Source organism: Melitaea cinxia, chromosome 6, assembly GCF_905220565.1.
Source record: "Melitaea cinxia chromosome 6, ilMelCinx1.1, whole genome shotgun sequence".
Lineage (NCBI taxonomy): Eukaryota > Metazoa > Arthropoda > Insecta > Lepidoptera > Nymphalidae > Melitaea > Melitaea cinxia.
The window spans coordinates 5176190-5298085 of NC_059399.1; the positions used below are offsets into that span (position 1 = coordinate 5176190).

At 33.9% G+C, this 121896-nt stretch overlaps 1 protein-coding gene across 1 annotated transcript; it reads right to left on the minus strand.

Annotated features, from left to right (window-relative positions):
• Positions 1–68045: 68045 nt before the first annotated feature.
• LOC123654595 (rho GTPase-activating protein 100F) lies at positions 68046–120884 on the minus strand. The gene is made up of 21 exons (XM_045590491.1): positions 120798–120884; positions 82220–82339; positions 81370–81453; positions 77774–77872; positions 76153–76429; positions 75873–76002; positions 75387–75551; positions 75164–75301; positions 74915–75045; positions 74362–74827; positions 74195–74280; positions 73875–74026; positions 73404–73647; positions 73069–73328; positions 72308–72493; positions 72007–72229; positions 71718–71918; positions 71073–71354; positions 69192–69269; positions 68704–68816; positions 68046–68624 (listed from the first exon to the last, which is right to left on the minus strand). Exons 1-21 carry the CDS (start codon positions 120882–120884, stop codon positions 68046–68048), a joined length of 4101 nt encoding a protein of 1366 aa, XP_045446447.1.
• Between the last annotated feature and the right edge of the window lie 1012 nt (positions 120885–121896).

Sequence of the window (121896 nt, forward strand, 5' to 3'; positions counted from 1 at the left end):
CGCTGGGCAGGCGGGTTGGTGACCGCAGAGCTGGTTTTGTCGCACCGAAGACGCTGCTGCCGGTCTTCGGCCCGTGTATTTTAAAGCCAGCAGTTGGATGGTTATCCCACCATCGGTCGGCTTTATAAGTTCCAAGGTGGTAGTAAAACTGTGTTACCCCTTAGTCGCCTCTTACGACACCCACGGGAAGAGAGGGTATGGCTATATTCTTTAATACCGTAGCCACACAGCATCATCATTCTATTGCTTTACTATTTTATAAATGACTTGATGGTCTGCACAGTTTTACTGCATTAGCGTTTTTGGCTATTTTTTTCGCTGTTTAGTCGATATATGTTTAATACTTCCTAAATAGGATAGTTTTTTAACTTTAAACCATCTATAATAACTGCTCTGGTTTAGTGGTGTTCGTAGGCGCCTAAACCAGCTACGGTTTACGGGTTCGATTCCTATCATAATTTATATTTTGTTGATACCCTATCGCATACTTATCCATGGTTCACACCTTTAGGTCAGTTCCCAAAGAAATAATAGAACCAGATCATGAGATAAGAGGTTGTGCCACTGACGGATGCTAGTGTATGTATAACATAGTAAAACACAACTAGCGCCCTAAGATATGACATACTGATGTCATCGGGAAGATCCCTACTCGAACCTAAGGAGGTGTTCTTATTAGGACGATTCATTTGTAACAAATACACATTGCGCATATGCAACCTATGCGAAAATACTATAGAAATACTCCATCGTGGGACCCCCACCCTGCTGTAGCGCACTTCCGCAACGACAAGCGATATTCGGTCGTGAAAATTATATTTTTCATCAGTTGCGTATATCGTCATTTGACATGCTGTTGAAATAAAAAATAGCACACCTAACCAGGTTGCTGCGATCAATATAAACTTATTTAAAAATAATTAAACGATTCACACTTTATTAAAATTGTTATCTTTTCACGATCCGCAACTTTTTTCTCCACGCCGCCATCTTCTCGAGTCCTCAAGTCTTTTCATTTTCGAGTCCCTGGCGTCAGTTCTTTATTTCCAATAAGACAGCCGTTGATTATATATTTTTATACAGTCTATCAGTCAGTCAGTCAGTTCAGCCTATTGCAGTCAACTGCTGGACATAGGTCTCCCAAAGTTCGCGCTAGACATCAAGGTTTTCCGCAATAGGCCTTGTCCTATACCCAAAGATTGTCTGGAATAAATCACACTTTTGGCGATAAGACCGCCTTTGTACATCTTCCTCTAAATGTACTATTTTTGTTTATATATTATAATGGTGTTAAAGAAAATTATTATTAAAAGAAATTTTGTTATACTACATAAAGTTGACCAACCTTTAATAAATATTTTATATATTTATATAATATTTATATATTATATAAATATTATATAAATATAATATAAATATATAAAATAAACATAAATATTATCATATATACCATAGTATAATAAAAAGAGATACTCATAGTATATAAAAGATATAGCTGTAGAAAAGACATTTTCAGCAATATTAAGTATCAATACCATTCATTTGAATGGAATCAAATAATTCATATTAATTTATGTTGTACCATAGATATGTATATATCTTGCCACATTCTATCATTATATCTCAATAGGGCTTATCAAAATGAATAATGATACACATTGAATGAGATCTCTCTCGATATTTTCTCTTAGAATTCTGTACTTCTATTTATTGAATCTCTGAGACGTCATTATGCCAATAAATACACGAACTAAGTACTAAAATTAGTTTGTAAATACGTTTAATATATGTAGAATTATTTAATGAAACAAATATAATGTTCAAGTTATAACAATGTGACGTACACTCTGTACTACTCTGTTGACAGATTAAGTCAAACTTTGACATAAATCTGACCTAAACTTGTAGTAGCTCTCCATACAACCAAGTTGGATTATAAATGGACGATTAAAAAAGTGTATTCATATGGAGCATAATTTAATTAGAAATAAGTTTGTGTTTACTGTATTGATTTGGTTAACAATAAGATTTAGATTTTATTTACAGTTTAAAACTGTCAAAATATCAAGTTGTAGTTTAAAAATTATCATAATTTATCTATTAATTGTTTTTTTTTTTGTTCTAGTTATTTGTCATGAGTTTTTAAACCTTGACGGTCACTATACACACTAATTATACGGGACTTATCTCAAACGTTTCACTCACTAGTGACTATGGATCTGCAAAGTTACCGAAATATCAATATAATAGTTTCAAAATATATAATAACAGTTTCAAAACTACAAGTCCCTAAAAAAATAAAAGTGTGTAGTTATTGCTTATCCTTTTACTGGCTACGTTTAATGAAGAAAAAAGCTGTAAGACTCCTTTATCGTAATTGCATGAGTATCTTTATTTCCAAAAAAAAACTCTTAATATGGCAAACTAAACGAGTTTACAGCTCGTTAAGTAAATAAATTAAATATTTTCAAAAATAACACTTTAAACTTTAAAACATGTATTCAATAAATTCCCGAAGGCGTCGTAATTTTGGCGAGCTTTGTGCTGCCAAATTGTTTTATACTTTAGCTGAGTAATTGCTTGAACTTCTCCACGCCGAACTTCATTGTAAAGCTGGTTCGAATTGACGTTAAACTTTGCTTCGAATCATCCCTATCGCTCTAATTTATTTTCGTGAACTAATTATTTATCCCGAGAATGTTAATAAGTACGGCAGTAGCATTACATACATATGCTTTGAATTAAAATTTATGTAAAGACATTGTAGGTGATGCAGGGTAGATATTTGCTTCAGCCTGTAATATCCCACTACTGGGTATAGGCCTCTTTCCCCATGTAGGGGAAGGATCAGAGCTTAATCCATCACGCTGCTCCAATGTGGGTTGGCGGGAGGGTAGATATTAATTGACAAATAAAATAGTTCAAAGAAATATAACATAAATAAGATGATATACATTTTTATCTTAGAGTATGTATAGTCAATATATTTCCTTATTGTTACATTTTAAATATATTTATAAAAAAAGATACACGATAAAAATATTTAAAAATATAAAAACAATAGTCCTTCGGTGGCAGGATAAGGCTCCAGGTTGAGGAACCTCACAATGTGGGCCGTGGGCCTTAGGTATATTTATTATTGTAAATTTACATCTGATTGGAAGCGGAAGGGAATTTCAAAGGTCTACAAATTTAACAGTGAAGGAATTAGAATAAAAGTAGGATGTATGAGAAGGACTTTGTAGAAGTAAACTGGAGTTAGATCTAAGGGAACGTTCATGGTAATTGCAAATAAAGGTGAACTTTGAAAATGTGCTTTGAGGTATTGAGAGGCATCAGGATTAAAAAAATTACAGTGAGAAATGAGTTAAAGTACTTGAATATTCCTGCGAAAGTGAGCCACTTGAGTTTAACGCGAAAATCAGAGATATGGTGATTTTTGCGAAGACTGTGTAAGATTGCGTATACAGAGATGCCGAAGGTGCACAATCTTATTTAGTTGCTCCTCATTAGGATCAAGAAAACATGTGTCTACATTGTAAATAATCTTTAAAAGGAGTGATTGTGCCAACGCAATTTTAGTAGGCAGGGTAAGATAGTATTGAAGTCGACGAAATGAGCTGATGGCTGTAAACAACTTCTTGCTAAGTTCATAGTTAGCAATTAAGTAATAGTGGATAGTCTCATTTCTAATAATATCTTTGAGAGAGACCTCAAGCATAGTCCGTTCCATTGCACACTGAGCGGCTTAAAGCTTGTGGACGAGTTCCCTCGTCTCCCCTCGTCAGTGTCCACGTCTCGGCACCATATGTTAGAACAAGAAAGACGCATTGCTCGAATACTTTTGTTTTCAAGTATAACAGAATATTCGAAGTGAAGACTCAACAAAGCCTACCAAATGCCGCTCAGCCCAAAAGTATCCTCCTATGAATCAGCTTCCTTCATGAAGTTATTTGGGCCTAGTTGAATGATGTGGCCTAGCTAATCATAATCCTGAACAACTTCGAGAATGGTACCGTTGACCGATAAAGGTCTCAGGTATGACTTGGTTGTTAAACATATCTTTCGTTTTGTCCAAATGCATACCCTGACCGAATCGTCGTGAAGACTCGTTTATGCCGAGCAGCATTTAGCTTACCGCAACTTCTTCGCAAAGATGACGATATCGTCGACGAAACAATGGTAAGAGACCATTGACTTTGAAGCCTCCCCCCCAATTTAATCAAGGTCTTAAAGACATTTTCCAGCGCAGTGGTAAATAGTTTCGGTGATATTACATCAACCTGTCTTACTCTGCACCGAAGATGGGTCTGGTTCTCGGGTCTAGAATATCAAGATTCATTATCGCATCGTCCGTTGCATGTCTGATGTCATCAGAAATTTTCACAAGTGCTATTACCGTTCTGTAACCCCACCGAACCCGCATTGAAAGGGATTTAGGAGATTGTTCGAGGAGTGGAATGATGTATTTATTATCTGTTGATGTACAAGACGCTCTAAAACCTTGGATAAGAAAGGTAATCCTACATTTAGAGAGAAAATGTGGCGAAATTCAGAGAAGTTGAAAGGATTAGTTTTCTTAGGTAAAGAAATGATTTTGAAAAGTACTGGATGCGTAGGATTTATTAAATATGTCATCATTATCATCATCATCATTTCAGCCTATAACAGTCCACTGCTGAACCTAGGCTTCCACATGTTCGCGCCGAAAATGGCGCGAATTCATGTGTTTTGCATATAGTATTAAATATGTGATGGTGTAATTTCCTTTTAACAAAGAAGAAGACATAAACAAACATTTATTTACACTCAACGATCATAATATAATAAAAGCAACGACTGTTTGACAATTTATCTAATTTTAAATTTATGAAATTTAAATAAAATAAAAAAAATATATATTGACATACTCATGTAACCCTAAAAACTACAAAACTACATGACATTTGATTGATGATAGACCAAGTAGGTAAGCAAAAAATTTTCCGTTTAAATACTATTTTTTCCTTTGTACAGGCTAGCAATATTGACTAAATTACTCTTTTTTGTCGACGAACAAGTTCCCATGAACTTTATAGTTCACACAGTGGAACAGGAGCGGCTTAAAGAAGAATAAGTAAACAATAGAAGCTTATGGTATCAGTTTCTTATTACAGAATTTATGATAAATAGTGAAATAATTGGAAAAAAATTCATACGGAAAGTAAGGTGACGAAATACTATCTTAGACTGAGCTGAACAGATCCAGACTTGAAACCTCTCACTTCTGGACAAAACCTCTTCTTCAATTAAGAGTAAGGTTGAAGCTTGATTCAGCAGGTTGCGTCATTTAAGGTTGGCAAATAGCTTCGCTGACATGTTCCCCATAAAATTCCATCGAATCAGTCCTACCGACGGCTTTATGTGCTATGCAAATCCACAAAATACCGCCAGGATATACATCTAGAACAAGATTTTAAAAACATGTTTGTTTAATTTGTATAATTTTATTTTTGTGTTAACCACATATTAGGAAATTCTAAACATTTTTTAATATCATATCAAAACATTTTTTTATATCTTTTTTTAGGGACTTTAGTCTACACAGACATGCCAGCGCCATCATACCCTAATTCCTACTATGTCTAAAAAATGGAGAAAGAATCATTGATGATGTAAGACCATATTAACTAACAAATTTGCTGCATCAGACAAAGGTTCTGTTAACACAGATAAAAATGTGCCCATATCAAATTTATTTATACCAAAACGTTTCATCAATGATTCTCTCTCCGTTTCCTATTTATCACATTCCTTTAGTATGTGGTGTACATCATCTAGCAATCCGCATGTGTAAGGGGATTCAGCTTTTTTCATTAAAAAGGTAAACTTTTTGGATGGAAAATGGCCTGAACATAATTTGAATGCTGTAATGACTAATTCTTGCTTTTATAAACCCTTTTCTTTACTTCTTTGGTCGAAATATTCTTTTAACTTTTGATGACAATAAATTTTAAATTTGGTCAAACTTTCTGAAAAAGTAGGTAAAACATGAAGTTCCAATCCTTCATTTATAGCTATGTCTTTGCTAGACAGTCAACGTCCTCGTTACCACTAAGACCTATAAAAAATGTTTATAAAAATACAAAAAATTGTCTGAGTAGAAATCAAACACGTACCGGAGCAAAGGAAATTTCGACTACACCAGAACGGTTGTTAGGAAACTATCAAATGTACATATATATTTACGAGAAGTTAACCTTGATTGATGAAGGTACAGAAGTCCGACCTCGAGTTTTTCATATTCCTAATTGCGTCTGCGGTCAGTATAATGTTACATTTATATTCAGTAACGCTTTATACATTTTTTTTACACAATAAGAGTGGAAATACATGTATTAGACCGTGCTACGTGTTGTGATATATAGTCATTATTCAGAACGAAACTGGCGGGAAAAGGTTTTCTGAGGGTCGATAAAACCCAGAATAGTACCGTGATATTTCATGTAGCCACAATAGTAATCCTAACCTGGCTTTTTATTTTAGCCCTAGTTGGAAATGTAGCTTTATTCCAGTTTTTTTTTTCTTTTGATGTGGTCAGTGAATAATTTACATTCTTATTATTAATAACTACATATATTTTATATATATCATAATAAGTATTATACAAATATAATATACTAGCTTGTGCCCGCGGCTTCGCCCGCGTTGAATTCAGTGTGTCACAAAGTTTTCCCGGCAAACTTCCAGTGAAACTATCATCAAAATCGTCTTAGCCGTTCCGTAAACCTTCCTCTTGAACCGCATGAAAATCCGTTCAGTAGATTTTGAGGGAATCGATCACATACACTTTTGGGAACTTTGTTTTATAATACACTAACTGTTGCCCGCGACTACATTCGCGTGGTTATAAAGATATGCATTACTATTAAGATGTTTAACGCATTTTTTTTTATTTCAGTCACTTGAAATGCTTATTACACTGAGTAACTTTTTAAAAGGCACAATTTAGTATAATTTAATATTTGTTTTTATAAAACATCTCTATACACCACATTCTTAGTTTTATTTTCAGGCTGCAGTATAAATAACCTATCGACGAACTTATAGCTGCTGTATATGTTTCATACAAACTATCAACCCCAATTAAACCCCTTAGCGGTGGAATATCGCAAAATCCATTCTTAGCGGACGTCTACTAACTATAATCTACCTCTCTGCATCATCATTTCATCTTTATCCATCCTGGATGGATGGACCCTCCAGCAGTTTTTGGGTTCTCGTGATGAGTGAGTCAGTGACCTCTCCTTTATATAGATTACGATGCATTATTTAGACACATTCTCACTATCTAAAAAGCATACATTTTAAATTTCAAGTATCTTACTTCAAAAACATAAGACTTTTATACAAACTTCTGACCCCCGCTTTATCCCCTTACGGGTCGATTTTCGTAAAATCTGTTCTTAGCAGATGTCTAAGCCCTATAAGGAACCTACCTTCCAAATTTCAAGTTTGTAGCTATTATAGTTTCGGAGGTTTCGTGATGAGTGAGTCAACTTACCATCCCCCGTTTTAACCCAAAAAAGGAGTTGATTTCTAAATATACATTATTTGAACACCTTCTCATCATTTATAGAGCACACATTTAAAATTTCAAGTCTCTTACTTCAAAAACATAGAACTTGCATACAAACTTCCAACCCCCGTTTTACCCCCTTTGGGGTCGAGTTTCGTAAAATCTGTTCTTAGCGGATGTCTACGCCCTATAAGGAACTTACCTGCCAAATTTCGAATTTGTAGCTGTTATAGTTTCGGAGATTTCGCAATGAATGAGTCAACCTACCATCCCCTATTTTAACCCCAAAAGGGATTTGATTTCTTAAGATACATTATTTAGACACCTCTTCACCATTTATAGAGCATACAATTTAAATTTCAAGTCGCTTACTTCAAAAGCATAGGACTTTCATACAAACTTCCAACCCCCGTTTTATCTCCTGAGGGGTCGAGTTTTATAAAATCCGTTCTTAGCGGGTATCTACGCCCTATAAGGAACCTATCTGCCAAATATCAAAATTGTAGCTGTTATAGTTTTGGAGATTTTGTGATGAGTGAGTCAACTTACCATCCCCCGTTTTAACCCCAAAAGGGAGTTGCTTTCTAAAGATACATTATTTGGATACCTCCTCACCACCTATAGAGTATACATTTTAAATTTAAAGTCTCTTACTTCAAAAACCTGGGACTTTCATACAAACTTCCGACCCCCGGTTTACCCCTTTAGGGGTCGAATTTCGTAAAATTCGTTCTTAGCGGATGTCTACGCCCTATAAGGAGCCTATTTGACAAATTTCAAGTTTGTAGGTGTTATAATTTCGGAGATTTCGTGATGACGGAGTAAACCTATCGTCCCCCGTTTTAACCCAAAAAAGGAGTTGATTTCTAAAGATACATTATTTGGACACCTCCTCACCATCTATAGAACATACATTTTGAATTTCAAGTCTCTTACTTCAAAAACATAGGACTTTCATACAAACTTCCAACCCCCGTTTTACCCCCTTAAAGATCTAGTTTCGTAAAATCCGTTCTTAGTGGATGTCTACGCCCTATAAGGAGCCTACCTGTTAAATATTAAGTTTGTAGGTGTTATAGTGTCGGAGATTTTTTGATGAGTGAGTCAACCTACCATCCCCCGTTTTAACCCCAAAAAGGGAGTTGATTTCTAAATATACATTATTTGACCACCTTCTCATCATTTATAAAGCATACATTTTAAATATCAAGCATCTTACTTAAAAAACATAGAACTTTCATACAAACTTCCGACCCCCATTTTAGCCCCTTAGGAGTCGAGTTTCGTAAAATCCGTTCTTAGCGGATGTCTACGTCCTATAAGGAGCCTACCTGCTAAATTTCAAGTTTATAGGTGTTATAGTTTCGGAGATTTCGTGATCAGTGAGTCAACCTACCATCCCCGTTTTAACCCCAAAAAGGGGTTGATTTCTAAAGATACATTTTTTGGACACTTTCTCACCATGTATAGAGCATAAATTTTAAATTTCAAATCTCTTACTTCAAAAACATAGGACTTTCATACAAACTTCCAACCCCCGTTTTACCCCCTTAGAGGTTGAGTTTCGTAAAATCCGTTCTTAGCGGATGTCTACGTCCTATAAGGAGCTTACCTGCCAAATTTCAAGTTTGTAGGTGTTATAGTTTCGGAGATTTCGTGATGAGTGAGTGACCTTTCGCTTTTATATATATTATAGATTATAGATATAAATTATATATAATTTTAATTTTATATCTAATTTTGAGACTGTATCATTGAATTAAACCAGATGATTGTTTGTAATCGTAAGTAAATGAAATAATATTTTTCGAACTTATTATAATAAAATTAAATACAGTATATAATATGTATTTGTAATATTGAGAGAGAGGATTTGAATAAGGACAAGTCTACTCAAGCCAAAGACATAGATCAAGTAAAAAAAGGTAGATAACGCACCTAGAACAGAAAACTGAAGCCACTTTTTTAAAGATGTGTGAGTGAGTGAAGTGTTGACACCTTTTAAAAAAAGTCCCTAAAATTTTTATTAAACAATTAATTTAATATAGGTAAAATGGGTATGTGAAAATAAAAACCTGTTTATAGTTTTCAATAAATTTACTAAAAATAAAACAAAAAATCGGTAGAATAATAAAAAAATATATTCGTAAGATAATCGTATGAATGGACACTTCCTATCCTCTCTGTTTATCTCTTTTCAGTTTGCAGTCGGTTTTTTTTTTAACTATTTTTCTTAAACCTAGAATCCTTTATGTTGTATAAGTTTTTTAAATTTTTGTCGCTTAGAACTCAGAGTCATCGTCATTGTTTGCATTTTACTAATATGATGTAGTCTTATGTTCAAATATTTTTCAATCACTAATCGTATTAAATTGACTTTATGCGCATGGCCAGCATAATCGTGGTAATTTTCCAAGTATTGAAAAGTTCTGTTATTACCTGTAAAAGAACCTAAAATCTGCGTGACTATATAGGTATGCTGGCTTTCTCTCACCAAATTTATATTCTCCATGGACAGTTGTCTTATTATGACTTCGCAAGTTGCGCATATGTCAAAAACATTTTGGGAAGGAAAACACAGTCCACCTTTATTTCGAGCCAGGATTAATTTGTGGAAATCGTGTTATTCTTTAGACATTAAAATATTGAGACACTTTTATTTGTCATGTGCGGGGATCGAATCCGCAACCGCCAGCGCAACAGCCACAAACCAGTGATGTGACCGTTACGCGTCCTATATAATTTTAATATAACATAATTATACAGGAAGAAAAGGGTGAACTTTTTATTTGAAGTCGGTTAAATATATCTTTTTTGGATATCCTGTTCTATGGACTCTGCGAAGTCCATGTTTTGTATCATACATGTCAGCCTTATCAAAATGGTCTGAACAAACCACACTTGATGAGGATGACTGCCATTGTGGTTCATTTCGGCTCAGTCTTACAGCCGCTACCCATTCACCTATTATTAAAATATTCGTTGGAAACCTAAAACCATGAAATTTGATACTAAAATATGGGTACCTAGTTTACTCAAAAATTGTAAAAAGTTAAAACATAAAACAAACGAGTTAATAATTCATAAATATATTTTGAATTTTTTATTTTCAATTTATGTAACATAAAATAACACGAGAAAAAAAACAATAACTATGTCTACTTTTTACTTAATTATTTTTCTGATTGCGTACAATTTACTTACCCACATTTTGGGGTATTTAAAAAAAGAACTGCTGGCAACACTCCCGTGGTACGTCATTTCGTGACATTGAAATTATAAGTTCCGAATAACCTCAATATTATTTTGGAATAACAAGGAATATAAAGTTTTATACGTACTTACGTGTGAAACGATATTCCTTCAGATTTTTTGTTTAGTTTGGTATTGTTTTTGCACCATTTAATCACACAAGACGGCATTTTATAAGCAAAGTTACTGTATGAAGCCTCGTGACATACTAACGAAAATGAGCGTAGTTTGATGCATATGTGTGCGTGAGCGCGTGTATTTACTTGAAGGAGCCGAGTTTTGTGGCTTCACTAACAACAAAGGCCGCGCATTATCTATTTTTTTTTTACTATATCTATGGCCAAAGATGAATAAATATTTAATACTCATTAATCACTTTGCGGTCTCATACATGTATAACTAAGCTTATTGATGCATATGTATGCTTTAGCGATTTGATAGTGTAAGAATATTTATCAAAATAAAATAGTTATATATATAAATAAAATTTGTATGATGAAGGTATTTACAAAAATCTTTGGAGGGGTTCTCACAGTTGGTACTGAAACCCAAAAATATTTTATTTTACTTTTTTTAAGTGTTTCTGTGTTTGAATCTGGACATGATTTTAGCTTATATCACAAATTAGAACAGTGAATACTTTTATGACACTGTAGACTTTGGCCATTGATGCAGTTTGCATTAAACCTGTTTCTGCTCTAGGGGTTATAATATATACACATAACCGTGATTGTATATATAAAATTACGTGGTAAAATTACCTCAATAAATATTAAAGATGTTTATAGCAGGATAAAATTTGATATTATACCTAAGGTAAAGTTTAATATAAAATTTTGCAGTCTTACAGTTACCAATAATCTTATTTTTATCACAAACATTAATTAACATAAACATTATTCAATATAAGGTTGTAAAAATTATGATGAGATTTGTAGCTTTAGTAGTACTGTGATTAAGCGTTTAATTGTTTATTTATAAAAACAAATAATGCAAAATTGTATACAACGACACACTATTTACAATACAATTTATACAAGTTTAAAGTCACTCAACGTGCAATGGAACAAGCTATGTTTGGGGTTTCTCTCAAAGATAGGATTAGAAATGAGACTATCCGCGAAAGATCCGAAGTAACCGACATAGCCCACAGAATTAGCAAGTCGAAGTGGCAGTGGGCTGATCATCTGTGTCGCAGGACCGGTGGCCGTTGGAGTAGATGGGTCCTGGAGTGGAGACCGCGTCTTGGCAAACGCAGTGTGGGACGTCCTCCGGCCCGTTGGACCGACGATCTACGTAAGATTGCTGGTGTAGGCTAGATGAGGATTGCGGAAAACCGGGATGTCTGGCGGGAACTTGTCCAGCAGTGGACTGTAATAGGCTGTAATAGGAACTGACTGACTGACTGACTGTCATATTATTTATAATTTAACGCACGATTTCGGATTCAGTCTATTCATTGAAAACCTTCACATTTACAGCAATTTTATGATATTAATTAAATGCCATTAATGAATAGGAGATAATATCATTACAAATAGAACCTTTCATTTGAAAATGTAATTACACAATCGAACATATAATATATTAAAAGGATATAATAAACGTATATTATTTACCTGTCTCATAGGTAAAAAGTACAATTCACAAAGTTAGTCCAATAAAATGAAACAATCGACATACAAAACAATTCCCATTATTTTTTAAGTAATCATTTAATACGTAAAACCTATAATTCTAGTACTATATGAACGCGATAATTTATTTAGCTCGGAAAGTAACTGCAAAGTCCCACGCCCTTGTTTAAGCTGAAAAGTTGGTATAATATATTGTAACATCAGTGTATTAAAAGCAATAGGCTTGCTTCTCTTAATACTACTGGAGCCGTGTAACAATACCCACACTGTGTGAAATCGGCTCAAGCTACGGGCTTTGGAGCGCGTCGTAAAATTTTATGCTTCTGAACATAAACATTATGTATGCCTTGTGTTGTATTTCCGAGTAGTTCCCATAATGATATCTTTTATCAAATTATTATTATCATAAGTTGGTATTAAACCTTTAAGACCAACTTATGATCTAATGTGAATGTGAAATGTATGATGACTAAAAGTGAAAATATGGCATCGGATTTATGCTGCTTTTAATTAAATCTACTTTTATTAAAGGTTGCCTGGAAGAGATCGCTTTAAGCGATGAAGTCTCCTTTGCATACATTATTTGTTTTTGTATCTAATTATTCTAAAGAAGAAGTTTCTAAGAAGATACATCTTCTTTTTTTGTGTGCAATAAAGTTTAATAAATAAAAAATAAATAAATCGACCGAAGTACAAATATGAAAGCGTAATTTCAATGTTGTTCATTTTTTTTTTTTTTGAATCAATCATAGAAATTTAATTCAATTAAAATCTTTTTTTTTTCATATAGACAAAAATATTAAATATTAACTATTTAACGAGTCCTTGAAGAATGTAAAAATATATATTTTTTGTTATATTTAGTTTCATTGTTCTATAATTACTCGTAATTCTTAATATTAGATATAGGTACTAGAAATATCGATCCGAAAGGGTACCGTTTAACCTAACAATCAATATGAATCGAAATTGAATTTGTTTTCAAGTAAAGTCCATACTTAAACTAAAAGCAATTAAAACACTATACCCTTATAAAATATCCCAAGAGGATCTAAGAGCGCTTTTTCATTCAACGATAAACTCTGACTTCAGCGATATCATCAAATACCATAACGTACAGCTCGAAGCCAAGTAATATTACACTCAAGTAGAGTTATGTTGACAATGAAGGTAGAATGAAAGTTTAAATTTCTTGTATCATTTTCACAGATCATGATTAATTTATGCGCTATTTAACATATGCTTCGTTTGTATTTCAGCTGTTTAGGATATATGTATGTTTGAGTGGAAAGCTTTAGACTTCTATGTATCGAATCAGTAACGTGTGATTAAAATGTTCAAGCACAATGACAATATTGATGTCGCTCCAGTGAATCGGAGACTAAATATGGCTGCTTACAATGTAATAAATAAAAGAAACATATTGTGTTTTTCTTCACTGTATAATAATTATACATTTTTGAAAATCTTTTCTGGAATTTCTAAACCAAGACCTATAAATAAATGCTGTATTGTATTTTTCATAACCTGTATTGTAAATGAATAACCAGTCAAATGGTTGTAATGAAATCAATGACACGGCAAGAGATTTTTCCGCTCGCACCCAAACTTTACCGTCAATTACTTTATTTTACATATTCCTTTTTTGTTCTTTTCAGTACTTTATTTCTGTACCTAAAAATGTCTTAAAAAAGCTTAAGACTCATATTCATTAGACGAAAAATCACTGTAACACATTTAGTTAGGAGTCAGAAATGTGAGGCGAAATTTGACTATGATGACATGACATCTTCATCCATCTTCTTCTCTCACCCATTAAGCCAATTAATCGATCAATCTTCTCTCACGGATTTTTAAGTTTACAATATTTAGTCGACTTATCCGTATCAGTCTAAAACTTATTAATATGTATGTACCTACATTAACCTTCTCTCTTCGGAGAGTGTTTTTAAGTTAACTTTAATAATGCCTATGTAATGACTTCTACCTAAATTGAACAATTTTTCTCACAAACAAACACAATGATTACTTTTCATCAAATTGCGTACTTGCGTACGCAATCTGATGAAAAGTAATAATCTGATCCGGTATCAGACTTATCGTTAGCTGTCGAGCGGAGTCGGAGTGGAGCAGATCTAGCGATAAAAATAGCGAAACATTTCTCCCCTCATAAATGCAAATATTTAAGTAGAATTTGTTAAGATAAATTAATTATTATTAATAAAGGTTTGTTTTAGTTTTTATTTTTTATTAAAGATTTTAGATTACAAATGAACGCTATTTTTCCGTATGTTACAGCCTTATTTAATTTAAGGGTTAAGGGTGTCTAACATCTTTTTTTTTGCTATTTTTTTGGATTTTACTTCGCTATGGCAATATCTCTGTTTTTATAGTACAAATATTAGACACTTAGGTACTGTAATGTGTATTATTATAATAACACTGTAACAGGTGAATTTTTTTAAACTGGAGATAGCTTAGATGTTTATTAGAAGATGAACTCAAATCGATCTTAATATCAAAATGTATCTCTGTTTATTTCTAGCTTGGCCGTATATAGTGCCAAAGCTATACGATAAATTTATACGAAACTAGGCTATATTTTAGTTTGTTTAACTTTAAGCCGTTTTAATATTTTATTTTGCAGGCTAGCGAATAGGAAATAAGAAATAGCGAATATAGGTGCGGGTACTCGGTTATTGAATTCAATTAAAATAGAATATGCAATGGAAATATAAGGACCTCTACTATATCACGTTTTATCCGTGACATACTTGAAATGTTTGAAAGATCAAAGCATTTAAATAATAATAAAAAAAATGTTAGTAAAATATTTGTCCTTAAAAGTCTAAAATTCTGACATACAAGCAAAAAAGCACTTATGAATTTAAATTTATTTCTTAAATATTATTAATTCGTAAAGATCGTGACGATCTTGCTCATAATATGAGTAATTACTATTTTATTCATAAATAAAGGATAAAGTAATATTTACATTTTAACTGCGACTGTATAATTAAAACTTTAAAATAGCGGTAAATATTACATAGTCTTTTCAGAACCTAGTATATGAGATACTACATTTATATGAAATATTATTTCCGTTATTCTATCTACATTAATTATATTCTATTACAGTTCGCTTCATGTTTCTGCAATTAATGTTAACTCATAGAACCAGTTTTAGTATATTTTAGTAATATCATTCAACTCTTGAAAATACTAATTATAAATAAATGCTGTTTTAGAACCAATTAAACTTGTTACTTTTTGCTAAATCCCTCAAAGACAAACTTTGAAAATACGTTTAAAAATTGATAATAAAATAATTAAGAAAAGAGAGACAGCAGTTTTAAAAGCAATACTAAAACTAATAAAGTAATTTTCCGCTTTTTATTATTTAAGAACTTTTTTTAGACTAAATAAATAAAAATGAATGTTGCTAAGCGCATAGCTCGATAATGGCTCGACCAACTCGGCTAATTTATTTCTTTGTATGTACCTAAACCCCACGGGGCCACGGAATGTTTTTATATAAAAAAAATGACAGAACGAAGTCTGTCAGGGCAACTAGTAATAAATAAAAAAGTGATTAAAAGTAACCTTTTAGGTACCTTTATGGAGTACATACTTTGGAGGTAAAATGTAAAAAAATGCAAACTCAATTTCGACTATATTACAACTTAAAGTACTCATTAAGGAGTTTCATTACTAATATTTGGGCTTAATCAGATTCTCGTTTCCGCTTCCTCCATTTGATCTAATGAAAAATATTTAAGAAAATAAAATTTTAAAACGCTGTTATTTGTATTTGTTTGTATCCATGATACCATCATTACTTCACCCTTTTTATCGCTGGGAAATGCATTTACGCCTCACCGCCCGGAGGCGACGGGAGTGTGGGGCTCCCGGTGCGGTCTAGAACCCACAGGTCCACGAGATCGCTAACGCATGCAACCGTGACGCCCCGACGGTAGACCCGTATCATTACTTCACCCTACATCAATGAACACATCATTACTTTAACTAGAACGTGCCACTGTACTTCATTGTTACCAATCTAACGTAAGGTTGCCAAAATTTAGCTCAATCGAATACCCAAATAGCTTGTAAATTTTAAATCGGGTAACTGGAATGCAACAAACAAATTTAATGTAACCTTGCGAAAACGATATGTTAACCATATAATAACTAATCATAATTACGTAAATGCTAATTGTAGATACAAAATCAGGTCTTTATAGTCTACTATATAAATAATAAAATCTAAAATAAAATTAAAATTTAAACTTACTTTTTCTCCTACTTTCAAATTAATATTTATTTTTAACTAGGTGCCCGGACAGACTTCGTTCTGTCAAAAGTTAATAGTACAAATATATATTTTTTTAATTTTTTCTTTTCATATTAAAAACCTTCCATGGGCCCTAAGAATAAATTAAATAAAAAAAATAAATTAGCCGAATTGGTGGAGCCATCAAGTAGAGTATCTCAAAATAAATTTCAATTTAATTTGTTCTCATATAAATTTCCATTCCTACGTCTCGAAGTACATGTTTCATACACAACAAACATCGGATAAGTATTTAAAAATTAATTTCAAACCCCCTTTCATTTAATTATCGTTGTGCTTTTATTTGATGTGTAAGAAACTGCTGTAGAAGTGATTTTTATTTACTCAGAATGCTAATTCAATATTGTCTATAATATTTCTAATACACATGATGGCATAGGAAATCTTCAATTTTATATTTTAGTCCAGAATTTCAGAAAATAGTCTTCATCGACTCCTACTTTTAATTTTAATATGCAAGTAATATATGACAACGAAATATTTTATATTAGCCTATATAAATAAAAATGAATGTTGCTAAGCGCATAACTCGAGAATGGCTCGACCGATTCGGCTAATTTTTTTTTGTATGTAAGGCCCACGGAAGGTTTTATAAAAAAAAAATACTTTTAACTTTTGACAGAATGAAATCCGTCCGAGTAGGGCAGCTAGTTATAGATAAAAGTTTAAGTGTGGATAATTTACAATAAATAAAATATATTGATATCAGTAAAATATACTTTAAATTCAAAAGCAATGGGTCTTGGGAAACAAGAAAGTTTGAGTTTCTCTGCTTTTCGACCTTTCTTGTATTTTACAACAAGATTAATTCATAATACTTTGTTAGATAAATGTATGGAACAAGTGTTTTGAGAGTGGAAAATTATATACAGGAAATTAAACTTATACCGAAATTCTGGAACCATTTTATGGGGAGGTAAAATGAGAAAATTTTCATAACAATGTTGTTCATTAATCATTCTCGTGACAAACCAGGCTATGCTTTTATGGGAAATATAATTTTCGCGCAAGCAATCAATTATGATTTTCTTATCATTTTAATTAAGATCATTTATAAAAGAACATAATATTGTTAGTTTATATAATTGCATTTAACCTGTAACATCCCACTGCTGGGCATAGGCCCCTTTCTACGTGTAGGAGACGGATTGGAGTTTAATCCACCACGCTGATCAACTTGAGGTTGGCAGATATGTTCCCTATTATGAGTAACGATCGCTATCAGATTTTTATGATAACAACCAAGACTGACGGCTTAATGAAACGCTCCGATACACGGTAGGGAGTCCTAAAAGGGTAAACATCCAAACCGGATATAAATTTTTTCTACAAATACAAACAATTCATCCTGAGCGGGAATCGAACAAAACAAACACAAAACCATTGGTATTTTTTGCGACTACACGAACCACTACACCACTGTTCTTTGTTACAGTTATCGAAAATCTGCCAAAAATACCAGGAGGAACTCAAAACATATACTGCCATATTTGTCAGGTAATATCTAAATCTAACGAATAAACGCAATAGTTCCAAATTAGCAATGTCGGCAAATGTACTTTTTTAGTTGATACTATAAAGAGCTCATATTTTATTTGTTATTTACTTAACCTACAATTTACCAAAATACTCTTCAACATATTAGTACATTGTAAATATTGAAAATACATCACATGCAATATTATGATAGCATACTATAAATGCACTCTGTGGCTACGGCAGTAAAGAATATAGCCACCCTCTCTCTTCCTGTGGCTGTCGTAAGAGGCGACTAAGGGGTAAAACAGTTCTACTACCACTTTAAACTTAAAAAGCCGACCGATGGCGGGATAACAATCAAACTTCTGGCTTTGAAATACACAGGTCGAAGGCAGGCAGCAGCGACTTCGGTGCGATCAAGCCAGCCCTGCTGTCACCAAACCACCTACCCAGGGTAGAAACTATGGGCAACAACCATGAGTTCATGCCATTTTTGGTGCGAAATTGAGGAGGTCCATGTCCAGCAGTGGGCTACCATAGGCTGAAGTGATGATGATGGCGACTATTAATGTTATCATGGTAGCATTAATTGTAACATCCTATTCAACATCCACAGGAGGGTTAATCAACCAACCAGCCACTGCGGATTGGTGAATTCCCTACTATGAGTAACGATGAAGACAAACAGGACCGAAAGCTTAACGTGCACTTCGAGGTACGGTGGGGAGACCCACAAGGATATGTATGCAATTATTGCATGAATGAATAGTAAAGTAAGGAAAGTGTACATTTACAAATGCTACTTAAAACTTTTATATAAATCATTTTTAGAAGATTAAACTTCGCACCTCGTTGTCTTAACTGTTGACGTTATGGTTCATTTATCATTCAAATAAATGAATATGCGGTTCAACGGGGAAATCGCTTTTAGGTCAACTATGAGGTACTATATATAAGTCTGGCCAACATTTTACTGCCTTTGTTTCTATGATACCATTATTTTAAAGGAAATAAAATTGAAAAAAAAATGTGTGAGTGAGCTCCAACACGCAACTGGAGTTTACCCCATAAGAATTACCGTGATATTTAAAAATTAAAACGTTCTATAATTTAAATCATATTATACGATTAATTAAAACAATAAATTTCTAAAATCGAAGCTTAAATTGACCATTATTGATTGCTATTCAAATCGATACAGTAAATGCTAAAGCGCTCTAAAGCGTTATTTTCCAGCGCCACTCTCTACGTCAGTGCTATGGCATTGTTTTAAAAGATTTCCCTCTCTACGCTTTTTTTTCACACTGCACGCCTTATATCGCTTCTTAAGGAGTAAACAAATAATATTTATAGAAGCATCAAATAAAACGCGTAGGTATGTATTTTTACGCATCCATCAAAAGAGTCTCTTTGGGCATTGAGTACAAACATTTCAGTTATCCAATTTCATTTATACGTCACAAAACAGCTGGATGGCTGTAGCGTAGCGAATTGAATGTAAATAAAGAATGAGTCGAGCTATCAGCGAAGTGGACGAATAGCAGTCGTAAACTCAGAGCAAGGGTTGATATCCGAAGTATTTCAATTTGACCTTATTGTCCTTCCTTGAGATGTTTCTTTATATTTTTTTTTCGTTATGCTACCGTAGGAATTATTAGTACCGTAGGGATTAGTAAGGATTATTCGTTTACAAATGTAAAAATGTACCTTTTCAACGTAATTATTAACAAAAAATACACATAAATTTACTTTATGAATTATACTTTAATACCTAAATGGCTTCCCTTTAAAACAGCTACTAAACTAAACTAAACTTCAGTTTTTAATAAGATCTTATTGAGTGATATAAATAAAACACATAAATAAATAAATAAAAATACTATTTTTAACAACTACGTTTCCATCCATCTTCACATCATTAAAAGAAATGTAGTAAAATAAGATGAAATTACAGGCGAAGTTATCGCTCATGTCAAAATGTTATTTCGCTTTTTACGGTAGACAATTTAATTTTCGTAAGGTATAAAATCGAGACGAACGCCCGTCTAATTTAACGAAATAAGTGTGAAAGATCCATTTTATATAAAATTTGTATTGACGTGAAATTGATATTAATATAATGAAGCAAAAGACTTTGCTTGTATCTTAAAATAAATTTATTCAGAAAATCTTTTATTTACTAATATATATATATATATATATATATATATATATATATATATAGGCAATGCTATAGCATTCCAAGTCACTTCACATAAGCGGATGAGCCATAAACGTCAACGTCAACGCAGATGGAACTTGCAGATAGTTACCTAGGTCAACAAGAGCGTATATTACACTAAGAAGATTATATTAGTTAACAAATAATGGAGAACTTCGAATCTTTGAAACATCCAATATGAAACTAAAAAAAGAATAATTGAATTATGTGTTTAATGAATTACATACTAACTTTGAATAATGTTCTCTCTCCCAAAGAAATCACACTGAATTTCAAAATAAATATTAATTACGCATAGTACCTATTCAAATCATTTCAGGTTTCATTTAATTCAAGAATTTTTCAGTAGTTTCATCGAAAAAATATTTTAATGATGCATGGCCAAGATACAGAGACGTAACGATGAAATATATTTATTGGAACGAAGTTCCTTACGGCAGGCTTGACGAGTTTTTTTGTTATTTTCTAAAATACTAAATTTCCTAAATACTTTTATGTTCTTAATTAACAAAATAAAAAAAAAATCAAGAACTAGAAAATATATATAAAATTCAACATTTTTTTTTCAAATTGTGTTGCTTCTATACTATCCGAAGGAACTTCGTTCCTACCTGGTGTCCCATGATACCACATTTTTTTTTTTTGTATTCAGTATCAATTACATTGGGATCAACAATTTTTTTTCAAAATTTCTCAAGCGTATAATAACTAGAATTGATCACAGTTTTTTAGTTTTATTACAAGTGCATACAGGCTATAAAGTATAGATATTTATTTTAAGCAAACCAACATTTAAGTGTATGATTAATTATTAAAATTTTATTGATTTTAAATAATTAAGTTAAAAAAATAACATATTTATCAACAAGTTGTGTAAAAATATATTTTATGTTTTCACGCCGACATATAACATGGGAATAAGCCAGAACTAGAGATATGAATACACAGTCACGTAAGAATAGTCCCTTTCGTATGTCCCTACAGTACGAGGGAGTATAGTCCCTTTTCCAGTTACGAAAAATCGATTCGCCCTAGGGCAATTCAAAAGATTCCGATTACGAATGACATGGGTTATGAAAGGTGCAGTAATAGGGTTTTTCAGTTCATCTCTGAGACCCTTTTATAAATTAGCAACCTTTTCCACATAATCTATTGATCGTTTGGATGGCGGTCAAATAGATGTTTTCAATATACTTATTCGACATTCAAGTTTTCTTTCGACTGATTAAACCAGAGATAGATTAAAAATACGAATAAATATACGACTATGCCAATAAAGGTTTGCTGTTTCATATTTATAGCCGAAGAATCTAAACACAAAAAAAGATTTGAAAGATTGGTGGTAGATATACATATAAGACCTTCGCAAAAGTATAGTAGACGCTAGTAGATTTAAATAGCCTCGTTGTGGTATAGTTCCCGATTATTATTATAGATAACTAACAGTGATCGTAACTCATAGTAGCGAAATTACTCGGTAGCCCGGTTATGCCACGTAGTGAATCAAGATCCAGCCCTACTCCTATATGAAGAATTGACCAGTAGTTGAATATTATCAGGTTAATTTAAGTTCAAATACAATATTATGTTCTAACTTAAAGGAGTAGAGTTCCACATATATAGGCAAACATTTGTCGTGGTGTGGGCGTTTCTGATTGTGGATTGTGTTTTTCCGGACTCCCGAGTCAGAAGTAAATTCTACTAGTAGTCATTGATATGTAACGTTTATTTATTTATTTATAATATTTGATGTTACAGAATCGGGCAGGTATATAAAATGGGTAAATCCATATAGTACTTCCATTATTATATTTCAGATCAAACAGTATCACGGTTATTAATTCTGTGTAGAAATTCCGAGACAGGAATCTGCGAAGGAGTCGTAGTTCGTACTAGACAAACAAAATTCAAACGATCCATCAAGTGCGAAACTTTCCTAAGATTTACATTTCAATAATTTGAAGGAGCTAACTGAAATTAATATCTGCATTTTAATCAAGCTTGGGCAAATTATAATTTTATCAAAACTCGGTTTAAATTTAAATACAACATTTTATTATTCGGGAGGATTAATTAAATGTTATAGCAAATATATAATTGGTGAAATCAAATTTCATTGAATACATATTTTATCGCTGTGTTCTTTTTGTGATTGTACGATATTGTATGAATTTAATGACAATTATCGGATTATATTTTGAAAAAATAGTGTTTTCAAGCAGTGTTGTGTTCCTGTTGGTGAGTAAGATGACCACCAGAGCTCCTGGGGGAATTGGGAATAGGATCGACAACGCGCTCGCGATGCTTCCGGTGTTGCAGTCGTCTATAAGCTAAGGTAATCGCTTACCATCAGGTAAACCGTACGCTTGTTTACCGATCTAGTTATATAAAAAAAAAGTTTTAGAGAATGGTTGGAGCATAAATCTTTAACAAGAGCAACTATCACTATCATATGTAATGACAACAACAGTACGAGCATTCGAGCGCTCCGAAGCAAGGTGGAAATGCCAACAATGGCATGCACCCAGATCACAAACTCGCATCAAATAGGTGACTTTCAACAAACTGCTACTGCTGAAAATATTTAGCAAACAAAGATAATACAATCTCCAAATTAGAAATTATGTCACGTAAAATATGACTGTTTTTTCCACTTATCAGTATGTTTTAGGCAATGTAATAAACGCAAACTAGCAGAATTTTTATTTTGCATTTTATAATAAACATAAAATTACTTCCTTTATTTACTTTAATGAATAATTGAATAGAAAGTAAATTGCAACAACATTTTATATTTACACATTTAATAATATATTATGTACCTATTTTCGTGATAAAACGCGAAGGTTATTTGCGCCATAAAATACCAACTACAGAGCGCAAACTGCGTGATTTATTAGTCTTTGCAAACACAGCCGTAAAACTCTGCGCTGTCATGGACCGCTATATATTGGAAGTCTTGAACATTTTAAATGGAGAACCCGTGTTACCCGGCAAGTTTATCTCGTACTCTCGAACATATGGGACACTGTAACTCGGTGTGAGCCTGTGTGAGCAGTTGTTTATACTCGATGTAATGTCGATGATTACAGCATATAGTGAGTCTTTTGCCTAATGCTTAATGTTTCATGAGAGATATAATAACTTTTTGAGTTTTTGTACTCGAATTATGTTTTATAAATAATGCATTTTGATTACAATGCAAACATATTTTTTCCCTCAAGATTCACTGTATTATATAGTCACACTAAAACCATACTATATAATTACTAATTTCTAAAAAAAATGATCGATTGAAAGTTATACAGCATCTATTCCATACATTTTGACGAAAAGATAATAACATTTCATAATTATGTAGACAGAAATATTAAGACGGTTTACCATTTACCTACAACAGAACACGAACTGTACTTGTACGAAAATCCTGTAATTGTCTCAGTGAACATCAAAACATACCTATAACGATCCGTTACATCGAAAACGATGTGTCAACAGAATACATTTGTTTATTTTTTGTACCCTATTTTTAGTCAGATCTTTGCTTTTTATCTTTAAAATTTACTTCACGTTATTTATTGATCAATAGGAGAAACAACTTATATTAAAATCAATTTCAAAGTTTTTATTCGGTTAATAAACATATAAAAAGTTTTATGGCTATAAAAAATACTGTTACAGCTTCACCATCAATAATAAACTGATGACTGTATTTTTTTGTATATCTCATAAATGTTTACTGGTGTACCGATTTTGATGTATTTTTATTAATAGATGTTGTCCTATTTCTGATAAGTACTTTTTGATTATCCCTAATATTGCGCATTTAAATGACTCTTTATTCGACTATTTAAGTCGTACTAGTTGTCGATGTATTATAATTAAAGTCGATTTTTTTTTCGTTTGCGAGCAAAAATAATTATTGTATGATGTAAGTTTCATCTTGATACACTATCCATCCAGAAGTGGATTTGATTGATTTATTCCGCCAGTAACATACCATGGTTGGGCATAGGTTTTTGTCTCTGTATAAGAGAAGGATTGGAGCTTAATCCACACTGCTCCACTGCGAGTTAGCGGGTTTATTCAACTATGAGCAATGGTTGCTATCACGTATCTACTATAACAACCGGAACCAAAAGCTTAACATGCTCTCCGAGACACGGTGGAGAGACCCACAAGAGACAACTTAAGAATGTAAAGAAATATTTTTACAATTACAGATGTCTGTCTCGAGCGGGATTGATCCCGCAATCACCGGTGTGTATGCGACAACACGGTACACATACCACTACATCCGATCGATGTTAGAAGTGAATTCATTAATGTAATAATCGGGATAAAACCTAGTAGTACTACGTAGGTTTGTACCCACATAAGTATTTCTTTGAATATCGACTGCCGTTGTCGTTGCTATAAACAATATAGAAATTAATATGCATTAGGACTGCATCAGGACCCGGTCCGATCCAGATAAGGATAGCATGATGTAAAATATAATCAAGTATGAGTGCACAAATCACACAGTAGGATCTATCTATAAAGTGCCAAGCAAATTGCTCTGTGTCAGTCTACGGACAAAAGTCTCTTAGAAAAGGTTCCATACGCATTCTTGAGAGCATGAAATTTTTAACATTGATGTAAAGATTGTTAGGAACAAATATTACTCAACACTATTTCTAAGAAAGGAAAAATAAAGATATTCAAACCACATCACGAGGAATATGGGCCGAGGAGGATTTGCATTTAACCGTCGATGTTTGATCGACCTTTTAGAAACGATATGGAACTTTCTAGAATGCGTTAATCGGAAATCCGAAGAGATTAAACACAGATGTAGAGAGGTTGGAAGTGAATTTCTTAAATACAAATTACCTTGATACTGTTTTATTTTATTATTATTAAGGTAGGGTACAGCAGAAAATATCTTGTTCGAAATTTAATAAAATAGACTTGTAATATTGTATTAATTTGAATTACATTTTTTATTACCAACAATTTATATTTATTTTATTTCTTATCAAAAAACAAAGCTGAGTTTTTTCTGTCTTTTCTCACAGCCAGTCGAGGCTGTGTCACATCAGATTCACCGGGTAATGTATAACTACAAGAACTAGTAGTAGGCCGGTGTCATGATTTTTAGCATCATCGTAAACTCGTACGATTTTCGCCATCAACACATTCCTCTTTCTTCCCCGAAGGAAGAGAAGGTGAAAGTTATGATAATTTAAGATCTATGACACTTAAAAGATGACTTCATTTATACATTTACACCCATATATTCTACTAGATTCATCTTGAACAAAATATAACCGCGGTTGAGGGGCAGAAGCTTTGACAAGCACCCGTCGTTTCGTGTTACTATCAGCCACGAAAACGTCATCACCTGTCTTTAGTAGCTACGAGCCTTATTCTGCACTATGTTTTTGATCAGAAACATAATTCCACTCTGACCTTAATAACGGGAGTGTAGTATTCAATCTACGTCTTATAAGTAACTGAGCAGGGGAACTAACATTATAATCTCATTGTTGACGTAAGTAATAAAAAACTTGTGGATAGCTTGACCAATGCGTTGTAACATCTATATATATAATTGTGTTTGCTGGCAAACGAAAAAAAAATCGACTTCAATTACATTGACAAGAAATACAACGTAGGTAGACAAAAAAAAACAGTTAAGTAGATACGCATTATCCTTACTTCAAAAGTTGCAATCAGATCTCAATGAAATTTAAATGAGACCACATGATAAACACCGGCTTTCGATTAAATTAAAAATCATCAAAATCGGTACACCCATTAAAAATTTATGTGGAGTTTCGAGGGTTTCTATCGATTTCTCTTGATTCCCATCATCAGATCCTGGTTTCCTCATCATTGTACCACACTATACACCATATCTTCTTTCCAACAAAAAATAATAATAATGAAAATCGGTTCATAAACGACGAACATATATAAAAGTTATATATATATATATATATATATATATATACGGTCAAATTGAGTAGCCTCCTCCCTTTTTTACAGACGGTTAACAAATAGCCAAACAAACTTGTCCGCCCTTATTTCTATTGTTATTTTTTTTACCAAAAGTTGATGCGAATGTACTGTAATGGTAAAGTCTGCTGATGACGTAACCATTTATTGATTCTTGAAAAAAATAATCTACTTCAAATGTCAGAGGCTAATTTAATGAAATAGGATTCCGTTTTCTTACTCCGCTTTAACAATTTGGTTAGGTTTTTACACCAAGGTTCGATAACATATAATGATTGTGTTTGCTAGCAAACGAAAAAAAAACCGACTTTAACTATATCGACAAGCAATATAACGTAGGTAGACGAAAAACTAGTCAAGTAAATACGCATTATCAAAGATTACTCCAAAAGTTGTAATCAGATCTCGATGAAATTTAAATGAGACCACATGATAAACATCGGCATTCGATTAAATTAAAAATCATCGAAATCGGTATACCCAGTAAAAAGTTATGCGGATTTTCGACGGTTTTCCTCGATTTCTCTGGGATCCCATTATCAGATCCTGGTTTCCTCATCATGGTACCACACTTAGGATATCTCCTTTCCGAAAAAAAAATATCAAAATCGGTTCATAAGTGATGAAGTTATCCCCGAACATACGTTAAATATATATATACTAGCTGTGCCCACGGCTTCGCCCGCGTTGAAATCTGTGTGTCACAAAGTTTTCCCGGCAGTTCAGACATTTACCTAGTGAAGGTATATAATCAAATACTAGGACGATGTTTCGAAAACCGCGATCACAACCCTCTATGATTTTCCCTATATGACCTTCGGGTTAAGAAATGTAGGTAAAACATTCCAACCTCGATTTCTTCTATCCATATTTTCGTGGACGATTTTTTTGTTTCCAGAAACTATGACGTACTAGTGCGAGCGTGTTCGACGTTCTTGTAGTCATCTTCAGAAAAAGACATGTACAGGCCACAGGATAGGTAATGTCTTACAGCAGCGAAAGAAGAAGCTTGGCAACCGCTTGCTTTCTTCCCACGCAAGTTGAGTCCATCGTACAATATATCCGCCAACCTCCATTAGAGCCTTCTCCTACATGGGGAAAAAGGCCTATGCCCAACATGATATTCCAAACTGAAGCGTAAGGGTGAGTCGTTATATACATTTATTAATCAATACTATTCGAACAATACCGTCGCACGTACAACAATCATTTTCACTATTGCTATTAATAATTGCATCACGAATTTTATCAAATAGAAAGCCTTATACAGTTATATAGTTGTGCTCTGTTATGTCAAGTCTTGCATTAAAATATATTTACTCATCTATGTAAACAAAAATGAATCCCAAATTTTGTTTCTATGCGCAAAGGACTCTAGAAGATTAGTACTATTCAGATAGTTTAATTTTAATTTTTTTAATTCCTTGTAGCAGATTCTAACGGTATAAAAAAATAAGAAAAGGTCACAGAAAATTGTAATATTTCTGAAAATATAACGATTAATTAAAGTTCACTTGTTTCGCAATTCGTAAGGAAAGATGTCTGAGCTGATTTTAAATAATAACAAAATATATTTTATTGTAAAACAAATAAAAATTAAATGTTTCTATGATCTATGTTTAGCTATTGGGTACGTCATTACATCAAGGGTAGACTATGTAAGAAGCATACTAAAGAGTGTTGGGTCGTTTGACCAAGAAACGAGTAGATAAAAAGGGTAATGTGACCTTGTCTTATGATAATGTAATATATAATAGACAATATATTGTTAAGATTGTTTTATACATTACATATTATTCGTTGTTCGCTACTTAGTGACAAAACTGGCTTTGAACATTGCTATGTTTACCTATGTAGGTTTTGTAAGTGTCAAACATTTAATGATCATTCCGACGCTACGTTAAACTCTCTTCTCAAATTAAAGAACGTATTTAAATAAAGGTTTTGAATCGAGTAGATATATCACAATATTCGGATAGTGGCGTAATTTAGATTTTACAAATTTAAGCAATTTATTTATTTTTTAAATTATAATTTTATACTGAAATATTATACACATTTACAGTTCACAACTTAAGAATTAAATATTTATAGTTATGGTACGAATCATATCCGCGTGGAATGAAAAAGGATCATCATATCAAATTGAAAAATTCTTTTTGTGGTAGATAGTCCATTTTCCGAGGAAGGCTATATAATATTTTTTATTATATTATATATTATTATAGTACATTTTTTCTCAAATTAACGGAGGTGAAAACGCGGAACACAGCTAGTATGTAGTCTGAGTTAGTCTAGTCTATTTGAATTTGGAATCGGTCTTCTAATTTTCGCGCTAATTCATTGCAAGATATTTTCTGATTTTAAAATGGAGTGGGGCGATAAAGTGAACCGAATCGCTGTTATTGCATTATACAAAGTAGGTATGGAGCCAAATACAATTTTTAAAACTCTCCACACGCTTGGTATTAGTCAAATGTTTGTTTACCGGGCTATTGATAGGTACAATGAAACTTCCTCTGTTTCTAACAGAAAAAGATCTGGTCATTCACGCAGTTTTCGTACGAAAAAGGCGATCAAAGCAGTAAGGGAAAGAATTCTAAGAAACCCTGTTCGAAAGCAAAAGAGTTTATCTCGGTAGATGAAGATAACACCTAGAACCATGTCGCGTATTTTAAAAGATGACTTAGGACTTGCAGCCAATAAGAGATGCACTGGTAATTTCTTAACTGATAATTAAAAAAAGAATAGGGTGGTAAAATCAAAACAAGACTGACCGTCATCTAGTCCCGATTTTAATCCGCTGAATTATGATTTATGGTCAGTTTTAGAGAGTTTGGCTTGATCTAAATGCCATGATAATTTGGAGTCCCTAAAACAATCGATACAATTGGCTGTGAAGAATTTTCCCGTGGAAAAAGTGCGTGCTTCTAATGATAACTGGCCTCAATGTTTAAAGGACTGTATACTTGTACTATACACAGTCATACTTTAGGAAAGAATGACAACGTAATATTACGTTTAACAAAAAAAAAGTATATCGAATGACGCGCAAAGTGGGTACAGTGGTTTCAGGGGCAAAAAAATCCACATAGCTCGGTTGCGTTCCCAAAAGCCCAGGTTTATTTTTTAAGCGTTAGTAAAACACAGCCAGTATTTTCACAGTAGAATTATTTCAGTTACACCGTATTACTAACAATATTTAAAGTATATTCCATTATGCTAATAATTGAATTGTATTGAACAAATTTCAAGACGAAAAAAAAAACTCAAAGACCCTTTTTGCCAAATAATATTCATAAATTTAATTTGAAACAAAAACTTTTATATTTTCTTCTTCGTGTAATACAATAAAATTATGACAAAGAATAAAAAGTTTTCTTCGAATTTTGTATTTAAATGAGTTGAAGACTGAAATCTTCAAGAAAGCAGAGTCTATAAATATTAGTGGCTCATTAGTCTATCAAATAGCAATGTTTGTGTTGTAAACCGGTATGTATATTTTTTTTTCTTTTATTTAGGAACAAACAGTTGCACACAATGTAAAAAAATCGTATATGATAATAATTTTAAGCCTATAGTTCACTGAAAAAAATAAAACAAAAAAAAATTAAAAAAAAACATAAAGCTAGTTAAAGTTAGGTAGTTAGATAATGCGTCGCGGTTACATGCTAACGCTACCCGTGGTTTCCTTCTACGACGTTGAGGGCACCACTGGTTTTTAGTGGGTAGTCCGACGCATTCTATCTGCGCCGGGAGCCCCAACCTCCGGTCGCCTAACGGTGGCGGGGTCAGTGCGTAAAGGCATTTTCCAGCGTCTTTGTTGGCTTGATTATCTTTGTTGGCTTGATTATTTTTTTTATGTTTCATGAACGAATTATATTCTTTGTGCTGTTTGTTTCCCAATAAAGGAAAAAAAAAAGGGTTGTTAGATATTGAAAAGAAGAAAATTCTTATTTATTTAGTTTTCTTTTTAGATCTCTTTTGAAGATGTTTTTATTCGCACCAAATATATCCATATCACTTAATCTTTTATTATACAATTTGCATGAACGTATGAAACAATTGCCAGTTTAGCACGTCCTGCTTTTAATTATTGTAAATAAAGCCTTTTTGCGCTTTGCCAACCCTACCCCCAATTCCTCTAGGATCTCTGATAACCTTACTCACCACTCACTCACACAACACTGTTTGAAAGAAGTATTATTTATTTTTGATATTCTGTAAGGTCGAGGTACTTCCCCGGTCGGGCTACTCCAGATTTTGTGTAGGATATTTCCTGCTGTGCCCCACCTCAGTGACAAAAGTTTGTAATTGTCACACAATCCGTTCGTCTTTAAATTAAATATGAATAAAAAGGCATTCCGGCATTAATGGACTATCTAAAGGGGTGAAATAGGGATTCAAAGTTTAAATGACAAATTCGTCATTCGCTCTTGACTAATAATTAAAAATCAATAAACACGTGTTTCAGCTTTTGTGAAAGTTCTAAACATAAATGAGCGACGTAGACGATGAAATTTGTATGTAAATCCGTTATTTTAGGAGTTACAAGCTTTAAACCTTTTCCATAGACGTTTGATCAGCATTTTTGAAATTGAGGGAAAATCTTTCGCATTGACGTTTTGTATAAAAGTGGGTCTTATTTTTGTATAAATATTATTTAAACCATTATTTTTAGACCCGATGTAATTTTTTTTTGTTTTGATCTAATTTTTACGCCTCTATATATCTGAAATATTTTATTAACATTTCGGAAGTAGAAATTTTAGAGACATAAAATTTTATTTTTTGAGTTTTGATTACATACAACATACTAAGTAAATATCCCAGCGTTTACGAAAATTTCGTATATTAAAATAGGAAAGTAACCTAAGAACAGGCTATTTTACGCACGACTGCTCCATGAAGCGTGATTGAGAGCGAGCTTTGCGAGCAGTCTGGAAGATCTACGCACGAAAATTGAACCATATATGTGGTACAAAGCGGCCATGAATTATTGTAATGTAATGATTATAAACTACTTCATCCCTACTTCTTTGTAAATATTAACAATTTCTATGCAAGCAAAGCCGCGGGCAACTGCTAGTCTTCTATAGGTGTATAACGAAGCCTCACCGTTTGCGTCTGATTTTCCCTTGAAGGCGTAGGTTAATGAGGGTTTCTCGCCGTCCTACTTTCCATACAATCATGATTTCTTTACAAAGATGGCGGGTCAACTTCGAGATATTACAAATTAGATAATACCTTTTCTAGTGATGCAATCATAAAAAAGTTCGCCTTGAACTATGAATATTAAATACGCTTAACAATTAACGCTAAACAAGAATTGTCCGTTTTTAACTCTCCCAAAATTTGCATTTTATCTTTTGTTTAATTTATAAACTTTCCCATTTTACGTAACAAATTCATTCTTTATTTCAAAGAGATTCACAATAGGGCCTTTAAATACTAGCAAAGCGTCCAAGTACTTAATTAGTGTTGAATGAACAGAGGAAAGCTTTTAGCATAGCTATTAACTTCTCAGGTAGACAATAATCTCATTTTTTCTTAATTTTTTAATGAATAAAAAATATCTGCGTCTTAGTAATATGAACAGGGTTAAAAAGATTTCGTTAAAAAGAAAAAGTATTTACTACGTTTTATAAAATGTTCTAAATAATTTTAAATGTGACTATGTATTAATTTGGTTATGTTTAATGTGAGATTGCCTTTATTTCATCATTAATGTACAAATATTCCATACATATGTGACTTATAAAATAATTATAATATAACAATATATGCAGACAGAGAAATAACTAAAAAGAGAAAAGACAATCGTTTATATTTTTGCCTCTAACAATTTTCATTTTATGCAACAGAATAATTAAATATTGTAATTAAATAATAAACTATATCTTTTGAGTGTGTTTACTAATATTAATAACCTCATTACAAGTCCGTTTTATACTTTGTGAAACGAAGTCCTAAATTATGAACGCAGATTTTTTGAAGAGCCTGATTTTGCCCTTATCTGTTTAATAACATAATTTACGACAACGTAGCGGGCAAAATTTCATTTAAAACTTAAGTAATAAACTACGAGTACAACTGGTAAAGTTGTAGCTAATTTTTTAAAGCCAGCAACTTACAGGGATTTAATAAAAGTTGTATTTTATTTTGTTGAAATGACAAATTCTGAGCACAGTAGCCTTTTAATTCTGTTGCTTAAAAATCGTTTATTAAAATAAAGCAATCTTTAATGCATTATTTATTTATTCATTTATTTATTATCTCTCATGGTAAGTTACATAAAAGTAAATAGACATAAAATATTTAAGAAAATAGAACTTGATGAAATACATTAAGTTTACTTTTAAAAAATGACTGACTGGGAAGAAAATAAAATAATTAAATTTAATGCTACCAAGCGGAAGCATGTGTATGGCTCGTTAAAAGGTGAAGATACTACCTTGGCCCAATTTTTCACAGCCCAATTTTCACTTCCTCTTTAATAATCACATTGAACTCTTAGACTGACATCTCATCAAATCTTAATTACGGGAAATACATTGACCTTAATGAGTACAGCCGAACTAGTTAGCCACTATCTTTTTTTGTACTGAGTAAAGCGAATATACTTATTACATAAGTTTGTAATGGACCTAATGTTAAGGTGTTGCAATTTCTTCATTGATTAATGTTTTTGATATCTTGACGTTTTTTTTATTACTTGTTTTTGTTTTCATTTCATTTCTTTGAATTTTAACAGGCTTATGTTTTAACTACTTAGCAATACTGTAATCCTCATTGAAATAGACCTGAAAAACACCAACTTGATACATTAAATAGAATATATTAAAAGATTGGTTGACACAGGTGAAGATTTCATTTTAAACCAATATTGCTTCCCTATCGATTTTAAGGATGTACCTTGAAAAGTGTATTCAGGTGAGTATAGAGTTTTATCTCTTCCGCTTTTCTACCACAGAGCATCGAGACACCTCGAGCAATGAGAAGCTTACATCCGCCAAGATTGCCGCTAAGCGGAAGCCCGTTTTGTAGAAAGAAAATATATGGCACAATGACATGCGATTTCTAAGTACCTTGAAAGTGACAATAATTGAAAACAATAAGTAAATTTTCGCTACGTATGTAATAGCATAGAACATTTTAATTAGTTTAAATAGTTAAAACAAAATTATAATATACAATAAATATTTTTTTATTTATTTTTCTTACTTTCTTGTACACATAAACTTTCAAAAATGTCAATTGGTCAAAAAAAAATGTATTTAATAACAAAATTATAGAAAATCACGTGAAAGGTTAATATTATTATTTCACATAGTAATCAAAATCACGTGAAAGGTTAATATCATTATTAACATTCACATAGTAATCGCTACAAGTTATACATGAAAAGAAAAACAAAAGCGTGTGAAAATAAATGCCATATTTTGTTCATTATTTTAAAATAGTTTTATTATATTCGTTTATAATGGTAAATAATAAATAATGTTTAAAGTTTAATTGGAAATTATTGACACTACACAGTCGTGAAAAAGGTTTATTCTGACTTAAAGGCTGCTCATACAGTTTATTAAAATTTCATAGACAGGCAGCTCGTCTTCAGGATTATAAATACGGGTCCTTTCTTCATTAAACATTAAAAAAAAAACAATCTTCTTACTCAAACATTGCTCAGTACTTTTTTCTATTATTACATACTATTTGCATTACTGTAAGGACTGTCCTTTACCCCCCCCCCCTCCTCTCATTGACAAAAGCCTCTTCTCCTATTAAGGAAAAAGCAAGAGCTTAATCCGCTAAGCTGCTTTGACACGAATTGACGGATGTATGTCTAGGAAGCTTCCTTTCGAGTTTGTCCTATATTGTTGATCACAAGATAAACAAAGAAATTTGTTATCGCGTAATTCAACATTGGGAAAGATATTTACAATTATTTAAGGAAAGGACTGTTGTAGGTACAATATAACATTACATTATTACAATATATGTACGTAAAACTTTATTGTTGTGAATATGCCTACGTAAATAAGTGCTCCCAAATCGAAATCAATATCTTAATTCAAAAGCAATTTATGTAAATATTTAAACTTTCAAGGTCATTATCGGTTGGTGATAATAACCGCTCTGGTGTAGTGGTGCGAGCTTTCGCCTAAAACACCGATGGTTTGCAGGTTCGATTCCCACTCGGAATGGATATTTGTATTTGTACAAATATTTTTTTGCAGTTTGGATGTCTATCCTTTTGGGTCTCCCCACCGTGCCTCGAGAGCATGTTACCGTAATACATGATTACGATCGTTACTCATACTAGTCAAGTAATCGAGTTATCGAGTTGACTTATAGTAATCGAGTTTCAAATCACAATAATTCTAAAGAAGTTTTACTAGAAAAAAAGTAAAACATCACGAAAATCAGCGCAGCAATCAGAGCATCTTAAGGTTAAATTTTAAGAGTTGCATTGCCTCCTACCAATGGAAAGCTGTAATGAATAGGTATCTCTTTTATAAAAATAGCCTTGTGCAAGGAGTGAGATACATACAGGCAATTTTAATATATAGATAGTAGTTTCTAGTGTAGGTAAAGAATATCATATTTAATTTAAACATAGTTTTTTTGGAGTTTACTCCTTAAGAATCGATTTTCATATAAGCGCCCCCCACCCCCTCGGTATGTAAAAATATGATGTAAAATCTATTGAACGTGTGATCTCGTTACCTTACTCGTAACGCCATCTATCGAAACCCAATAGGATTCCGATTGATTACGTAACGATGTTTTCTAATAACGCCATCTTAGATTGATAGGTGGCATTATTTGATTAGTTTATTTACCATTTGATATGGTATTCTATTTCTTAGACTAGTAAGCCTATTTTGTGCCTATTTAGACAGTCGATCTGAAGGAGTAAACTCCAGTCGTGGGTCGGAGCTGACACACACTTTTTTTTTCAATAAGGCGAAATTTTGTGAAACCCCTTTTTAATTTTAGTAGTTTCTTGATCATTACATAAAAAAAAGTCATCGGTCTGGCGCGATGGAGAGTGTCCCACACTGCGTTTACCAATACGCGGTCACCACTCTTGATTGAAGGTATTTATTTATAATTATTATTCAAAAATATCACAATTATAGTGGAACTGTCTCCCAATTAAATATTAAAAAAAGTTGGATCACAATAATAAGTACATTTTGCTAAGTAGGTACATTAAACGATAAATGGAAGTACCGAAAAGAAAATTGAATGAGATGAATCTCATAACAGCAATAATTTAGGTTAGTAAGTGTACAAATTGGAAGGACCAGCGCAATCATGAAAAATGACCTGTCTGCGAATAGATGCGGAAAAAGTAGACGATTTGTCACCGAGCTTTTGTGTTTTCTTTTATTTTTATATCACTTGACGAAATCACATTTTCCTTTGTTATTTATCACAATTACGACAGGTCCTTGATGTTTTGTTCCGTGATTAATTTACTAAAAAATGTTCGTGTTAAAGCAGAACGGAATATTGTATATTACATTTTCATTTCATAATTTTTAGGTCACTTTATATTGGAGGGGTACACCACGCGTCCGTATGTTTTTCAGCTTGTTGAGTCTACAATATTAAATATTATATACAAAATAAATCTATAATATCAATTAAGTATGCTTCTGTATACATTCATAAATGTACTCCTATTCTAAAGTAGGCTGAAAGAAAAAACTTTCGGTGCTGAGCCATACTTTTTTGTCCTGAGTCTGTTGTGTTGTTGATTTGTGTTAGTTGACAAGTGATTTGTATGCGACATCTGTTTTGTTGTCAATATAATTGATTGTTTGAGTCATATATTACCTAAGTCGAGCAAGTTATGTACTCGGCTTAGAATGTAAATAGGCTTTACTACAATGACCTAAAAGTTTATTAGCGTTACTTCTATAAAAAAAATAACGATAACTTCAAATTTGATGTATTGGGTAGCAAAAAGAAAAAAGGTACAATAATTGTGTTTGCTGGCAAACGAAAAAAAATCGACTTCAATTACATCGACAAGTAATACAACGTAGATAGACGAAAAAATAGTCAAGTAAATACGCATTATCAAGGATTTCTCCAAAAGTTGTAATCAGATCTCGATGAAATTTAAATGTGACCATATGATAAACATAGGCTTTCGATTAAATTAAAAATTATCCAAATGAGTAAAACCAGTAAAAAGTTATGTGGATTTTCGAGGGTTTCCTTCGATTTCACTGGGATCCCATCATCAAATCCTAGTTTCCTTATCATGGTAAAACACTTAGGATATGTCCTTTCTCCCTTATCCCCGAACATACATAATATATATATATATATATATTCGAACGAACGAACGGTCGAATTAAGCAACCTCCTCCTTTTTGAAGTCGGTTAAAAAAAGAAAAATAATCTGGTTTTTATTCCAACGCCTACTACAAATTAACACTAAATTTGTTTATTAAAATAATTGTACAGTTTTCATGTATTAAGTGGCCCGCAATTGAATGAAGAGAAAAACAATAATAAATAAGTGTTAATACTTATGAACGTTCAACTGAGGTAGGGCACAGCAGGAAATTTCCTGCTCAAAAAAAAAGGGGCAGCCCTACTTGGATAGTATTACGAACTTGCAGAAGATCACAGCTAAATAATACTATTTTCAAGCAGTGTTTTGTTGTTGGTCAGTTAGGTGACTAGAGCTCCTGGGGGGAATTCGAGTTAGGGTCTGCAACGCGCTGGCGATGCTTCTGGTGTTGCAGACATCTATAAGCTACAGTAATCACCTAGTTATCAGGTTAGCTTGTTTGCTGACCTAGTTATATATTTAAAAAATAATTAAAGAGTATTACTATCCTGCGATTCGATAATAGATTTAAAAAAATAAGTGTAAATGACTGAAACATTTTTGAAGTAAAACTTCTTTACGCATGCTTAACTTGGGGAGTAAGCTGGTGAATTCGTGACGAGAGTGTTACGAAAAGTGTGATGGGACGAGGTGAACTGAAGTTGACTGGGAGATATAAGTTAGTGAAGATAGAAAAAGAGAGAGAGTTACGTTTCGTAAGTTTTACTTCAGTCACGAGGTCTAAAGCACACTCGTTTTTTTTTATTTTATTACTTGTTAATAAACGTTCACAAGGCCTCAAAATAAATTTACATTAGCGACTGTTTATTGCTGCGTGCTTACAATTCAATGAATACAATTCATGTACTGAAGTATACTTATCAATTTTCTAAATATTTTTACATTATACACTACATAAAACAAATCTGGGTCAGATCTTTTCATCAGATACAAAAAAGTTAAAATTTACGTTGAGTTTTAACTTCACATTTTTATTCAACGAGACTATAATTTCTTCGTACAAATTTATTTTGTAACATTAGATATAATAAGAATAGTTTCCAATGTTATCAATAATACAGTGTCGAAACAACTAATAAACTAGGAAAATTCTCTCTTCAGTACTATAGGTACAGCCTGTAAATATTACATGTAGCTATTGAAGTGAATGTTACGATGATTTTCGTTCTTGGTATTTTGAATGAAGGAACAAACACACGCTTCAATGAAGGAACAAAGAATGATTTTTTATCACACAAATAAAATGAAAGCCGCTTTTTGTACCCTTATTTTTATTGTACACCTTTTATGGTAAATACGAGACTAAACGAGCAGGCGTGAAGCCAAATCGTACTCGATCAGCTATGTGTATTTATAAGAATGATATATTCAAAAGTTGTTGGATGTTTTTTCGACAGAAAAGAAAAAGATTGTCAACTGGCGATGTCACCTGTTTTTATTTCTGTTTGTTTAGAAATATCTTCGTTAATTGTACTTTTAATCGATTAAACTAACTAGTAACTTTTATATATATTTTTTGAACTCGTGTGTTTTGCCCATAGTCACCACGCTGGACAGGCTGGTTGGTGACCGCAGGGCTGGCTTTGTCGCACTGAGGATGCTGCTGCTGCCTTGGGCCTGTGAATTTGAAAGCCAGCAGTTGGATGGTTATCCCGCCATCGGTCGGTTTTTTAAGTTCCAAGGTGGTAGTGGAACTGTGTTATCCCTTAGTCGCCTCTTACGACACCCACGGGAAGAGAGGGGGTGGCTATATTCTTTGCTGCCCTAACCACACAGCTAAGTGATGCTAGTTTTACTTTTTTAGTAAGTAGCTGTAATAAATACTCTATAATTTTTTAAAATTATTTTATGAATTTAAAAAAGTTTATGCATATTGATGAGAAAATCATATATTTATTAGGAATACCAACACAAATTACAACAACAATATAAAAAGAAATATTGTACATAATAGATCAAAAAGGTATTTATAAAATTAAGATATAAAATAAAGGTATTTAAAAGTGTATTTATTTTTAAAGATAATCACAACATGCATTAATTAAACAATAAATACAAAAATAAATAAAATAATAATTAAAAAAAAAACAAAAAACCCGCCTGCGTGAAGAACAACTAATAGAAAATCAACTGAAAAAGCTGGAACAAGATAAAAAATTCAATATGCACACAAAGTCAAGTTATTTTAATATATTTTAAATGTACAGCACAAAATGTTTGATATTGTTTCTATTTATTTCGCTGACTTTGTGTGCATATATTTTTTTGCATATATTTTTTTTAAATTATTATTTTATTTATGTCTTTTTAGTCAGACAAATTACGTAAACGGTTCAATTCATTAAAACAGTTAACACCATGTGGTTGATTAAGTAATTTTTTAGGGTCAAGAGAACTGATAGCAAGCCCGGAGAAAGATCTCACTCTGCTCAAAGCAACGTAAGCCTGACCTTTAGCAAATAGGTGACTGCTTAAGTCAACAACTATTAGTTTTAATATAATGAAATTATTATTAAAATTATTTGTTTGTATTTGGTATTATGTATTTGTTATTGATTTTATTAATGTAATTGTAAATTGGTGTGACATTTATTAATTTTTATTTGTAATTTTAATTGTTTTTTTAACCATTGTATTTTATTAGAAAGGCTACATACACCCCGAAGTTGATCGTCGCCTAGGAGGCGAGTTTGGCATGGCATAGGCGTGGAAAAGAGCAAAGTCCATATTTTTTAAACTTTAATATTGTATTTCATTATTAGTATTACGGTAATAATAATCATGGTATACCTTTTTAAAATCCTTGTATTGTGCCCTTCAATTTGATACCCATATTTCGAGAAAAAATTTTTTTTTTCATTAACTACAATGGCTTCGCGCAGCCGCCATGTTTGATTTTTTTGATGTCACCTATCTAAGAACACTTGGGCAGCTAAGACGAACCTAACGATACCTCAATTATGTAAATCCGTTCAGTGGTTTGGAAATATGAGGTAGTAAAGAATATTACATACAAACATACAAGATACGCGCGAAAAACATAACCCTTCCTTGGCAGTCGGGTAAAAAAATGAATATAGTAAGAAAATTTACTGTTATAATTAAATAATTAGATAAATTAATAAAGATTCTTAAAAAGAAATATAATTATTTGACAAATTTATAAATAAGGTTCACAAGTACATAACACTAACATCATGAAAATTAAAAATCTGGAGAGTAAACAAAAGGGAACGGTATGAAAACATTATTCACTGACGTTAGAATTATTTCACACTATTCCCACTTAAAATTTTCTAACAAAAACTTCTGGTATCGTGCAATTAAAATATCGTACATTTATTTCTATGTATGTTAAAAACCATTACCAATTATATGAATTATTAAGCAATAAATCTGTATTGATTCTAGTTTTACTTACATTTAATAATTGCCAACTCGTTTCTGAATTTCCTAGATTGGAAACGTTTTTCCCAGGTAAAGTGCATGCCGCTCTAAATACATTATTCATAACAATTTACATCCAATATATTGAAGTAGGTGCGTTATTATTTCAAAACGAGCACTTAGCGAGTCTTCCTTGTTTGTATTATTAATAAAGCTTTTAGTATTTGCATATAAATATTAGCAAATTGTTTTATATTTTGTATAGAATCCTAATTTAAATTTATAAAGATTTTGAATGGATGTTTGGATTTTTGATGTGGGGAACCATTATTGAATATTTCTTAAGAAAAAATACAAAGCACGCGCTCTGTCCTGAGCAATTCGCTTCGTCTCAAACCATGTCAGCCCGATCGTATTCAGTTCCACTGGCACTTACAATAAGATTTTCCAGGTTGTTATTAAACCTTTACGCTAAGAAATACTTTTACGCACTTACCCCACCAAAAGCAACGGGATTATGGGACTCGCATGACACGGACAGTACGTGCCGGAATACCCACTAAAACCCGGCGTTGCCCTCATCGTCATAGCAGGGTACCACGGGATCGCTTGCACATGGTATCATGATAGATTGTAACCATTTATTACCCCATTTTATTTTTACCTAAATATTTCGTCTTAAATTTTTTTTCCCATATTATCGTACTTTAAATAATACCTAACTTAGTAAACTCTATATGTATCGGCATACATAACATTTTCGTAACTTAAACTATAACAATAACAGCTTGTGATCTACATATAAGTAGAGTAATGTGACTATTGTGCTAGTTAGCCAAAGTTACCTTATTGTTCTGAGTTTAATGTATAGTTAAACTTATCCTTAGCTCTAGCTCGGCGTCGACGAACAATTATGTTCAATAATTTTTATGCTTTATACAGAAAATTTTATATTAGGATGTTAATAAAAATGGTATACTGATTATAATCTTAAATCTATATTAAAGCTTTGCGAATAATATCTCGCGGTAGTTAAGAGAACATACTAGACACTGACCCTTCTGAACCTCATGATTTTAATTTATCTAACAGTGTGATACACAACTCCATAATGTACTTAGTTGTAACAGATTTTAGCAGTAATAAATTTAGTAGTTATGTAGATGCAATATTTTGATTACGAAAATTATTTTGATTACTAACAATTTTGGATATGATTGTTGAAGTTTAAATGTAATTAAAATTTAAAAGTTTGTCTGTAGTTTTAGGTTAAGTCTTAACTATAAAATACTATTTCTATGGTCTTTAAAACTCTATTGAAGTTGTAATCTTAAGCGCATCTATTAATCTCCTCCGTACCTCCTTCATTCTAAATCTAATACTATTAAACGAGCAATTCTTGTATGTATGTATATATATATATATATATATATATATATATATATATATATATATATATATATATATATATATAATCTGAATCTCGGAAACGGCTCTAACGATTTTCATGAAATTTAGTATGCAGGGGATTTCGGGGGCGATAAATCGATATAGCTAAGATTAATTTTTAGAAAATGTCGTTTTATCCCTGTTTTTAGGCAATGAAAAAATGGCTACAATATTGTTAGAATGCGAAGGTAAATTTCGCAATTGTCAGTATAGTTGTCATAGCTCAGGTGGGAAATCGGCCGATCGGGATCGACCGAGTTCGGACCGCTTCAAATCCCATGTCTCCAGATCGATTATTTTTTTCCTTTTTTTTTCTAATTGCACCCATGATTTTTTATTTAAATAAACAGTTCATATTTTTTATTATTATGTCAGTGAAATCGAAAAATATTATTCATATTTTATCAATATGATTACGTATATTTTATTATTATGATTTCGATCGTATTTAAATATGATTTTCAAAAAACACGATTTACTAAAAATAGAAAGCTAAGCTCGGTCACCCAGGTACTGACATTGGAAAAACTACCCGTGATACTATGGCACTGTTGAAAACTATTGATCTAAATGAATGTAGTGATACGGACAGTATTTGTGTAGTTAGTATAATTTAATTATCTTTACTAATAATTTGAATGGATACAAACAGACTTGCTGCCTTGATTACATTTATACACATAAATTCAAACCTGTATATTATTTTCAATTGAACTAGCACCAATAAAGCAAAAGCTTCTCGAATTATCGAAAACTACTCGTGTCAATACCGATCTCAATGTTGTTTGACACTCGATATGTCACTGCTAACGTTTAGAGTTCTATATACGATTTCATTTTGTTGGTATCTCGTATCTTCTTCGAAGGGAAATATATTTACTGTGGTCCAATGTACATTTCAATATTTTTTATTCAGTTACAATTGTATTATATCTTTTTTATTTGTGAAATATACTTTAAAGATTTTAAATATTTTATTAATTCTATACCTATTATATTATTGTATGCCTGAAATGTGGAATATCTATTTGTATTTACCACATATGGCTCAATACTTCTGATACTATTCTATACTTAAAAATATAGTTTATTTTTATTAGCAAAATATCGCAAACAACAGAAATTAAATTTATCTGAATATTGAAAAAACGTGAAAAATATCGGAAGGTGTGCTTAGTGTAAAATATTTAACTGATCTCGAGTAACTCATCTCGTTAATTAAATTGGACAGGAAACGGACAGGCGGCTGTGTGAACTAAAGCTCCCTTGACGACTTGATCTCTTTTAAAGAGAGCGACTGATTTTATTTATAGATATAACACACTACTATACTATTTCTGGGTAATGGTTATTAAATTACAACGATTTTTACCCGACCGCCAAGGAAGGGTTATGTTTTTCGCGCGTATCTTGTATGTATGTATGTATGTATGTATGTAATATTCTTTACTACTTCATATTTCCAGAACCACTGAACGGATTTATTCCAGCTTCTTTTTATTATATTTATAAGGTAGGGAAGGGTAGAAGAGCACACATTATATTTATACACATTATATTACTTACCTGTACAGAAATAACTTGCGTTGCACGTTCCACAAATGGACGAAGTCTTGACTCTTTTAAAGTCTCGGGATTGAAATTCAATTCGGCATGCAGAAATAACTACTTTGGAGCAGTGGTGCGTGTACCGTGTCAGCGCGTGCACACAAGCGGTTCGCAGGTTCGATTTCCGATCGGGGTTGATATTTGTATTTACAAATATTTCTTTTAGGTTTGGATGTCTGCTCTTGTGAGTCTCTCCACCGTGCCTCGGACTGCGGTCCCGGTTTTTATCATAAAAACCTGATAGCGATCGTTACTCATAGGAACCCGCCCGCAGGGGGGCAGTGTGGTGAATTAAGCTCCAATCCTTCTCCTACATGGGGAATAGGACCTATGCTTAGTAAGGGCTATTACAGGCTGAATCGTAATACAGAAACACTGCGAACCAGGGTACCGTGTCGGCCGATTTCGCAATGATTGAAAACAAAAGTTTTTGAGCAATGCGTCTGTGTGCTGCTGTGTTAACATACACAGCCGAGTCGTGGACACTGGCAAGGGGTCTGGTCCACAATTTTAAAGTCGCTCAATGTGCAATGGAACGGGCTACGCTTGGGGTTTCTCTCAAAGATAAAATCAGAAATGAGACTATCAGCTACAGAACGAAAGTAACCGACATAGCCCACGGAACTATTAAGTTAAAGTTGTAGTGGGCTGATTACTTGTGTCGCATGACCTAGAGTGGAGACCGCAACTAATCACTCTATTATATCTTAGAACATTTGATATAGTAAAGGTAATAGCATTCTATAAAATATGACTGAATTGGTCTACATATATCATCAGAGCAGTGGAAATGTTTTTTTGACATATTTTAACTTTAGCAAAAAAAAACAGGTCGCATTTGAGCTCACAAAGAAAAACCCACTAAATACATATGGATGTATACACAGTACATATACCTACCAACAAATCATTTTTTTACAATTTTTGTTTGTCTATCTGTCTGTCTTTCTGTCTGTTGGTTCCGGCTAATCTCTGAAACTGACTTTCGCTCCTTTTTGCTTTTCTCTCTGGACTTTCGCTGGCAGATAGTTAATAAGGAATTATAACTTAGGCTACTTTTATTTTAGAAATTTATTTGTTTTATAACTCTACGAACTAAATATAACTTTTTTGTTAAATTCCATGCGGACGAAGTCGCGGGCACAGCTAGTTTTTTCATAAAAGTGAATACCACTTTCACATGACTTTAACAATATTTATGTTAATATTTTTCCTCCCGAATCCTGTATTCATTATTTAATTTGGTGTGAATTTGTTAATTTAAACATTGTTTTTTCTTTAAGTAAGTTAATATCTGACACCTGACGCTGGATTTTTTGGCATGTAATTTGTTTTTAAATTAATTCATTAATTTTTCTCATTTTTTAAACTGACTTCAAAAAAGAAGGAGGTTACTCAATTCGACCGTATATTTTTTTATGTATGTTCGGGAATAACTTCGTCGTTTATGAACCGATTTTGATAATTCTTTTTTTGTTGAAAAGGAGATATCCCTGGTGTAGTACCATGACAAGGAAACCAGGATCTGATGATGGGATCCTAAAGAAATCGAGTGACACTCTCAAAAACCCTATAACTTTTTACTGGGTGTACCAATTTTGATGATTTTTAATTTAATCGAAAGCCGATGTTTATCATGTGGTCACATTTAAATTTCATTGAGATCTGATTACAACTTTTGGAGAAATCTTTAATAATGCTTATTTACTTGACTAATTTTTCGTCTACCTAAAAAAAAAATGATCCACTTTGCTTCAGTCGTTAAAAAGTTATACGTACATACATATCTGCGATTAATTTTTATTTGTGGTTCAATAAGTCCCGAGACTAAGTACTAAAAAAGGGTCTTTTTTATAAAATTAATTTTTATTCATCAACATAGTCTCCTCCAAGAGCGATACAGTCCCTCCAACGCTTTTCTAACTTTTCTATCCCATGTGTGTACGATTTGTCTTTGGCTTCAAAATAAGCCTCCGTTGCTGCGATAACTTCACTATTTGAGTCAAATTTCTTACCCTGAAGCATTTTTTTGAGGTCTGCAAACAGCCAGTAATCGCTGGGGGCCAAGTCTCGCGAATAAGGGGGATGAGGAAGCAATTCGAAGCCCAATTCGTTCATTTTGGCCATCGTTCTCACGGACTTGTGACAAGGCGCGTTGTCCTGGTGAAACACCACTTTCTTTTTGTTCATGTGAGGCCGTTTATCCGCAATTTCGTACTTCAATCGCTCCAATAAGCACATGTAATAGTCACTATTTATATTTTGCCCCTTTTCAAGGTAGTCGATGAAAAGTATTCCATGCGCATCCCAAAATATAGACGTCATAACCTTACCGGCCGATTTCTGAGTCTTTGGACGCTTCGGGCGGCTTTCACCAGCCGCTCTCCACTCCACTGCCTGCCGATTGGATTCCGGAGTGAAATAGTATATCCAGGTTTCATCCATTGTTACATACCGACGTAAAAAATCATTTTTATTATGATTCATCAGCGCCAAACATCGCTCTGAATCATTGATACGTTGTTCCTTTTGATTAGTTGTAAGCAAACGCGGCACCCACTTAGAAAAAAGCTTTTTCATGGCCAAATTTTTATGTAAAATAGTGAAAACACTACCAGCTGAAATCTTCACTATCTCAGCTATCTCTCGCACTTTTACCTTCCGATCTTCCAATACGATTTTGAGGACTTGGTTAATATTTTGTTGAGTCACTGCTTCATTTGGACGACCTGAGCGTTCCCCATCATTGGTGTCCATGCGACCGCGTTTGAAGTCGGCATACCACCGACAAATGGTTGCTTTAGAGGGAGCTGATCCTGCATAACATTTTATAAGCCATTGCTGTGCTTCAACGGTATTTTTTTCCATTAAAAAACAATGTTTTATCAACACGCGAAACTCGTTTTTTTCCATTGTATCGAAATTACAACCGTAGCGTCACTTAAATGTTTCAAAATCAATAATTTTATTGTTCCATTTTTAAAAATTGGACACATATTCTTGTATTGATAGCCAGTACTTTTTAAAAATCGAAAGAGTTTTTAATATATGCGCCATTTCCAGGTTAGTCTCGGGACTTATTGAACGATCTAGTACGTTGTATTACTTGTCGATGTAATTGAAGTCGGTTTATTTTCATACTTGGCGGTAAAGAATGATATTGCGATGTCAACTTTCTTAGGAAAAAATCAGAAAAAAATTTATACCCAATATATGAAGGATCGGTCAAGCGTTTGGGATGCTCTTAATGTTATAGGAACTTAGCTGAAAATACGTTACTTACACAATTAAAAGAAAATTGATCTTTCTATGATTCATTAAATCGTTTGTTACTAACCATAGGATTAGACACATATAAACAGAAACATCAATAAAATATAAACTTTCCATTTCCCACAGTTGAGTAGTAATATAAACGCAGTAAGCACTCCGCTGTTCTCTCTTAACAGCATAAACTTTGTAATGTCAGCGTGAGCTTTAATTTATTATAATAGCCTTTTCCTAGCTATACCTTACAAGCTAAAGCATTTCATTTTAAAAGTTATTTTTAACCATTTTGCTACACCCTAAGGTTCTTGTTTAAAATATTAGATACCATATAGATAGAAAAAAAATGTAAACTTATCGTACATAACTTAGAAAAAGATATGCAAACTATCAAGGAATAGGTCTTTTTTTTATGTAGACAAATTAAATTCTTAATCATTATTTAATATTTTTGTTATATTCAAAGTAGCCAAAAATTGGAGGAAGTTATTAATTATTTTCCAGCTGTATTACATTAACATAATTTGAAACCGTTTTTATATCTAATTATACTACTGCTATTATATCTTTGTAATGCACACGAACGCACCCTTAGATCTGAGTCTACTTTGATGCTCGAATCTCCAGCTTCTTTTCAGATTCTTTTTCAGTTAAAGCTGTTCAACTTTGGAACGCTCTACCTCTTGCTATGAAACAAGCCCAATCCCTGTCTTGTTTTAAAAAATACCTCAAGGCGCACTATTTGTCACTTAGTACGTCATAATTGTTTTTATATCTCTGCATATTTTTATGCGTATGTTTATATATATACAAGAATTGCTCGTTTAATAGTATTAGATTTAGAATGAAGGAGGTACGAAGGAGCTTAATGGATGCGCTTAAGGTTACAGTTTCAAGAGAGTTATGTTTGTATGTATGTATCTATGTATGTATGTATTATGCTGTATATGTATGTGTATTGTTGTACTCGATAGTTGATATTGTTCTAGGCGACACTAATTGTCACTTCTCTGTGTACATTTCCCTACCGCTTTCACTACACTGTGTCCTATATGCTCAAAGGTTGACTGGAAGAGATCGCTCCTCTAGGGATAAGACCACCTTTGTACACAGTTTTTTATTTGTAATATGTTATTATTTTGATTGTTGTTGTGTACAATAAAGAGTTTTATTATTATTATTATAACCCTGCGCGCGTTGCTACGCTTTTTTTATTTATTTTTTTGGTCGTACCAACTCAGAAACTTTTGTGGGCCCATGCACAACACTTTGCTGAAAATCATGACATGATCAAATAAATAGTTTACGATTCTATAAAGTACATACAGACAAATATTCATTTTTATATATATAGATTTAACAACTGTGTTTCAATACTGAAATCTCATTCAGGTTTTATCAATTATCAGTCAGATACGTATTACTCATTAACTACACATTCTATCTGTAACGTAATTAATTTAGCTTTTACCTAACATACAACACAAATAAAAACTTTTTTGAAACGAGATACACTAATGACAAAGTAAACAGCTGGCATTTAAGGCTCGTTAAGTAATAGACAGCCATGCGGGCGAAATCAATTCACAGAACTAAGTTAAAGTTTAATAGTCGTTATGAAATAATTATAATTAATATGAATTATTAATGACTAAACAAATTTAACACTTGTAACGATAAATAAAATAAATTGTATATTAGCAAAACCAAACAAACCGATAAGAGATATTAATAATAATGAATTTCAAACATATCTTATCTATACAAATAAATAAAATTAGGGTGTCTGTTTGTAATATTAAAGTAACAGCTTTTAACTAAATGCATATGAATGTATACACAAATAAATATTTAAAAATAAATATTTGTAGAAACACAAAAAATACCCACTCCGAGCGGTAATCGAACCCACGACTGCCAATGTTTAGGCGCCGCCGACACGGTACACGCACCATTACACCAGAGCGGTCGTAGTATATTATTATTATTTTAATATAAATAATTTTAAAAAAATATTCTGCTTAGCATTCAGTTATCGCAAGACGACAGTCAGATAAATCTAACATTATAAAACTAAATTTAAAGCAGATATATATATTTTTTATGAATGAAATTCTTCTTTTCGCGACGTTAATAACTTTGATTAGCAGATCATAAATCACCAGGCTACTGTTATAAAGCATTACGGGTATTTATTGCCCCATTCAAATCACGGAAAGATTAAGTATCAATTTACGACGCAGGAATTATTACGTTCTCCATCTCTCTTTCACGAGTCTTTGTAAATATAATTCGAAGGGATTGTGTCGAAATATATTCAGTCATGTTAAATGATCGATATGAATTGTTTACAATAATATATTTTGTTTCGACACATATATAAACGTTGAGTACCGTTTTTACTTAGTTTAAGCTTTTTATAATTTATTCTTTATATTGTATTGAATTAAATTAATCCTAGATTTGTGATACTGTGTACTTAAAAATACCATTAGCTGTATTACAAAAAAAGGGTAAAAATGCTCAGAATTATGTGAATAGAAACCCGTCTCTCGATAAATGTCAAATTGAGATTATTGTTTCTATTTTAGTATACGTTTGTTTTTTTTTTTCCTTTTATGGGTCAAAATAATTTCTACGTAATTTATTTTCAAAAATGTACACTATTTATCGAAATCACTAACCATTACCGCCTATAAATAGAATACAACATTTATAATACAGTTATTGATTTTGTAGAAAAAAAATAGATCTATAAATAACGCCGTCAATGGTAAATGATATTCAATGAACCAACCTTTAACGAGGCTTGAAGCTCTTTTTAATACAGTAAGGTTTCCGTCCTTACACCCTTGCCCCGAAATAATAAATTATGTACCGTCTCGTACCAGCCGTGACAGAGAATTTTCTATGTGAACTGATTTGGATTCCGTTCGTTGATTCAAATTAAGTGTGACTACATATTGTAAGAATTTTATTTGAGAATTAAACCAACACGCATCGAAAGCGCTTTGCACACGTTACATATCATGTGTTCTTTTACATGCTATAAAGTACAATCACTTTACTTTTTAAAAAAGGAAAGAAAAAAAAAGATTATAGAATAATTCCAACGCTACCCATAATATATTGCGTACTTTCCTCGTGCCGTTTTCCAACGTGCTGTTACAGGAAAGTCGAGTCGTCGTCAATTTCTAAAGTACACTGAATCATTAGATATTTTACTTATATTAGTAAATGTGACGCGTTCCATCGCTTCTTATAAAAAAGGAGTGGTTTGCTAGGTAAAAACTTTTGACATCAATATCTCACAATGTGTGGTAAAATTAGATATATAGTATGTGCGAAAAACTCTGAATTTTCAGTCACAGGAAACACTGCTAAAAAGAATATTTTCGGCAGTAAATAATGAGAGATAAATTTGAAATTCAATTTATTTACTGCTGTTTAAGAAGCGTAAAATGTATAAAAAAAATTATTGTAATGATGTGAAATGAAATGTCTAAAATATTTGTTGTGATACATAAGAATTTTAACTTTCGTATTTTAGCATGGTAAATATTGGTAACGGTATATATATAGTTTATTAATTAACAACTACTTGTTATATGTAATTGAAAAATCATTTTTTTTAGATAATATAGCCAACTGATACCAAGAACACTGATCTCATATAGTCAGTCATATTTGCTTTTCATACTAAAGTAAATTATTAACAGTTCTTAATTAAGTATTTATAAAAAGTTACTGTCAAACATTATATATATATATATATATATATATATATATATATATATATATATATATATATATATATAATTAAAATGGCCAGATAATTAAAAATAAAATTTATATCTATGTCATAAAAAAGAAGGCACTAGTTTTAATTTACGATTCGGTTTTCAATATTCTCACACACAGACATACATTACTGCGTCTGGGATGCTTCTATTGAAAAATATCTCGGACAACAATAGATTTCATTCCAGAGATAGCGTTGCAATGGAATCGTAAATAAAATAAATATTCGTTTCATAAAAGCTTTAACCGAATTTACAATATTGGTATAAAAACATTTCAAGTTATTTTTGAAATATTTTGTACCTAGATTTTATCAAAGAAAGGTGATAATATTTTATTTATCATTAACTAGCTGTAATCGAGACTTTGTTCGCATGGTAGATTGTCATTATTTTTAACCTCCTGATTTTTTTTGTTGCTTTTTATAAAAAAATAGTCTATATGTTGCTCCAACCTTCTGTATCTTTTAGTGAAAGAACCATAAGAATTGGTTCAGCCGCTCCAAAGATTAGTGAGGATAAACAGAAAGGCAGGTAAAACATTTAAAATCGTTTGTGTATTATCGTGCAAATAAATATATGCACTTGAACAAACACAGTCGTTTTGAAATCACAGACAGACATGTTAATTTAATTTATATGTATAAATAAATAAAAATAGGAATCATAATTTTAAATACATTCTTTTTTTAAATATACAATTCAATAATTTTACTGTTACTCCTTATTACACCAGCTATCTGCCAGCAAAAGTGCCGTAAAAATCGGTCTAGCCGTTTCAGAGATTAGCCGGAACAAACAGACAGACAGACAAAAATTGTAAGAAAATGTTATTTAGGTACATGTGCCATGTATATATCCATAAGCATTTAGTAAAAAGCGGTTATATTATTTTTACCAACAGACACTCCAATATTATTTATTTGTCTAGATATCGGCGATACTAAAAATTTCCGGTACTTATTCCATACAATACACATACAACTATACAACCTACATCTAAACACTTAGTCTGATTTTAAAATTAATTTACATATTTTCAGGGCTGCGGGTTGAACACGTGACCTACATAAAGGACCTCTGTTAGCAAGGTGCGACAGGGCCCTTGCAAACAACCTCTCAGTCCCTTGTTTAAAATTAATTTCATGTACTATGTAATAACATGATAAGTAAATTAAAATCCAACAATTATGTATGAAAGAAAATTATACAGAAATTATATCACTACTAGCTGTGCCCGCGGCTTCGCCCGCGTTGAAATCAGTTTGTCACAAAGTTTTCCCGGCAAACTTCCAGTGAAACTCTCATCAAAATCGGCTTAGCCATTCCGTAAACCTTCCTCTTGAAGCCCTCTCTCCATTGGTGAAACCGCATGAAAATCCGTTCAGTAGATTTTGAGGGAATCGATCACATACGCTTTTGGGGACTTTGTTTTATAATACACTAACTGTTGCCCGCGACTACGTCCGCGTGGTTATGAAGATATGCATTACCATTAAGATGCTTAACGCAAATTATTTTTTTATTTCAGTCACTTGAAATGTTTATCACTCTGAGTAACTTTTTGAAAGGCACAATTTAGTATAATTTAATAGTTATTTTTATAAAACCTCTCTATAAACCACATCAGGCGAACTTATAGCTGCTGTTTATGTTTCATACAAACTATCAACCCCAATTAAACCCCCTTAGCGGTGGAATATAGGACTTTCATACAAACTTCCAACCCCCGTTTTATCCCCTTAAGAGCCGAGTTTCGTAAAATCCGTTCTCGGCGAATGTTTAAGCCCTGTAAAGAAACTATCTGCAAAATTTCAAGTTTGTAGCTGTTATAGTTTCGGAGATTTCGTGATGAGTGAGTCAACCTACCATACCCCGTTTTAACCCAAAAAGGGAGTTGATTTCTAAAGATACATTATTTGAACACCTTCTCACTATCTATAGAGTATACATTTTAAATTTCAAGTCTCTTACTTCAAAAACATAGGACTTTCATACAAACTTCCAACCCCCGTTTTACCTCCTCAGGGGTGGAGTTTCATAAAATACATTCTTAACAGTAGTTTACGCCCTATAAGGAGTCTACCTGCTAAATTTCAAGTTTATAGATGTTATAGTTTCGGAGATTTCGTGATCAGTGAGTCAACCTACCATCCCCCGTTTCAACCCCAAAAGGGAGTTGATTTCTAAAGACACACTACTTGGACGCTTTTTTACCATCTATAGAGCTTACATTTTAAATTTCAAGTCTCTTACTTCTAAAACATAGGACTTTCATACAAACTTCCAAACCCCGTTTTACCCCCTTAGGGGTAGAGTTTCGTAAAATACACTCTTAAAAGTAGTTTACGCCTTATAAGGAGTCTACCTGCTAAATTTCAAGTTTGTAGAAGTTATAATTTCGGAGATTTCGTGATCAGTGAGTCAACCTACCATCCCCCGTTTCAACCCCAAAAGGGAGTTGATTTCTAAAGATACATTATTTGGACACCTTTGCACCACCATACATACGTTTAGCATACATTTTAAATTTCAAGTCTCTTCCTTCAAAAACATAGGACTTTCATACAAACTTCCAACCCCCGTTTTATCCCCTTAGAGGTCGAGTTTTATAAAATCCGTTCTTAGCAAATGTTTATAGGGCTATAAGGAACCTGCTTGCCAAATTTGAAGTTTTTAATTTTTATAGTTTCGGAGATTTCGTGATGAGTAAGTCAACCTTCCATCCCCCGTTTTAATGGTTTAACCTCAAAAGAGAGTTGATTTCTAAAGATACATTATTTGGACACCTTTTCATCATCTATAGAGCATACATTTTAAATTTCAAGTCTCTTACTTCAAAAACATAGGACTTTCATACAATTGCAACCCCTGTTTTACCCCCTTAGGGGTCGAGTTTCGTAAAATCCGTTCTTAGCGGATGCCTACGTCTAATAAGGAGCCTACCTGCCAAATTTCAAGTTTGTAGGTCTTATAGTTTCAGAGATTTCGTGATGAGTGACCTTTCGCGTTTATATATATTATAGATTATAGATTTACTTCAATCTAGCGATATTATGATTTATGAATCTTAACATGATTATGTTCCTTGTTATTTTTTTCAAACTGAAGAAAGAGTCGTGGCGTTATTTCATTCCGTGCAAATTTAAAATGGTAATTAGGTATTTTATCATACCAAATGAACTAATATCATACTATTATATACTAGGTTGCTACTTATATATGAAGATTACCTAAATAAACTTGAGATTACTCGAGTTTTCAAAAGTGTTGATGCTATAAGCCTTAATTTTTAGTAAAAATATGACTCAATATCACCAAAGAGAAGATTTAGTACAAAAACAATTTGACCTAATTTTACACGCTACTTAGAATTTATTCTTAATTACCAACACAAAATCACTTAATTTGAAGATCTGTTCCTATTTATACTTGTATATTGTCTTCCATTACATTATCTCGCGACGAAGACTGATAGCAAGTTGTCGAAACTCGACGTGGCGTCGTCCCCTTGTCTTTCTCAAGTGGTACACATTTTGAACTTAATCCTAAACCCTTATATCAATTAGCATAAGAAATATAGTACAATGGCTATTATTTTGTTTTAAGCACAGAATTTGTATTTAAATAAGATTTACTCGAGACCGCCTGAAGTTCTGAGAGACTGAAATTTGAAAGATGTTTTAGATTATTATAAGCATGGTACTTACTATCTTCATCAGTCATCAGTCGTCATGCACTATTCTGTGAAATCCTATAAATATAACACTTTTGGGCCGATGACTGAGTGTTATATTATAGGATATCAGTCCTTTGAAAGCAAATCATTGGAGATTGAGATGATAGATCACCAGATAAATTCTTGACCAGTTGCCACTTAATACGTATTGTCATAGATAAAAGTGGCGAAACAGGATATAATTTAACTTTAAACGTGAAACGTGAAGCGATGTATTCGCATAACAGTAAAATTGCTTTATCCCGCTGCCAAAGAAATTAAATATTCAACGTTTCCCACGAAAAAGTTACAAATACGAGAAGCATTACGTCGGCACTTTTAAATATATTACTAATACAAAATTTCATAATGATTATATTTAAATAGAAAGTTCGAGCCACAAAAAAGTACATTTATTTTACCCTTTTGATGTTTAGTGTACCTAATGGTATATATTTGATGTTTAGTGTAAATAACTTATCTGACCTAAAACTAACACTACACTGTCTACAGCTGAAATATGGTCTCATCTTATTTTAGAAGTATGTTTGGTAGAAGATTTCTCTACCAAAAGTAACGATTTTCCATGACCTGGTGGTTTTACGTGCTATATATATGAAACTCATTAGGAAAAACACAGACATATTTTCACAAACACAGAAATATACCACATGCTGTTTAGGTTTAAAGAGTTTATTCTCAAAAAGAAAATTCACTTACATGAGAACAACATAATAAATGTAATGATACAAATATTCGCCCTATAAGTAGGTACTGACGGAATAGAATATAATTAAGTCGTTTTATATATATTTAAATTACTATAAAAGTGGGTATTCTCCAAAATATATTTTGATAGTTGAGACTTAAATCCATTAACTGAGCTTACATTTTTTTATATAGAATGGTAATCTATAATAATCTATCTATAATCTATAATATATATAAACGCGAAAGGTCACTCATCACGAAATCTCTGAAACTATAAGACCTACAAACTTGAAATTTGGCAGGTAGGCTCCTTATTAGACGTAGGCATCCGCTAAGAACGGATTTTACGAAACTCGACCCCTAAGGGGGTAAAACAGGGGTTGCAAGTTTGTATGAAAGTCCTATGTTTTTGAAGTAAGAGACTTGAAATTTAAAATGTATGCTCTATAGATGATGAAAAGGTGTCCAAATAATGTATCTTTAGAAATCAACTCTCTTTTGAGGTTAAACCATTAAAACGGGGGATGGAAGGTTGACTTACTCATCACGAAATCTCCGAAACTATAAAAATTAAAAACTTCAAATTTGGCAAGCAGGTTCCTTATAGCCCTATAAACATTTGCTAAGAACGGATTTTATAAAACTCGACCTCTAAGGGGATAAAACGGGGGTTGGAAGTTTGTATGAAAGTCCTATGTTTTTGAAGGAAGAGACTTGAAATTTAAAATGTATGCTTTATAGGTGGTGCAAAGGTGTCCAAATAATGTATCTTTAGAAATCAACTCCCTTTTGGGGTTGAAACGGGGGATGGTAGGTTGACTCACTGATCACGAAATCTCCGAAATTATAACTTCTACAAACTTGAAATTTAGCAGGTAGACTCCTTATAAGGCGTAAACTACTTTTAAGAGTGTATTTTACGAAACTCTACCCCTAAGGGGGTAAAACGGGGTTTGGAAGTTTGTATGAAAGTCCTATGTTTTAGAAGTAAGAGACTTGAAATTTAAAATGTAAGCTCTATAGATGGTAAAAAAGCGTCCAAGTAGTGTGTCTTTAGAAATCAACTCCCTTTTGGGGTTGAAACGGGGGATGGTAGGTTGACTCACTGATCACGAAATCTCCGAAACTATAACATCTATAAACTTGAAATTTAGCAGGTAGACTCCTTATAGGGCGTAAACTACTGTTAAGAATGTATTTTATGAAACTCCACCCCTGAGGAGGTAAAACGGGGGTTGGAAGTTTGTATGAAAGTCCTATGTTTTTGAAGTAAGAGACTTGAAATTTAAAATGTATACTCTATAGATAGTGAGAAGGTGTTCAAATAATGTATCTTTAGAAATCAACTCCCTTTTTGGGTTAAAACGGGGTATGGTAGGTTGACTCACTCATCACGAAATCTCCGAAACTATAACAGCTACAAACTTGAAATTTTGCAGATAGTTTCTTTACAGGGCTTAAACATTCGCCGAGAACGGATTTTACGAAACTCGGCTCTTAAGGGGATAAAACGGGGGTTGGAAGTTTGTATGAAAGTCCTATATTCCACCGCTAAGGGGGTTTAATTGGGGTTGATAGTTTGTATGAAACATAAACAGCAGCTATAAGTTCGCCTGATGTGGTTTATAGAGAGGTTTTATAAAAATAACTATTAAATTATACTAAATTGTGCCTTTCAAAAAGTTACTCAGAGTGATAAACATTTCAAGTGACTGAAATAAAAAAATAATTTGCGTTAAGCATCTTAATGGTAATGCATATCTTCATAACCACGCGGACGTAGTCGCGGGCAACAGTTAGTGTATTATAAAACAAAGTCCCCAAAAGCGTATGTGATCGATTCCCTCAAAATCTACTGAACGGATTTTCATGCGGTTTCACCATGATGAGAGTTTCACTGGAAGTTTGCCGGGAAAACTTTGTGACAAACTGATTTCAACGCGGGCGAAGCCGCGGGCACAGCTAGTTTGTTATAAAGTTCTGTTTAAAACTTTTTTCCGGGAATGATGATTGTAATAGCAATAATTTTGGGAGATTGTATTACCATGGCATTTTAATTTTAAACAACCATACTCAGTTTTCTAATCTATGGTAATATTATAAAGCTGAAAAGTTTGTTTGTTTGTTTAAGCATACTAATCTCAGTAGCAAGTGGTTCGAATTAAAAATTTGCTTTGTGTTTGATAGTTCATTTATCGAGACAGGCTATTTTTTCCCTAATTAATGGGGGTGAAATCGCATGGCGCAGGTAGTCTGGTATAGTCTGCTTTACGCACAATTTTAACCACGTACATTTCTCCTCTGTTGAATAAGAAAGCCTTACATTTCCGCCTCTTATAAGAAATATAAGTGTTCTCCATAATTTTCAAGTCGCGTTTCAAAAGTAAATATCAGGTCGGGGAAAAAGTTACTTCGTATTTTATATAGAAATTCAAGGTAAAATTTTACAAAAATTATTAACATTAATTATAACATATAATAGGTATAACGTAGGTAGTGACAGGATTCTGTTGCTGTAGAAATTTTGGAACTTCTCATTGAAAAACCGCCACAAGTATTATACTTATGACATGCCTCTCTTGATGTTAACTTTACACCACCTAAAGAACTCTGAAGAGAGCGAAACAGGTGAAAATCTGAGCTTGCAAGATCGGGACTATATGGTGAATGTATTAATACTTCCCAGTCAAACTCTCTCAATTTTTGTTGAGTGCCTATAGACGTATGTGGTCGGGCATTATCGTGATGAAAGACCACGTCTTTTCTGGTGATCAATTCTGGCCGCTTATTCTCAATTTCTTGCTCGAGTCTCAACAGCTGTTTACAGCATAAGTCCGAATCGATGGTTTTGCCCGGCGGTAAAGATGAATGATGCCCTTCAAGTACCAGCACACACTCAACTTCGCCATATTGTTTTTTTTTTTCAGTGAGTTCAAGTGAGAAAAGTGGCGAGACACTACTTTTTACTATTTAATTTTATTTTCTAAATGTCACCTTTTCAGACTATCAAAACCGGCAAGTTATAAACCAAACAACCAATAAGATTTTATTGCAACTTTTTAGTACAAAATACGAAATAACTTTTTCCCTCACCTATTTATTATAAGTATATAATATAGTATATAAGTATACAATATAGCTTTTGTATAATTATGTCCGGAATATTAGACAATTACAAAACTTCATCTTTGTTAGAATCTCTTTGTTATTTTCTAGAACATTCGCTATAGCGTTTACTGTATCTGATTGCTGTAAAGACTAGCAATATATAAACTTATACATTTAGTGCATACATGCACACTTATTACAGTAATAGTTATTACGTGTATATTAATGTCAGTCACATACTTAAAAATTATGCAATTATTAAAATAAAAAATAGGTCTTCGTTTCTAATAATGTGTTTCTTATTTTTAAGTGGTATCACAAATAAAAAAATCCAATGTACAACGTTTATTATTATAGATATTTTTTTATTCTTGGTATACTTATTGCTACCTATTTTTATTTTATTTATTAAGATTAAGTTGGAATTTATTTCATCGGATTCGGATCTTATTTTTGTTTGGACATTTATTTGTGCTAGCTCCGATTTGATAATAAATCATCACATAAAATTACAAATGAATTACATGAAAACGGATCGTAACGTATATTGAGAGTAACTGAGGTAGGGCACAGCAGGAATTTCCTACTCAAAATCTGGAGCAGCCCGACTTGGGTAGTATCTCGACCTTACAGAAGATCACAGCTAAATAATTCTGTTTTCAAGCAGTATTGTATTCCTGTTGGTGAGTAAGGTGACCAGAGCTCCTGGGGGGGATTGGGGATTGGGTCGAGAACGCGCTTGCGATGCTTCTGGTTTTGCAGGCGTCTATGAGCTACGGTAATCTCTTGCCATCAGGTGAGCCGAACGCTTGTTTGCCGACCTAGTGATATAAAAATATATTATGACCAATTTATATGCAAATAAAGTATCTACATGTATTACAAATTTATAGGTGGTATAAAAATGCAGTACAGAAGCAGTTTTCTCTAAATCAATGTTTTAGGTTTATGTCAGATTGAAAACCGTATTCGAAGCTGGAAATCGTCGCATTATTGCGAACTTGTTCAATCTCATTCGAGATGCACATTCTACTGGTATTCAATTTTCCCCAAAAGATGTTTGATTCAACTTTCCGACACAACAACAATGGTCTTCATTTCAGACTTCAGGATTGTCTATAATTATACAAAAATATTTAATACGTATGTTTTGTTTATATGAAATTATGTAACTTTATAATTTGTAATCAAAAAATATATATTTGTATTAAAAAATTGCAGATTCGACAGAGATTAATTACTCCGTCTAAGCTAATGAAAACGTCGCTCGAAATTTCAAACGCCTGAAGCTTAAGTAGTTGTTATAGCCTAAGATACGAAGTAGATGATCTTCATCCATATGCTTAATGGATAAAAAATAAATAAATATCTTCTTTAGTATGTTTAATATAAATAGCGAAATAATTAGCTGGAAAGTTTCTGGCCAGGCTGTATTACATTCAGCTACCATCATTTAAACCAGGTTTTTCCATTATTTTTCCATTTATCTATTAAACCTGTGGGTGAAAGTAACTAAATAAATATATATTAATATACATGTTTACACCTGCCACCCAGTAGTTATGCCAGGAAATAATTGTGTTTGCTCGCAAACGAAAAAAAAAACCGACTTCAATTACATCGACGAGTAATACAACATAGATCGACGAAAAAATAGTCAAGTAACTAAGCGTTATCAAAGATTACTCAAAAAGTAGTTATCAGATCTCGATAAAATTTATATGTGACCACATGATAAACATCAACTTTCGATTAAATCAAAAATTATCAAAATCGGTATACCCAGTAAAAAGTTATTGCGGATTTTCGAGAGTTTCCCTCGATATCTCTGGGATCCTATCATCAGATCCTGGTTTCCTTATCATGGTACTAAACTAGGGATATCCTCTTTCCAACAAAAAAAGAATTATCAAAATCGGTACATCTAGTAGAAAGTTATGCGATATAATACAACGTAGGTCGACGAAAAAAGCGTCAAGTAAAAACGCATTATTAGATATAGCTCGAAAAGTAGTTTTTAGATCTCAAATAAATTTAAATGAGACCAATTGACACACACCACCTTTCGATTAAAACAAAATTTGTCGAAATCGGTCCACCCGGTCAAAAGTTCTGATGTAACATACATAAAAAAAAAAAAAAATAATACAGTCGAATTGAGAACCTCCTCCTATTTTTTGGAAGTCGGTTAAAAAATAGACAAACCCACGTTTGCATTTTCATACAGTCGTATTAAATTTATTCTTTAAATTCCTAGGTGAGTTTTATAAAAAAAACAATTTTGAATTAAATATAGCCTGGCCCGGATTTTTCAGGCAAACCTTTCACGATTATCACGATTACTTTTTTTAATATACTAAAATAAATATAAAATCATTTTCATCCATTTGGCAGACATATATATATATATATATATATATATATATATATATATATATATATATAAATCAATCCCTATATCCCTTGGTCACACAATGCCGCGTGAACGGCTGGACTGATTTTGCTAATACTTTTTTTGTTGTGTTTGTTATTGTCAGTAAAAAGTTCTTATGAAAGAAAAAAATAAGGAAATTGCGCGGTAAAAAAATATAAAATTTAAGAATACTTAACCACCATATTAAATTATTTCTAATCTAACGCGCTTTGGACAATATAATTTTTTTTTTTATGTGTTTGACATTTGACATAGAATTATTAACAGAAGATTGGTTGTAACACTTTCTAAATAATAATAGTAAGCCTAAAAAATAAGTGAAATCGGTAAAGTCCTTCTAAAGTTGTGGCGTGAACAAGAGAAAAATAGTTAATTTATATATATGTACATAAATAAAAACAACTAATTATATTAATTTTACAAACAATTTAAACTTCAATGTTTGAAATTCTCTAGCAGACTCACAATAAAAGGAACATTCCACTTCATTTCCGTTATTTAGAACCAGATCGATAAGGATTATCGGAATGCTCTCGAGATAGCTGAGGTAAGAACGTATATAACGTTTAACGTATATACCTTTTTTATAATTAATGTTTTAATTTTCTATAATATCAACTTGATACTCGCTTTATTTTGAGTTAAAGGTCTTATTCTTGAGCATATAAAACTACTATTGCCCTTTCCTTCATTGATATTGCTTAGGTACTGCTTTTCTGTACTGAAACCATCACTGATTCATTCCGAATCTTTGATAGCTTCACATAAAATTTTCCTTCTTCTTTGATTTTGGAACTATTTGATGTTACATTGCTGATCAAACACTTGTGTTAAAGGTAACACGAAATTTATTGTTTGTAGTTAATTTTTCTTGACACGTAACCCTTATTGTCCTACCTCAAATATTTCTATCGTATCTGATAGGTGATAGTGATATTAATAACTGTCAACACTCGCCGCGAACAATACGTCATAATGGCTAATACATTATTGTTATGGTAGACCGTACTCAATCTGTCTGTCGTGCTGACATTGCTTTATTCGAATTAGTAATAAGTATTAAGCACCTAAAAGCTACTAACGAATAACTAAATTTAAAATACCTATAATACAAAATTATTTTATATTTTATTTATTCAGTACAAATATTTTACCTTTTACTGCTTCAATGAAATTTTAAGCTCAACAAACATTTTAAAGTATGTCTTGTTATTCAAACTTGCTTTGCTTGCTATACCCAAGTACCTACTTCATAATGTTTCATCATTACAGCCTATACAGTCCACTGCTGGACACAGGCCTCCACAAGTTCGTGCCAAAAATGGCGTAAACTCATGTGTTTTGCCCATAGTCACCACGCTGGGCAGGCGTGTTGGTGACCGCAGTACTGGCTTTGTCGCACCGAAGACGCTGCTGCCCGTCTTCGGCCTGGCATAATAATGTTTGTATAAAAGTAAAGATCGTTTGTATAAAAGTAAAGTAAAGATCATAATGTTTGTATAAAAGTAAAGATCGTTTTAAAACTAATTAAATAAGCGTTACCTTTTCTAAACGTTTTGTTCTTAATTTCCCTCATACGTAACAATTTACAGTAATAGGACGGGAATGTATATATTTTAACTGTTTTTAATCAATTTAAAAAAAAAAGGAGGTTTCTCAATTCCAAAGAATATATTTTTTTATATATGTTCTCGGGTAACTTCGTCGTTTATAGGCCGATTTTTATAATTCTTTTGGAAAGGAGATATTCCAAGGATGGTTATCATGATAAGGAAACTAAGATTTGATGATGGCATCCCAGAGAAATCGAGGGGAACCTTCGAAAATCGTAGTGACGACTGTTAATTTGTGACGTACGTTTGTTAATTTTTTTCGTCTACCTACGTCGTAGTACTTCTCGATGTAATTGAAGTCGGTTTTTTTATCGTTTGATAGCAAACACAATTATAAAGTTTTCTAATTAACACCGATATAGTTGAGTTTATAATATAAACAAATCTTAACCGAAAAGTATAGATACTAATTATTAAGATACCAAACTTCGCTGTAGAAAATTCAACTTCAATAATAAATTTGTTGAAAATTAATATTTATATACTATGCTTGACGGTGATTTTAAACATCGTGAGTTGCTGTGAGATGTATTATTAAAAATATATAGACAAATGAACAGGCGCCACAATCGCCCACCAGCGTAGTATTAAAAGTTAAATCACACAAACTCAAATTGGACATTTATTCGAACAAAGACATAATTACAATTCAAGATTTAATTTTAGAAAGTATTAAACTCTCATCACTCCTGCGCGTCATAAAACTGAAATACTTCAAAGTTTAGTCGCTTGCTAACTCTGTAAAACAATTTTGTGAAAAGCAATCAGCAAAACTTTTTCGTAATACTTTTTTTGTATTTGAAAGAATTTTGGACGAAAATTCAAAACTTTCTATCGAACTTTTGGGTGAACCGAAATATTCTGAATATTTAAACTTTAAGTGTAAGCTTCCTTTTACTTAACTTTAAAAAGTTTTTGGTAACAGAAAAGAGGTAGTAATATTTCAAGGTAAAAGAAAAAAATTAATTTGTACTCAATATGTACAAATTTACCGCGTGATCAGCTGTATGGAACAAAATCGTCAAGAAAGTTTCGTGTCTCAAAAAATAAAATAGTTTAAAAAATCCAGGTTATAAGTTTAGTATTCATATGGCTGTGAAGCTGCAAAGTATAACAGATCCTACCAAATCGTTTATTCTTCTCGCTTATAACTACTGTAATAAAAAACTGTATTGTTATTTATATAATTTAAAAAAATATATTATATGCTGATTTAAAATAGTACACAAAAAAAAACATTACCATAGCCGTGATGGCATATGAATCTATAAGGGTTGCTAATCATTCAGATTCCAAATTAGTCCGGTTTCTATATTTAAAAGTCATAAATATATTTGTACAGATATATGTTGCTGATCGATTTGAGAGACACACAAGGAGAGACAATTAGAACATAGTGCCTCAGAAATAACGTAAAGCTGTCGGATCTCGTTAATAGACATTGATAGGGGGGGGGGGGGATCTCGTTACTCATAGAAGGATAAATATTCGCTAATCCGTAGATATATAACTGCATATAGACAAATTAAGCTCCGCCTTTATTTGAGGAAGTCCTATGCCTAGCAGTGGTACTATATTTTCGTAATAGTATCACTATTGTATTTGCTTTTACAGTCTTATCATTCTGGTGTTATATTCTATTAAATTTGTTACAGGAATAGCCTATTATATAAATCTCGACTGACAGCTTGTAAAAGTAACGAACTCCCCGAGGCACAATATTTGCATAAGGATAAATATCCATTTCGAGCAGGACTCGAACCCGCGACCGTAGATGTTAAGGTACCTACACGGCACACCCACCATTACACCAGAAAGATCGTCAAAATATAATGTAAAAATATATCTGGGATATTTTACGCAAGAAATAAAAAGTAATAATAAAACACAATTAACGTTGTATTATTTATTTCGTCTGTGTTCCAGCCGCCCGGTACATCGAGCGGCGTATACTCGTTACGTTTAGTACACGTAGTAACGCTACATTACCAAATTTTCGAAATACTGATATTATCTGAGGGACGTAGCCCCGCAACGCAAACAAACAGCGACTACAAGACTGAGAGGGGGACGCCCGTGTCCGCAGTAAATACTCTATAACGAACATTTATTTACCATATAAACATTCATAATACAAATCATAAAAGAAACTATTTACACTATGTGATATTTTTTTTACATATATATCGGTTATTGCTCTATTTGAAAACACATTTTAATCATTTTTACTTCTTTCGAAGTGACAGTGATTTTTTTTTAATGTATCTAAATGAACACTGAAGGTAAAGGAAGGAATGCTTTGGCACCATCTGTCAATACTATTGTGTGATAAGAGATTTCATAGGAATTTAATTAATTCATTCGTTTTAGCTACCCTAAACAATGTAACCTATATATTTTTCTAGACCCAAGCCACTTTAATGAGATCATGAATCAAAATTTATCTAAGTTTTTCTATAGTTAAAATGATAAGAAACAATAATAGTTATTGATTAAAAGATAAGAGTATTTTTTATGTGAAAATTATGCATTCGCAATTAGTTGACTCCTAGAATAATATGTACGCAATATGGTATACACAAGTATATTTGACCAAAAGTCGATCATCGTAGATTAAGGACGGAACTCCTTGTAGTTTATGTAAAAGTAATACTTGTTCTTTACAATACTTGTTGTTTACCACTGAGGTCAACGTTTTTCTTTAGTCATTAAAATCGTTAATAATATAAATTTCATTATATCGAAAAAAATTATAAAATTTCATTATATAATGAACATATAGCTTAGCACAGCAGAAGGAACATGCTTGTATGACAATAATATATAACTATTACAGATTCTAAATACTTCTGTAAAAATTTAATAAACGGCAATACCAAAGTTTTACATATTAAATACTTCGATTGGGATAAAAAAAATAATATCATAATATCTTCGCATCTCATTAAAACGTTCGGGTATATTTACATAAATTCACAACATATAATTTATCTACATAAATATGAGAAACGAACGTTGCCTCTCGGTGTTGTTGTCGCGTCGAAGCCAACTGAAGCCGTGCGCCGTAGTCACTACACACTACTACCGCTACTGCGGCTGGCTACACACTGTCGAGCGACACTTCAAGTCGTATTTACACCTATGCTGTATATGCGGATCGTACTATTGAATATAACATTAGTTATCTTTAATATATTGTTAATTAGTTCTCATATCGTCTTATAATTAAACTAGACACTCATTCTTTCGAATATATCGATACGATAGAGATCGGGCATAGAAAGTCTTATAAAAAGCCATTTACTATTAACTTTATTTTAACTTACAGACAAATTTCTTTCGAAGTTTTTATTATCAGTACTGAACGCACCTATTTAATAGGCTGTATGTATATATGTATATTACTGTAAAAGTCCTCATAGTGATAGCCTTAGGTTTTAATAAACTAGTTGATTTAAATCAACCGATTTAACAAATCTTTATAAGTACGAAACAAAGGTAAGGTTGAAATTTTATGAGCAAGCGCTTGATATATTTTATGTTTTATCATAGGAATCCTATGAATTATAGTTTCTAAAATTATCACGTAAGGTAACAATCAGAAACTGCCAAGGCGAGCTTGAATCCCCATTTAATGTGACCTAGAAGCTGCTAATACCGCAGCGTCGTAGGTCTTAAACGTTCTAATTAATTAAATTAATCGATAGTTTCATCATAAAATAGATTTCCTAACCACTATTAGAAAAACTTAAGATGTACTAAGATCCAATACACAGTAAAAGACCAAAAATCATGTCTTGTAATAGAAATTCTTACATTTACCAATTTTTCTACTTAACAAAATTGTAAACCTAAGATTTAGACTTTACAGTAATATACACAGAAAACAAACGCTAATATGAATTTATGAAAAAGCGATGTAGATATGTTATGAATTTTTTTAAATATTCTCAATAAACGATTAATTAATAATTAGGTACATATCATATAGAAAATTTTTATATTAGTTTTCTTAAACTTTATGGCATATAAAGATCAAAAATCGTCGTTGCAGCTATATATCGTTACTTTTATGATGTCTCCAATAATACGACCCGGTATGTCATTAATAACAGCACGAACGAAATTAGTGTATTGTTCTAATTATAATCTAACGTTAATGTACGCGTATTACAATATTTATACTGCTTCGTTTATGTTATATTTATACGAGATTGGAAGATGAATGACTTAGTTGCGAGTAACAACAACACACTAATTCCATTAGCTAAATTCCTGTACAAACTCGTTAGGCGATTCATCCATTATGTATTAGATTTTTTTAATAAATTCACTTCTAAAATCATATTGTCATAGATTTTCAACCTTCAGAAAATATTATCATTAAGAAATATCCGTGCATGAATTCTCTACCACGATCTACACGAGTCGCATACACGTTGCAACACCCTAATCAACTACGAATAAATTCTCTTTTTCCATATACTTAAGTTACTCAATTTCATACATAAGCACATTAACATGTCAATACAATAAAGTCCAACTTCTTTAATAATTTTATTTAGAAATATTTACGTTAATATTATTTTAACATAGAACATGACGAGAGGTCCTCGTTTGTTAAGTGAGAGTAGAATAAGAATTCATGAGCGAACATTCGGTTTATATAAAAGGCGAGGTTCCAACACAAGTCCTAGTATTATCACAAACAAGAAACAGGTAAAACGGTAAAGTATCAAAAACGTTGTGTCCCATATCAGTCGTGTTCTTTGTGCAATGCTATTTTATAATAAACATTTATAACAAAACTTCTCTTGAAGTGTTGCTCAAAAGCCATTTGTAACCAAATAGCCTCCGACAGACATATAAATAAGTGCTATTAATACAATACGTTCTCTATATAAAATGGACCAATCATGGCAGTGAAGTTTTAATCAGTGCTGTCATTGGTCGATTTCTACCAACCTTATATATATGTCCAGCAGACGCTAGTTTTAAGAACTGAGGTATTATCTGCGAATTTCAACACTGAACGTGTAGTGTGTGTGAACACTTTTAGTGCCAATTTAACTTTATATTTCTTATTAAATCATTTTTACTATAATATTATATTAATTTATATAAATTAAACGATCATTCAATGATTTCAATAACATGTTTTTGACATAATATATTAATTTATATAATATTGAAATTGCTTAACCTTTATAAATACTAGACAATAATAAAATCTATTGAATCTCTTTGAAATTCGTAAATAATAACTCCGATCTTGAGATTGCGACCGATCTCACTGGATAAATATGTATATCCATTCCTTCATAGAATTAGCGACTCGTAAAAATGCTTTACTAAATTCTATGTTAGTTTAATATACCGTTATACATATATTTAAGTTATTAATGAACAAAGATTATTTGGAATATTCGAAACTTTCATAACAGCAACACTAGACCTTCTAACTTGTCACGTAATCGCTCGTTCTACGACGGATGTCCATCGAATGGTACCTACTACGAGCTACTGATATGGTCTCAGTCTCAAGACGGTCCACGTCTGATCTATGATACTCTCCCTACTCTCCCTACAGACTTGTGTCCACTGTCGACACGAACAACTTGATAACTGGATGCCACGAATCCATATCGTGTATTGTGTGGCGGTGAAGTTAAAGTTTACGTGAGCCAATAGCGTGTCGATCGTGTACGCAAGCCTCTGATATGTGGGACGATGTGTGTAGCGCTTCGGGCCGTCCGCCGAGGTCCGCCCGAACGGTACAAAATCGGAGCGTACCTACATGTACGTATTCAATTATATACAATGTACAATACAATACGATAAACACTATGGCGTCTACGGGGCGGAGCGACGGCGGTCGGCGAGGCGTCGCCTCGCGCGTCAGATGGTAAACATTCTCACAATAATATACATCGTAACTCGCTCTATATATAACAAACATTTCACGAGCGCGCTCCACGCTCGTCATACAACATAATATACAGCAGAATCGTAGCACTCTTTCGATTCGATAAAAAAATTGACTAGAAAATCTCAATTCGCTATGAGCACTATGTGTGCGTAGATGTCGAGGAGAAAATGTCGGCGGCACGCCACGCCTCCGCTTCCTCCTCCGCGTCGTACTGCTGCAGGAACGGGTTGGTGGAGCTGTAGCGCGGGCTCGGCGCGCCCGAGTTCAGCGTCACCGCCAGCCCCGCCGACGTGCCCGGGATCGCGGAGCGTGGCGACTCGCGCGAACCGCCCTCTCGCGGCGTACCCTCGCGGGACGGACCCTCGCGAGGCGTTCCCTCTCGCGATGTCCCCTCACGCATCTCCCTCGAATTGAACTCCCTCGGCGTCGTCGCTCTCGGAGTCGGCTCCCGGGGAGTGCTGCGTGGAGATTCACGCGGGGAGGCTCGAGGAGAGTGTCGTGGCGACGCGCGAGGTGAGCTCGCTCGCTCCGGCTGCCGCAGTATCGATGATACCGATCCGCCGTGCTTAATAGTATCAGCCGGGCTGTGGCTCCCGGAACTGCTACTGGGCGAACCGGGAGATGATACCGTCACCTGACGGGAGCGAGGCGGAGCGGGTAGAGGGCCTCGCAGTGGCGACTGCGGACGATATTGGCCGACCCTGGCTGATGAGAGAACCTGAAACCGAAAGACAATGTTCTATGTAAAAGATATCAGGTCGAGTAAGAGACAACATTTCTTACGATACATGACGTACATGTGCGGGCGGCGAGCGGTCTGCTCCGTGCCGAGCCGAGAGAGCTGGCGGCGGAGATGCTGCTGATGCTCCCGCTTGATGCCGATATGGACTGACTGAGGGCGGAACTCGGCCTAGTAAATAGTAAAAAAATGTTTTCATAATATGAAAAATAATTAAAGTAACATAGTAAAAACATTGAAATAATTAAAAGATTGAGTTTGGATTTTCATGAGCGGTAGATAAAAAATTGATGTAATTTTTCGTTTAAAAAAGTGTCAGAAAAAATAGATTAGCTAATGAATATAATACAAGCTTTTATATTAAATTATGAAATTCGTGTGCTAGTTAATCTGATTTATAAATAAATATGACGGATTAATTAATAAAATATCAATACGATGAAAATATTTAAAGCGAGTTAAATTAAACAGTTCGACACGGCTCATCAATGTAACTTAGAGTCATAAAACGAATCCTATTACAAATACCAGTAAACATTTCTAAACCTGGGAGGGTGGCTGAGGCCACTGGCGACGCACTGACTCTGTTTCCACGCGGCCCGGTTGCTGGCTCGCCGCGCCGAACTGTCTACAAACATACATGCGTTAAGGTACCGCTTAGTTTAATCACAACAACGACAACAACGACATGCAAAAATTAACAAAGGACATAAGCACATTGAGAAAAGCTATAGTTGATTGGATGATTTAATACACGTTCTAATTTTTAGGCCGCTACCATATACCATTATATAAATTACTGATCGGACTGACGCTATTCATATTGAGACATTTTTAAGTGTACCTACACCAAAATTTGATACATTCTATATTGTTGTCTGTTTACACGAATTTCACTCATTATAATGAAAGCACTTTTCGGATTTTATCGCGGTTTATGAAGTTTTTTAGATTCCCGACGTTTCGAATACTTTACAGCAACCATGGTCACGGTAAACCAACCAGATTTTTTCTAATCCTCTTTACTAACGTTGGCTATAGCTAGGCATTATTTCAGCTAGGCTAGGCAGTATTTGTGCTTGTTCACGGAGCACTCTTTTTTAACCGACTTCCGAAAAAGGAGGAGATTCTCAATTATATTGTATTTTTTTATGTATGTTCAGAACCTTTGACTGGGTGGTTTTGACTTCAGAACGTTTGACTGGGTAGACCAATTTCGACATAATTTTTTTTAATCGAACAGTGGTGCGTGTCATTTTGTCTCATTTAAATTTATTTGAGATCTAACAACTACTTTTCGAGTTATGTCTGGTAATACATTTTACTTGACTATTTTTTCGTGGATCTACGTTGTATTATACCGCATAACTTTTTACTGGGTGTACCGATTTTTATGATTTTAAATTTAATCGAAAGCTAATGTTTATGATGTGGTTATATTCAAATTTCATCGAGATCTGATTAATTTTTGAGTAATCTTTGATAACGCGTATTTACTTGACTATTTTTTCGTCTTCCTACGTTGTACGTATTACTTGTGGATGTAATAGAAGTCGGTTTTTTTTTTCCTTTGCGAGCAAATACAATTATTAATACGCGTATAAAGCACACTGCTTACCAAACCAAAGCTGTGTGGTTACGGCAGTAAAGAGCCACCCCCTCTCTTCCCGTGGGTGTCGTAAGAGGCGACTAAAGGATAACACAGTTCCACTAATACCTTGGAACTTAAAAAGGCGACCGACGGCGGGATAACCATCCAACTGCTGGCTTTGAAATACACAGGCCGAAGACGGGCAGCACCGTCTTCGGTGCGACAAAGTCAGCCCTACGGTCACCAACCCGCCTGCCCAGCCTGGTGCCTATGGGCAACACACATGAGTTCACGCCATTTTTGGCGTGGACTTGTGGAGGCCTATGTCCAACAGTGGACGGTGACAGGCTGAAGTGAGTGATTGAGTGAGTGAGTGAGTATAAAGCAACACTGAACACACTACGCGAACGCCGATTACTCTATTTAATACTAGATTACTATTGACGGAATATGAATGTTCGAACAAATTTAATATAAAATACGATGGCAGCTAAATTAAGTAAATTGATATTTTGTCGTAGTTAGCGTCAAAGCTGTTAAGTTAAATTTAAAAGTGAAGTTTTGATATGTGAAACGTAAAACAATTGTGTATTTTTGTAAAACAATCTGAAATACCTTTTCGTTTCATTACATTTAAAGCAAAATATATTTACTTAAAAATACACGTAATTTTACACCATAATTAAAAGAAAACAGCAGCCAAGTGAGTTTTTGAGAAGATTAAAAGAGATATAAAAATGTGATTATAAAGTTTTTTTAAGAAAATTTTTAAAGATTTATAATAAGCATTTTAATGAAAAAATATATACATAAAGCAACACAGACGATGACATTACCTGAACGTTTCGGAGCTGGCCAGATCTGCAGGAGACATTGGAGAACGTGTATAGGACGTTGGTAGTCCAACTCTGCTGGAGGCTGTGATTGTAGCATCAAAGGTGGAGCCATCGCCACGGCTAAGTGCTGTGGCGACATTTTATTTCGATCTTGGGCAGCAACAACTAATGCCAAATGGTCAAGAAGGAAGACCAAAGTAGCACGAGCAGCACGAGGAAGGCATTCAACTATTGACGCCATCAACCGAGCATTACCTTCTTTGTCATCTGGAAGGCATACCCCTGCGAAAACATCATAAATTATAGGCTTCATTGTATAAATGTATATTTAATTATTTATAAACTAGTTAGTATATTACCCGTAACATTTCAGTCACGAAATTGTTACACTACAATTTTGTGACTGAAACGTTACGATATTTTTGTGACTTTTTAACAGACTTCCAAAAAAGGAGGAACTTTTTGAGTAATCTTTGATAACGCGTATTTACTTGACTATTTTTTCGTCGACCTACGTTGTATTACTTGTCGATGTAATTAAAGTCAGTTTTTTTTATTGTGAACTATTCTTTAGTTATTGCAAACATTTTTATTGAAAAAAGCTTAAAAATATGTCTTTTTTCATATATAAACTTTGTAAAATACCTAGAGCATCCAAGGTCATTTGGTATAAGCAACGGCTAAACAATGGCTGCGGCAACTCCGTCAAATAATCTTTTAATACGCCAGTGATAACGTTGATATCGGGAACCGAGTCCGGTGTAAGTTCCACACCTCTAGCATTTCGCTCAAATGCTTCTCTTAGTATACGTTTTTTATTTGCAGAACCACACAATCGATAAAGACCTAAAATCAGAATGTGAAATAAGATATACTGTAACTTATATATATTAAACAAATCTCAACACATTTAGAATACAAAAAAAATCTTTACCTATAATGTCCAAGCCACGTCTTTCTATTTCCTCTACACATCTTCGCACGACTAACGGCACAGGCGGCGCATGCGGTGGTCGAAGCTCTCGCGCTACTACCGTCTCTAACTCAGCACCGAATAGCGGTGGCGGCGCTAGACGTGGTGCAGCCGGCCGTCGTCGAAACAGTTCGTGTGGCTCCGTATGACGGACTCGCATATATAGTGTACCTCGTGGTTCCATCTGAATAATAGTCACGTTTGAAAATTAGCTCACTTTGCTGGCTTACTAAATTGTCTTAGTAAATTCACAATAACCTACTTTTATCGCAAGCTGGTGAGATGGAGAACGAGCCAGTAGATCTGGCAGTGTAACGGCGCCACGAAAACAAAGTTTGTGTCTATGTTGTGGATCCCAGGAGTATACTAATACATCGAGCTGGCGATTATCAACGAGTTCTAATTCGAACGATTCATCCCAATCAAATTGGAGTTCACCAGTACGTACCTGTATTAAAGAAAAAAAAAAGAAAATTGAAACAGTGACTATAGAATAAAGTACCTTGAATAATGATAGTAATCAGAATATTTTTGTTAAAATTAATCACTTTTAGAAATAATATTCGATTGCAGTCGAACGTGTCGTGTGTGGCTACGGCACTAAAGAATTTAGCCACCCCCTCTCTTCCTGTGGGTGACGTAAGAGGCGACTAAGGGATAACAAGGTTCCACAACCACCTTGGAACTTAAGAAGCCGACCGATGGCGGGATAGCCATCCAACTGCTGGCTTTGAAATACACAGGCCGAAGACGGGCAGCAGCGTCTTCGGTGCGACAAAGCCAGTACTGCGGTCACCAACCCGCCTGCCCAGCGTGGTGACTATGGGCAAAACACATGAGTTCACGTTATTTTTGGCGTAAACTTGTGGAGGCCTATGTCCAGCAGTGGACTGTATAGGCTGTAATAAGAGATTCGATTGCAATTTCTTGTAACCACTCATAATGCTAAACATATTGTGTATTTTATAATAGCTCTACTATATTTAACTAAATTAATCGAACTGGAATATTTGGTTTACTGACCACTGTACGAGCTTTATGAACACGGTCGCACTCTAATACGCAATACAAATCACGAGGTGCTACTGGAGGTTGTGGAGGAGCAAGAGGACCAGATGGTGGTGACCCTGGAGAAGATCCAGATGGTGCTGGACGTAATCCCCGACCAGCAAGGAGATGAACCCACAGCATTCCAGAGACTCCTCCAGCTATACGTGACAATCCCGTCATCGAGGTTGAAAGACCACCTGTACCTGGTTTGTCTACTTTGTATTTTAGGAACTCTGAAAAAAAGCAATTATAAATTAATATTCATTATTAGCTGATGGCCTATGACTGAAATGGTGTCATTATTTTACCATTGGGATTGATATCTAGATGACGTTGATGTCTTGAGCCAGGCGTTGGTACAGGACTGGGATTGGGGCAGTTGAATTTTGAACCCAGTTCAAGTAGTTGTCTCACGCGTCGAGCTGAGGGGGATCCTCCAACGGTTGGCCCTAGTTGCTGAGACGAAAGCGAACGAGCTGGTAAATGGCGTGGTCTTTCAATACGACGGGTAGCTAAACCGAGTGACGAACCGAAACGACTACCACTTTCCATCTGAAATCAAATTTAGACAAAAAGTGTAAAACAAATTGAGTTTTTAATTATTTGAGGTAAAATTAATGGAATAACTGTATAGTATATTTTTTCACAAATTTACTTTAAAATAAAACATTTTACGTAAACTTCGATAAAAGATTCTCTACTACTAGTATTTTTATGATTAAAGAAAAAAAATTATGAACCTATAAAATATACTAAGAGTATAATTAAAATTGACTTACATTTTTAAGAGCATCGTGTATGTTTTCAGCAGAATAGTGCGTAGGCAGCCTTGGACGAAGGGTTTCATATAGAGCGCTAGTAGACGGGGCTCGAGATAACCACGCACGATATTCATCAGAAGTGAACACTGAGGGAGAAGAAGGCAATCGACCTGCACATAATATTTGAACATAGGAATGTAAAAAAAATGTACAAAATAGAAAAAATTTGTAAAAAAAAGTGGTAATTTAGTAAATATTTTATTGAAAAGAAATTTTTCTTTAAAACTAAATCACTCTATAAATAAACAAAAATCTCGAAAAAAATTGTTATAAAGTACCTCTGGAAGAACGCAAGTCTAGTCTCGAAGATAATGGTTCAGGTTCGTCTTGAAGAACACTTCCAGCTCGTCTTGATAGACCCAATCTGATGAGGAAAAGAATATTTTAATTCTTACTTTAATAAGCATATACTCGCGTAGTACACCCGCTTCATATTAAACCTCACCGTTGTCCGGTTCCTCTTACATCTCTCGGTAACGAATTAAACTTCGATCCAATGTCTCTTCCTAAAGTGCTACTTCTGTAACCACTTAACCCTGAGTAGTATGGAGTTCTTGTAGGAGCTGTAGCTTCTGTATCTGACGAGTAATCTAAGCTGCGGTTTCTTCTACTAGTGCCAAACTTGCTGCCATAAGATGGTAATCCCAAACCCGTAGTTCCATATCCGGTTCCAAGTGTCGAACTCAATCCAGTTCCTGTTAATCCAGTTCCCAATCCTGAACTTGTTAAGCCCGAGCCTACTAGACTTGAACCTGTCAAACCACTTAGGCCAGTGGACGATAATCCCGAAGGTAGACCAGGTCCTCCTAAGCCAGCACTCGCAAGGCCAGTGCCTGTTAGGCTAGAGGGAAGACCAGAACCAGGCATTCCAACGCCACCATAGCGTTGTCCGTATCTACTTAAACTAGATGCTGCAACAATAGAAGTGAAATAATTTTTTTTATATAATGTGTTCATGTGATCTTAAATTTATTTTTATTGATACATTTGACCACTACCTCCTGGTCCCGCAGTAGAAGCTTTCAAACTAGATCGAAGTAGTGAATGTCGGCCGAAATCAGAATGTGTTTCTGCTCTTGGTAGCTGTTGTTCAGAACCCGATCGTGGAACCCTGCCTCCAAAACGCGTGCTTAAAATAAAATATTTGTTTAATATAATATAAATTAACATACGCCTCTATTATTTATAATTTAGCTATAAACAATTCGTAGTAATTAATATGTACAATATTTAAAATATTTTAATACCTTCCAGTTTCAGGATAGAAAGAATGCACTTTTTCCGCCAGACTTTCTAAGGTGTTGGGATAAGATCTTTCGTATGGAACGAAATGTGTTGCAGATGATTTCGGTTGTTCCGTTATCACTGGTGGAGGTGGTCGATAGCTGTTGATAATTTTGTTAAAGTATTACATATATATCCTGTTGGTGTTTTGTTACTTTAATAATAATTTATTAATCATCTTTGTACCTCCATGTTGAATGGTCTGACGGTGGTCGTGAATTGTAGTATAGATCTAACGGTGTTGAATCTGGCGAGAGCGCTCCTAGTTGCATACGACTTCGTTCCTCCCGCCCATCGCCTACGGGTCTTACTGCACTCCCAGGACCTCCCGTTGAACGAAGAGTACCATGTCTGTAAAATTGACCATTTTATACAAATTCTACCAACTCAAAATGATCGTTATACACATGAATCAAACACATTCTTGAAAAAAGTACCAATATTGTTTTCCTTATATTTACTTCATGTTATCGTTTTCTTAGTTTTACAATGTTGTAATTTTTTTTCAAAACAGAGTGAAATATTATAATAAAAAAGTCCCAAATATTACAGAGACATAAAAGATCTAAGACATTCAAGTTTGAACCTTGAAATATATAATACATGTATGTATTTATACTGTGTGAAAAAGTTATATCGTAGCAATTATAGCTTTAGGAGTTAAAGTTTTACTGTGAATAAAGTCCGTCGACTCTGTCTCGATCTCGATCATCGTCGTCCCGACAATCACGCTTCAGCACAACAACTGGGGGCGGTTTGTGCTCAGGGCGCGGTAACGATGGTGATCCAGGCCCCGATTTACCTAAGGAACGAAAGAAATATGTTACATTGTAGACTTTTTATTTTTATTATAATTAGTACACGTTAATAATAGAATACAAGAACTATATACAGTAGTTAACGTAATAAACATTTTCTGTTTGCTAAGGAAATCTTTATCTATATCAATTACCTTTTCGTTGTCTGGTACATAGCAACAGTCGTCGCGGTATCGACATAATAATTACTACGTCGTCCAGGGACATACGCCTGACATCGACCAGGTTGACGGCCAGGATTTCATCCCCAACCTTCAGGCATCCACTGTTATATACTGCCGATTCTAGAGCAATTCTAGATATAAACACTCCATCTGTCCTTGCACCACCATCTCCTTCTCTTATATAAAGGCCCAAGGTTTGACCAGGGCGTTTTACGATCTCCACTAGTTGAACTATGTGGCGTGCGTCCTGCAAGGAATAAAATATTTTTGGAAAAGGCCTAACTTACAATAGTCTAATTCTAGGGCTTTTGGTAGTTTGGGTATATTTAAAAACATACAGTTGTGAATTCTGCCTACTAAAAGCCCAAATACAACAACAAATATTGTACATAAATCGCTTTTTTTGAATGATTTTAATTAAAAAAGATATGAAGAAAAAAGTATTTATAAAATATAATATATATTTTTGACAGTTATATTTATAATTTAATAAACAAAGTTCGTCTTCGTCAATTTAATGTTGTAAAAGTAAAATATCAATGACTTTAGAATTACCTAGGAAGCATTTTCTTATTTCTTTTGTAGTAATGTTGATTATTTTTTTAACCGACTTCCGAAAAAGGAAGAAGTTATCAATTCGACTGTATGTTTTTTTATGTATGTTACCTCAGAACTTTTGACTGCGTAGACCCGTTTCGATTATTTTTATTTTTATTATGTCATTGGTCCCGGTGGATGTGTCATTTGGTCCCAATTAAATTTAATTGTGATCTAACTAGTACTTTTTGAGTTATATCTATTAATGCGTATTTATTTGACTACTTTTTCGTTGACGTTGTATTATACCGCATAAAATTTTACAAGGTGTACCGATTTTGATAATTCTTGTTTAAATCGAAAGCTGATGCTTATTTTGTAGTACGATTTCAATTTTATTGATCTCTAATAACTGCTAATTGAGTTGTGTTACTTGTCGATGTAATTGAAGTCAGTTTTTTTTCGTTTGCGAGTAAACACAATTATACTAGTATAAATAAAAAATGTTTCGAAAACATACGTCAACAAATTCAGCTAACCATACAAACGTCCTAAACGCTCTCGTATAATGTAATGGCGCGCAACAAATAGAGGCAATTCTCGAATCGACCGCAGAATGCGGCAGGACTGCCACAATGCATAGCAAGGGACAAGAACTGAGAGTGCACATCCCAACAATGTTAGTCTAGATTGCGTTCGCATTCCCAAAGATCTAGGCCAGGAACAATAGGGCTGTCTGGAGTGAGCTCTTTCAACGTTCTGTTGGGTTACGAGGTGAGTATTCAGGTCAATGGAGCACGTAAAATTACCTGTTTTAAAACGAAATTAAATGATAATCCGGAATATTTAAACATCAGTAAATTTGATTTATAAAAATAAAGAACATCGGAATATGTAAAGAAATACAAGTGCTAAACCCTTAAAACATAATTCTTTATTTAGTCTTCCTTCACATAATAAAAACCAGTTCTTCAAATTTTTGTACGTTATCTTTCGTAACAATGAGACTTATCATAAAAAAGATAATTAACGTAAAGAAATGTTGAGCACGTACTTGTAAAGCAAAGAACTTCTTAGCGGCTTCTATATTGTTTCTGCCAACTTGTCTCAATTCAAGAATCCGTACTATCATCTCACCACGTCGCTCTACTGCCTGTGAAATATTTAACACATTGACAAATCATTACAAATATATGTATATAAAATATATAATGTATATAAAAAAACTGTTCATAAAATAAAAGTGAAGATAGTAACATCCATCTTGGTACATTATTGAAATACGCCACGCTTAAGGTAAAAGATAAAAGTTCGAGAAGAAAATCAATATCGGATAAAAATTGTAATCCTGAGAAGTCTGAAGCGTACACTGTTAAAAATTTCTTTGGTAAACTTACTAAAAATGTGTGGGAAGTTTTAACGCAAAACAATTTAGTAAATTTACTAAACAGAATGCTTCAACTCAATTTGAGAAAATTACAAAATGTTTTTGGAAATTTACCAAGCAGTTCCAGAAGATTTAAATAGTAATTTTATCATACAGTTTTGTAATTTTACTCAAGAATGTATCATGAAAATGCTTAGTAAATTTACTATGCTGTTTTGTAACTATACTACTTAATTCACTTGAATTGAGTTTGATAAAATTGCAAAATATTTTTGGAGATTTACCAAGCGGTTACAGAAAATTTGATTAGTAATTTTACTATACAGTTTTGTAATTTTATTCAATAATTGATCATAAAAATGTTTAGTAAATTTACTACGCAGTTTCGTAACTACACCAACCAATTCATTTGAATTGGGTTTGATAAAATTACAAAATATTTTTGGAAATTTGCCAAGCAGTTACAGAAAATTTGATTAGTAATTTTACTATACAATTTTGTAATTTTAATCAATAATTGATCATAAAAATGTTTAGTAAATTTACTACGCAGTTTCGTAACTATACCAACCAATTCATTTGAATTGGGTTTGATAAAATTACAAAATATTTTCGGAAATTTACCAAGCAGTTACAGAAAATTTGATTGTTTAAGAAAGAAATAACAGATCAAATGATTTTACCGATGATTTTTTTTTATGCATACTAAGAACTTTTAGCCCATAAAACCGTCAGGGAATATTTAATATTTTAAATGATAGTTTATACATAATTATTCTCCTTATATTAGAACTTTAACTGAGAAAAAAAATCATTACTTTTAACTGCAAGAAAAAAATTAAATACATATATTAAGATTGAATGGAAAAAAAATAAGTATTCGATAATTCATTTTCTAACCAGCTAATTCACCAACATTTTCTAACTTTATAACTTGTTAAAAAAAAAATTCGAAAAGAGGATGACCCTGAAGGCCATCCTTGCAACTTCCCGCTATCTACACTCGAAGCGCGCCGAAGTAAGTTCAGGAGTGCTTTGTTGAGCTCTGCGAGCTCATCAACACTTCAACATTAATGATTTTTGAGCTCTTCGAGCTCAAAAATTTTTTTTAGAACTTTTGCAACAACGATATCTTACGCATCAATTGACCGATTTTAACTTTCTGAATGCTATTCGACGCAGTTTCTCGAGTACTAAAAATGTTGTGAAGAGAACAAAATCGATAAGTCTCAAAATTTCAAAGTTATCTTGAAAAAACGTTTTTTTTGGAATTTTTGAAATGCCATAACTGCAAAACGCGTGGTTTGATTTCGATGTTCAAGACGGCAATCGACGCAGTTTTTTGAGGCGTAAAAATGTTACAATGAGAGCGAAACCGATGAGACGTAAAGTCACTAAGTTATTCTAAGAAACGCTTGTTTTTTAATTTTTTCGATTTTTTTGGTTTTCGATATCTCACGAACGAATGAACCGATTTTGATTTGCAAAACGGCATTCGACGTCGTTTTTTGAGCTTAAGAGCTGATTAGGTTATGGAATTGATCGGTGCAATAGCCAAAAAGTTATTCTAAAAAAACATCATTTTCGAAAATTTTTTTCCGCGGTTTTTTTTTAAATTTCTCAAAATCTACCGAATCGATTCACTTCAAATTTTCAGGAAGTCTAAGTTGAGTGGAACCCTTTCGAATGCCACGAGTCTCGTTTCGATCGGTCAAGCCGTTCAAAAGTTATAAGAGGTTTACATGCGTACACACACACATCCACACAGACATACAGACACCCTCGTAAAAATAGTCAGGGAAGCTTTCTAGGGCCTTTAAACGTCGAGATATGATGAAAACTCGACTTTCGAAAAACGGGGTAAAACCAATAACTTCCCGATTTTTAAAAAAAATTTTAATTTTTTTAGAGGGAAGTTAAAAATGCTTTATTAATCATAACTTTACTATATATAATTTTCAAATCAAAATTTTACATATAAATATGATATAAAAATATTGATAAATTTTTAATAATTTCAATAATATGTAAATAAACATTTTTTTTTGTAATCTTTCAAGAAACTATGGTAAACCGAAATACTAACAATTTTGGTTCATCTAAAAAAGTAGTTACCCTATTATACTGTTAATTATACAAAACACTGTATAATTTTACAGTCAAAATAATAAAATTAATGAGAAGATTATTGAATTTCCAATGAATTCATTAGAATTCGAATTTAACTATTGTTTCACAATCTTACTAGACCACAGATTAAATTAAAATACGCACAATGTTTGTAAATTTACGAAGCTTGGAAACGAAAGTCGACAGCGTGTTTAGTAAAATTAAACAAGGCTAAAGAAAAATAGTATTTTTTAGTAATTTTACAATACATTGTGTAATTTTACAATAAGAATAGTAAAAATACCAAAAAAATTTTTTGAATTTTCAAAAATTCCATTGTAGTTTCAATTACAATATTGTTTTGTAAATTTACAACAAAAGTAGGAATTCAAAACACAAATAATGTTCGTAAATTTAAGGTGCTTGGTATCGAAAATTGATAACCTGTTTAGTAAAATTACACATGGCTACAGACAAGTAGTATTTTTTAGTAATTTTACAATACATTGTGTAATTTTACAATAAGAATAGTAAAAATACCAAAAAAATTTTTTAAATTTTCAATACTTTGATTGTAGTTTAAATTACAATATTGTTTTGTAAATTTACAACAAAATTAGTAATTCAAAACACAAACAATGTTAGTAAATTTAAGGAGCTTGGTATCGAAAATTGATAACCTGTTTAGTAAAATTATACATGGCAACAGACAAATAGTATTTTTTAGTAATTTTACAATGTATTGTGTAATTTTACAGTTCAAATTGTAAAAATAATAACAAAATTTGTAAATTTCTAAACACTTCACAGTAATTCGAATTATAAAATATTTGGTAATTTTACAAAAAAATATAGTATCTCAAATTACTAAAAATTTTGGTAAATCTTCAAAGTTTGTTATTAAAATTTAATAAACTGTTCCGTGAAATTACAATACAAGTAAGATTTATACTCTAAGATTGTAAAATTAAAGCGCATCTTAGCAAATTTTCTCATATGTCTTGGAAAATTACTCAAAATGTGTTATAATTTGAATTCATACACACTGATTAGTAATTTAGCCATCTCATGTTGAGTAAAAAAATGATAATTTTACAAAAATTTTTTACAGTGTATAAAGGGCAAATATAGGTGTGATGCGTATGTACAAATACCTCGAGAGCCGCGGCCGTAGTTGCGTCGTGATCATTTTCCACCATTTCAATTTGCCTAAAGATTTCATTGCTGACACCGGATACCTAAAATTAAAAAACTTTCTTAATCCTGTGATTGTTGAACTTATAAAATTTATTTAATTGGACAGATTTAAAACTTATCAATTACAATTATATAATTTTTAGACAGGTTTTATTGCCATTAACATTATGGGGCATAAGTTTTCGCTGTTCATCAACGCTTTCTGTATAATTATATGTGTAGACAATTATTTAAACTTCCTTTGTAATAATACCATATGTGCCATATATGTTTTGTATTGAATCATAACTATAACAACAGATGAGAACATCAATATTAAATTGTGAAGGAAGTGGTTTGACTCGCTCCCTCACTCGCTTGAGCCTGTATTATCAAACTGCTGGGTATAGGCCTCTTTTCCTATGTAGGAGAAGGATCAGAGCTTAATCCACCACGTTGTTCCAATGCGGGTTGGGGGATATATTTCCTACTATGAGTAACGATCACTATCAGGTGTGCATGATAACAACCGACAGCTTAACGTGCTCTCGGTGGCACGATGGGGAGACCCACAAGGACTGCACAAACACCCAGACAACGGCAAACATCTGTATGGCCAATACAAATGTTTGTCATGTGCGGGGATCGAACTCGCAACCGTCAACGCAACAGCCACAAACCAGTACTGTGACCGTTGCGTCAACGCGTCGTTTGACTATTATTGGCGAAAGTATTAATGTAATTGTTAGAATAGTATTAAGGTTAACTTGTTGTATTATGTTTATCATACAATGTAATAATTATGATTCTGTATAAATACTTGAATACCTTCCTGAAGTCCGGCTGCAGTACGCAGGGCGGCGCATGATTGGCGCGCGAGGGCTGCGGCGGGCCGGGCGGCGCGCGGCCCGGCGAAGCCGTCAGGTCCGGCGCCGCGCGGCCATTCTCCTGTTACAATGTCATTTTAATTGTTAAAAATAAATTTTGAAAAAATTGTTGAGAAATAACGAAACGTAAGTCTAAATGACATCTAAGAACATGATTTAAAAAAAAAACAAATATTAATTTTGTTTTGTACGTTGTAAAAGTATTTTTAGAGTAATTTCTACGGACAAGCATACTAAGATTTTGGTAAAAAGCTTACAAGGATGAATATCTATCGTCTATAAATCTTCCTGGTATATAAAGTTATCCACTGTTAATATAATCATGGATTCCCCAAAAGATATATAAATCACTAACTTTAACCCACGGCTTCGCTCGCATTGATTTTTTTTTAATAAAAAGTATCCTGTTACTTTTAACACCTCTAATAATATGTGTACAAAGTTCAATGATGATCGGTTAAGTAGTTTTCCGTGACCGTCGATAATACAGTGCAACGATATTACAGTACTCAGGGTTGGAACTTCATTACTGGACTGCTAGATGGCATTGAAGTAGCTAGCTTATTTGAGAAACAATTTTTTTATTTTTCGTAAAAAATAATTTTATTTTTTATTAAAAGTATCCTATGCTACTTTATGCTACTTCTAATACCTCCAAGAATATGGGTACAAAGTTTCATGATGATCGGTCAAGTAGTTTTTGCGAAACAAACAAACAAAAAAAAGCGTAACAAACAAACTTACATTCACATTTATAATATTAGTATGGATTTGTGCCACAAATAAACTCAATGCCTCAATAAAAATGTACATTTCAATAGCTTTTTTTTTCTTTCTGATTAAAATTGTCTATTTCAATAGTCCTTTTATCATCGGCTAATGTCGGTGCAGATGACGAAACAAAATGTGACACAAAAAATGCAGACGAATAGGTGAAAAGAGAATAGATAAACGAGCCAAAACAATGCTGTCCACTAAAAAGGGTACAAACAAAAAAACAGCAACGCTCTGATAGTGACATATGGAAAGCGTTTGTAATTTATATTTTAGCTACCTCCCTCATGTCAAATTAAAATGTGACGTGTAACAGTTTTATTCAACAATTATAAAATCCTCCATTAATATTTTAATTGCTAACGGCGGAACTTCGCTGAGGTCGAGCGCACTTCATTATTTTAGTTTCATTTATTTCTCTTTATTCTAGTTCAGTATTCGTTGCGAGAGACATGTAAATGAAAAACACAATGAACGCATGAAAGGAACGTTTTTCAATCGGAACACGAAACTGGGTCAAAGTTCAGAGATAAACATCCATATGTTTTCCTTATCGATATTTTTTTACATAGCATAGCAATCATGTTTCAACATGTCTACAATTTTGTTTAAAAGCTTTTTAAAAATGTAACCATGAAATTATAACTGTATCTATATCCGTAGCGTGCATTCCATATAGGCAGAAAGGCACTGCCTACCTTGTCATGTTACTAAAAATGATACATAAAACATGAACATTACATATTTTTGAAAAAGACATAAACCATAATTTAATTTAAATCCGCTTTAATTGAAAAACCCGCCGTCGTATATGCGAAATCAGCGCTTCGCGCGAATCGACGACGAGCCTTTTATGAAACTTCTGCCTACAATCGCTAACAAAATGTTAGCAATGACAGTAGGACATTATATAATGCTACATTTTTATAATGTCGCACGTCTTAAGGAATACGAACAAAGTAAAGTATAGTGTTTTTAACATTGGTCGGTTTAACAATGACAGTAGGTACAGCCTAAGAATAATCTGTCAAATCAAATTGTCTTGAATTCGATACCGTTTTTACCAATAATTATGATTTTTGACACGGTCTCATAATCGCAACATTCAACAGAGTAATTTCGTAATAGTAGTAATTCGCTTTGAATTTTTCGTTTGCGCGTTCTTGTTATTAGTGAAAATATTAATATATTAGAGATGAATAAGTTTACTTGTGAAATTTGTAATGGAGATGTGTGTTTGATGAAAGTAAATAGTGCATCCAAATTCAAAACGTCGATTTTACGGATAAATTAAAAATTGTTCAGGCGTATCGATTTAACATATAAATAACAATGACGTTGTAATTTTTCATTTATTAATAAATAAACAAATACTTTCATTATGTATACAATTTCGTAACTAAGTAATAGTGTTATCAATGATTTCCTATGTTTGACACAAACGAAATTATTATAGTCCCGGCCTTATGAGATCACAGTCTATCCAGTAACTGATTTGTTTGATAACTATCACTTGGTTGTTGTACGTGTATTTGTATGCCTACATTATTAGTATAAATGCACTTTACGTGTCCAATAATTTACTTGTCTGTTCTTGAAATTAGCCTAAATGAATTGAATTAGTTTCACTATTAGACATGTACATTAAGTAAATATAGCACCAATTTTTAAACGTGCAGCTTTAATTTGTGAGATATTGTCGCTGCGTTGTCCGAGCAACGTGATGTTATTATTTAGCTCGCTCTATGCGGACAGATAAAAAAAAACTTGACATTTTCATATTAAGATTATTGAATTAGTCTAAAAGCCTCTATTCCCAACAAAATTGAAATAAATTAGGAAAAAATTGCGAGAAAGTAGGTGAAGTGTGGCTGTTCACATTTTTTTGACTGCCTACCCTGTCTAAAAACTTTATGCACGCCACTGATCTATATAATGAAAATTATTGAATTGACGAAATTATTATAGCTTTTATTAATATTAATATAGATTATGTAATTTGACTATGTATTGTGAATTTTTAGTAATAACTTAGTTTTGTTTTGTTAAATGAAATAATGGAATTGAATGTGATGAGAATTTTCGTATTTTTATCTTCATATGACATGTATACGACAGCGACACTAACGCATTAGGATAATATCCTGTAATGTTAGATGTATGATGGAATAAATAAATAAATATAACGAAGCTCGTTTATTTTATTGATTTGTACATATTCGTTGAGTAAATCGATGATTACGGATTTTAATATTCAGCACATTTTTAAGTTTATAATTATAAGAAATTAATATAAAGAATACATGTTTTAGACATCATTTACGCAAAATATTTTTTTATTCCCAATCCGTTAAGATTGTGTGTCTGTGGAGCTATTCGGTCGATTGAGGGAGGCGGGCGGTCCATGACCTACTTCCCTCTCGTACGCACGAGGTCACTGTACTGCAGCTGCAAGATCCCGAATGCCGCAGAGGTGACTGGACGATCTCGGGCCACCAAGTGCTTTTATCTACCAACGCTCTAGTTTCGTTAAGTTACTACGGTTAAAATGCTTAAAAAACACAAATACTTTACGGTGATTAAAAAAAAAAAAACTATATTGTTGAATGTTGGCTCAAATTTATGACTGAAGTTTGTGAAGTATCGAACTATCGACTTAAATCGTTGATATTTTACAATATCTACTAACATTATAAACATTTAAAGAGGATTCATAACTAAATTCAAATAAAGATAATTTTTCTATAAAAAGTGCTATTTTGTATATATTTATTTTAGTATAATTATGTTTCAATTAACATGTGTTAACTATAATCAATCTGTAGAAAGCTGAAAACACTATTTTAAAATATATTTTACATACACAGAAATAACATAATATTTAAGTAACCGTTTTTATCCTATGTCTGTAGATATCAATTGTTGTAATACCTACATTTCAGTTTGTTTTAGTCAGTTTCTGTTAGTTTGTAGACAACAAATTTCGACGATATTAATGTAACTGCTTTTAGAAATTTAGATCAACTTTAAACTAATTTAAACGTTCTGAATAAATCTATTTCGGATAAATGTAAAAATGATAAAAATATTCTGAGTTATTTAAACTATTAGTCAGTTGATTAATAATTTGTACATAAAATTTAATCTATAATAAGTAGTAATAACAGGATTAACTTTTATTAATTATGTGCCTTAACAAGGAATTCAAAACTGTATGAACAATCTTGGCCAATTAATCTTATTTAATTGAAGTTGAACAGATAAATACCTTCTGAAAAACATTATTAAGCCAACAAGGGAAAGCAATTACCTAGTGATATATAACAATAAAGAATAGAAGAAAACGCAAAGTCATGATTCATAGCGGCATCTTTGATTTATTCCGTCCGAGTCTAGGAACAAAAAGAGGGTAACTGAAAAAAGATTGCGTCCCATCCAACGTGACATTTCACCCACTTTCCTAACAATTACATACGACATAACCACTCTTTACATGCTTTCCACGTTTGGTATATTCCTAAACGGTTAAAGGTTGTTATTGTAAAATATTTTCTATTCCAGCTGAATAAGATCAGTATTTCATTACCTAGTTATTATGAATATCTAGATGTGATCCACGTAGAACTGAACAATGGGAGGGTGGAGAATAAGCTGCCAAGTATCAAAGCATTTTCATTATGTTAGCTTTAATTCAATCGTTTTTCTATTGTTCATCAGTCAGATTTTTGTAAAAAAAAAAACTGATAATTTTTCTCATTTTAGACACTTTTTACATCTACCTTTAGAAAATAATTATAAAATATTTTCCACTTAATGCGCGTATTTACTTTATTCCATAAAAAAGTAAATTATTAAAAAAAAATACTGACATTACGCGTTTTATTCTCTATGGGACGAAATACAAAACATTTTAGTCTATAAAACGAAAATAATAAAGACCGTTATTTGAACAAGATTTTTAAGTTAGAACATCATTTATCGGTATAATTTATGAACAGTTTAATAAAGCACTGCTATTTGCAGACCTTCAAAGAAATCTAAGTTACTATATCCCCACTTTCATTGTAATTTGTAATCGTTTTCCAAAATTAATTTGAAAATTAAAGTGAATTAGGTATTTTTATTTTATTTGTAAACTTTATATTTTGAATTTAACTTCGTTAATCTGATAATGAAAATAATTTGATATTGATGGTTATTTATTTGTAAACTGCCAGAATAACTACCAAAATATAATAAAACGCAAGTCATAATCGTTAAATTTATAAGAACGTAACAAGGTATCCAGATTCAAAATACAAGAGACAATCCAAGACGGGGCAGTTAAAAAGACGCTCGGAGCGCGAATCGATGAGCGCCGTACGCCTAATCGATATGCCGTACTACTTGCCTGAATGAACTGCGCGCGCCGCCCGCCTTACGTAACGCGCACCTAACACCTGTTGCATTACTACCACCCAGTTATAACCCGGCTATACTAAAAAACCCCGCCCATCCACTACGGCGTTTATTTAACACTCGCTCCGAATTTAGGCGGGTTGCTAGTGTCAATGCACCGCGGCAACCTTCGGCGCTGCACTCAAGGGTGCATAGTAGTGGCTAGTAGAGGCATGATAATGATCTTCGTTACCGATATTAGAGTATAATGATACGATTTTATTGAAATTTACCAATATTTGTGTCTTGATATTATTTTTCGTAGAATTTATATTTCATATATTTTTTTGGTTTTCGAAGCGATTTTTAATTTTTTTACACACAACCTATGATGCCTGAACCGTAAATATATCTAATACTATTAAACGATCAATTCTTGTATATATTCTTATACGAGTATATATAGAATCTGAGAATCTGAATCTCGGAAACGGCTCCAACGATTTTTATGAAATTTAGTATGCAGGGGATTTCGGGGGCGGTAAATCGATATAGCTAGGATTCATTTTTAGAAAATGTCGTTTTATCCCTGTTTTTAGGCAATGAAAAAATGGCTACAATATCGTTAGAATACGAAGGTAAATTTCGCATTGTCAATAAAGTTGTTATAGCTCAGGTGGGAAATCAAAATTCAATTCAAATCCTCAAATATTCAGATCGATTATTATTATTTTTTTTTCTAATTGCACTCATTATTTTTATATAAATAGCCAGTTCTTATTTTTTATTATTATGTCGGTAAAATCAAAAAATATTATTAATTTTTAATGTTTTTTTTTTTTACTTTTGATTTTTTATATTTATTTATATTTTTTACTATTGTCGGTAATAAAAAATATTATTCATATTTTATAAATATGTAATTTGACATACGATTTACTAAAAATACCGAGCTAAACTGGGTTACCCAGGTACTGTAAGCTCTTATACGTATGGAACGCGATTTGGAAGTCTTAATTGCTGAAAATTAATTAAAGGAGTTTTTCAGTTTACTCGTAGTTGTAATCGTTCGAATTTAATTTGATACGCTGTATACATTATACATATATATATTAAAATAGAAAAGTTTTTTTTACAAGTTTATAACTATGGACGATTTACTAAACGATAATAGAAACAACACAATACAATAAAATTAAGCTATAACTTTTAAATGTAACTAGCTGCACTGAGTTAACATATTTTTTTTTTTGTAAATTTTTGACTCCAAATTATTAACATCATAAAAATCGTTTCTTCAAACGCTCGTACATTTCGATACATTTTAAAATATAAAGAGTAAAAATTGGAATATCTAATTCCCTTGAAAGGTGCGCGACGCTATAAAGAAATTATCTTAAGATGTCTCATGTCTTTCAAAGGCTTGAACTCGTATACTATCGTACAGATGTATATTGCATATATGAAATTATACAGAGGGGAACGAAGCTTCGTCAAGGCTACACCGTCTAGACGTGGCTTGTTACTAAGTTGTTACTACATCTGCTGCTATAGGCTGATTTGAGAAGTAAATAACTCATCTCCTCCTTTACAGTTGTTGAAACTTAATCCAAAATACTGCTTCACTGATCCTTTTCAGATGTTAATACAACCACAACCGACAGCTTAATGTGCTCCAAGAGACACTGTAGGTAATTTGACTAGGTCAAACACCCAAAATAAATATTATAATATAGGAATCAAAAATATGACCATCAGCTTTGATGGAAAATTTGTTACCACATCACAAATTGACATCGAATTGTGCTACAATTTATAATTTTAGCAATTTCGTTTTAGTCTTAGCTTTGTGAGAATTTAAATGTCAGAAGTCGTGAACAGAGTGACCTTTGATTTTACTAAAAGATGTTTGTGAAAAGTATATATAGCATTAAAACGGATTTTATCAAATAAAATATCGAAAATATGTTTGCGTTTTTATGGTAGGGTGCGTAGTCTAACATCATAACGCGTAATTGGTAATTTAAAATGTTTGATTATCTGCAAGGGTCAAAATAGTGGTTTATCGGCCATATATTTGCATCCGAGAAATGTTGAATTTACTTCGTGTATCCACCACGCTGCTCCAATCCTTCTCCAAGCCTTGACGAAGCTCCAATCCTTCTTCTACATGGAGAAAGAGGCCTATGCCCAGCAGTGGAATATAAAGGCTGAAGCATACATGTTGCCAGCAGCCACAAACTGGGGATCAGAGTGAGTAACTATTGCGGCATCTAAATTTCTAATATTAGGTCTTTACCTATGAAATTTCCGTTTCATTGTAGTGGCTATTTCAAAACTGAAAAAAAATCGCTAAGAACTCGAATTTCAAATTAATTTTTTTTAAAAATATAGAATTCTTTTTTTTAAATTATTCATTTGTTTAATGGTTAGCGTTCTGTTTACATCGCATTTGTACGTTTCCGTTATCGTAGATATGTTAACAAATTCGAGTGATTATGGAGTATGAGTTCCGTCGTGGTAGTATTTAAAGCAACAGAAGCGACACGCAACATCAATGATGTTTACGGTGCGAACACTACTAACGATCTTAACACCCGTTATTGGTTTGTTAACTTTCTTTCCGGAAATTATGATCTAAGAAATGAACACGTAGTCGGCCAAAAATTTTGGTCAACTATGACGAATTAAAGGCGATTGTGGAGGCTGATGATTCTCAAACTACAGCTGAATTAGCAGCAGCTTTCGGAGTAAGCACTAAAACAATATTGGTCCATTTGCGTCAAATTGGCAAGGTAAAGAAGCTCGACAAATGGGTGATTAACGCCAGCGCGAAATACGCGTCGAGACGTGCCTTTCACTGTTCAACAGACATCTAAACGAAGGAATATTGAATCGCATTGTTACTTGTGACGAAAAATGGATTCTATTTAATATTCGCAAGCGCCTCAGCTAGTTGGTTAGATTCTGGTTCAGTGCCTAAACAATACCCTAAACGAAAAATGACCCCTAAGTAAGTAATGGTAACTGTTTGGAGGTCTAGTGAGAGTGTAAATCATCACAGCTTCTTACCAAATGGTATGAACATTACTGTAGATGTGTACTATGAAGAACTAAATACAATAATGAGAAAGCTCGGACGTCTCCAACCAGTTTTGGCCAATCGCTCGGTTCCGCTGCTGCTGCACGATAACGCGCGACCTCATACTGCACAGCAGATGGTCTCCAAGTTACAAGAGCTGGGGTTGGAAGTTCCCCGTCATCCACCGTACTCACCAGATCTTGACCCTATAGACTTCCACTTTTTCCAGAATTTGGATAACTTTTTGGCAGGAAAAAAAATTCAATATTTGACGACTTTTTTTCAACTTTGACGAATTTGTTGCCTCTCGTCCAGAAGAGTTTTTCAAGAAAGGCATCAATAAGTTACCACTACATTGGCTAAAATGCATTGATTCTATGGATAATTATTTTGTATAATAAAAATAAAAAATATGGAAAAAAGCGTTAACTTATTTCATCAATAAATAATTTTGTTTGCTGGCCATCATATGGACCAATTTGTCGTAGCGAGCAGATGAGATGATGCTAGTGTATGAGAAAATATATTTTTGAAATGGTGAAGAAAATTTGCTATGGCTCATCATTGACCTTAGCCCGTCTATTGTAGATAATTTAGACAGTGTCATACAGACACTGTCGCCTAGGTCACTCTTCAGGAAAATACACAATTGCCTAAGCTCTGCGCCACCCTCTCGACTTTACTGGCTAGGCCTACAGGAATGACGAGTCGATACGTGTGGAGCTAGTTCGGCTGCAGGAGTATTTCGAATTTTAGAGCTATGCCACGAATGCTTGATGGATGGATGGAAAAGAAATACTCTTACATTTTTTGTATTCAAAATACAACAAAAAAAATATTGCGAATTCTGTGACACGATATCAATGGATGATAAAAGTTGCAATAAATTAGCACTACTGATAGTTAATACATGTAATCAGTGCAATGTGAAATTTTATCCATTTGCTATACCTTACTGCAACAGATTTAACGCGTTCTGCTTCAGGTGCTCCAATGCGGTTTAACTAATTTCTTCTCAGGGAATAGAAACTTATCACACATGTAAGAAAAATCAGTGCGTATTCAAACAGTTGGAATGTCCGGGTGAAGCTTATATTATCCTATCTTATTATATCCATATCGTACCTATCATAATGATCATATGAAACAGTTATACAGTAATATTAGTTTCAAATGTCTTCGTCACTTGGTATATGTATAACCTACGGACAACTCTCGCGTCACGATCATGTCAAAAGATCGAAATTTCATCAACATTAATCAATCTCGCTCGGGTCATTTTATATTAATAATGAGACAACTATACTGACCTACTTTCACTGAATAATTTGTAAAGATCATATATATACAATGCAAAAGTAATTGAACAAAAAAGTAGTGAATGCAGATTCCTCGACATAATATACAAGGTTCCAGCCGTCTAGACAGGCGCCGACACTAGCCATTAGATGGCATCTAACAGGCTGACGTAATAGTGGATTGTTCTTCAATAAAAAAGTGGAGTAAATTTTGTCTTTAGGGTGACCTCCTTTAATTTTGCTTATATTGACACGACTTTATATCGACTGCTCACACTTTCACAACTTGAGTTTGTTGTGGTAATCTATATAAATAAAAATGAAACGCTAAATGAGTCACTAAGCACTAGAGAATGGCTGGACTAATTCTAGCTTATATTTTAGTACCCTAATACTTTAGCGATCTTACGGCGTGAAAATTTAAGAAAATAGCGTAAAAACGTAAGGTAAACGTATTTTAACATCACGCGTTTGATAGTTTGTAGGGCAGGACAACGTCTACCAGATGGTAAGCTAGTGATATTAGAGGAAATGCTCCTATTCATTGATATTTTTAACCGACTTCAAAAAAGGAGGTTAATCATTTCGATATATATATGTGTGTGTGTGTGTGTTCGCGAATAACTTCGTCGTTTATGAACCTGTTTTGATAATTCTTTTTTTTTTTTTTGTTGGAAAGGAGATATGCCAAGGTTCATACCATGATAAGGAAACAAGGATCTAATGATGGCATCCTAGAGAAATCGAGGGTTACTTTCAAATATTTTAGTGGTGACTAGTGCATTTGCAATTTTTTTTTTTTCGTCTACTTATGTTGTATTTCTTGTCGATGTAATTGAAGTCGGTTTTTTTCGGTTGTTAACAAACACAACTATATAAAATATACTAACGTATAAGCTAACATATTTAGTACAGGATTATTTACACATACATACCATATAAACGGCTTACACCCGCATAGATTTTAGTTTGCTCAAGAAGATGGTGGAATAGTTTATATATTGTTATATGTATACGTAAATACATATCACAAAGCACTGTACTTGCGTATATGAGAACTTGATATTTTTGTTGATTCTTAGAAATAGATTTAAACTTCCAGTCATAAAAATGAGCAGGTATAGTCGCAGAGACTCTTACACCTAATACCTTTACTCATTTGATTTTTGTAGTATTCATTGGTATAGGTACTGGAGCGTAATCGTTCTTCAAATTTAATTGAATTAATTGTGATTTAAACTAATACTAAAATTAAATAACAAACGACTAATGTCTCGGTTGAATCGTTGCTATAGTCATATTGTATCATGCCATCTTCAATATAAAAGGTATATATGTGATATATTTTTAACACTTCAATGTATTTAAAGTCTGACTCTACAATCTTGTATCCAAGTTTAGAACAGACTACAAGAAAACTTCGTTCGCTTTTGTACAAAAGTTTTGTACCAGAATATATTTCAGGAATACATATTGGTACAGTCACCGATCATAAAATATTCCGTTAGGTCTTTATTGACATATTCATAAGTACAATTATTGTAACACTTAACTCTTAGTAGTTTTTATTGCTATTTATGTTTTTAACAATACAATATCCTTTGTACTGAGTTTAATGATTTTTTACTATATTTTTCATTGTTTAATAAATTAAGATTATATATTAAAAGAATTTTAATAAAATAATCAAGTAATTGTGTAGTAAAATAACAGTCATAGAATGATTTTAACACAGTTTTAATTTTAAAAATTGTTAATCATAATCTAGAACTTACTACATTTTGACGTAAACAGTTATCGAAAATGATAAACGATCATCATTTTAATTTAAAACAAAATTGTGTTAAAATTTTATTATGCTTTTAAGTAATATGCAATTTGAGGTAAATAATTTTTTTATTGCTAGTTGTATAAATTTTACTTCACAGTCATAGACAGATCGTTTTAATATCGTTTTATTGCATGAGGTTTTTAAAGCAATGAAAATTTCATTAGAAATATAGTATGGTATATTTCTAATACTATCTATGTACTACCTACAGTCCTACACTAAGTTGTGATCTAAAGTAGCAAAGGTAATGTAGGTTACATTAGAGCAGAGATAAGCACTCGTTTTACCTACTCATTAGAGAGAACGCTTTGCAGTGAGAACTTTTGTTTTATAGCAGGTACTTACTTTTTAATTTTAAAAACAATAATAATATTTTTTATTTATTACTAAACGTAGGTTTCCTCGCAATGGGGGTGAAAATTCTCTCATCTCCTAGCACGTCTTTAGCACTATCTAATTTAAAAACAGATTAATAATTTTACCATAGATTTTTCATCTTTTAAATCCACTGCGCTATCTGCTATCTCAAGCTGGCTCAAGTTTACTCGTATTTAACTATAATAATATTTTTTTTAGCAAATTATTATTTACACAAAAAAAACAACAAAAAATCTTGCACTATTCGCAAAACGAATTACCATTTTTCAGAATTCACATAAATAGTCGCAAAATAAATTTTTAATTTTCCATTTCTATTCTACGAACCTGTAATGTACTTCTAATGTATTATTCAGGGAATATCGCATTAGTTACACATCTAAAGCTTTATGAGTCAGAACAGCTATTGACATGCTTTGTTTCGCCACGAGTTTAGTCAACCTTTTATGTCAATCAAAAACATTCTAAATATTATATTTAAAAGTATTCTTGTTACTACAACTAAAAAAGTATTTCAAATACAAATACGTTTTTATAATTTTGTAAACAATACTGACTGTTTATCTTTCAATTTTTTTCCTACATGTTGCCCCCAACCCGCATTGGAGCACACTACGTGGGGGAAAGAGGTATATGCCCAGCAGTGGGATGTTACAGGCTAAAACATACATGTTTCCAGTAACTGTAAATTTTATTGCGATTTCGAAATTAAGATTGAGATGTTTAATTTTTTTATTTTTTTATGCTACTACTGTCAATTATAATCGTGCGTTATGCCGATAGATTTTATTATTTGAAAGCACTCGCTATAGTGATAAGATCAATTTGGTACATATTATTCTGTTTGTATTTTGTGTAAAAAACGTTATTATACAATTATAATGTAATATAACATTTAACCGTAACTTTACGATAATACTTTTTTCCAAAATGTAGGATGCAATATTAGAATATTAAAGTCAGTGTTATTTTGTCAAAAATACGTTGCTTGCTTTTTGTTACATTAAAAAAAATTTTTTTAATCAAGTCATAATTTTTCAAGCTGCTGTAGTTTTTAATGCAGTAAAGGTACCTGTCAAAAAATACTTAGTTGTATCATAATATACTTAACGATAATGATAGAGAATCGCAAAACTCAATAGAAAGATAGAGTAAAAAACCAGCTCTACTCTCAGGCAAAGTTAAACTTGTAACAAGCTGTAGCAAAAATGAAATCATCAACCCTCCAAGTAAGATCTTGCCCGAAGATTAAGACAAGAGTGTACAAGACTGTAATTGCGCTTGTACTACAATATCGAATTAAAAGATTCGTAACTCATAATAACCGTTGGTACTGAATGGTACGTTTACGCTTATTTCATGCTTATAAATACTATTTAGCTCAAGTTTTTTTTAAAATCAAGAATCTAATCTCTATTCGCCGTAAGCCTCGAGCTAAAATTAATCTTTTTACTATGTGAATGGTTGTAGGTTGCGTGATTTCTTTTTCCCTTTAAATAAATATTGTTAGTAATATAAAAATTTAGTACGTAGTGTGAGTAAATATCAATAACAACAACTTATATTTAAAGAAGTACGATGTTGTGTTACCTACTTTAATTATTTAAAAATATTTTTAATATTTGTTTTTAACGTACGTATATATTGTAAAAAGTTTAACTTATTGTAGATTTTTTTATAACATGAATAAATAATAGTAAAAAATATTGTTATTTATTTAATGTTAATAATAAAAATAATTAAAATAAAAAATGAAACCTTCACTTTACCTAAATAGAGATTCGTTATAAATTACTTTAAATTTCTTTTCATTTTAATTTTAAAACATTACATACATTATATTAGCTCATGAAATTTACATATATTACAAGTTACAAACTTGAGTCATGCTTTTAACGCGGTCGACAAAAGCTCTTCGAGTGCGTCACGTGATCGACATTACGAACTTCATGCATTAATATTGGACTTAAGGTATTTCCGCTATGAAACGAGGTGGTTTCCTTAAAATGGTGTATTCCTAAAAATATCGTGTAGGTTTTTTAAATATGTAGTTTGAAAGATTTTGGAATGTGGGTAAACTGTATTTTTACAACACAATTACATTTTTTTATTTTTATATACAAGTAGGTCGGCACCTCGTTACGCATCACATGAGCACAACACTATTTGAAAGCAGTATTATTTAACTGTCATCTTCTGTAAGGACGAAGTTGTCCTATCTCAGTTAGTTACGGAACCTCCAATATAACTTACATGGAACCATTGCAAATGCACTGGTCTCTATAGCGTCTGTTAAATTTCTGTATCAATCAAAATACAAAATTAAGTCATTTGGCAAATTACAATTAATTTCCTTAGCTTTTATAACAATTTGCATACAAAGTTTCATCGGGGTAATTTGTAATATGATTTTTTTTTTTACCCTTTAAGCTATAGCCTTTTCGCTATAAAGCTTATTATTCGGTGCAGGATTACGTAGATGATAAAGATATTTGGATTTAGTGACCCTGTATTTTATACAAGATACTAGCTGACCCTGCAAACGTTGTTTTAACATATATGTTATTGGCCCCTTAATCCCCCTTCCCCCCTTTAAATTAGGGGTATGAAAAACAAATATTGGTCGATTTACAGACGTAACCGTTCAGCCGTTTCGGAAAATGACGATGCGCAAGTACTTTTGAAAAATAAATGAATAGTTATTTTTAATTTTGATTTCAAAATCATCGTAGGTAAATCATTTAAGGTTTTATATCTACTGTTGTTATGTTAAAATATAATTTATTTATTTTTTGTAATGTTATAATATGTGTTGTAGTGATTAGAGCTCACTTCAATTTTTAGCAATTTCCAATGGGTGCATTAACTTTAATTTCAGAACCGCTCGTTTACTGACTATTACCGAAAGAAAAGTGTTTGTACAGAATTAAGCATCATTACTTTCCGCCTACATTAACATACGGCTACACCGAAATTATGCAGGTAAATTATTTTATAATTTCACGCCATTTATGTACACTACACTAAGTAATATTATTTTAAATGCTAGCTGTGTCCGGGACTTCGTCCGCGTGAAATTTAGCAAAAAGCTATTGTTCAGTTCGCAGAGTTATAAAATATATAAATTTATAAATAAAAGTAGCCTAAATTACTCCTTATTACATCAGCTATCTGCCAGTGAAAGTTCCGTCAAAATCGGTCCAGTCGTTTCAGAGATTAGCAACAGACAAACAGACAGATAGACAAAAATTGTAAAAAAATGTTATTTGGTATATGTACTGTGTCTACATACTACATACATCATATACATTTAGTAAAAATCCGTTGTTTTAATATAACAAACAGACACTCCAATTTTATTTATTTGTATAGAATATGTATGCGTTTAATTTTTTGCTAATGTATAAATAGTCTAATAGTACATGTATTGTTTAAATGGAGATTGTTTCTTGTTAATATTTGTTTCCTATTTTAATATTCACTAACCATACATATCCATAAGTTATACTGAAAATAAAATTATTATATTATAATTTTGTTGATTCATACACGTTTAAAGAGTCATTGATAGAATTTAACACAAAATTTAGTCTAAATTAGTATAAATGAACGTGTTGTGCTTGGTGTTTTACAAAACAGTCCACAACTGAATCTCTTATTCTAACCGATATGAAAATTTCCTGATCTTCTAATAACTTCCTGTCAATCTTCAACATCCTCTCAGAAAATGGGTATTTAAATAGACTTGCGACGCAAAATCGTCTTAACACTGTAGAAAATAAAGTACTATTTGCGTCGTAGGCTTTCGTAGCTCATTAGGGCAGGCTCCAGCGCCGGTTCGCGACGTCAGCCCCGCCCTCTTAAAGTTTCCCTGCTTTAATGAAAATCGCTGGTCCACGTCCAAAACACTTTTAAACGATATTAAATTGACTGTGAGGAAGCCATGTTCCTATCAAATGAAAGTTACTCATATCAAAATATATGTTGAAACACATGTGATAAATATACCTATACTGGATGTATCTAAAGTTTTGCGAAGCAAATAAATAACCAGGACCACGCCAAATTTGTACCGCAACCTTAACTATTTTCTACTCAGAGGCAGTCAGATCACTCATTGGTTGTAATGTCGTCCAACACGTTAAGATAGTTTTCATACTTTTATTGTAAAATCCTTTAGATTCCAGTGGAAGTGCAACTTTGTTCGACGACAAAGGTCAATATAATTATGCAAGTGGAATATGTATGTATTTTAATAAATCATCAATAATTGTGTTTGCTCGCAAACTAAAAAAAAACGACTTCAATTATATCGACACGTAATACAACATGGGGACACGAAAAAATAGTCAAGTAAATACACGTCATCAATCGTTATGTGGTATAATACAAGGTAGGTTGAAAAACTAGTCAAGTAAATACGCATTATTAGATATAACTAGAAAAGTACCTTTCAATTAAAAAAAAATCATTGAAATCCCACCCAGTCAAAAGTTCTGAGGTAACATACCCAAAAAAAAAAGTATAATCGAATTGAGAACCTCCACCTATTTTGGAAGTCTGCTAAAATTAGACCTGATTGGGACCACAGACCTAGAGAGAAAGAGAGATTAACACTTTTTTCTTTAAAAAAACAAACATTACCGCGGAAAGTAAACATGGATAACTTCAAAGGGAAGACTGATATTTTCTAGGCGAGCAGTCCCATGTAAATAACACCGCTAGTCTCTGTTAGGAAGGATATTGTGCAGTAAAATTACTTTTCATTACTTGATGAAATAAATTTTACAATAAAACATGACCGTTTCTTTCACGCAGATGATTTCTATTTATGCTAATCGTCAAAGATTGGACGTCAACAAAATATGATATAGTCTTAAAAGTCAGAACTATGACTTAATTTTATGTAAATATGAAGTAGACAAGAAATCTCCTGTGAGGCACTGGTATTACAAAGGAACATACGGTGTGTAGACTAATCAAGAAAGAAATAGGAAATCAAAAATATGCTCTTCTGATTTAGAAGTACTTAAATTACGTAAATTATTTCAATTTATTTATGATCGTTGTTAAATTTTCGTTAAAGTATTCAGCACATGATCATAAAAGTCCTTCTCCGTAATTGGAATAATAAATCAAGAAGACATCGGGCGACCATTAAGTAATTTTAAAAATACATCAGAAGCAAATTTCTGACATGAAACGTTATTATTCTTCTTCTTCCTTAAAATTATTCGAGACATAATGCTAAAATTAATCTTTCCTAAAATTTTGATTAAGATTACATTGTTCCATTATAAAACATTTCTTTTATTTAAATTCATCATTAAGTTATATTTATGATTTTGTAATATTATACTGTCTTTATCCGCCAACCCGCATCGGAGCAGCATGGTGGATTAAGCTCTGATCCTTCTCCTACATGAGAAAACAAGCCTATGCCCAGCAGTGGGATATTACAGGCTGAAGCGAATACTGTCTCTAATTATCTATTTCCGGAAATTTGTACTTTGAATTGATTTATTTGTATTTAGATACAAGATTGAATTCTATTTAAAAAAAAAAACCATAAACAAGTAACTGTTTCAGAACATTCTGACAAATTTAGAAATATGTAGAAAAGTGGATTCCTCAAAGTTCATTTTCTGACATAACACAAAAACCACAAAATTGTATAAATTAAAAATAAACGTTATAAGAATAACATTTATAACATTATACAATTATTGAATAATATTTTTCGACAGTAAACTTATGCCATTGTAATAACTAAATTTTTACTGCTAAACAATTTTTAATATCATATCAAAAATCGATCGTTCCATCGTGGATATAAAAATTGTTTAGAATTCCCTAATGTGCGGGTAGCACAAAAATAAATGGCACGAATTTTTACTGCTACTTTAGAAATTTCGAATTACATCATACAAAGACTAATAAAAAATCAAAATCCGATTTCACTGACGTTAATGGCTTCTATCCTTTTCTTATTCGTGACATGTACTTAGCATAATATTTTATTATCCATAACGTTTCCAAATAAATAGAGGTATGGCTCAAAACTTAATTAATAGAGGTTAAGATTCGCGTTCAAATAAATCAAAAAACCTTTGAGCTACAGTACCTCCTTACAGTTTTAGATGATATATTAAGTACGGTCAATTAACTGTTATCTGGTAAGGAATCGTTTTTCAAGACATCTAATTTCCATCAAATCTTGATCATATTTAAACTTTCACTAGCAAAATGTCTTTAAATTAACAGAATAAGGATATTTGGACCGTTTACATACCAACGAAGTGTTGACAAAAATCGCCACAAAAATTTTGAATTGAGTACGTCATCTTTTTTGGGAGTCCGTCAAAAGCACGCAAATCAATTTGCAGTGAAGTTAGTTAAAAAATAGTCACGAAATATACTTTAGCTTTAAAACGAGAAATTAGAAGGTATTTTCGACTTAAGTGTTTATCTTCCTTTAGGAGAACGAAAAACGATTGACTTCATTTTGAATTTTTAAATAAGCTTCAAAGCGGTGTTTCGAGATTTTCAATTACCAGAATTGAGATATAAATGCATTAATAATAATACAAAGCTCAAAAGAAACATTAAAAGATTAGTTTTTTTTAAAGAATTTTAAACATTTTGGTATTAATTTTATTATTGAATAAAACAATATTCGCATAAAGTAAATAATTTGAGAAAAATAAAAACAATATCTAGATTCAGTATCCTTAAAAGTACTTTTTAAAGTTTATTTAGAATAATAACATTTAGATAGGTTTAAAAAATTTAAATAGAATTAAAATGGTCTTTCAAATAAAAATAATATTGCTGATAAAACCTACAAAACTTTTTACTTTAAATATAAACTTTGACCTTATACAAATTAATTTTTCTAAAGTAAAATCGAACTTTTAAGGGCGAAATTCCAAAAACTCACTTTGGACGTTAAAATAAATTACCGTTTCAAATTTTCGTATAGAATAACTTTTAAATAACTATTATAAAAAAATTATTCTAACAATAAAGCATAAAAAAAAAACAAGATCAAAAATTGTTAAATTGTATCTGTAAAACGGTTTAATGCTAATATCGCAAAGTGGTACTCTCAAAGGACCCAACGCGTATAAAACCCCAGCAAGCACAGAGTACGTATACATAAGGATAAAACAAAACGTTCATCTTAGTATGGATCCACACCCCTCACCCGATTGCCTCCTCTCTCGCCTTCCTCTGAGCAATGTCTAATGAGAAGCGTATACCTAAAATTGGGCGCCAACTCGAACTGGAACACTAGAGTGAAGAGCAAACGATTCAAAGGTGGAACATCCGAACCTTTAAAGAATGAAACTGTATCAACGAATCGATATGGCGCTTTCGGCCGTAAATATAATATACAGAAACCGAACAGCGCTATCGAACGCGATTTTTCAAGATTCTATTTTTCAAAGAGTTTTCTTTATAGCAGTAAAGGATGTTCCCTTATTCTGATGTTGAAACTTCTTGATAAATCAATTTTCTTAGTATTCTTGATATAATATTGAACTTCATCATTCAAATATGAGGTTTACAAACCTAATCGTTAAAAAAAGAAATAACAGAAAAAAATTGTTCCATACATAATAATTCCATACATAATGCCTAGATTCGAAAACGTCAATAAAAAAAAAACAATGCATACAAACACCTATTGATGTGGTGAAAAATATTTCATGATTGCAATGTCATTTAGAATATTAAGAATTTAGAAACATTTTTGGTACAATACAATTTATCACATTTCGTGAGCCGAAAAAAATATATCTATAACTGAACAGACTTTACATATTTTAAAGAGTAATAACTCTAGTGTAATAACTTTAGTATAAATTAATGCATTAAATTTATTATTGCGTTAATTTATATTTTAAAGAAACTCAATTGAACCGTTTTAGAATAATCTCCTGCAAATAAGAATGCTGCTAACTTACTTAGCAAACGTTAAGGTGATCAAAATAAGTCGATACCTTTTGGTTGTAAAAAAATATTGACATAGCTTATGGATTAAATAAAAAAGAGCAATTATTTCAAAATCACAATTAATTTTATCAAAACTTCAATAAGTAATATATTTCAACAATACAATTAATGTGTTTTTGAATACAAAATTAAAGAAAAAAAAATGTGCAATTATAAAACCATTAGCATCAAAACAGACAACAGTCATAAAATAGCCTTTATTCGTAAATAAATAATAACAACGACGACGGCTGTTTGCTATTGATTACTACGTTACTTTCATTTTCGATCTGTTTTTTTTTTTTTTTTTTTTTTTTTTTATAATTTATTCTTACTAACGTTTAAAAATAATATATGCATCTATTCGTACATATACATTTTTCAATTTGTATTTTTGTATGATATATAGCATAAAATAAGGAGTGCTAGTTGTATTTATGTTCTTTTATACTTTAAATAAATTAAAATTGATGTAAATTTTAACTTTTATAAGAAAACCGTAGCAGGCGTTCAGTAAATTAAATAAATACTAAATTATGTAATCATTATAATGATAAGTATAAAAAAAGATAAAATTACTAAAATTAAAGATATATTTATTACTTCCGGACATGTTTTCTAACTTTTAATTAATAATAATCAATGTTCGTAGCAATCCGCTACGAAACTCTCATGGCTGTCTACAAGAATAATTTTTGGCGTCCAACCAATATTTCATGTCATTCGTTTTAATTGCATTACACATTGATTTTGGCCCTTCTCAGGGCCAACCCAAAGGCCCTTCTCAGGGCCAACCCAAAGGCCCTTCTCAGGGCCAAGCAGAAGGCGGTATCGAAGTTCTGGAAGATATTTCCATCACCTCGTTGTCTGAGTCGGAGCTGGGGCGAAAGCGCCTTTACTCAGGGGGTTCTGAAAACTCTGGCACGGAGACAGGGACGGGAGCGACCGCGGGGAGTAGAACCCGTCCAGTGGCCAAAAGGGGCAAGGCACCCACACTCAGGGGCGCCAGAGCAGCTCTGAGAGAGCGCGTGGAGAGAGACCGGGAGGAAGAGTTTGAGGCGGCACTCGACAAGAGAGTATTTAGGAAGGAGCAGGGTGTGGGGGGTCATATGGAGGAGACCCCCATCGAGATAGACAATATCGAGGAACGGGGGGCCGAGGAGCTCAGGGTGGCCACTGAGGCCAACCTTAACTTAATCCTCGGCTTGACTGGGAAGTCAGTCAACCTCAAGGGTGGTTACGCTGCCAAAATCAGAAGGGCCGCCGGTTCCATTAGGGAGATGCTGGAGTCCCTAGTGGTCCGCACCGAGACGGACGAAGTCCGAAGGCTGAGGGCGGACAATTGTCGCATCGCGCGGGAGCTGGAGTTGTGCCGTGAGGAGATACGCGCTTACAAACGGGAGTTCGAGGATAGCCGCAAAAAGGTGGCTGAATCCACGAGCAGAAAGGAGTCTGCCGACCTAATGCAGGATATAGCGATTATGGTCGGCAACATTGTGGACGACCGCATGGCGGCTCTTCAGCTCCCTGCTGCCCCTCCTTGCGGCACCCCAATGGCTAGGGACAGCAGACCACTGGCGCGAGCTACAAGGGCCACCAGTGCGAGCAAGAACCGAATGACGGCGGCCTCTAGCGCTAGCGTGGGTGCCCAATTAGACTCGGAGGAGCCCCCCACCCTTCCCCTAGCATCGAGCAAGGGAAAGGGGAAGGGAAAAGGCAAAGGAAAGGGAAAGGTTAAGGAGGTGGAGTGGACTGCGTTCGGTCCCTCCACCTCAAAGCAAGCGGCCACTCAACGGAAGGAGGGAGAGGTGGCTATACCCCATGAGGAGCCGAGGGCAAGCTGGACAGAAGTCGTCCGCCGGAAATCGGCGGCGAACAAACGGACAGCTTCAGCGCCGCCGGCGAAGAACCCGGTGACAAAAAAAACGGCAGCCTCAACGCCGCCGGCCAAGAAGGAGACCCCGAAGCCTAGGCTGGCGCTCCCTCGCTCTGCGGCCGTAATTATTAAGTTACGGCCGGAGGCAGTAGCCAGGGGGGCCACGTACGGGTCGACATTGCTTAAGGCCGAGAGCAATATCGACCTCAACGAGCTGGGAATAGGCCCGCTTCGAATTCGCCAGTCGGCGACCGGGGCGCGACTTATCGAGGTGACCGGCTCCACGTGTGGGGAGAAGGCCGATGCCCTCGCCGCTCGTCTAAAGGAGGCCTTGGCTGAGGAGGTGGAGGTGCTCCGGCCTGAGAAGCGGGCAGAGATGCGAATCTCAGGCCTGAGCGACGCGGTCACAGCGGAGCGCTTGGCTACTGCGGTGGCGAAGGAGGGGGGCTGTTCTCCGGGACAAGTCCACGTGAGAAACATTCGCGTAGGGCAAATGGGCTCGGGAACAGCCCACATTGAAGTTCCAGCAGCAGCAGGGAAAAAATTGCTGCAAGCCGGGAAAATAGCGGTGGGGTGGAGCAGGGGGGTCGTCCACCTCCTGCAGGCGCGTCCCAGGCACTGCTTCCGTTGTTTGGGACTAGGGCACGTCGGTGCCACGTGCCCAGCAGGCACTGACCGCAGCACACTGTGCTATCGCTGCGGACAGGCTGGCCACAAAGCCGCCGGGTGCTCGGCCGCCGCTCGTTGCGCGGTGTGCGCGGACGCTGGCAGGCCGGCGGGCCACGTGATGGGGGGCATGGCGTGCAAACCCCCATTAACTCGCGGGAAGTTCCCCTGGCAGACATCCCAAGGGGGGAACCAAGTGGTGACAGCAGACGCTGAGATGGCCGAATAATGTCCGGGCATCTCAACGTCCTCCAGGCGAACGTCAACCACTGCGCTGGAGCCCAGGACCTTTTCTTGCAGTCCATGGCGGAGTGGTGTGTTGACGTCGCGATCGTCGCCGAACCATATGCCGTGCCTTCTTACCCACACTGGGCGGGAGACACCGAGGGCTTGGTGGCGATCGTGGTGAGGCCTGGAGCTGGACCCCCCCTTGTCATCAAGGCGAGGGGACATGGGTATGTGGCTGCGGTTCGGGGGGAGGTGGCTTTCGTCGGAGTCTACTTCTCCCCGAATCGTGACCTGGCGGCCCTGGAACGGTTTCTCGATGTTCTGGGGCCGCTGGTGGGGCAGCTAGCTCCCCTTCAGGTTTTCGTAGCCGGCGACCTCAATGCCAAGTCCACGGCTTGGGGAAATCCGGTTACGAACCCAAAAGGGAGGGAGGTAGAGGAGTGGGCGCTTGCTGCCGGACTATCCCTGCTCAATGTGGGGGCAGTCCAGACGTGCGTGCGTTGGTCGGGAGGTTCCGTGGTAGACGTCACGTTTGCCACGCCAGCTATCGCACGCAGAGTGGAGGGGTGGAGGGTGGAAACGGAGGTGGAGACTCTCTCGGACCATCGATACATAAGGTTCGAGGTGTCTCCAGCTCCCGTCCGTCCGGCGTCATCGTCGTCGTCAACGTTGTTCAGGGGGTGTAGCCAGTTTCCACGTTGGGCACTCTCCAAGCTCAACCGGGAACTGGCAGAGGAGGCCGCAATCGTCGGCCGCTGGAGTCTCCCGCCATTGCTGGAGTTTGGGGTGGATGAGGCGGCTAACCGGCTCTGTGACACATTTACCGCTGTCTGCAGAGCGGCCATGCCGCGCGCGAAGCGTCTACCCCAACGGCGGGCGCTCTACTGGTGGTCGGCTGAGATAGCCGGTCTCCGGGCCGCCTGCAACGGGGCCAGGAGGCAATATACTCGGAGCAGGCGGAGACGCCCCCAGGACGTGGACAGGGACGACAGGCTGCGCAGGATCTACGTGGAGAAAAGGAAGATCCTGCAGCAGGCCATATGCCGAGCCAAGGAGGAGGCCTGGCTGGAGTTAGTTGGGGGTCTAGAGAGAGACCCCTGGGGCCGACCGTATAATTGGGCGCGGAACAAGCTCCGCGCCCAGTCGGCCCCCATCAGCGAAACGCTCCAGCCGGAGCAACTGGGAAGGATCGTCGGGGAACTCTTTCCCGACGAACCCGAGGGTTTCATGCCCCTCAGGATGGCTCGGCAGACGCCGGACGAGGAGGAGAGTGTTCCGCCACCCGTCACAGAGGCTGAAATGGAGGCAGCTCTGTCCCGCCTTCAGAGTAAGAAGAGGGCGCCGGGTCCAGACGGGGTGCACGGGAGAGTACTTGGGATCGCTCTCGGGCACCTCGGCGATAGCCTCCGGGAACTGTTTGACCGCTGCCTGCGATCTGGCCAGTTCCCGGGGGCCTGGAAGGAGGGTCGGCTTTGCCTACTTCCTAAGGCAGGGCGGACCCCGGACTCGGCTTCGTCGGTGCGACCGGTGGTGTTGCTGAACGAAGCTGGGAAACTCTTGGAGAGAATAGTGGCTTCCCGGCTCGTTCAGCACCTGGAGGAGGGCTCGGGACCCGGACTCTCGGAATCCCAATTCGGGTTTCGAGCGCGCCGGTCGACCATCGACGCCCTCAAACGCCTACGGGCGGTGACGGGTGAAGCGGAACACAAAAGGGAGGTGGTGCTCGCGGTGTCGTTGGACATCGCGAACGCCTTCAACAGCCTCCCGCATGCAGTGATTCGGGAGGCACTCAAATTCTTCGGAGTACCCCCGTATCTAGGGAGGCTGCTGGAGGCGTACCTCTCCGATCGCAAAGTAGGCCTCGAAAATCGGTCGGGGTCCGTGGAGTGGCGGCGGGTCGGCTGCGGTGTCCCACAGGGATCGGTGCTGGGCCCGATCCTGTGGGACATCGGATACGACTGGGTCCTGCGAGGCCGTCTCCTCCCCGGGATGGGTGTCATTTGCTACGCGGATGACACTCTCGTTTACTCCCGGGGACGAGACTATAAGGAGGCGGCGCGGCTGGCTGAGGTCGGACTCGACCTCGTGATCAGCCGCATAAAGAGTTTGGGGCTTCGTGTCAGAATTGAAAAGACCGAAGCCCTCCTCTTTCGCGGGACCGGACGCAAGGGATCCCCACCGGGGGCTACCCTGCAGATCGGAGAGGGGAGGGTCAGGATGAGCTCCCAAATGAAATATTTGGGGCTCATCCTTGACGGAGGGTGGACCTTCGGTCCACACTTCGCTATGGTGGGACCGAAGGTCGTGAAGGTGGCGAGTGCACTGGGCAGACTCCTCCCGAACCTCGGAGGACCCAGCGCCGCCTGCAGGCAGCTATATTCCGGAGTCTGCCGGAGTATGGCGACGTACGGTGCCCCGGTTTGGGCGGATCGCCTCACTGCGAAGAATAAGGCCGCACTGCGGTCGGCGCAGAAGATCATCGCAGTGAGGGTGATTCGGGGGTATCGTACGGTATCGTGGGCTGCAGCTACTGCTCTAGCTGGCGACCCCCCGTGGGAGCTCGTGGCGGAGGTCCTTGCCGAGACCTACTCATACGTCTCGGGTAGGAGGGCTCTCGGTGAGAACCTCACGTTGGACGGGATCCTACGGGTGCGCCGGATGGGGCAAGAAGCATTAATGCGGAGGTGGGGGGAGGACCTGGTGGAGCAGCCGTATGGCACACGCGTAACGGCTGCCTTGCGCCCGGTCCTTGAGCGGTGGATGCGCCGTAAGCGCAAACCCCTCACCTTCCGTCTGACGCAGGTTCTCACCGGGCACGGCTGCTTTGGTGAATACTTGTGTCGGACGGCCCAAAGGGAGCCGACGACTGAATGTCACGATTGTGGCGCGGCGGTGGACTCTGCCCAGCACACCCTCGAGGTGTGCCCGAGATGGGCGGCGCTACGTCGCGATCTGACGACAGTCCTCGGAGGGGACTTGTCACTGCCGAGCGTTATCACCGCGATGCTCGGTGACGACGAATCCTGGAAGGCGATGGTCTCCTTCTGCGAGACAGTAATGTCCCAGAAGGAGAACGACGAGCGGATGAGAGAGGGGGCCGCCGACGAGGCCTCCGTCCGCAGGCGACGAACGGGGGTGCGTAGGAGGCGCTACTTAATGCGTCTCCAGTAACGCCCCTGTGCCCTTGTCGGGCCGGGATGGGAACCCGGTCCTGCTAGACATGGCGTCGTCGGGATTGTTCAGAGGTGAGCCGGACAGTCCCATGGAGGAGAAGTCTGGTCTTTTCGCCGAGGCCAGCCTGTCGCTGGAGGGATCCTGTTGCCTGCAGTTCCGGGACCCTCCAATTAAAGCGGCTGAAGGCTCCCGCAGGGGTTTTGGTCGGTAGTGCACCCCCAAGTGCTAAGCCGACATACGGTCTAGGAATGCCTACCCGGGCATCCTGGATATCACCCGTAAATGGGTTACCCTGCGATATCAAAAAAAAAAAAAAAAAAAAAAAAACACATTGATTTTGAAACGTCTATTTTATTAGACATTAAAAAGGTAGTTAATTAACATTAATTTAAAATTATATTTTCACAATCTAATTACTTATACGAGTACAATTAAATAATCTAATTAGAATTTTTTAAATAATATTCTCAAAATAATTTTAGTCTATTTAGTTTGTTATATCTTGTTGTTCATACAATTTTATTTACCTTAAATCCTTAATATTTTACTTATTTTTAAGATCATTAAAACAGTACTTGTATATAGAGTACTGTCCTGTATACATTTTGTTAGATATAGTAAATTTTTCTATAATGAAAAAAATTATGTCTCTTTTAACCACCGGCTATAGAAGGACTATTTACGCCTAAATTTGACTAAAATATTTTTTATATCTAATAATTAATTTCATTTCATCTTTTATTCACTTCGCGTAATTAAATTGCAGTAAGAGATGCAGCAGTTTGAAAATATTGACAAATATTCGTAACTTTTATTATCAAATTTGACCTTAACTATACTAATGATACATATTACAATTTATGTAATGGTAAGAGTATACCATACAGCAATACATAATCAAAGGCACAAGCAATTACGAGAAAGACGCTTAGCATTACATTTTTTCCACGATTCAATCACGATTCAGCCTATAACATCCCACTGCGGGGCCTCTTTCGCTCCTGCTTAACTTCGGGTTGGCGGATTTTCCACGAGTATTAATAAAAAATACAATAAAGCGATAAAAGCATTCATGGTTTTATAAAATTTCTGTCCATTACATAATACCTCAAACAACAATTAAAACATAGTTGCGTGTATAAACTAGTATGAACAACAGACGTAAATAGAAACTTGTAATGAGAATGGATGTGAGTGCTCTGCTGCGGTTCATCTACACGTCTCAGAACTTAGACATGTAGTTTTCGTCAGAGTTAACTTAACCGCTAAACACTTAATATGCGTTTATTAAGATTTATAGCAATACTAGCTGGTACCGGCGACTTCGTCTGGATTAGTAAGTACTTCGAGTAGCATATTATCTTCTCAATATCTATCTTTATACCAAAATTCATCAAAAATTGGTTCTGTGACATAAAAATCAATTTGTTACTACCAAATGTGCATTAGAAATATATTATCAATTTTTACTGTATTTATGGTTCACTGATTTTGCGATAATGACTTACTCATAAAAGATAGATATATGCTGTCGCGGACTTTTTTGTACGACTAATTAAGATAAATATTTCTCCAATACATTATATACGTGTAAACTCTACAGTTTTTGCAGCGTACGTCAGAATAGCTCACAGATGGCAGTTTTTTTTTTTTCGACTTACTTGACAACCATCGTTATATTTTGGACAAATTAGACACTTTCTTTAAAACGTATAGCCTATGTGTTATTCTAATGTATAATAATATTATTGTAAACTTTCATTCAAATCCATTCGGTAGTTTTTGCGTGAAAGAGGAATAAACATCCATACATCCATACATACAAAATTTCACGTTTATAATATTAGTAGGATTAGTTCGGTGCGTATCGTACATACAGAATGTCCTTGACAACTTTTATTACATTTTAATTATTTTTATAGTTATATTATATAATCATTTTTACATTAATAACCACAAAATATAATAGTTCTTTTTCATTATTAATATCAGATTTCAATGTTATATAAAATTGATTCTTTTTTTCATTATATATCAAAAAGGCACTGAACTTAGAAGAACCTACAATAAAAATGAACAGGTTTAATTATAACATATTATGGTACATATTACTTCCTCCTGTTATTATCTAAAAGTATCTAGCGGGAATACACCCGTTTCTTAATCGACTCAGCCATTTAGATAAAATATAATTTGTAGTCCACAATTTGGAACTAACGTTTAATTTTACTTCTATCGAGTAGTCATTTGATTAAACTCATTGAAATAAAGCACAATATCATGAATATGTCACTTTGACGACAAACCCCGTAACAATATAATCATTTAACATATTATCATTGACTCATTAATCATTGACTTAGTGACGCTGTATTTCATGCAACATGTTTCTAATTTTGTTCTAAAATACAGTTTATATATTATTTTCAAAAGAGTAACTGCGGAGTTTCTTGCCAATTCTTCTCTGCAGAATCTACATTCCGAATCGGTGGTAACTTCACTTTTACAAAAATAATAATTAATTTCTAAAGTTTTAATTTGTAAAATAACGATTCGAAAGTGCTCTTGGAGCCTATTTGAATAAAGCAATTTTTGATTTTGATTTTCATTTTTGATTTAAATAATCTGTAAAGAGAAAGTCTGTTTCTTTTATATAACACGCCTTCGACACTATAATACGAATACTGGACACATATAAGTAATAATTTACTAAGAATGCTTTTTCACTACACAACACTGCAATAATATTGCCGGGATATAGCCAGTTTGTCAGTAAAGACATGTCGCTAAAATGTGTACTCTGTATAGAATTGTAGAGTAAAATTAAGGATGCATCGTCACAGAATAATGTGTAATTACACATAAATTATCATGAATGTATGAGTTATCTGGAACAACTAATGCCTAGCAAACTCGTTTCTTGACATTTTAAACGTCGTGTCTCTACATAAAACTGTCAATAATTAATCATACATTTGTATGATAAATCGTTTTCTTTCTACAAATTGAGGTTGAATTTGTTTGAATTAAATAATCACTAAATGATATATTGCTACCATTAATGAATTAAAATCCATAAAGCCCAAACTTTTTGATTTGTATTTACTGTACTTTGTATATTTATTAAGTTGACAACTTCACACATTCCTCGTATCTGGAATCAGTACAGTGAGGCAACATAGGTGTCGCTCCAATATATTAGAGGGAAGACAACGAAAATAAAAAAAATAAAAAAAAAACCTGTAAATTTACAGTAATATAAAAAAATATCTACGATCTAAATTGATATAAACATTCAAAATTTTTCGATTTAGCGTATTTAGAATATATTTTATTGTTGCCCTTGTTGCACTAGCCTAACCCCACGGTATCAGTGTGCCTCCGACTTAACTTAATATAAGAAACCCAGGTGTGCCCACAGCCTTATTTTTCTCTGTACGGCACACGTGCAAGATTTCAACATCATTTCGGACGAAGATGACAAGCAATGAAAGGCGACCACCGCAGAGACCACCGCAGCGACGGCCCCACCGTGCAAACCTTTCTTCAACTTCATTTTATTTAATCATTCTTCTACTTAACATCAGTAGGGAATCACCTCTTTAGTTAAAAATTTAATTATAATATAAATTAATAAAGTATTATAAGTAAATTGCTTTTTTGGCATCTGCGGCTGCAACAATCGTAAACTCCCTTCAAAATATTTATATATTATTTTACGTACTACATACAATTTTAACTTAAAATAATTAATTATAGAACCAACCTCGTAACTTTTTATATATGAACACTACGAGATTATTATATTTAAAAATTTTAAAATTTCATTCTAAAATAAATATGTAGACTTGTAGAGAACTGATTTAAGAGCGAAACTATGTATTGAATTTCTGGTAGGTACTTCTCGATAAGGACTACATTTTGTGACGTTGTTAGCTTCACATTTTACTAAATAATTCTTTGGAAATGACAATTCACAGAGACTGAAGGATACTCGAATAAAGCATATTTTGATGTTGAGATTATTATAGCATCTGTTTTATTGGGACAGGGCTAAGCATATTGTATATTCTTTATATATCCTGCTTAAAATCTGGAGCAGCCTCATTCTTTAAAAAGATCACAATCATTTAAATAAAGCTACTCCCAATTCGTGTTGTATTCCTGTGGTAAATAAAGTGGCTAGAGCTCCTGGGTGGAGTCAGGGGTAGGGTCAACAATGCGCTTGAGATGCTTCTGGTGTTGCACCATTCCATAAACTATGGCAACTACTTATCATCAAGTGTGCTGTACGCTTGTTTGCCACCATAGTTTTATAAAAAAGGAAACATCACACACTTCATCCTAATACAGTCCACTGCTGGACATAGGCCTCCACAAGTTCGCGCCGAAAATGGCGCGAACTCATGTGTGTTGCCCATAGTCACCATGCTGGGAAGACGGGTTGGTGACCGCAAGGCTGGCTTTGTCGCACCGAAGACGCTGCCGTGTTATCACTTAGTCACCTTTTACGACACCCAAGGGAAGATGGGGGGTGGCTATATTCCTTACTGCCGTAGCCACACAGCAGAGAAACATCATTAATTGATCTTAATTATTATACATTATTTTCAAGTTGACCTGACAGATTGAAGACAGCTTCTTCACTTCAGTTCTTTGAGAATATCAAACGACCAAAATATACCTATTATTTCTATGGTCGACGAAATTCTACTGAAGTTGTAACCTCTAATGCAGCGATCAATCTCTTTCGTGTCTTCTCCATTTTACGTGACATTCGCAAAATTGTCTGTGCTATCTTGGTACTAGTGAGAATCATTAATCCTACAGTAATAATATCAAACGAAAATCATAAGCATAATTTATTGAAAATAAGAATAAAAGAGAACTTTTGAATTGACTTTTTAAAAAAAAAGTAGTCACATACTTGTTAACACAGTTGATTTATATTTATTTGCATTATTTTTAACGTAAACGTGATTACTTGGATTTATCCACATAATATATTTTTTTCATACTTACACATACTTACACATTTTTTATTTTAACATTTAAATATAACGTATTAAAACATGTATAGGAAGCCTAAACTATGGAATGAAAAGAAATATTAAAAGTATATGTTGGTATCTGCCAAAGCCAAATGAGCTAATCTTCATATTTGGCTATTGCTTCTACCGGTGTTGGGAGCATGCGCTGAGAAATTTTCACCTTTTATGAAATGACAAAAGTCAGGCGCTCGCGGGCTCTTGGTCTATAAAGTATTAAACATGCTACAGGTTTTTGAAAAACATTTTTAAGTACAAGTCTCCTCGTAATCGTTGTATTAAAGTAAATTTCAAAATAAAAAAATCTTACCTTAAGTTAATGTCTATTTAATTATTATATTCCCTTTTTTCATTGAAAATATTTTTTGTACGAATTTCACCAACAAATAAGACCTTCTGACAAATTTTTGTTGTACACGACCCTTTCATCTTTTGTACAGAACAAAACTTTTACAACCTTTGTTGTTTTCAGTACAATAGAACAATAAGGGTGATATTACGAATATATTTTCGAATAATTCTATTGTAATTTTATTTATATAATAACTTATTTAAATAATATTTTGTCTAAAAGCTTATGAATCTTAGTTGAATATGTATCTTTTTACAATACTTATATTTAAAAATCTTAAAATTATCTATTCTATAAATATTTTAATAAAATAAAACTTAAACAAGATTGTTTTTGAGTTAATATTCTCGTGTGACAATAAAAATAGCTTTAAGTAGAATGTGACAAGTTTCGCTAAGTCAGCAGAACGCTTACACTTAACCAACTTTAGCTTTTCACTAGCCTTAGGAACATGTAAATTGTCACTTAAAGCTTAATTTAGGGCAAACTACACCATATGTAATATATGATAATTATGTTCGGTAACGTATTAAGTATTTAAACATGACAAAAAGATAACAACAAATTATTTATAATGAAGTTTATAATTGTTGCTTATTTTAGTAATTTATGTATTTATGTAAATCGTATAAAAATGTTAAACTTAAATTACTACAATAAAATATTTTTGTATTTAAATGATAGGTGACTGATTTTCAGAACAGTTATTACTAATTACGTATACCATATATCTATAAAATGTAATACAACACGATATATGCGATCATCATCATTATCATTATCATTATTTCAGCCTATTGCAGTCCACTGCTGGACATAGGCCTCCACAAATTCGCGACAAAAATGGCATGAACTCATGTGTGTTGCCCATAGTCACCACGCTGGGCAGACGGGTTGGTGAACGCAGGGCAGACGCTACTGCCCGTCTTCGACCTATGTATTTCAAAGCCAGCAGTTGGATGGTTATCCTGCCATCGGTCGGCTTTATATGTTCCAAGGTGGTAAAGGAAATATGCTATCTCTTAATCGCCTCTTACGATACCCACGGGAAGAGAGGTGGCTATATTCTTTAATGCCGTAGCCACACAGCACAATATGCGATATATAAACCAATATAATTGTGTACTATGTCTCTAGACGACAATCTTACAATAAATGTCACCATTTAACACAGTCTCAAAGCTTTCAGTGCACTTTATTACATTTCAGAGAGTCTATTTGAACAAAATCTTTTATACGGTGTTGCCCTAGGTCTAAATTGAATGACGTCATCCGTGGGCGATCACCTAATACCATTTAATCCACAACGTGCCAGTTATCTGTGACGTAGGAAATTCATACATATTATGTATTCAGTGGTCGATAAACATGATAACAATTATTAAAGCAAAGCTTTTATTACTTTTGTTAATATATTTACTGACTAAATTCTCAAATCAAATACGAGTAAATAGTATAAACAGAAATGTTTGAGAGGACGAATGTATGTTACTATTTCACACAAAAACAACGAACCAGATTGTAACGAAAATTGGGACGTGGATAGCTGTAGATCCAGAAAACACATAGGCTACTTTTTATTCTAATGTTCCCACAGGATTAGACAGGATTACACAAATGAAAGCGTAAGGCGCAACTAGTACTCTATTTTAGGTATAATTGCTTAAAAAAAAGCTGTAGTTGACTACACCTCGTTAAAATTGCAAGTCTATACTCGACCAGAACTCTCTAGATCACTGCTGTTACAGAAAGTCGCCTTAAAATTGTTTCTATAGTTGTGTTTCGTACAATAAATAAAAGCTAAAATTGTTGGCAATCTGCAGCTGCTTTCTATTTCTCAGATTCAACAGTCTTTATTGCACTGGTTGATCCTTTGACAAAGGCTTACTTTAGGCCGTGATTGCTTAACATGACGTGTAACCATATTACATTGTAGCTGTATCCACTAAAATAATAATTTTGTATATTACTATGTTTTTATAATTGTAGCATATGTTAATATCAACTCGAGATTAGGTTTGAGTGAAAGTGTTAAGTTAGCTGTGACTTGAATTTTCTGTCAAAATATATGTTTAATGATGAATTATTGAATGTTGTAAAAGCACTGATTTAAAAACATGTTTAAATCCAACTTGTAACTGACCAAAAATAAACACTAAAATCTCTATTGATATCAAATATTAACCTTAAAAAATTTCAAAGGTATTGTTCAGTAAGTACGTGACAATACTTGAATAGTGAGGGTGAATAAATAAAAGCGCTGATAGCGAACCCCACAATGGCTTAAAACCGCACACATGACCATATATTCAAACTATTTTTATTTATCCTGTTGTTTCGTTATATTTTTTACATAGCTCATCCAAGTATGAATTCAGCGTCTTGCTTATATATAATTGCAAATTAAAATACTTAACAATTTAATAAAATAAATGACTTATTAAGTAAATAGTACTCCTCAGTAACTTATCATGATTAACGAAATGCTATATCGAATTTAATGGATTGGCACTGAACTTGACTTTGCAACTGAACTTGGCTTTGCAACTGAACCCGCAACTGCAAATCATAGTTTCGATTCCTAATACTCATGAAAATTTAATAAAGATTGTAAATATATGTATCATCGTCTCTTTCTTAACCGACTTCCAAAAAAGGAGGAGGTTCTCAATTCGATTGTATTTTTTTTTATGTATGTTACATCTGAACTTTTGACTGTGTGGACCGATTTCGACAATTTTTTTTTTAATCGACAGGTGGTGTGTCTCATTTGGTCCCATTTAAATTTATTTGAGATCTAACAACCACTTTTCGAGTTATATCTAATAATGCGTTTTTACTTGACGCTTTTTTCGTCGACCTATGTTGTATTATACCGCATAACTTTCTACTGGATATACCGATTTTGATAATTCTTTTTTTGTTGGAAAGGAGATATCCCTAGTTTAGTTCCATGATAAGGAAACCAGGATCTGATGATAAAATCCCAGAGAAATCGAGGGAAACTCTTGAATCCGCAATAACTTTTTACTGGGGGTACCGATTTTAATAATTTTTAATCTAATCGAAAGCTGATGTTTGTCATGTGGTCACATATAAATTTTATTGTGATCTGATAACTACTTTTTGAGTAATCTTTGATAACGCGTAGTTACTTGACTATTTTTTCGTCGATCTACGTTGTATTACTCGTCGATGTAATTAAAGTCGGTTTTTTTCGTTTGTGAGCAAACACAATTATTTGTATTTTTAGTATGTTTTCCCTATTGTTTGTGTGTATGTGTGTGTGTGTGTGTAAGGACACCAAAACTGTGTCCTGCTGGGAGCGGTTAAGGGCAAAAGTGTGTTATTATATAATAACAACAGTATAATTTGAATTTGGGAGTTTAATTATTTTGTTAATGAAATAATGAAATAACTTGTAAAGTTAACGTAATTTTTTAAGGTGTAGACTAAATTTTTACAACGCTTAGTTTCGTTCAGTTATTTAGTGTTCAATTTTATTCTACAAGAAACGTGAAATCTTATTTAGTGACCTGTGTAAGCGTATTACACAATTTCTGTAATATGTACTTCCTTTCAGTAAACTGTGAAGCCGTAGTTCACAATCGACGACTAATCTGCTTAGACACTATGGGAAGGCTTTGTTTAACTCTTTTAGGCTTTACACTGTCTGATATCAAAATCAATTCGACAAACGTTTGATTGCTTACTTCGTTTGTGAAATTTAATATATCTGTGCGAACGTCCGCATACATTTCATTGCAAATAAAATTAATTAAGGCAAAGTATTTACATACTTTTGTGCTTAACATTGAAGTGAGTCTTATACTTAAAATACAACAATTAAATTATCTAATTTGTCTAAAAATATGTAAATAAATAAATAATAAATAAACTCTTCACACTCAAGGTACACGTGGAGCAAAGTTTTTATTATTAGAAGTTACCTCTGTATCAGTTCAGTTTTTAAAATTATCTTATCGGTAAAAAGCTGAATTATATAAAATTTTGTAAAGATGGATAGGTGTTTATTAGATAGTTTTTATAACTTACTTTTGATAACTACTAAATTGATCTTAAGAAGTAACTTACACGTCAGGATATACAAAATAACGCATAAGCTACTTTTTATCGAAAATTACGTGGGTTACAAACTACGTGGTGCACCGTGCAGCTAGTATTACATACAGTATTCTAGTGTATGAAATAATTACAATAGAATCGTACTAAGCTCTTTAATATATTGAAGTAGCTATGAACTTTATATGTCTAATGGTTTATGAAATTATCGAAATAAAAATCGAACTGAACGAAAAAAGGGTTTCAAATCACGGATCAATGATACGTTACTAATTCAACAAGCCGGCCTGTGATTACACTCCGATTTTCCAGCCACGCCCCCGCTCGTAACTAAGGCATTTTGTTTCAACGTGTATGAATTATTATAATATGAAGTGTCACTTTTTTAAGTCCTGTAAACCCTAAAAATGTTAACATTATTTTTAAATTTCAATTATGTTTAATGATCATCAATTTAACTTTGTTATTGATGTCTATAACTAGTTTAAAATCTTTTCGTAATTAGTAATTTTGTCTACACTTAAGTACAATGATTTTAATTAATGAAAAATTAATTTCAAATTCTTTATCGCGCGACTTTAAGTTGCATTAGCTACAACTTGTATCATACCTCTACTAAGCCCGCCATTCGCCCAATGTCTTTTTAATAGTAACACGGTAAATAAATTATTAACTTCAATAATTTCAATAATGACGCAAACATTACAATATAATTATAGTATACAATATGGTTATTATAAATGTTACCTACTGTTGAATTACATTGTGAAACAGTTCGAACAATGAATATTTTTTTTTTTGTTATATGTTTTTAAAACATACATACATTTAACTACTACTCTGGTGTATTTCAGTTAATTTAGTGTTTTTAGGTTTAATATCATAACGCTGCATCTTTTAAAAACAATAAAAAATTACTATCATATTTTAAATAATGAATGTGTCTAGCATTTCTCTACTGTACAAATAGCAAAAGAATTTCCATTCTTTTGAAATGAGGTGAATCGATTCAGTTTTTTTCATCTTTTGTTGATAGAAAAGAAATGAGGGCATATAACAGTCATTTAACCATGACCTACTTTTTTTTTTAAATAGTAAAAATTTAGTATTTCTAATAAATAGAGATTACAGCTCTTTATTTTTAAAATTATTTCAACTAAAATAGTAATAATGTTATGTAACAATAAAGTAATAAATAAGTAAGTAACAATGTCACTACAGAGTAATCTCTACTTAAATCTTATAATTCTAAAATGTAATGCCACATAGCAACGTTAAGATAACCTTTATAAAAAAAACACGTAGGATTAGAGGATCACTTCTAATCCTACGTCCGATTAAATATTTACTTCAAAACTACCCTCGTATTTAAATCAACTAAGTTTGACCTGAACATTAAAATGAAATGATTATAGCAATAGCTCATATACGTAGGTAATATGTGATTAAAAAAAATTGTATAAAGTATAATTATATTTATTCATACAATACCAGTAAAAGCCCTAAAACTGTACCATTAACGTTTTAAACTCTTTATAAAGCAAAAACTTTTCCTTTGTATACTTTTTATTTCTAAACGAATAAAAATGATAAATCTCTCTTTGCACAGTGCATTAAAATTACGGTCAGTACAACAAAAAACATTATTTAAATAAAAAGCGTTTGTAAGTAGGTAAGAACGAGTGCGTTCAAAAATGGGTGAACGTTTCGATTATTATTTTAGTTTTCTACTGGTATCACGGCTGACCTACATTATTCCGTGTTGTTATCAAATAAGTAGTAATGACTACTAATATTTCTTAAATGAATATAACTATTGGAAAAATAAGTGACCTTTTCGTAGATTCCATTTCACAAAGTTGACAATTATGAGTTTTCCTTTAATCTGATAGAAATATATCTATGTTGACTCGTCGTTCTCGTAGTAATGGGTATCATTTTAAAAATGACAAGTACCTATTTTCGTATATAATCTATACAAATAAATAAAATTGGAGTGTATCTTTGTAAAATAACCGCTTTTTACTAAATGCGTTTGTATGTATACACGGTACATACACCAAAAATAACATTTTTTAACAATTTTTGTCTGTCTGTTTGTTCCGCCTAATCTCTGAAACAGCTGGACCGATTGTGACGGGACTTTCACAAATTTATTGATTTTATAACTCTGCAAACTGAATAATAACTTTTTTGTTAATTTCCGCGCGGAAGAAGTCACGGGCACAGCTAGTAATAACATAAAGTTCGTCACCCCAATATTACAAAAGATAAGGTAAATTATACTGTGTGCTATTATGTTATAAAATTATATTATCGTGGCAACATAACACATACCTAGCATATTGTAAGAGATGGCGATATATGTTAAACGAATATCAACCGTGTTGTGACATCAATACGTCTCTAATGTAGTTTAACTCAACTACATTGTTGCTGAAATCAAATTTTCTCCATTTTAAGAGTTTCCTTGGCGCATGTTTAATATATTTATATCGACAAAATGGCGAAAGATCGTTTTTTTTTTTTTCAATACTTATCTCTCTCCTCAATTAAAACTTATCACAAGAAGGTCGTTTATATTTATTACTCTAAAACGTTTTATTTCAAAGAAAGTAACTCTCGTTCTTTATAAACCGGACCCTATGCATTTCATGTCTTAAGTTGTTATACGAAACGCCTTGTAAGTTTATACCAAATAGATTCAAACTCGTAGGTTTTCAGATAATTAACAGGATACTTCAATTAAAATTAAAACGAACTCTGCGATCTAAACGACATAATAACGTCTTTACTGACAAATAGTATACTCTGTGAGATATTTTTTAGCATAAGAAAGAAAGATGGAGTTTGTCTTATAGAAAGAGGTAGAGAGTTCCAGAGTTGTGCAGCTTTTACAGAGGAGTTTAAATAAAAAGAGGTAATAGGAGAAGGAGTTTTAAGCGTCAACATCAACTTTATACACATATCTTTGAGTAAGTTTAAAATTTTTAAAATTTGGCGCCCCGCTCACCTTCCTACACGAATATAACATAGGTAATCTATGATCAATATTGAGGATCATAGATGAATGTAGGTACTTGTGAAATAATTAAACAAGAATTAGGATATACAATTTAGTTGTTCAATATAAAAATCTATTAAAACTCATCTGATATTAAATTTTTTAGCACGTAGGTGACAGAGGTGTCCCCAATTACATCAATTGGGCATTATGGTAATAGGGAAAAGGTCCAGGAAAATCCACAGACTAGGAGTTAGTGAGGCCTTAGCAAGCGGGGTCGTCGAACGGCGTCGGCGTCCGGGCCGGGAGGGGCGACGGTTTCGGCGCGCGTTATCGATCGGATCGCATACCTTCCTGCGGCCGCAGCAGAGCATCCTCCGAGCGCGCGACTGTCCGCCCGGCGAAGATTTCAACCTGGTTAGTTTTCGCCACTGCATCGGTACCGGTTAGCGCGGCGCTTGCGGGAGCGGCCGCGGTGACGGCAGCTCGCGCATCGCGGTCGCGGTCGCGCCTCGTACGCGGCCGGAGCGCGCGAGCCTTCCTCGCGGAGTGCCCGCCGCACGTCCGCGCCTGCGCCTTCCACACCACCCGACACCCCCACACTTACTCCTCACGATTAATAATTCCGGCTACGCTGCCAGTGCGTATGTGGGTTAGTTTTTTGGCGATCGATGCGATTATTTGGTGCGAGCCGTTTCCGCTAGACCGCGGTGCAACCGCCAGACGACCTATTAATCGCTTTTTGACGTCCGTTGATAAGAAATAAGCAATATCTCTCTAGCTCTGCTTGTGTCAATAGTTGCTAAACTTAAACAGGTGGTCAATTTGGTTGCATTAATGTCATCGCCACGTAATTAACAATGGTCTACACATACCTATTAATGTAAATAAAATATTAATTTAGCATAGCACTCTCTGCTGTGTGGTTACGGCATCAAAGAATATAGCCACCCCCTCTATTCCCGTTGGTGTCGTAAGAGGGGACTAAGGGATAACACAGTTCCACTAATACCTTGGAACTTAAAAAGCCGACCGATGGCAGGATAATAATCCAACTACTGGCTTTGAAATACACAGGTCGAAGACAGGCAGCAGCGTCTTTGGTGCGACAAAACCAGCCCTGCGGTCACCAACCCGCCTGCCCAGCGTGGGCAAAACACATGAGCTCGCACCATTTTTGGCGCGAACTTGTGAAGGCCTATGTCCAGTAGTGGACTGCGAAAGGCTGCTGTGATGATGATGATGATAGCACTGTCACAGGGATTTCGCTGTTTTTCAATAAATATCTAATTTCACTTAAAAAGATCAAAAATTTCATTTCAACAAAATTGAACTTTCATTAACATAAACAACTTAGTGTATTCGTTTTATTGTAATTTAAACTGAGATTACAAGACATTCCTGAAAAAAAAAATTTAGTCTGAGAGAGATGTTGCTAATTAAAAGGGG

Bases quoted from the DNA above. Each gene is read 5' to 3' on its own strand.
- LOC123654595 (XM_045590491.1), bottom strand. From the start codon at position 120,884: ATGCAGTGGCGAAAACTAACCAGGTTGAAATCTTCGCCGGGCGGACAG. The intron at 75,302-75,386 runs GTACAAAGATGA...AATTATCAACAG, and splicing joins TCAGACCATTCAACATGGAG to CTATCGACCACCTCCACCAG. The intron at 71,919-72,006 runs GTAAAGATTTTT...TTCTGATTTTAG, and splicing joins ACGTGGCTTGGACATTATAG to GTCTTTATCGATTGTGTGGT.